The following is a 144,179-nucleotide window of genomic DNA, read 5'->3' as shown; positions in this document are numbered from 1 at the left end:
CAAGAAAAAAAGAGAGAGGCCCTAGCTGGTTTGTCTCAGTGGTTAGAGCATCCGCCTGCGGACTGAAAGGTCCCGGGTTCAATTCCAGTCAAGGGCACATGCCCGTGTTGCAGGCTCAATCCCCAGTAGAGGCCATGCAGGAGGCAGCCAATCAATGATTCTCTCATCACTGATGTTTCTATCTCTTTTTTCCTCTCCCTTCCTCTCTGAAATCAATAAAAATGTATTAAGAGAGAGAGAGAGAGAGGGAGAGAGAGAGAGAGAGAGAGAGAACCCAAATAAATAAAATCAGACATGAAAGAGGAGAACTAACAACTGACACAAAAGAAATACAAAGGATTGTAAGAACATATTATGAACAACTATATTCCAACAAATTGGACACTCTCCCAGACATGTATAATTTTCCAAAACGGAATCAGGAAGAATCAGATAATCTGAGTAGACAGATCACAACCAGTGAAATTGAGGCAGTAATAATAATAAAAAAATCCCAACAAACCAAAGTCCTGAACCTGCTGGGCTTCACAGTTGAATTTTCTCAAACATTCAAAGAACTGACACCTAGCTTTCTGAAATTATGCCAAAAAATTCAAGAGGAAGTAAGACTCCTAAGCTCATTTTACGAGGCCAGCATTATCTTAATTCCAAGATCATATAAAGACACTACAGCCGAAACCGGTTTGGCTCAGTGGATAGAGCATTGGTCTGCGGACTGAAAGGTCCCAGGTTCGATTCCGGTCAAGGGCATGTACATTGGTTGCGGGCACATCCCAGTAGGGGGCGTGCAGGAGGCAGCTGGTTGATGTTTCTCTCTCATCATCGATGTTTCTAGCTTTCTATCCTTCTCCCTTCCTCTCTGTAAAAAATAAATAAAATATATAAAAAATAAAATAAATAAATAAATAAAATAAATAAAGACACTACAAAGAAAGAAAATTATAGGTAAATATCCCTGATGAGCATAGATGCTAAAATCCTCAGTAAAGCATTAGCAAATCAGATCCAGCAATCCATTAAAAAGATCAGACATCATGCTCAAGTGGTATTTATTCCAGGGGTGCAAAGTAAGTACAATATCCACAAATCAATAAATGTGGTATGCCACATAAACAACATGATCATATCTTTAAATGCACAAAAAGCATTTGATAAAATCCAGTACCCATTTATGATAAAAACTCTCAGCAAAGTGAGAATAGAGGGAACATATCTCAACATAATACAGGCCATATATGATAAACCCATAGCCAACATCATACTCAGTGGGCAAAAACTAAAAGCGTTTTCCCTCAGATCAGGAACACAGGGATGCTTGCTTTCACCATGCTTATTCAATACTAGAGGCCCACTGCACAAAGAAATTCGTGCAATAGGCCTTCCTTCCCTTGGCTTGCAGCACCGGTTTTCCTTTGGCACCCAGGACCCAGGCCTTTGCTCCAGCCAGAGTCTGCTGCCTTTGCTGCAGACTCTGACTCTGGCCAGAGTCTGCCTTCTTCTTCTTTGCTGCAGACTCTGGAGTCTGCAGTCTTTGTCTTCGCTGAGGGGCTGGAGTGCCGCTCCTGTAGATCCCCTCGTCCCCCACTCTCCCTCTCATAGCAAGTGTCCTGCCCCGCCCGGCCACTCTGTGCCTGGAGCAGTTGGGCGGCTGCCATATTTGTCTTTCTAATTTGCATATTCCCTCCTGATTGGCTGGTGGGTGTAGCGGAGGTACGGTCAATTTACATGTTTGTCTATTATTAGATAAGATAACACTGGAAGTGCTAGCCACAGTGATCAGAAAAGAAGAAGTAATAAAAAGGCATCCAAATTGGAAAGGAAGAAGTAAAACTCTCATTATTCCCAGATGACATGATACTGTACATAGAAAAACCTAAAGACTCCACCAAAAAGCTACTAGACTTAATAAATGAATTTGGAAACGTAGCAGGATACAAAATTAACACCCCAAAATCCATGGCATTTTTATATACCAATTAGAGGCCCAGTGGTGCACCAGTGGGGACCCTTGGCCTGGCCTGCGGGATCGGGCCAAAACTGGCTCTCCAATATCCCGTGAGTGGTCCTGGATTGCGAGAGGGTGCAGGCCAGGCCGAGGGTACACAATTGGGGCCGCGGAAGGATGCAGGAGGTTGGCCAGCTGGGAGGGACCACGGGAGGGTGTCTGGCCCATCTCGCTCCATCCCAATGGGCTGGACCCAAGCAGCAAGCTCACCTACTGGTTGGAGTGTCTTCCCCCTGGTGGTCAGTGCACATCATATCGAGCGGTTGAGTGGCCTTGGCTTATCATTAGCATATTATGCTTTGATTGGTTGAACAGCCAACCGTTTGACTGAACACTGAGCACATTAGGCTTTTATTATATAGGATAATGAACTTTCAGAAAGAGAAACTTAAAAAATAACCCCATTTACCATTGCAACAAAAAAATTAATATACTTAGGAATAAACTTAACCAAGGAGGTAAAAGACCTGTACACCGAAAACTACAAGATTTTAAGAAAAGAGATAGAGGAAGATATAAACAAGTGGGAAAATATACCACTTCATAGATTGGTAGAATCAACATCATTAAAATGTCCATACTACCCAAAGTAATCTACAGATTCAATGCAATTCCTATTAAAACACCAACGGCATATTTCACAGACCTAGAATAAAACACTCCAAAAATTTAAATGGAACCACAAAAGACCCCAAATGAGCCACAGCAATCTTGAGAAAGAAGAACAAAGTTAGAGGAATTATGATATCAAACCGCACTGCAAGGCTGAATGAGATTGGTGAAGGGGTTAAGCAAAGAGAATAAGGAAAGACTCCTGGGCACAGATGCAGTATGGAGACTGCCAGAGGGAAGCAGGGGGGAGGGAGGTAGAAGAGGGTAAAATGGGGATAAATGGTGATGGAAGGAGAGTTGACTTGAGGTGCTAAACATACAATATACAGAAGATGTATTGTAAAAATGTATACCTGAAACCTACATAATTTTATTAACCAATGTCACCCCAATTAATTGGATAACATTTTTAATTAATAAATAAACAAAACAAATACATCCTGAATCCTCACACCAACCCAGTTTTACATGTGAGGAAACTAAAGCTCAACGTGGGTAGGCACTACAGAGGTCATTTTTGTATTTCTCATCATGCTTAGCAGGATGCTTTGCACATAGTGGTACTTCAACATTGCAGAGCTAGAGTCTCCTGGAGAACAGTGAGTCAAATTCTCTCAATTTCTGCCAAAGTACACTGAGGCTGGGAGTGTGGATATGAAATCCCCTATTTCAAATCTCTCTCTCTCTCTCTCTCTCTCTCTCTCTCTCTCTCTCTCTCTCAAAAGTACACTGAGGCTGGGAGTGTGGATATGAGGTCCCAGTCATGTAAATATTCATTAAGTGGAGATCCTTATCCTCCAAGGAAGCCCATTGCCAGGGCTGAGTATATTCACTGAGGAGCTCATACTGCTCAATGTTCTAGGTCACTTGTGAATTCTGGTCTGGTTTTAAAAATGTCTTTCTCTTTTTTTCTTCTTCTTTTTTAGAGACACAAAGTAAGTTAAATTTACTTTGCTTGTTCCACTGAGCATTTCATTTGAATTCAGAACTCTTGTTTCATGCAGGAAATTTAGAGAAAAAGAAAGTGAGTTGTAGTAACATACCCGGAAGCAACTTTTAAATAAACTTTAGATAGCGGTAATGACTCACAGAATCCCATATATGCAGTATAACAGAAATAGATTTGAAGACAGGATGGTATAGTACATCCTCAGAAATACTCAAGAAGTTGGCATCTCTGCTGATTAGCCATGTTGGTAGGGCTCTCAGTTGTAGAACATTCTAAAATGACTTACCACACAGAATTGAGTCTCCCACCTGAGAGAGTGCATTCATTATATCAGGTGAGATTTATAATCTATTAGAGTCCTGATACACGAATTTGTGCACCAGTGGGGTCCCTCGGCCTGGCCTGTGGGATCAGGCCAAAACTGGCTCTCCGACATCCCCCGAGTGGTCCCGGATTGTGAGAGGGCGCAGGCCAGGCCCAGGGACCCCACCGGTGCACGATCGGGACTGGGGAGGGACACGGGAGGTTGGCCAGCCAGGGAGGGCTCCAGGGCATGTTCAACCTGTCTCGCTCAGTCCTGATGGGCTGGACCCCAGCAGCAAGCTAATGTACCAGTTGGAGCATCTTCCCCCTGGTGGTCAGTGCATGACATAGCAACTGGTTGACTGTCTGCCCCCTGGTGGTCAGTGCATATCATAGTGAATGGTTGATTTGCCTTAGCATATCCTTAGCATATTACACTTTGATTGGTTGAACAGACGACCAGACACTTAGCATATTAGGCTTTTATTATATAGGAATTTTCCTATTCTTCAGACACTACTTGCACTTTCTCCTCAATACCACAAACTGATATACATATATTTACTAAAATACTTTACCCCTCTATAAGAGTCTAAGATCCTAAACAACAGTGACATTTATTAGTTACTAGAGGCCCGATGCGAGAAATTTGTGCAAGGGCCTTGGCCCCGGCCCCCCACCTGCCGCAGCCAGGGGCCTCTGCCGCCTCTGCCTCGGCCTCCGCCCACCGCAGCTTTGTCTGGAAGGAAAGACATCCAGAAGGATGTCTGGTCTAATTAGCATATTACGCTTTTATTATATAGATAACAACTATCTGGTAAGTAACTGAGTATCTAATAAGTAACTTCATATCATATCACTTTCACTATAGTTTGTTTCTAAGCTGCTCTCACAGATCTTTATACACGTAGCCCCTAATTTTCATAATAACTCTGTGGGGGAGATAATATAGTACTACTCTTGTTTTATAGAGAAGGTAACTAAAGACAAAGAACTCTTGTTTCATGCAGGAACTTTAGAGAAAACGTTAAAGCGAATTGTAGTAACATACCCGGAAGCAACTAAATTTCCAATTTAGGGTTCTATGAAGCAGAGAATTTGAACAATTTCTCTGGTCGAAAAGTCTTCCTGATTTTTCTTAAAGGATAGCACTTCGCATTAGAAATTAGAAATTCATTTATTAGCTCATGTCTGTATAGGTCAGAAGTCTGGCATGGCATGGCTGGGGTCCCTGATCAGGGTCTGACAAGGCTGAGAGCAAAGTGTATAACCAGACTGAAATTTTCTTTCTCTTTTTTGGAACAGACCCCCAAAGCTAGTACAATAAACCCTGCAATGGGCTCTTATCCACATCCAGAGTTATCGTAAGTGTAATGTGGCAAGAAAACCTTATCAGCATCCCTGAGCTACAGATAGAAACCCTTAAGTTAAGTATACTCACTTTGTTCTGCCAGTGGCTGTCTCTCTTGCCTCTCTTCCCCCTGGCTTGTTGAAGGCAACTTGTTTTTCCCTTGAAAGAACAAACGCACTGGTTTCAGGTGGTTGGTATGTTTAGAAAGATCCAAAGTCCTTCTCCTACGTGCAGCTGCCTAGAACTCAACTTCCCCACCCACATTTACTTCCTGTAATTGACAAGGAACCAATTAACCGCAGTTCAATTGGGTAAGTGTTAACTGTGGAGAAGAAAAGGTTTTGCTTGATGCCTTGGGAGAAACACACGGGAATTGATCAGGTCTGTTTTTTGGGGAACCAAAATAAGACACCCACTGTCTTGGTTTTAGAAAGAACTGCCAAGAATAAGAGAATATGAAACTAAAGGCTGAAACAGATATGGAGGCTGCGTATCTAGTTTAACCCTTCTCACGCATCAAATGCTGCTCACGTCCCTTCTATGGCATCCCTGTCAGTTCTGAACACTTCCAGGAGTGGGGAACTTGTCGGGACTCAAAGTTCTCTTGTTAGAGAAAGGTAGTTCTGTGAATGGATTATTATCCCTCTTCACCTAGAGAGAACCGGGTATCCCTATAAGATTCAGTCTCTTTACACTGATCCCACTCACTTTGGGCAAGCATACTTTTGTGCATTCTTGTATTACTTAAGATCCAGGAAGAAAATAGAAGGCAGTGTTAACCTGTTTAATTGAAGGAAGATTAGTGAAGGACCAATTATAGAAATCTGGGCAGGTTCCTGGGGACCAAAAAGTCTGTTGACAAACTTGGGAACCAACAATAGAATGAAGCTGTTCTCCTAAGACTTAAGGGACAAGGGGCATGAACCATGTTACTATAGCAGCAAGAGCTGTAGCCAAAGGATGTGAGCTGCCTAATAGTGTTACAAGATTCCAGGGCAGGAGGAATAGGGCAACTGAGGCAGGAAAGTTAAAATAAGGCCAAACAGTGTGGGCAATTTGCAGCCAGCTTGTAACTAGCAAGCCATTATCTTTCCCACCCAAGGACACAGAGCAAATGGTTAAAAAACACACACACACAAATTAAAAAAAACCACAACCTTCCTAATGAGAGAATGCAGAAAGGGAGGGAGAAAGGGGAAAGGAAAAAAAGGCCATTTTACTCCCTAAGCAGAGAATTCAGCAGTCTCAAGGCTTGGCAAGATAAAGTTGTCAGGTGCTTTTCATGAATTCTGGGAAGGCCACAACAAAGTAAAAAAAGGGGTCCTTGAGATTTAATCTGTACCAAAATAGTCAGCAGAGGAATTTTGAAGCCTACAGACAGGAGGGTATATAACACCTCAGACCCAATTTGCTCTTCAGATTAGCTGAGAGCCTGTCTATCCTTCATAAGCCAGATGTGTAGGTTTGCTTGCCTTGCTGTTGCTTTTTTCAATAAAGATGCATGCTTTAATTGCTTTACTAAATTGGCTTTTCACAACACAGTCAAGGTCTCATATAAATTCATTTATATGAGAATTCAAGGATCCAGGTTGGGGACAGTCCTCTCCCACAGGCTCAGGGGGCTGTCCCATCTGGTAACACCTCTCTGGTGCGGGGGAGAGGTGCCTATAACAATAGGAACTGAGGTCTTCTACAGGGGAACTCAGCTACTGCCCAAACTGTGACCAGAAAATGAAAAATGAACCCTGACTCCTTTCTCCTCCTGAAGTCCAATTTCGTTGGCTAACCCACCAGAAGGATCAAACAAAGGTGTGTAGGGAAGGCTGTTCACATAGGGTACAGAGTACAGGGTACAGAGCAGGGTAGGGAAGGGCAGTGCTGGCTATCTTTTGCCTGCCTTGCTTGATCTCCCCTCCATCCTTCTCCATTCTCTTGTGTTCCTGGGGACTAATATTTATATGGGTTTCATCAACAGGAACTCTTGCCCTATGGCTTCCAATTGGTTTCAAATAATAGGGCACCCTATTAGAGGATTGGAGGGGAGAAAGGGCCTATAATTTATTTTCTTAGTTTCCTCCTTGTAGTGTTGTCAAGGTCCCTTGACCAAAGGTCGCCACTCATGTTAGTGATCCTCTCCATGTGACTTCCTCCTTCTGAGGTGTAGGGACCCAGCCTTTTCACCTGCCTGATCAGGCTTAGAGGATGATGATTTGCTTCTGCTCTTAACAACTTCGGGATATTATTCCATCACTTGGGATTTCTCTACACCCTGCCCACATTCGGAGGAAGCCCTGTATAAAATGCCCCTCCCAGTACCCCATTTGAATGTTCCATTGCAGTCTTATCAGTTACCTGACTGCTCTAACAGCAGAAAATGGATCTGGATGGGCAAATGGGGACTTGTTTGCCTCCTTGATCTCCCCCACCCTGCCCCAAATGGAGGCAAATATGACATTTATGGCTATTTTTTATTTAAAGGAAAAACTTGGAGGCCTCCTCTTGCAAATTCACACAGGGCTCCTAATAAATACCTGATGACTTGTCCTCCCCTGGAGAAGGCTGGCTCATAGAAAGCTCAGGGAAATGGTGTGAGTATGACTTTTTTCCTGATGAATGGGTACACTTTTCTACTTTGTGGATAAAAAGCAGTGCATATAATCTCCAACTCACCTTGTAATTAAATTTTTATCATTGTTAGAGCAAGTTTTTTTTTTTCCCTCTTGTGAAAACCCTTGTGAATTGAGAGCTGGTTGTTGGGACTCCATGAAGATGTGAGGATATCAGTAGGGACTACAATCTTTTTTATTTAGAGCACTAGAGGCCTGATGCATGAAATTCATGCAAGAGTAGGCCTTCCTTCCCCCAGCTGCCGGCACCGGCTTCCCTCTGGCACCCGAGACCCAGGCTTCCCTCCAGCACCCAGGACCCGGGCTTCCCTTATAGCCCCGGCTTCATCTGGAAGGTTGTCTGGAAGGACGTCTGGTCTAATTAGCATATTATACTTTTATTATTATAGATTATATCTGTAGAACCTGCATATTTTCCAAGAAAAGAACATTTTAGGGAACCAAGATGTATAGAGGTAAATCTGTTAATGTTCTGGAATTCTCAAATTTGAAAGCCTGGTTTCTTCTGGCCCCCAAATAAATGCAAACATTTCTAATTCTAATTTCTATTTCTAAGCCAGACTTGGGAAGGATGGAGAAGGAAACATTTTCTTCAGAAGGCTTCCTTTGAATTGGATATTTAAACATTGGGTTGATATTCCATCCTTGGAGGGTATCCTATATAATAAAAGCCTAATATGCAAATCGACCAAACGGCAGAATGAACGGTTGCTATGACATGCACTGACCACCAGGGGGCAGATGCTTAACACAGGAGCTGCCCCCAGCCCGCAGGTCCCAGGCCAGCCAAAGCAGGTGCCAGCAGGCCCCACCCCCCCGCATCACCCCGCTGGTCACCTTGTAGAGGGAGGTGACTGGCAGTGGGGGGGGGGCAGGGGGGGCGGGGCAGGCGAGCGGGTGGCGCCAGGCCAGCCAAGGCGGGTGTCAGCAGGGTCCCCCCGATTGCCCCACCGGTCGCCCCACAGATTGGCCTTGATCACCAGCCATGCCTAGGGACCCTACCCGTGCATAAATTTCGTGCACCAGGCCTCTAGTGAAAGAATAAAGCTTGTAAAGTCTCTCAGAGCAGTGCAGCTCCATTTTGATGGGTTTCAAGAAACTATTTAGCCCTTGTATGCAAATATAATGTCAAGCCTTTCCAAAACTCCTAAGAAGATAAACCTCCTTATAATGGTCTGAGCCCAGAGCTTAATGAATAACTTTCATGGCCTTAGCCTATATCAAAGTTTCTAGCAATGTAGCTGCCACGTATTTGGTTTTACTGGAGACTTCAAGTCCCAAGAGTGATTCACCATCTATACACTATATAAAGAGGTAATATGCTAATTGGTCCTAACGGTGTCACAGTCACGACCGCAAAGGAGGAGGCTGCCTGCACATGCTTGGCAGGGCGTTGCTCTGGAGACTGGGTGGAAGCAGGGAGGCGCCCGGAGAAGGCGGGACCAGCCTGAGGCGACTTGAGGGACTGAGGGAGGGGGTTGAAGTGGCCAGAGAAGGCCAGAGGGGTCAGGGGGCTGGGCCAGGTGCACTGGAGCTCTGTGTAGAGAGGTTAGGGCAGTGATGGCGAACCTATGACACGCGTGTCAGCACTGACACGCGTAGCCATTTCTGATGACACGTGGCCGCATGCTGAGGATGAAACATTTGCTGCTCCTGAGGATGAAACATTTGCGACTAGAGTCTTGGAGTTAGTTTTTTCCTCAAAGTGACACACTACCCGAGTTATGCTCAGTTTTTTGGCGAAGTTTGACACACCAAGCTCAAAAGGTTGCCCATCACTGGGTTAGGGTGTCAAGGCAGGGCGGTGGGTGGGTGGGCAGGCTGCGCAATTTTGCACACTGGACTCCTAGTGTAAAATAATAGGAGAAAAGGTAATGACACTTGTGTTTAACACAGCACACCAATACAGCACAGCCCTATCAGTCTCCACTTGTAACTCTCTCATGCAAACAGGGAACAGAAGAGAACTCAGGCACTTTTGACATAAAATCAATTATGAAATTGGAATGAACATGTGAAATACAAGGAGTTCATTTACTTTCATTGAATTTTAAAAAAACAATAACGAAGGATGTTTTAAAAAATACTTCATATTATTGCCATCTGTGATGCTTAATCTTATGTGTCAATTGAGGCGCCACAGGGTGCCCAGATAGCTGGTTAAACATAATAGCTGGGTATTTCCCTGAGGATCTTTCCAGGAGTAACCATTTGAATTGGGGAACTGAGTAAAGCAGACGGCCCTCCCTAATGTGGATGAACCTCATCCAATTCACTGAAGGCTTTAATAAAACAAAAAGGCAGAGGAAGATTGAATTTGCTCTCTGCCTGACTGCTTGAGCTGGAACATTGTCCTTCTACCCTCCGCACTACTGGCTCTCAAGCCTTCAGACAGATTGGTATCTACACGATCAATTCTGTGGCTTTAATGTTTTAAAATTATACCAGCAGCTTTCCTATTTCGTAAGTCTCCAGCATGCAGAGACTAGATTGTGAGATTGTGAGACTTCTTAACCTCAACAGTCAGGTGAGCCAACACCTTATAATAAATCTCTCTCTCTCTTTCATATATATATATATATATATATACATATATATATATATATATATATGCCATAGATTCCTGTACACACATTTTAATATTTTAACACAATAATAAAAAAATCTCTATTGTGAATATTACATATTGAAATTATATATTTGGGTTTCCCTGGTGTTTTTCAGTCTTACTGGGTATCTCCAGGGGTCCATCTTACAACTTCGGCAAAGCCTCTTTTATAACCATTTCTTCTTCCAGCACATTCTGATACCTCATTGCTTTTTGAAGGTGATGGTACCCAAGGTTACGTTAAGATCATCATGTGAACATATGTCTCAGCCTATGGTGAGATCTCTCATGGTGCATACATTTTTCTAGGATATTTTTCACTTCCACTTCCTATGTCATAACAAAGGGGATTGACATTATATTTGCCTTGATTAATTATGAAAATATTCATCTTCTCTACTTCCACATTCTGTAATTGGCCTTGATGTGCCTACACAGATTAATATTTTATTCTTCTTTCTTCTATATTACACTAATAAGTCTACTCCTTTATAACTTTACTCAGTTATTTGTTAAGTACAACAGTAATTCTTATTCATACCTCTGCTCTCTTTTTTTCACAGATGCCTTCTTTTTCTGACTTAAACACAGGTGGCATTGCCTTTTAGGTGTAGGGTTATATTGTTTGAGATTTTTTCTTGCTTCTTGAAGTAGGCTTGTAATGCTATGAACTTCCTGCTCAGGACTCCTTTCGCTGTGCCCCATAGATTTTTGGGTTGGTCTGTGTTTATTTTTATTTGTTTCCAGGTAATTTTTTATGTCTTCCTTGATCTCACTGTTAACCAATTCATTGTTAATAACATGCTATTAAGCTTTCATGTGTTTGAATGTTTTCCAGTGTTTTTTTTATTGTAGTTGAATTCTAGTTTCATGAATTTGTTAAGACTTGTTTTTGTGTCCTAAAATGTGGTCTATCTTTGAGAACATTCCATGTGCACTTGAGAAGAATGTATAGTCTGCTGCTTTCGAATGAATGTTCTTTAAATATAATTTAAATCCATCCAATTGAGTATGTCATTTAAGGTGGCTGTTGCCTTTTTTATTTTTTGTCTGGAAGATTTATCCATTGATGACAGTGGAGTGTTAAAATGCCCTACTATGACTGTATTGCTGTCAATATCTCCATTACAGTCCATCAAGACTTTCTTTATATATTTAGATGCTCCTATATTGGGTGTATATATGTTTACAAGGGTTATATACTCTTGTTTGATTGATTCCTTTAGTATTATGCATGACCTTCTTTGTGTCTTTTATAGCCTTTGTTTTGAAGTCTATTTTGTCTGATATAAGTATTGCTACCCTAGCTTTTTTCATTTCCATTTACATGGGATATTATTTTCTATACTTTCAGCCTGTGTCTATCTTTTGTTCTGAGCTGTGTCTCTTGTAGACAACACATATATGGGTCATGTTTTCTTATCCATTCAGCTATCCTATATCTTTTGATTGAAGCATTTAATTCATTTACATTTATGGCTATTATTCATAGCTATTCATTTATTACCTTTTTTTCTTTATACGTACATTCCTCTCTTCTTCTCAAAGCAGTCCCTTTAACATTTCTTGCAATACTGGTTTGGTGGTAATGAACTCCTTTAGCTTTTATTTTTTGTCTGGGAATGTCTTTATTTTACCCTCATTTTTTAAAATTTTATTTTATTGTTTAAAGTATTACACATAGTAATAAACATATCTCCTTCCCCCCCCCATTGACCTTTCCCCAGTCTCCCCTAACCCCTGTCGCATTTTTTAAAATTAAATCTTTATTGTTGAAAGTATTACATATGTCTCCCTTTTCCCCCTATTGACCTCTTCTTGCTCACCTCCATCCCCCACCCTAGGCCTAAAACATCCTATTGTCTGTGTCCATGGGTTATATATATATGCATTAAAATTTTTTGGGTGATCTCTTCCTAACCACCCCTTACCTCCACCTTCCCTCGGAAATTCCACAATCTGTTCCATGCTTCTATCTCCCTGGATCTATTTTGTTTATCAGTTTATTTTGTTCATTAGATTCCATGTGTGAGTGAGATCATGTGATACTTGTCTTTCTCTGACTGGCTTATTTCGCTTAGCTTAATACTCTCCAGGTTCCTCCATGCTGCATAGTATTCCATGATATAAATGTACTACAACATTTTATCCACTCATTTACTGATGGGCACCTGGGCTTTTTCCAGATCTTAGCTATTGTAAATTGTGTTGCTATGAACATAGGGTTGTGTACATTCTTTCTGACTGGTGTTTCGGATTTCTTAGAATATATTCCTAGAAGTGGGATCACTGGGTCAAATGGCAGTTGCATATTTAATTTTTTGAGGAAACTCCATACTGTTTTCCGTAATGGCTGCACCAGTCTGCATTCCCACCAGCAGCATACTAGGGTTCTCTTTTCTCTACATCCTCTCCAGCACTTGTCATATGTTGATTTATTGATGGTAGCCATTCTGATAGGTGTGATGTGATACCTCATTTTCATTTTCATTTGCATCTCCCTGATAATCAGTGACTTTGAGCATTTTTTCATGTGTCTCTTGGCTATCTATATTTCCACTTTGGAGAAGTGTCTATTTAGGTCCTTTGCCCATTTTTTAATTGGATTGTTTACCTTCCTTTTGTTAAGTTGTATGAGTTCTTTATACATTTTGGATTTTAAACCTTTATCAGATGTATCATTGCCAAATATATTCTCCCATACGATGGGCTCCCTTTTCATTTTGTTGATGGTTTCCTTTGCTGTGCAGAAGGTTTTTATTTTTATATAGTCCCATTTGTTTCTTTTCTCCTTAGTTTCCTTTGCCCTTGGAGATGTATCCATATACATATTGCCACAAGAGATGTCTGAGATTTTGCTGCCTATGGTTTTACAACTTTTTGAGTTTATGCTTGTGTATGGTGTAAGTTGGTGGTCTTCCACTTGTTTATATCTTTCTCTATCTCTTTTTCCAATGTCCTGTAGTTTTCTGAGTACAAGTCTTTTATCTCCCTAGTTAAATTTATTCCTAAGTATCTTAACTTTTTGTTGCAATGGTAAATAGGATTGTTTGTTTAGTTTCTCTTTCTAAGAATTCATTATTGGCCTATAAAAATACCATTGATTTCTGGGTGTTAATTTTGTATCCTGCTACATTGTTGAATTCCTTTATTAAATCTGGTAGTTTTTTGGTGGAGTCTTTAGGGTTTTCTATGTACAATATCATGTCATCTGTGAGTAATGAGAGTTTTATTTTCTCCTTTCCAATTTGGATGCCTTTTATTTCTTCTTCTTCTCTGATTGCTGTGGCTAGCACTTCCAGTTCTATGTTGAATAAGAGTGGTGAAAGTGGACATCCCTGTCTTGTTCCTATTCTTAGGGGAAATGGTTTCAGTTTTTTGCCTATTGAGTATGATGTTTGCTATAGGTTTGTCCTATATGGCCTTTATCATGTTGAGATATGACCCCTCTATTCTCATTTTGCTGAGAGTTTTTATTTAAAAAAATGGATGATGGATTTTGTCAAATGCTTTTTTTTTGCATCTATTGATGTGATTGTTTGATTTTTGTCTTTTAATTTGTTTATGTAATATATCACACTTATTGATTTGTGGATAGTATATGAGCCTTGCATCCCCAGAATAAATCCCACTTGGTCATGGTGTCTGATCTTTTTCATATATTGCTGGAACCCATTTGCTAATATTTTGTTGAGGATTTTAATATCTATGTTCATCAGGGATATTGGCCTGTAGTTCTCTTTCTTTGTAGTGTCTTTATCTGGTTTTGGAATTTGGATAATGCTGGCCTCATCAAAAGAGCTTGGAAGTGTTACTTCCTCTTGTATTTTTTGGAATAATTTGAAGAGGATAGGTGTTAGTTGTTTTTTGAAGGTTTGGTAAAAGTTCCCTGTGAAGCCAGTGCTTTTGTTTGATGGGAGTTTCTTTTATTACTGCATCTATTTCATCAGTTGCTATTGGCCTATTCATGTTTTCTGATTCTACCTGATTCAGTTTTGGAAGATTGAATTTTTTTTTTTTTTTAGGAATTAGCCCATTTCCTCCACATTGTCCAGCTTGTTGGCATATAGTTGTTCATAGTATTTTCTTACAATCCTTTGTATTTCTGTGGTGTCAGTTGTTACTGCACCACTTTCATTTCTGATGTTACTTATTTAGGTCCACTCTATTTCTTGATGAATCTGGTTAATGGTTCATCAATCTTGTTTATCTTTTCAAGGAACCAGCTCTTGGTTTCATTGATTTTTTTTTTTTTTTTTTGCCTCTATGTCATTTATTTCTGCTCTAATCTTTATTATTTCCTTCTACTTACTCTGGGTTTTTCTTGTTGTTCTCTTTCTAATTCTTTAAGTTGTAGGGTTAAATAATTTATTATTAATTTTTCTTGTTATTTGAGGTAGGCCTGTTGTGCTATGAACTTCCCTCTCAGGATGCTTTCACTGTGTCCCAAAGATTTTGGGTGGTTGTGTGTTCATTTTCATTTGTTTCCAGGACATTTTTTATTTTTATTTTTTCTGGATCTCATTGGTAACCCATTCATTGTTTAATAACATGGTATTTAGCCTCCAGGTGTTTGAATGTTTTTGAGTGTTTTTACTGTAGTTTTACTGAAATTTCTAATTTCATTCCACTGTGATCTGAGAAGATGCTTGATATGATTTAAATCTTCTTGAACTTGTAGAGACTTGTTTTGTGTACTATTCAGCTTCAATTTTAAATGATAGCCTTGGTGGGTATTCCTACCCCTCTTTTAGGAAGAGATACCCTAGCTCATCTGGGAACTACTGTTCCAGAACAGGTCCTATGCCTCCCTATAGTGGAGACTGAAATTAACCCTGACGTTTGGGCCATGCAGGGTAAGATAGGACAATCCATCACAGCCTCCCCAGTCCAGGTCCATCTCCAGGATTCAGCCTCATACCCACATCAGAGGCAATATCTTCTCAAGTCTGAGACTTGAGAAGGACTCATGGTTATAATAGACAATCTAAGGACACCAGGCCTGTTAAAAACATGTAACAGCCCTTGCAGTACTACCATATTAGGAGTGTGAAAACCTAATGGTGAATGGAGGTTAGTTCAGGACTTACCACTAGTAAATGAAGTGGTGATTCCCATTCACCCAGTTTGCCCTAACCCTTATACTCTAGTTACCCAAATTCCAGAGGACACAGAGTGGTTTACAGTACTAGATCTCAAAGGCTGCCTTTTTCTGTATACCCCTGCATCCTGATTCACAGTTTCTATTTGTCTTTGAAGATCCCAATAATCAGGGTAGTCAGCTAACATGGACAGTACTGCCCCAGGGTTTTTGGGATAGCCATCATTTATTTGGGAAGGCCTTATCAAAAGACCTTGGGCAATTCAATTTCCCCAGCACTAAGGTCCTCCAATATATGGATGACCTTTTACTATGTGCCCCATCAGAGGAAATCTCTGAGGAAGGGACTAAGTAAGGCTTTACTAAATTTCCTGTCAGAAAAAGGCTATAAGGTCTCCAAAGCCAAGGCCCAGTTTGTTCCCATTCAGTTAAATACGTAGGTCTTAAGCTACCAAAGGGAGCACGAGCTTTAGGAGGGACCGGATAGGCCCTATTCTCAATTGAGAGGCTTCGTGGGCATCACTAGATATTGCAGGTTATGGATCCCTAGCTAGGGAGATTTAGCATGCCCAATTTACCAACTAGTTAAAGAGGCACAGAAGGTTAGCCTCTCTATTTTAGTCTGGGAACCTGAGGTTGAGCAGGCCTTTAAACAACTAAAAAAGGCCCTTTTACAGGCACCGGCTTTAAGTCTCCCAACAGGCCAGGAATTCAACCTATATGTAACAGAAAGCAGGGCGGGGGGCGGGGGGGCGGGGGGGGGGCAGGGGCATAGCCTTGGGAGTCCTGACTCAACCTAGAGGACAGACCCATCAGCCAGTAGGATATCTGAGTCAGGAAACTGATGTTATGGCTGGCCCTCCTGTTTGCGGACAGTGGCAGCTGTCACTCTCCTGATCCCTGAGGCAGTTAAGCTAACTTTGGGATGGGACTTAACTGGGATGGGACTTAACAGTATACATCCCCTCCCCTCCCCCCATAGGGTGGTCTCTCTTTTGAATACAAGGGGAGGCCTGTGGCTTTCAGATAGCCAACTATTAAGATATCAGGCCCTCCTGCTTGAGAGCCTGGCTGTTCAGATCAGGACCTGCCCTACCTTGAACCCAGCCTCATTTCTCCCTGAGGAGAGTGGGGAGCCTCTGCATGATTGTGAACAGATTATCTTACAAACTTATGCGCCAGGAGAAGCCTCTAAATCAGCGGTTCTCAACCTGTGGGTTGTGACCCCTTTGGGGGTCGAACGACCCTTTCACAGGGGTCGCCTAAGACCATCGGAAAACACAGATATTTACATTATGATTCATAACAGTAGCAAAATTACAGTTATGAAGTAGCAACGAAAATAATTTTATGGTTGGGGGTCACCACAATATGAGGAAATGTATTAAAGGGTCGCGGCATTAGGAAGGTTGAGAACCACTGCTCTAAATGATCCTGACCTGGTTCTGTGCACTGATGGCAGCTCTTAGGTTGAGCAAGGAGTCAGAAAAGCAGAATATACAGTTGTTTCTTTAAATGACACCATTGAGAGCCAGCCACTTCCCCCGGGAACTAGTGCACAAAGGGCAGAATTAACTGCTCTCACCAGAGCTTTGGACTTAAGCCAGGGAAAACGAGTTAACATCTATACTGATTCCAAATATACCTTCCTAGTTTTACATGCCCATACAGCCGTCTGGAAGCAGAGGAGTTACTTAACTGCTAATGGGTCCCCAATTAAATATCATAAGGAAATTGACTGCCTCCTATTGACCATTTTTCAGCCCGCAGAGGTTGCAGTCATACATTGCAAGGGACATCAAAAAAGGAACAGATGAAATAACAGAGGGAAGTCATTAAGCAGATATTGCAGCCAAGGCTGCTACCTGAGAGCCTTGGAAAACTATAGAAGCCCCTCTAGTTTGGGAAGAATCCCTGTGGGATATTAAGCCCTATTATACACAGAAGGAAAAGGAATGAGCATATACTGTACTCCCCTTTCCACCGGATGGATATGGATAGAGGGGGATAAGCTCCTCCTTCCTAGAGCCAATCAGTGGAAAGTTACACCAGGCATTTCATCTAGGAGGTGAAAAGACTTACCAAATAATTCAGAAATTACTTACAGGAAAGGGTCTCCTGAAGACTACCCAACAAGCAGTCAAATCTTGTGAGGTCTGCCAAAGGAACAATCCTAGCAACCAGGAATTAGTATTACTTGGTCTTCCAGGAACCGGAGGTTACCCAGGGGAAAACTGGCAGATAAACTTTACCCACACGCCTAAAGATAAAGGGTTTCTATGACTCCTTGTATGGGTAGACACCTTCACTAACTGGGTAGAGGCCTTCCCTTGTAAGACTGAGAAGGCACAAGAGGTAGTCAGAACTGTAACTTCAGAAATTATTCCCCGCTTTGGATTACCACACTCTCTCCAAGAGCGATAATGGCCCTTCATGCAGGGCCCAGGTTACAGAAGAAACTAGGCCTTCAAATTTGAGAATTCTAGAACATTAGTAGATTTACCTCTATACATCTTGGTTCCCTTAAATTTTCTTTTCTTAGAAAACAATGCAGGTCCTGAAGAAACAGTACTTTGAATAAAAAAGATTGCATCCTAGCATCTTCATGAATTCCCCATGCCCGGCTCTCAAGGACTTTCACAAGGGGAAAAAGAATTGATCTAACACTGAATACATTAATTATAAGGCGAGTTGGAGAGTATATGCACTGCTTTTTATCCATAGAGAAAGTAGAAAATATATACCCACTCAATAGAAAAAAAAAAGTCCTATTCACACCATTGCCCTGAGCTTTCTATGAGCCGTGCCTTCTCCAGGGGAGACAAGTTGTCATGTATTTATTGGGAACCCTGTGTTTATATGCATAAGTATGTTACAGGCATCTCTCACAGACACCAGAGAAGTGTTATCAGACAGGCCCCTGAGTCAGAGGGAGTGGGCTGCACCCACCTCTATTCTTGTCATGCCAAAGTGGACGGAGGAATTTGCCAAATCAAGTACTCATTTGATTTGTTTCAATTTTCTGCCCCTGAGCACAGGCCTAATGTGTCTTTCTAATTTTTATTATACTGCCACCCCCTAAACCCTGGTGGCAAAACAGAAAAAGAAATCCCCGAAGGGACTGAGTTCACTGCGATCAGTTGGAAGGAATCAAAGACAACCACGCAGGCAAGAGTTAACGGGTAGCAATCCAATTCGAGTCACGGCACCAAATGTCACAGGCAGCCCAGAGACCCCAGAAAAGGTGTCATCAGACAGTCCCCTGAGTCAGAGGGAGAGGGCTGTCCCCACCTTGATTCTTGTCTTCTTGTGTAAATGAGAGACCCTGATTGCGTTGTGATAAAGCCAATTTATTTAAAAAGTAAAGCATGGCTCAGCTGGTGTGGCTCAGTGGTTGAGCATTGACTCATTAATCAGGAGGTCACAGTTCAATTCCTGGTGAGGGCACATGTCCAGGTTTCAGGCTCAATCCCCAGTAGGGGCCGTGCAGGACGCAGACGATCAATGATTCTCTCTAATCATTGTTGTTTCTCTCTCTCTCTCCCTCTCCCTTCCTCTCGGAAACCAATAAAAATATGTATTTAAACAAATAATAAGTAAATTCTTATTTGAAAAATTAAAGCATGCACATTTATTAAAGAAGCAAGGCAAGCAAATAAGTACATCTGGCTTATGAAGTGCAGATCGGCTCTCAGCTAATATTAAGAGCCAGTTGGGTGTTGGTTTGAGACATTATATACCCTCCTGTCTATAGGTTACAAAATTCTTCTGCTGAATATTTTGGTACAGATTAATTCTCAAGGTCCCTTTTTACTTTGTTGTGGCCTTCCCATAATTCATGAGAAGCACCTGGCAATTTTATCTTGCCAAGCCTTGAGGTTGCTGGCTTTTCGGTCTAGGGAATAATAAAAAAACAAAAAACTTCCCTTTTTTCCTTTCCCTTTCCCCAAAACAGCTGATTAGTGGCTGAGAAAAGTTTCCGTCTTCTCTCTCCCTTTCCTCTGTTCTTTAGTTGGAAAGTCATTTAACCATTTGCTCTCAAGCATGCCTGATTTGGGGAGATAATGGTTTATTATTTACAAACTGGCTACAAATTGCCCACACTGTTTGGATTTGTTTTAACTTTCTTGGAATTTTCCTAGCTTTTCATTGCCCTTCATTGGCCCTCAAGTTCTTCCTTTAAATAAAAAATAGCCATAGATGTCATGTTTGTCTCCATCTGGGGTGAGGGAGAGGGGGTGCAGGGAAGACCAAGGAGGAAAAAAAGTCCCCACTTGCCCATCCAGATCCATTTTCTGCTCTTAAACAGTTAGGTAACTGGTAGGACTGCGGTGGAACATTCAAATAGGATAATTGGAGGGGCATGTCGTGCAGGAGTTTCCTCTAAAACGTGGGCAGGGTGTAGAGAAATCCCAAGTGATAGAACAATACTGTAGCAGGGAATAAAAACTTGATACTACTCTGACGAACCATGAAACTGAATTAGAATGAAATGTACTAAAAAGCTAGCAAAGGAACTCACACACTGACAGTTTCCTTATAAGCAGATTGCAGTTGAAGTCAGTTCATTGCCTGACCAAGGAACAACCCTGACCGCAAGAATTTGGGCAAGTGACCAGCAAAATCGCTGCCAGAAATGTTGCCTGAATGTCCTGTTACCAGACACCAGCAGTAAAACTGCGGATGGAGCAACGAAACTGAAAGGTGAACAAAGCTGATTAGCATGGTGGTGTGCAGGCAGGCTAAATAGCCATTTCAGACAGTGATTAAAAATATTAAATTTAGCCGAAACCGGTTTGGCTCAGTGGATAGAGCGTCGGTCTGCGGACTCAAGGGTCCCCGGTTCGGGTTCCGGTCGGGGGCATGTACCTGGGTTTCGGGCACATCCCCAGTAGGGGGTGTGCAAGAGGCAGCTGATCAATGTTTCTCTCTCATCGATGTTTCTAACTCTCTATCCCTCTCTCTTCCTCTCTGTAAAAAATCAATAAAAATTTTTTAAAAATATATTAAATTTATTTAAGGGGATGGGATGGGGGATGAGATATCCATGGGGAAGGGCTGCACAGCACCGTGCAAGGGGGCATTGGGTCAATGATAGCAGCACCCAGGAGCTGGAGTTTCATCCTTGTATGCAGTCACTGGCAGGAAACTCTTGTCTTCAGTGGTTTTGGGGGCTGAGGTGAGCTCGGAATGCGGATGGAATGTAAGTGTGCGATCAGATATCTTCAGGACAGTCAATTCTTGGTGTCCAGCAAGGTTTCCCTGGTCTTTTGTTCTGTGGTGAGAAGCTTACAAATAGCCATTAAGGATTGTATTGCAGTACAGTCCTAACATTTCCCTTCTCTTTCTGTTAGTAATTATTCGTAACTAGTGGCCCGGTGCACAGATTCGTGCACATTGAAAGGAATTTAATTAGAAGGTGGATGGCGGGGCGGGACTGGGCGAGAAACAGGCCAGACACGCCCTGAAGTGAACCTCCCATGGTCCCTCCTCGGCCAGCTGCATTTGGGGTGGCACTGCAGCTTGAAGGGCATCTGGGAAGTGAGCGGGGTCCCTCCAGCAGGTGGGGTCCCTTGGCTTGGCCTGCGGGGATTGGGCTGAATCCGGCTCTCTGACATCCCCCCGAGGGGTTCCGGAGTATGAGAGTTGCTGTCACTGGGCAGCTCCTGAGTTGAGTGTCTGCCCCCTGGTGGTCAATGTGCATCATACCTACCGGCTGGTCGCTTAGCCTTTTATATATATAGATGGGGGCGAAGGTGTCTATCTCTGTCAGTTGTCCTAATGAACAAAGCATCCCAGTGCTGTTGGCAGGGATATATAAATAAACAGTTACCCCACATATTAGAAACTTACCAGCTGGCAGCTTAGTTTGTCCATTACTATAAGGGAGGGTGAAATGATCAGAACAGTTCATATTGTAACTAGAGGCCCAGTGCATGAAATTCCTGCATGAGTAGGGTCCCTAGGCCTGGCCGGTGATCAGGGCAGATCAGTCTCTTCCAGCTGCCAGCCAGGGCCTCCCTTCCCTGGCTGCTGACTGCCAGCAGGGCCTTCCTTTGTTCCGTGCCACCCCCTAGTGGTCAGCACACGTCACAGTGAATGATCAAACTCTCAGTCTCCCTGTGAACTCCCGAGGGGACACTTTGCATATCAGCCTTTTATATACTAGCATATAGATTATTAGATACTGAAAGAATAACTAGAACACCTAGTAAAAGTCAGACATTCACCACAGGAAGCTACTGCAGCAGCCTTTAGAGAAAACATCCCTGCATCTTCTCCTGGACAGTGGGTCCCAACACATAAAGGTCCCCAGATGTGACTTTTCCCCCAAAATGAATAGAATGAGTATAAATCTGTATATCAGTAGTAGGTGTTCCAACTCTTACTAGGCAAGATGTAAAGGTCTGTTCTACATAGGTTCCTCCTGAAAGGCAAAAGTATACCCACAACTGAGGAAATCTGTTGAGTGATTAGGTAAGTAAAAGCTGGTCCTGACGCAGCCCTGGCGTCACTTGTCTCATTTTGCTGCTTTTCTGGGCCTGGAGCTGAGATACAACTGAGGCTTAGATGTTGTCTTTAGGGAGGAAAGGGTCAGGGGGTTTAAAATGCCTGACCAGCGGCATGAAAGATCCAGAGTCCAGACCACATGACAAGTGATATGCTAAGGTAGGAAAGGTTACCCTGGGGGTGAGGTTCTTGTTTTCCCAGTTTTGTTCCTTGCTAGGCATCTGGAGCTTTCTGTGCTGGTGAGTTTCTGTACCTGGCCCATCTTCATTGTTCTGGGGGGTCTCAGGGTTTACATCCCCCTCCCCCTCCCCCAAGGACTTTTGGCACTGAATTTTTTTCAGAGAAGAAGCGGGGTCATATCTCTTCTATAACTGCTTTCTGCTGAAAAGGAATGACGTTTCCCTTCAGAGCTAAAAATCGTTGCTCTCTGTCAGAGGGACCATGAGACCTGGGCACAGAAAGAGGTTATGATGGTGTCTAGGGGTGGTATTTTCTGAGTATAAGTGAAAGGAGTTAATGTAGAATTAAGTAGTTAGGGTAAGCCTTACTTTATTTTTTATATCTGTGTTTTCCGATGGTCTTAGGCGACCCTGCTAGCAGTTCTCAACCTGTGGGTCATGACCCACAGGTTGAGAACCGCTGCTGTAGAGCCTAAGACCATTGGAAAACACAGATATTTACATTACGATTCATAACAGTAGCAAAATTACAGTTATGAAGTAGCAACGAAAATAATTTTATGGTTGGGGGTCACCACAACATGAGGAACTGTATTAAAGGGTCGAGGCATTAGTAAAGTTGAGAACCACTGGGGTAAGGGATGAAAGAAGGAGGAATGGTGGAGCTAGCTGAAACAAACAAAGGATGTGTCTTGCAGGAAATAGGATGTTTTTTCTTAGAAGTGAAAGAGAACAATGTTGCAGAAAGGCCAGGAACCAATCAGAGAGCAGCACAGATAGACAAAGAGCAGGCCTTTATCAGATAAAAGGGGAAGAGCAGAATGCTTCCATGGCAACCCATTTGAATCTCCCTCCCAAGGAGCCACTCTGTGTTTGCAATAAATTCCTGCCTTGTTTGAATACCTCTGGTCTGTGGCTTCATTCTTTGATTCCTTGAGACAAGACCCAAGGAAAAATTTCTGCTCTCCAGTTCCAGTATCACAAGTAGGACTTATAACCTGGTGGAGATGAACTGTGGGTCAAAAGCTAGAATGACAATAATAATAATAAATAGTATGGTGGAAGGAAAAAGTTCTGGTTGCTAATTCCAAGTCAAAGAATGAGAGGAAAATTAGACATTAGTTTGGAGGGTTATAGCCAAATATTTAAGGAAACAAATAAACAACAACAACAACAAAAAAAACCACTTCAGGATTTAGTTTAATTTAGCTCCTGTGAAAAATAAACTGAAGATAATGAACTGGAGTCTAACATTTACAACTGTATATATGGAGCCTATTGAAATATAATTTCCCCCCTAAAGTTACCCTCATTTTTATTAAAGAGCCAAATTAAGAGCAATTCATTTACTATATTGTCTAGTTACAACTTGGCCTGATTATTTGTATGAACACAATAAGAATAACAATTGATTATGCAGGCTTTTAAAAACCTGCTTTGCTGGAACATCATGATTGAGTTTTAATTAGTTCTTCAAGGCAAAGAACTGAGCCACCTAGCTGACATGAGGTTTTCCTGTAATTACTGTAGACTTGGGTGAGTTTCTTAAGTTCTTGATGTTCCCAATGATGTCTTGAGGTTCTCTCCTTGCCATCTTCCAGGAAAGCAAACTTTGTGCCTTACCTATAAAGACTGCCATGAACCATGTGATCAAGCAAAGTACCAGGCTTTTTCTTGCAAGTGGCTTTTGATTGGCTTTGAACAGTTTTGAGAATGCTTTCTGGTGGTGCCCAGAGTTCAGGCACATCCTTTTCAGACATGACATTCCACAATTGGAAACTGGTCTCATTGAACTCATGCAAAGAAACGTATTGCCATGACTCACTCATTAAGAACTGCCAGATTCAGGAGGGATCAAGTAAGGAGAAAAATATAAAAGCTTCATTTTGTTTATGAAGGCATAATTTACCAGATTGTTCTAGGGAAATACAAATAAGCTTCTTTATATCTGGAAGACAGAAAGATTTTCAAATAACTAATCTTTTGTCCTGACTAGTTGCCAGAATGTTATGTTTTTAGTCATTTGCCGGAGCCTGCCAGCATCAGTTGAACAGTACCTGCAAGGGGGGTGAGGATGAGAAATGACAGACAGAGAGCAGGATGGGATCGGGAGGATGGAAGCACTTCCCGCTTGCCATCCTGAGTTTATTTTTCTCCACACTTTTATACAGGGTCAGTTACATTCCATACATTACATCATTCCTATAATGTGGTAAGCGTGATTATACCTCTATGTTTAAGGTTTCCTACTGACCTTTACAAAAAGCTCCTTATCTTGTCTAAGATCCTAACGGCTATACCTATGCACACACCTCTGACGCCACCTAAATTCCTTACCATCATATAGTCTAGCCATGCTTCTTGCTGAAGGGTAATTACGCTTATACATTAACTGTGCTTAAAGGTTAACTAAGCTTTAAGGGGCTGAATGTGTGATTACTAACTATTGTGCTTAGGGGTCTCTAAGCCTAAGAGGGGGGCAGGATGTATGACTAACCTTGGGAACAGGCAGGCCACTTTGTGAAACCTGCCCTCTCAGGACTTTGTCAACTGAGGTCGCTCCTGACAGTCATTCGTCAGAGTTCTATAATTTTTCACTTAATGGGCCATCAAAATGAAAGGTGAACAGGGCTGGTTAGCATGGTGGTACACAGGCAGGCTACTAAATAGCCATCTCAGACACTGACTTAAAAAATTAAATTTATTTAAGGGAAGGGGATATCCAAAGGAAGGACTGCACAGCACCATGCCAAGGGGACATTGTGTCGATGATGGCAGCACCCAGGCCCTGGAGTTTCATCCTTATATGCAGTCACTGGCAGGAAACTTGTCTTCAGTGGGTTTGGGTGCTAAGGTGAACTTGGAATGAGGATGGAATGTAGGTGTGTGGTCAGGTATCTTCAGGACAGTTTCCATTCCTTATATGGTCTGACTCTTGGTGTCCAGCAAGCTTTTCCTGGTCTTTTGTTCTATGGCAGGAAGCTTACGAATGACCATTAAGGATTGCATTGCCCTGCATTCCTAACAGAACTACTAGTACATGATGAAGGGTTCATGTTTCTCCCCTGAGGGCTTTGTTATTCTCCCTTACATGCAGCCATATACAGTGACCCTGAGTGCCCAGTTCGTTTCTGTGTCTCCCTGTCCACCAAACACAACCCTTTATTCTCCACAACATCACCATTAAACACTTATCCAATTGAACTGCATTTAATTGGTCACTTGGCATTCATAGGAAGTACATGTGGGTGGGGAAACTGAACTCTAGGCAGCTAGTGACACGCCCTGCCCCTAGGGCTTTGATTTAGATCTTCCTAAAGGTATTTCCCAACTGAACCCAGTGTGGTTGCTCTTTTGGGAACATTGAACTCAGTGTGTTTTTTCTTTCCGGAGTAGTAGGTCGCCTACAACAAGCCCTGGGAAAGAGGAGCAAGGGAGACTTAGCCACTGGCAGAACAAAGTGAGTATACTTAATCTAATGGTTTCTATGGGTAGCTCAGGGATGCTGATAAGGTTTTTCTGCCAAATGAGACTTATGATAACTGTGGGTGTGAGGATGAGCCCATGGCAGGGATTATTGTACTAGCTTTTGACGGTCTGCTCCAAAAACAAACAAAAAAAAAGAGAGAAAGAAAAAAAATTCAGTCAGGTTAGACACTTTGCTTTCAGCCTTGACAGACCCTGATCAGGGACCCCAGCCATGCCAGACTTCTGACCTACACAGACAGGAGCTAATAAATGAATTCTGATTGAAGCTGCTAAATTTATAATTTCTAATACAACGTGCTTTCCTTTAAGAAAAATCTATGAAGACTTCGCAGCCAGAGAGACTGTTCAAAATCTCTGCTTCATAGGACCCTTAATTAGAAATAATGAAGCTTCTTTATTTTTAGTTACCTTCTCTATTGAACAAGAGTAGTACTATATTTATTATCTCCCACACAGAGTTATTATAAAAATTAGAGATCATGTGTATAAAGATCGGTGAGAGCAGCTTAGAAACAAACTACAGTGAAAGTGACATGATACCAAGTTACTTACCAGATACTCAGGGGTAACTGTTGTAATTATAACTCATAAATGCTGTCACTGTTGTTTAGGAACTTAGAACCTTATAGAGAGACATCCAGGGGTAAAGTATTTTAATAAATATATGTGTATCGGTTTATGGCATTGAGGAGAAAGGACAAGTAGTGTCTGAAGAATAGGAAAATAGATTAAAAATCCAACCTGATAAAATGCCTCAAAGAATGCACTCTCACAGATGGGAGATTCAGGTCTGCACGGTAAGTCATTTTAGAATGTTCTACAGTTGAGAGCCCTACCAACATGGCCAATCACCAGAGGTGCCGACTTCTTGAGTATTTCTGAGGATGTACCATCTTGTCTTCAAATGTATTTGTTATGCTATGGAATTCTGTGAGTCATCACCTTTATCTAAGGTTTATTTAGAAGTTGCTTCCCAATATGTTACTACAACTCACTTTAACTTTTTCTCTAAATTTCCCCTCTAACTGCTATCTAATATCTCTAAAACAATAAACCCCTAGGGGATTTAGATGCTCAAATGAGTTTAATGGAAGCAAAAGTCCTTTTTCAATGTAAACATTAATGCATATGTGAGGGATGATTCTACTGCATTTATATCTTAATATCATGAATTTAATATCATGACTTTAGCAGGCCCCACGGCCAATTCTGTGTTTGTGATGGCACCCCACAACAGGTATCCTGTGATCCCGGGAAGCATGTCTCAAGTGCCTGTGTCTCCACTTAACCAACCCCAAGTCCAACAAATGCCTGGGAACCCGCCTAGTTTGGAGCCACGTCGGTCTATGCAACCTGCCCAGAGATCCTTTAAAGAAGCCAAAGTTTTAGGGGTAAGTGAGATTTCACACTGTGTGCACTGGCCACGTGGCTGGAGTCAGGGGTGGGAGGAGGTTCGGAAACACAGAATCTCCAAATCCAGCAGGTGGGGCTGGAGCTGACCCAGCCTTGCCAAACTCAGGTCTATTAAGAAGCTCAGCTCTACAGCATCACCAGGGCCTCTGGGTGGGACCTTGTATTATCTCTCTTGGGCATTTTAGGAAAGAGAAAGAAAAGCAACAAAGAAGCAGTAAATTGGAATGTTGGTCCTGTTGCCAGAATCCATGTTGACCCATGTGGCCTCTGGAAGAAGGTGGGCCCAGAAGGTGGATTCTAAACCCAATGTGCTTGAATGGAATCTTTCTCCAATGGGAACAAAATAAGAGCTCACGATGATTTTTCCCCCAAAGGCTGTCCTGGATGAGACAAGGGAAAGCCCACTCATTACATGGGTAAATGAATGCATGCATGGATTCTGACTCAGGCTGTCCAGGTTCAAATCCTAGCTTCACCCCCATTTACTGCTCATATCAATGTTAATCAATACAACCTGTATGAAAGGCTTTCTGTATCTGCCAAATTTTAAAATACATAATAATTCCACTTCTGAGGCTTGTCTTATAGATATGTCTGTACACATAAGAAATATGACATGTATGAGGTTATTTATTGCAGCATGGTTTGTGATGGTGAAACTGGCTCAAATGATCCTCAGGTTCTTTTGCCTGCTGCTGTGAAGCCAAATACACGACACCATTGCTGATGGAAGGAAAGGGATTTATTTAGGTACTGACTACCTGAGAAGATAGCAGGCTCATGTCTTAGCAACCATCTTAATGTCTCAGGGTAGGCAAAATGTTTTTATAGAGGGATCGTGAGAGAAGGGAATTAAGGAATGCTGATGACATCAGTTTTACATTTAAGCTCTCAGTGGGTTTGATGCTCTCTTTCATGTCTGTCAGCAGACATATCTCGTATTTTTTTCTCTCTGTGGGTTTTATTCCTGGGGATAGGATATTGCAGGCCTGGCCAGCCATTAGCATCTATTACACAATTATGGTAGAGGCCAGTGAAAAGGGGAGTTGGAACTGCTTCTGCCTGTGTAATATGCTTAAATATGAAATTATTAATATTTTAGACTATAAGTTTTATTAGCATATTCTTACTTTCAATCTTTGATTAGTTAGTCAATTAGACATGAGGTGTTTTTTTTTTTATATATCCTATATCCTATACCCTGTTATAATAGGAAAAGATTGGGGATAACCAAAATATTTATCAATATAATACTGGTTAAATCAATGTATTGTATGTCTGAAGAATGAAATGTGATGGAGCTATAAAAAGGATCCTCTTTGCCCTGCCAGTGTGGCTCAGTTGGTTGACCATCAACCCATGTACTCAGTGGTCGCCAGCTCTATTCCCAGTCAGGGCACATGCCCAGTGGCAGACTCCATCTCTAGTAGGAGGCAACTGATCAATATTTCTTTCTCATCAGTATTTCTCTCTCTATCTCTCCCTCTCCCTTCCTCCTTCTCTAAAATCAATGATAACATATTTTAAATACAATATGTATATATATTATATTTAATAAAAATAAAGTTCTTTAGCTCCTTTTATAATGATATGGACATACTCCCAAGCTATATCATTAATGAAAAAAAATAATTGGGGGCAGACGTTTTATTAGCACCACGCTCTAACCAACTGAGCTAACCGGCCAACCGACATGGGGGCAGACGTTTTAAATGATTTTCTAACATTTGTGTAAATTTAATGAAATAATATATTTGTATTCTTTGTTATGTTTGTACTATATACACCTATTTATCATTTGGGCAGGAATATATATTAGTTTCTTAAAGCTGCCATAACAAAGTACTACCAATCAGGTGGCTTAGAACACAAGAAATTTACTGTCTCAGTTCATAAGTTTGTAATCAAGGTATCCATGGGGCCATGCTCTTTTTGAAGGCTCTAGGGGTGAGTCTTTTCCAGGCCAGTCTCCTAGCTTCCAGTAAGTCCTTGGATTGTGGCAGCAAAACTACCATCTCGGCATTCTCCTGGGTGTGCGTGTTTCTCTTCACATGGCATTCCTTTGAAAGGATAGCAGTCATGTAGGGGCCATCCTATTCCATTATACCTCATATTATCTAATTGCATCTGCAGCAACCCTATTTCCAAATGAGATCCCATTCAAAGTCACTGGAGGTTTAAACTTTAAGCCTATCTAATAAAAGAGTAACATGCAAATTGACCATACCTACGCTACACCAACAAGCCACACCCACCAGCCAATCAGGAGCGAGTATGCAAATTAACCCAACCAAGATGGCTGCAGCCATGGAGCAAACAGGAGGCTTGGGTTTCCCTGGCAATGGAGGAAGCCAAGCTTCCTGCACACTCTGGTGGGCCCAGGCCTCCACTCAAAGGTACAAAGTTTCAATTATAGAAGATAAATAAATCCCCCAAAAAATGGCGGCAGCCACAGAGTGAGCAGGAGGTTTGGGTTTCCCCGGCGATGGAGGAAGCCAAACTTCCTGGCCAGCCCGGGCCTCCACTCAAGGCTACAAAGTTTCAATTATAGAAGATAAATAAATCCCAGATCCCAGGGCCTCCGCTTAGGTTGCTGGGGGGCGTGGCCGGCCTGCAAAACACCACAGGCCCCTCGCCCAGGCTGCCCCACGCCCAAAGAGAACCCCCACCGTGATCCAGGACACTGAAGGGCAAACCAACTGGTCCCCACCCGTGCACCAGGCCTCTATCCTATCTAATCCTATCTAATAAAAGAGTAATATGCAAATTACTGTCACTCCAACACACAAGATGGCTGCCCCCATGTGGACACAAGATGGCCGCCACAAGATGGCCAGCAGGGAAGGGCAGTTGTGAGTGATCAGGCCAGCAGGGGAGGACAGTTGGGAGGGACCAGGCCTGCAAGGGAGGGAAGTTGGGGGCAATCAAGCCTGCAGGGGAGGGCAGTTAGGGGTGACCAGGCTGGCAGAGGAGGGAAGTTGGGGGTAACCAGGCCTGCAGGGAAGGGCAGTTGGGGGGGACCAGGCCTGCAGGGGAGGGCAGTTAGGGGCGACCAGGCTGGCAGGGGAGGGCAGTTAGGCATCAATCAGGCTGGCAGGGGAGTGGTTAGGGGGTGATCAGGCTGGCAGGCAGAAGCAGTTAGGGGCAATCAGGAAGGCAGCCAGGTGAGCAGTTGGGAGCCTGCAGTCCTGGATTGTGAGAGGGATGTCTGGCTGCCCATTCAGGCCCGATCCTACTGATAGGATTGGGTCTTAAATGGGCAGTTGGACATCCCTCAAGGGGTCCCAGATTGGAGAGGGTGCAGGCTGGGCTGAGGGACACTCCCCACCCCCGCACAAATTTCATGCACTGGGCCTCTAGTATATTAATATGAGCCCTGGCCAGAGTTACTCAGTGGTTAGAGCGTAGGCACGTACACCAAAGGCTTGCAGGTTTGATTCACAGGCAAGGGAAGGTATCTGGGTTGCAGGTTCAGTACCCAGCTGGGAGGCAAGCAATTGATGTGTCTCTCTCATATCAGTATTTCTCTCTCTTGCTCTTTATCTCTCGCTGTCTTCCATCATCCCTCCATTTCATTTTAAAAATCAATGAAAAAAATATCCTCAGATGAAGATTAACAAACAGATATATAAATTTAATGAAAGACGACACAATTCAATCTAAAATAATATTCCAAAGAAATAAAAGATGAACACAAATACTTATCTACAAAGATGTTTATTGCAGTGTTGTATATAATATGTAAACATATTATACCTGCCCAATATCTTTTGTCTTAATCCTCCACAGATCATCCATATAATGGAATGTAGGAAGACCTTAAAAAGCATATATTTAAAGAATACTTAATGCCATAGGGACGTTTTCATAATGAAATATTAAGTTAAATATGCAGAGCCTTTTTGTATTATCAGTGTGTATATTTTAAAAAATAATGGAACGTTATGTACCAAAATATAAGTGGTTGTTTTCTTTGAGTGGGGGGCAATTATGGGAAGTATTGTTTCATTAGTACATTTTAAATCTGACTTTATTGATCAAGAGAACAAAATGTTTATTAAAATAAAAAGGAGGCCCAAGAGTGCAGGGGTTAAAATCCGGCCTCAGAAACAAAGGTCTCTGCTTTTGGCTCCCCTGACAGGCCAGCCAGATCCTGATCGGCCTGATACACATTTGCCTGGGCAGCATCATGGGGACCATCATGCCTGGGCCCTACACCGCTGTCTCATTCTACGGAGGCTATCCCTTCTGGGGAGGCATCTTGGTAAGTAATGTAAGTCGCCCTGCAAGTGAGTTCCAGAAGTGCCAACACACTGGCAAGTTGTGTACTTTGCTGCATACGTTTTTTAGCCAAGAGAGCACGTGGGCTGTGAACCCAGCTCAGGCCTTGTTCACCAAGAACTTTAGTCCATGTGGGAAGCCAGAGCAAATACCACAGACTTGGTGGCCAAACAACAGACATTTATTATCTCATAGTTCTGGATGCTGGAAGTCCAAGGTCAAGGTGTGGAAAGGGTTGTTTCTCCTGAGGCCTCTCTCTTTGGAGTGTAGATGGCTGTCTTCTTCCCTGTGTCTTCACATGGTTTTCCCTCTGTGTGTTTCTGTGTTCATATCTCTTCTTATTAGAACACCACTCAAATTGTTTTAGGGCCCACCCATATGACCTCATTTAACCTTAATCATCTTCTTTATTAATTTTTTTAAATAAATTTTATTGGGGTGGCATTGGTCAACATGAACATATAGGTTTCATGTGTGAATTTATAAGTTATAAAATCTGTATATAGCCTCATGTGCCCACCACCCAAAGTCAAATCTTCTCCTGTCACCTCATATTAGGACCTCCTTTCCCCCACTCCCCTTCCTCTGGCAACCATGACACTACTGTTTTTGTTCATAAGTTTCAGTTTTATATCCCACATATGAGTGAAATAATATGGTTTTTAGCTTTCTCTGTCTGGCTTATTTTACTTAGCATAATGTTCTCAAGGTCCATCTATGTTCTTGTAAATGACTCTATTTCATCCTTTCTTATGGCCGAGTGCTCATCACCTTCTTAAAGACCCTATCTTCAAATACAGATGCTCTTCAACTGATGATAGGGCTACATCCCCAAAAAACCATCATAAATTGAAAATATCTTGAGTCAAAAATGCATTAAGTACTACACTGTAGAGAATGGGTTGTTTAGGCTCGTGATTGCGTGGCTGACAGGGAGCTGAGGCTGACTGCTTCTGTCCAGCATCACCAGAGAGTATCTTACCACATATCACTCACCCAGGAAAAGATCAAACTTCAAATCCAAAGAACAGTTTCTGCTGAATGCATATCATTTGCACACCATTGCAAAGTGAAAAAAATCATAAGGCAAACTATAGTGAGTCTGGAAACGTCTATACAGTCACATTTGGAGGTTCTAAGGGGTTTAGACTTCAAAAGATGGAGTATGAGGAGACAAAATTCAGTTCATATACCAAGTGACAGCCCTGTAAAGTGCCGTTGCCCCAAAGCAGGCAGCTTCCTAATTAGCCCACCTCAGAGGGTAGGAAACCTTTTCCTAGTTCATCAGCCCAGTGCTCAAGTGTTGTTGGACTCAGGCTCAGAGCTGGTGCTCCAAGAGAAAAATGCTTCCCCCAGGAGTTAAGATTGGCTGCCCAGCCACAGAACAGACATTAAGCAGTGGGACCTCAACCCGGAGTCCTCTGATGGGTTCAGAGTCAACCTTGTTGAAAAATATTTGGTATATTAGATGTTTTTTTATTTTTTTTTCTGGAAAAGCCCACAGTTTTTATCACATTTTCAGGGTGATCTGGAACCTCTTAAAAGGTTAAGAACCAGAGGTCCTTTGTCTTTCCAATGTATTGCCTTTATGATTGTTTTCCACTCTTCTTAGTGTCTTCCCTCTTCCACAGGCATGCGCGCGCACACACACACATAATCCAATCCAGGGGTCCTCAAACTTTTTAAACAGGGGGCCAGTTCACTGTCCCTCAGACCGTTGGAGGGCCGGACTATAGTTTATAAAAAACTATGAACAAATTCCTATGCACACTGCACATATCTTATTTTGAAGTAAAAAAACAAAACGGCAAAAATACCCGCATGTGGCCCACAGGCCAAAATACCCGCATGTGGCCCACAGGCGGTAGTTTGAGGACGCCTGATCCAATCCCTCTCCCACCAACCATGTTCCTCTCTTCTAAATGCCAAAACACAGTTTTTCTCTCTAATCACTTATCTGTGACCCAAGGCAACTTTTCTCACAAATAGCAAAACTCCAGAGTAACCTGAACATCAGCCAAGTCACCATACACTGAGCTTTAAATAAAAATAGCCTAGAGTCATCCACCATCCTCATACACACACAGCCTTTGCAAATGGCAGGGCTTAGATTCTTGGGAGCATTTTTGTCCGAGTAGCTGCTCTCTCTTGTTCCCATTCGTGTCTCATCTTCTGAGGCTGAAGTGGTCTCTCTGTTCAGCACAGACCCAGACTTGGAACTTAGTCAACCACAGACACCTGTGTGTATAACAGACTTCTGTGGAGTTTGGGGAAATAGAGAAGACTAACACCACAGCCACAAAACAGTTCCTATTGAGTGTTAGATTCTCTGAAGACATCTCAAAGGCCTTGCTGGCCATCTCCCCTTCCACCAGGCTGCTCAGGTCCCATCACCCTTATGACACCACCCTCCCTTTTTCCTACAGGACACTTTTGCTCTGTGTTGCCTTCTTGACTCCAGGACTATCTATTTCCTAAAGGTCATATGGTCCTCCTCCAAACCAAAGGCCCACTCCTTAGACATCTCAAAAGGACCAGCAGGGACATCAGAAGTCCAGCCTTCTGTTTCTTTCCTTCCCCATCAAGTCTGTATAAAAAGAAGGACATAATGGTTCACATTTATTTTTCCATTTATAGGAAACATGGCATTCCTCTTAGAAGGCACAGGTGGCTAGAATAAGTTTTCATTGTGAATATCAATTTCCATTCCCTGAAGTAGAATGAGTGCAAGATGAGGGTTAAGAACATGATATCTGGGGTCAACTACCTGGATTTGATTCCCAGATATACTATTTGCTGGATGGTCTTGGGTGTGTTATCCAAAATCTCTAAGCCTCAGTCCACCCCTCTATAAAATAGGAATAATAATGGTGCTTCATGGGCCATCATGGAGTTAAGTAAGGCAAAGTTAAAAGCAGTTCAGGTAGGACTGAGCAAAGCTTCCATTAAATCATATCTGATGCCCTCTCTAACCCTCACTGACAGCAGAGAATTCCATCAGCCACTATGCCTGCAGAAAATCAGTGTTGAAATAAATCCAAACATTCTACCCTGTAGCCCTCATAGCTGATGTACTGCATTGCAGAGATGCAACATTCTTTGGAGTAACTAAAAGATACATTGGGTTGATATCTCAGCAGTGAAAATGTGTTAACCCCTTCCTCCTTCCCTCCAGAGCCCTTGTGCCTGAGTGAATCGTTTTGGGAGGCCAACAAGATGTGCCTGTGGGAAAATAAAAAGCAAGAAAAGAAGTGATTGTATTGAGTATCTACCATGTACAGGGTCTACCATGGGCAAGATATACCAAATGCTAGAAGCAAGGGACAAATTATCTCATGATAATAACACTTAGGAAGACATACAGTTTTCCTCATTTTTTGAAGAGGAAATATACACTAAGAAAAAATTAATAACTTACACAAGATCAAATGAGTTTCAAGTTAGAGTTTAAAAACTGGTATACTGGATTCTAAAATATATATTTATCCCTAGTCACTGCCCTGTCATGTGGCACAAAATAGGCCTTCCTTCCTTCCTTCCTTCCTTCCTTCCTTCCTTCCTTCCTTCCTTCCTTCCTTCCTTCCTTCCTTCCTTTATTAATTAATTTATTTTCCCCAAGTTGAGTAGGAGATCCCAGCAGAGGATCCTAGCATGTGTGAGAGAATATGTATGTGACCAGAAGCATGGATGCCTGAAGGTGGGGCCCTGACCTCTGACCTCTTTCTAAACTCCCTCTCTTCTGTGCCAGTTCATCATTTCAGGATCCCTCTCAGTGGCATCAGAACAGCTACCAAGATCTTCTTGCCTGGTAAGTCACATCCTGAGACAGGCTCTCTGAACTGTGGACCCTTAGGAGAGACACACAATGGGGGAAAGAAGCTCACACACAATGCCTCCTTCATCCTTGCACCTACTTATAACCAGACACAGGGCACTGTCGTGCATATTCACTCATACTCACTTACAAGACCACATGAACCTGGACAGAGTCACAAATGGAAAAAAAAAACTCCAGAAGATTCGGTGGAAGGAAGGGCAGCTTCAGGGTATGGAGAGACAGAGAGAATAATTTTCCTGAGAGGCTCTTATAAGAGGAGGCAAAAAATCACCAGGGGTGCAGGACTCCCCTCCAGCAGAGCAGGCACTGACTGCCTGCAGCACACAGAGCCCAGTGCCAGACATTTCTACAGGGAAGCTGCTCAAGCAGCAGCTTCCCAAAGGAATCCTTTCAAACAAGTTCTGTGAATTAACGTGGGAAAAGCTTGCTGGCCCCAACTATTGGACCAAGAAAGTACCTTTGTTTCCCCAGGATGGCCCAGTCCCACACCAGATGAGATCTATTTAAAAACTCCACAGGGAAGATCAATTCAGGGCATGCCTTTCTGCAAATGGACCAGAATCATGGAGCATCAGAGTTGGTCACATCCCAAAACACTTTGCTTGAGTCTTCTAGCCATGTCCTGTGGGATAAATGAGTCCAGTGATTCCTAAACATTATTCTTAGGGATACTTGTCCCATGAGATACTTTATGAAGATGGTTAAATAACTTGGGAGGGATCTCTATTTAGTAGTCTCCTCTCCAGGGGATCCATGTTCCTTGTTAAAGGCTCTGAGAAGTCCTGCACAAAAGACCTAACTCTGTGTAACCCAGGTGTTTTCAAAGTTAATTTACCACCAAGCCTACTGTATTTTGCACAAGGCATCTCTTTACTTGCCTCGCATCTAGGGTTCCAGGAATTCAAATTATGAAGCACTTGTTGAAACTCTGCTCATCTCAGCTACAATTGTTTTCCTCTCTCATACTGACCTTCTCTGTACCTTCTTCAGCTGAAAAGTAGCATGGGCTTGAGTATCGCCAGTGCAATCTGCTCTATGGTTGGAATCCTGCTCCTCATCACAGATATGGTTATCAACTCCCTATATAGGTACACGGACCCCTATCATTACCTTGGTGTGGTAAGTATCCCTCTTGACCAATTCTCCTGTGGGTTCCAATGTAGCTATCTTTAAGAAATCATTGGAAAAGGCCTGACTCCACCAGGCTTCTTTACCAAGCACCAAAGAAAACAAAGCTCTCTAAATCAGAACAGAGTTTCAAGTCCCTTACCTGTAACTTTACTGCTGTTACTCTAAGTAAGTGACTTTTCTTAATCTTGTTTCCATCTTTATAAAAGAGTACCTACCTTTTGACATTGTTTGGAGAATTAAATGCAGTTATAGAGAAAATTCATCAGTACCCACCAATCTGCTCATCTTCCTGCCCATTACTGTGGAGAAAAGGGTCAGCAAAGGTGTTTAAAAAAAGGATACAGTGTGAACATTTAAGGTTTTGCAGGCCATCTGGTCTCTGTTGCAAGTACTCAATCCAGTGTGAAAGCAGCCATAGAAATGAATAGGTGAATGAGCCACCAAGGCTATAGACCCATTCTGTCAAATAGAAATCTAATGTAAGCCACATGTGTAGGTTTACATTTTCTAGTCTCTGTATTAAAGAGTGAAAAAAAAAACTGAAATAAATTTCCACAATACATTTATTTAACCCAATAAATACAAAACATCATTTCAATGTGTAACCTGTATAAAAAAGTTATTAATTCAAAATTTTGCATTTTAGGTGCCACGTCTTAGAAATCCAGTGTGTATTTTGCATTTGCAACACATCTCAAGTCCTCAGGGGACACTTGGCTAACATCTGAAAATTCAGCTATAGATGAGTCCCATGTAAACTCAGTGTCTCCCTCTACACAGCAGCCCTGCCCTCTCTGCTCACTCAAGTTATCACTCCATGTGCTTCTCCCTACTCCCTGGCTCCACCTCTCTTCTACATCACTACCTGCCATTGGCTACAGCTTTTCCATCAACATCTGAACACACTTCTGTCTCTTTCATCTTCGATAACACACTAACCTTCTCTTGGTTATTTCAGCTACCACTCCATTTCTCTGGCTCTCGCTGCAGAAAATTCCTTAAAAGAATTGTCTGCCTCACTGTCTCCAATTCTCTCCTCTCATAATCTCTCTTTAACCCATGCTAGCCATACTTCTAGCCTCAGTTCTCCAAAAAACTCTACTCAAGCGCCCAATCATTCCTCCTCTTTGGTGGACTTCCCGTTGGCTTCCAGGCCCTGCAGCTGTTGTTTCTGCACCCACACTGGTTGCTCTCTTCTCTGTCCCTTTTGCTGGTTCTTGTCTTTTCCCCAACTTCTCACACTCAGTCCTCAATCTTCTTCTGTTTCTCTCTATACTCTGCCTTAGCAATCTCATGCAGTCTGGTGACTTGAAACACTTTCCTTATGACAATGACTCCAAATGCCTAGGTTCTGGCAAATCATCTCTCACAAACGCCTGTCTAGTATCCAGTTGTCCCCTTACCATCTAATATTTGGATGTTAATATATCCAAATCTCCTATCCATATTTTACTTCCCAAACTTTCTCTCAGGTTGCCTTTTCCAGGGTGATGGCAACTGCATCCTTCCAGTCACTCACGACAAACCCTGGTGAAATCATTCACTCACTCTGCCCCCCCCCCCCCCACCGCAACCTCGGAGCCAACGCCGCAGGGAATCCTGTTGAATTCACCTTTAAAATGCATCCAGAATCCAGCCATTTTCACCAGTTTCTCAGTCACCACACTGGCTGGAGCCACCACCACCTGACTTCAGTTCTGCCGATGTCTGATCTCTTTCATCCCCTGCACCCACACACCTCTGGCTTCAGTCCAGAAGGAGGAGGGCTGGACTTCAACATAGCTTACCAAAAGATGAGCCAAGGGATGGGGTGCTTCAAGGTCTCAACCAGCATGAATTAATACTCACCAAATAGTAACTATCTAAACTGCTTAAGGAACCCTTCTCCTTCATAGAAGGGTATATTTATTTATTTATTTATTTATTTATTTATTTATTTATTTTTCAATTACAGTTGACAAACAATACCATATTAGTTTCAGGTATATGGTGTAATGATTAGATACACTTATCTTATGAGGTAATACATTCCCTATACTGTACTTTAATTTACCTCCCTGTGACTATTTTTATAACTCCCTATTTGTTGTTCTTAATACCCTTCACCTTTTTTATCTATCTTCCCAACTCTCCTCCCATTAGAAAGCTTTCTTTATAAAAGATCTAGAGGCCTGGTGCACAAATTCATGCACCAGTGGAGTCCCTCGGCCTGGCCAGTGATCAGGCTGATAGGGGCCATTTCACCAGGCCCTGATTGGGGCCGTGGGGGCCGACTGGCTGGGGAGGGGCCTTCGGAGGACTCTAGGGTGTATCCGGCCCTCTCACCCACTCCCAATCACCTGGACCCCAGCTGCAATCTAACCTACTGGTCGGAGTGTCTGGCCCCTGGTGATCAGTGTGTGTCGTAGTGACTGGTCAAACGATCAACCGATCCATCGGACACTTAGCATATTATGCTTTTATTATATAGGATGTTGTTGTTAAAAACATTTGAAAAGTACCAGCATCATTTGTAAAGGCCCCTTCTCCGTAAGCTTCTGTGATTCTGTTACTCAGACATCACCATCCTGCTGTTCCCCTTGCCTAAACACATGTCCAAACCCACATCATTGGATCTTCAACTAAGAATGAAACTTTCTCTCCTCAGTGCCCTGAGACTATTATTGGCTCTTTTATAGCTCTTACCATGTCTGATTTAAATTATAATTTAATACATCTATATCTGCCTCCCTCACTAGATTGTGCCTCTCAGGATGCTTTCTTAGCCTTCCATAGCAAACAGATGTTTAATAAGTACTTGATAAATCAAGAGGGAAGAGAAGGAAACTGCTGAGGAGAGGTCTCTCCATGAGAGAGGATTCTCTGAGCAGCCAGCTATCACCGAAGCCCTTTAAAAAATTATGATTGACCAACATTTGTTTGATACCTATCATATGCCATGCTTTCACTTTCATATGTATTCTCTCCTGTAATTGAAATCCAAATGTTATTGTGGTCATTCATCTCTTGTCTTTTTATGACTGAAGTGGATTCTACCCAAACTCTCTCCCCAGATAAGGTGGGAGATCCCATGTTCCTGAGAATTGTTATAGAACAGCAAGGGAAAGGCTTAGATGTCTCCTGATGCTCACATGAAATCAACTACCGCTGAATTAGTTCCATTTGGGGATCGCTTTACTGACCATTTTTCTTAAGTTAAAGACAGTCCCAATTATTTCTCTCCACAAAATGCCACAGTCACAAGCCAGGAAGCTTGTTTTAGTAGCTGACTTTCTCTAAAGGTTCGGAGAGGTGGTGGAGGTAACTACTGATGCCTGGAGGTTAGACATCCCTGCTTTGTCTTAATTTCTCACAAGATGCTTTTCTTTGCAGACTCCACCTTCCCTTCATGTTGCTGAGTCCTGTCTTTCTCCTCTACCCATCTCTCTTTGCTCTCTCTGAGGACTGTCCATACTCCCAAATTTCTCTTCGCTTCCTACACAGAACAGTTTCACTGTCTCACTCCAGACCCCATCCTTATGTTTCGTGCCCTGTACCCGAAATAAGTCATCAAGGTGTTTCCCTAAACAATGACTATTCTTTTCCTTAGAAGAACACGGGTCGTAAGTGTTAAAATAATTCCTTTACAAACACACGTGACCCTCACAAAACCTGGTGAGATCTTTTCTCCATGAGGCTGAGATGAGGTTAGAGGTCTTCCTCAAAGCCCTAGCCATGGTCCATTGCAGAGCCATGCTTTGAGCCAGACCTCACATTCCCCAGGCAACACTCATCACCTCCGTGTTCCTCCTGGTTCCAGGCCTTTGGAGTAGCTACTTCTGCCGTGCTGTTCATCTTTAGCCTCCTGGAGTTCTGCATTGCCTGCACGTCTGCCCACTTTGGCTGCAAACTCGTCTGCTATTCACATAACAACGTGAGTGTGTAGGATTCTCAGTGGGTGGAAAGATGCTCTAAAGAGTGTGAGGACTAGAGAGGTTTTCAAGCTTTCCCTTCTTTCCCAGGCACTTGGGGAATCCCAGAATGTCTAAAGGCCTTTGTGCAATTGTGGTTCTGACTAACGCACCTCCTGTGCCTGTCTTTTTCAGGGCACTGTGGTCTTCCAAACCGTCTATGTGACACACCCAGTGGCCAATCCTGAACCAGTGAACTCTCCACCGTCTTATTCCAGTGAGGACCAGGACTCCTAATAAGTCAATGGTTCTAGAAGCATCTTTCACTGGAACTAAAAGAAGAACTCCCCTTTCTGGTCTTCTGAAACTCAGCTTCTTCCTTCTCTGACAAACTAAGGAAAATTTCTCTCCAACTCTTGGCACCCTGTACTTCATTCACTTCAGCTTGGTTAATCATCCTGTTCCTCCATTTAAAAGGAGACAGGACTTTAAAGTGGATTTGAGCAAAGAGGTCCTCCCTAGGACATCCACCTGTGGGATGTCTAGTGCACATATTCATGTGCTTTCCTGTGTGAGCTTATGAGCTAGTGAAACAAATGTCTAGATAACCCAAGCTTCATTCTCCCAATCTTTCTTTCACTTACTGAATAAAAGTACACTGAGCATTTGATACGTTCAAAACTCAATTAATGGCAGGATGAGGGTGAATATGGTGAATTTGCAAAGTCCTTGACTTCATGGAACTTCTGCCACACAAGAGAAGAAGAACATGCAAGCAATTTTCTTTAACATAGGCAGAATGTGGGGATAGTACAGAGAGATCAGAGAGGGAAATGATTTATTCTGACAGTGACGGGTGAAGCAGAGAACAAGCCTGGTTGAGGAATCAGCATTTGTTGGGGCATTAAAAGAGAGTGTGTGGTTTTTATGTTGTTTTTTAGTGCAATAATATGTGCCGTGCCAGCACAGCCAAGGGTTCGGTGAGCCTGAGGGAGGGCCAGCGAAGGATGAAGAAAAGACAGACAAAGAGAATATGCTGGGTCTAGGTGGATCTTCTGTGTGTGACTGAGACCACAGAACAGATCCAGACTGCAAGCTGATGCTTTATTTTATAGTCAGAGGTAAACAAGGTAATTTACAATGTTCTTGTAAGTTTCACTTGTTTTGGCAGCACCATCTGCACCTCCCACAGCCCATTAGCTACCCAGGAAAGATCTAGGGAGCAGTCACAAGATCAAGCTTAATTATGCTAAGAGGGCTGTGCCCTCTAAGCTGGGACTTGTTTGTGGCTTTGCCAGCAAGTCAGTCCAAGGCTTAACCCTATAACCACTCCCTACAATAATATACCATTATTTTGAGAAGACCCTCGGAGAGAATCATCCACTGAAATTATTATGCTTTTTATATGCTGTTGCCACTGATGCAATAGTACTCAAGAACAAGCATTGTCTTAAGATATCTTCCGAAGTTATGAGGCAATTATATCTTTATTTAACAAAGGATCAGAACTCATTCAAAGAAGTTATGTATATAACTTCTAGATGTCTACTCTTTCAATTTAAATATTGTTACCCATGATGGCCAATTGGCTCCCTAAAGGTTACATGCCCACAGATTATAGAAATAATCTGTAAAGGCCTACATTGTGTTTTCTAGAACTTAGTGGGTCTTAGGAAATGACAGACAACAAAAAAATGTCAGTCGTTCTGATTTAGACGACTGACTGTTCTGATTTAGACCAGCCCTCCACCTATCTGTTCTGATTTAGACCAGCCCTCCACCTATCTGTTTTGTAAGCTGAGTCCAATGTTAGTACACTGAGCTCCCCATCATGGGCTGACTTGTTTGGTCCAGTTTTGGAAGGCTGGATGGTCAGAGTGAGTCTGGCCCTCTCTCCTTCTTCTTTGTTATTACCTCTCACTGCCCCATTGGATTTGACATCTTCTCACTCCACAGATCTCCAGTCCTCCAAATTGATCCTACACTCTCTTCTCAGAGCCTCCTTCCTGACTTATCTGACCTCTGAGTTAACATAAATACTCCAGATGTGTCTCACCTCCTACATGTGCATCATCTCAGAGAAAGCATCTTCTAACACACCTGGTGCTTCTCCAGAGATGGATACCTTCCACCTTCCCTGCTGAAATCACCATGGGGCTAGTTTGAAGAGTCTCTTTTTTATCCTACTACCTACTTTATTAGTTCTGTGTGCTAGGCCCATCATCCAAGAGGGTTCCTTCCCCAACCTGGAGTGATAGCTCACTGTCTCCAGCAGGTAATAAAATTGCATACTTGCCCTGCACTGTCCCACAAGCCATCTGTCTGCACACCTCCATTCACTCCCATATTCTTCAGATCAATGACACATAAAAGCTGGAAGAGACCTTGGAGACCTATGGATCAATGGAAATGCAGTTTCCATCGATGGAGGGCAGAAATTTCCCAGGGTTATCAAGCCACTTTTATGACCATTTCATTTTGCAGTACATTCTGGTACCTCATTGCTTTTTGAAGGTGATGGTACCCAAGATTATTAAGATCATCATGTGAACATATGTCTCAACCTATGGTGGGATCTCTCTTGGTGCATACATTTTCTGGAATATTTTTCACTTTCCCTTCCTATGTCATAACAAAGGGGATTGATATTATATTTGCCTTGGTTAATTATAAAAATACTCATTTTCTCTACTTCCACATTCTGTACTTTGCCTTGATGTGACTATACAGATTAATATTTTATTCTTCTTTCTCCTATATTAGATTAATAAGTCTACTCCTTTATAACTTAATTTTGTTATTTATTACTTGCTAGTGTCCCGGTGCACAGATTCATGCACATAGAAAGGAAATTAATTAGAAGAAATATTTCTCTCTTCGCCCTTTCTACTATAATAGAAGTCAACCAAATTCACGGTCAACAATGACAGATCGAAACACACGCATGCAATTGGCACCAGTGAGAGCTTTATATGTATTGCGCATGTGTGAGCCAACTTAACCTTTTATATATATAGAATAAACTTGCTTAATTAGACTTGCTTTCTTATTAAGCTAAACTTTTTCCAGCCCAGTGAAGCACCCCAACTTCTCTTTCAGGCAATTGTCAGCAACATAGCAGTAAATATCAACACGAAGCATATTATTATTGTAGATCACACAGGGAGAACAAAAGGTAAAATATTTAACTGTAGCAGTGTTTGACTATATTCTGCTCAGCAAGAAAACCTGAAATCATTTATTGGGAGCCCTGTGTTAACTTGCATGATTAGGACTCCAAGTTCTTCCTTTAAATAAAAATAGCCATAGATGTCATGTTTGCCTCCATTTGGGGCAGGGTGGTTGTGGGGACCCTATCTATAGTGTGTTGGATGTTCAAGGCCACTCTGAGCATGGGAATCCTAATCAGGGTGTTCAAGGCTAAGTTGCTATAAGCAGGTGCCAGAAGCAAGGACACATTATCTTACTGTATGTATACTGCAAAAGGGTGCCCTTCTGTAACCCAAAAATAGTGAGGTCACTATTTGGAAAGAAGCCTCTTTTGTCTAAGTTAGTATTAAAGTATGTTACTGACCAGTAGGTAGCAGGCTCAGAGGTGGCTACTTAGTGAGGCTGTAGCTCTAAGGATGGCTCCTGTATAGCTCCTATGTTGAGGCTACTGCTTCTTTGTAGGAAAGATGTACTGTTACCTAGCTGGTGTACGGCTACTGGGGACTGTACTTTGAAGAACTGCTTTGTCTAATAGCTCATGTCTCAGCAATGGCTGCTTGGGCTACAATAAAGACTCTCTTATATACCCACAACTTCTCAGGGCTTCTCCGTCAAATACCCGGCATCCAAGAAGGTCCAGTCCCTGGCAGAGGGGCTCAGACTTGATGTTGGGGAAGACCAAGGAGGCAAACAAGTCCCCCCTTGCCCACCCAGATCCATTTTCTGCTGTTAGAGCAGTTAGGTAACTGGTTATGTTATCAGAGAATTGCACAGGTGGAATTTTTCCGTTGCTAGTGGGATTCTTACGATATCTTGAGAAAAAGAATTTCCTAAGACTCATATGGGAGAATGAGATGTGGTAGAAAGGTTTATTCAAGTGAAATTATATCCCTGGGGTTGCAAAGTCCCATTTCTCTTAAAGCAGTCCTGAAAAATGTGCAGCTGGGGCTTCAGCAGAGCTAGAAGCAAAGCCGGTGTCCAAAGTTTCCATTCCATGAAGGAGTTGAGTTGGGCACAGCATCAGTCTAGTCACATTGTATGGAGTCCACAGGGCTGTGAGTCACATGGGTGCATGCAGGGGAGCACGCCCCCTGTAACAGGGAAGCCAGGAGCACAAGAGGGCCAAGAGAGAAAAGTCCTTTGATCAGGAGCTTATCTACCACAAATTCCACTCTTGTGGTGCCAATGTCTATTCTGGCCAATGCCCTGAACCCAGGTGTCTTGACAGATAACTACCTTCCTTTACCTCATTTAGACCTTACTGGGCCTACATCTGTTATCTAGTCTCTTCCCCCTGTGTTGTGCGGGCAACAGACCTGGAGAGTGTTAAGTGGCAGATTCCTGGCAGAGCTGTACAAATGGCATGCCTATATTATCTGGCCTTCTTTTTGCCACTTTTCTGTTAATTAATAAATAAATAAATAAATAAATAAATAAATAAATAAATAATAACTGGGTTAATTATAATGGTATCAGTAAGACTGCAAAATAGGATAATTTAAGGGACATTTAATTCAGGACTTCCCTCCAAAATGTGGGTTCTGAATCCAAAATAAGAGTTCTGAATTCAAATGAAATGCATAGTGGAATAAGCAAAGTAAAGTTAACTTACTTTGTGTCTCTAAAAAAGAAATATGGGCAGTGTGTACAAAAATCCCAATATAGTAACAGAAAATAAAAAAATTTATACTATTCTAACTATTAAACAGAATTAGAATAAAATGTACTAAAAGTGATAAAGGAATTCACATACAGTGTCCTTATACTAGTAAGCTAATTGTAGTTCCTCCCTCGCTGACTGTAAGAATTTTGGCAAATGCCCAGCAGAAATGTGGCCTGAACCTCCTCTTCCCCCTTCTGGGAAGCCAACAGTGACACTTCAGGTGGAGCAATGAAACTATGTGATGAAGGGTTCCTGTTTCTCCTTCTGAGGGATTTGTTTTTCTGTCCAGGCAGCTATATGCAGTACCTTGAGCGCCCAGCTCAAGCAACCCTTTCTTTTCCACACTGATACCATTAAACACTGGGGTAGCTGTTACAATTGAACTGCGTTTAATTGGTTCCTTGTCAATTATAGGAAGTATATGTGGGTGGGGAAGCTGAGCTCCAGGCAGCTGGTAACCTGCCCTGCCCCTAGGAGAAGGACTTTGTTTTGAATCTTTCTAAATATATTTTGTAACTGAACCTGGTGCGTTTGTTCTTTCCGGAAAAACAAGTTGCATACAGCAAGCCCTGGGGAAGAGAAGCAAAGGAGACTTAGCCACTGGCAGAACAAAGTGAGTATACTTAACCTAAGGGTTTCTCTGGGTAGCTCAGGCATGCTGATAAGGTTTTCCTGCCAAATGATAACTGGGGGGTGTGAGGATGAGCCCATGGCAGGGTTTATTGGACTAGTTTTTGAGGTTCTGCTCTAAAAAAAAAAGGAAGGAAAAGAATTCAGTCAGGTTAGACACTTTGCTTTCAGCCTTGACAGACCCTGATCAGGGACCCCAGCCATGCCAGACTTCTGACCTTCACAGACAGGAGCGAATAAATGAATTCTGTTTGGAGCTGCAAAATTTATAATTCCCAATACAAAGTGCTCTCCTTTAAGAAAAATCATGAAGACTTTGCAGTCAGAGAGATTGTTCAAAATCTGTGTCATTGGACCCTAAATTGGGAATAATGAAACTTTTTTCTCTTTAGTTACCATCTCTATAAAACAAGAGTAGTAATATATTATTCCCTTCCCCCCCCCACCCACAGAGTTATAAAAATTAGAGATCATGTGTATAAAGATCTGTGAGAGCAGCTTAGAAACAAACCATAGTGAAAGTGACATGATACCAAGTTACTTACCAGATACTCAGGGGTAGCTGTTACAATTATAACTAGTAAATATTGTCACTGTTGTTTGGGAACTTAGAACCTTATAGAAGGGACATGCATGGCGGTAAAGTATTTAAGTAAATATATGTATATCCGTTTATGGCATTGGGGAGAAAATGCAAGTAGTGTCTGAAGAATAGGAAAATAGATTAAAAATCCACCTGATAAAATGCCCCAAAGAATTCCCTCTTTCAGATGGGAGATTCAGGTCTGCATGGTAAGTTATTTTAGAATGTTCTAGAGCTGAGAGCCCTAGTAACATGGCCAGTCATCAGAGGTGAGTATTTCTGAAGATGTGCTGTACCATTTTATTTTCAAATGTATTTGTTATGCTACCTTTATGGAATTCTGTGAGCCATTACCTTTACCTAAGGTTTATTTAAAAGTTGCTTCCTGATATGTTATTACAATTCACTTTAACTTTTTCTCTAAATTTCCTGCATGAATCATAAGAGTTCTATATGCAAATGAAATGCACAGTGGAAGAAGCAAAATAAATTTAACTTACTTTGTATCTCTTAAAAAAAAAAAAAGAAAGAAATTTAAAAAACGAAACCAGAATTCCCAATTGACCTAGAACACTGAGTACCATGAGCCCCCCAGTGAATATATTCAGCCCTGGGAATGGGCTTCCTTGGAGGATAAGGATCTCCATTTAACAAATATTTATATGACTGGGAACTAGGGGAATTCGTGTCCACACTCCCAGCCTCAGTTTCCTTTTTTTCAGAAATTGAAAGAATTAGAGTCGTCACTGTTCTCCTGGAGACTCTCCAGCTCTGCAATGTTGAAGTACCACTTTGTGCAAAACGCCCTGTAAGCACAATGAGAGATACAAAAGTGAAAAGACACAGCCCTGCCCTCTGTAGCTCTCAGCCACGCTGGGCCTCCGTTTTCTCACCTGGGAAACTGGCAAGGTGTGAGGAACCAAAGAGATGTATTTGTAAAGCACTGACTGCATTTGTGCTCTCTAACTGCTGCCTAATATCTCAAACAATAAACTCATAGGGCATTTAGATGCTCAAATGAGTTAATGAAAGCAAAAGTTATTTTCCAATGTAAACATTAATGCACATGTGGGGGATGACTCTACTGCATTTATACCTTAACAGCATGAATCTGATGACTTCAGCAGGCCCCACGGCCAATTCTGTGTTTGTGATGGCACCCCACACCGGGTATCCTGTGATACCCGGAAGCTTGTCTCAGGTGCCCCTATATCCACTCACCCAGTCCCAAGTCCACCAAATTTCTGGGAACCAACCTGGTTTGGAGCCACCTGTGTCTATGCAACCTGCCCAGAGGTCCTTTAAAGAAGCCAAAGTTTTAGGGGTAAGTGAGATTTCACACTGTGTGCACTGGCCACGTGGCTGGAGTCAGGGGTGGGAGGAGGTTCGGAAACACAGAATCTCCAAATCCAGCAGGTGGGGCTGGAGCCGACCCAGCCTTGCCAAACTCAGGTCTATTAAGAAGCTCAGCTCTACAGCATCACCAGGGCCTCTGGGTGGGACCTTGTATTATCTCTCTTGGGCATTTTAGGAAAGAGAAAGAAAAGCAACAAAGAAGCAGTAAATTGGAATGTTGGTTGTGTTGCCAGAATCCATGTTGACCCATGTGGCCTCTGGAAGAAGGTGGGTCCAGTGAACCAGAAGGTAGATTCTAAACCCAATGTGCTTGAATGGAATCTCTCTTCAATGTGAATAAGATACGAGCTTGTGATGATTCCCCCTCACCGCCCCTCCCCCCCCCCCCAAAAAAAAAAAAAAGGCTGTCCTGGGTGAGACCAGGGAAAGCCCATCTCATTGCTTGGGTGAAAGAAGACACTCATGGATTCTTTTTGTTGTTGTATTTGTCAATCCTCACCTGAGGATATTTTTCCATTGATCTTTTAGAGAGAGGGAGAGAGAGAAAGACAGAGAAACATGGGTGTGAGAGAAACACATTGATTGGTTGCCTCCTGAATGCACCCGCATTAGGGCCTGGGCCTGGGCCAGGGAGGAGCCTGCAACTGAGGTATGGGCCCTTGACCAGAAATGAACCCAGGACCCTTCAGTCCGCAGGCCTACGCTCTATCCACGGAACCAAACCAGCTAGGGCAAGACATGCATGAATTCTGATTCAGGCTGCCTGGGTTCAAATCCTAACTTCTCCCCCACCCCCCATACTACTCATAGTAATGTCAATTGATACAACCTGTATGGAGGGCTTTCTATATCTGCTAAATTTTAAAATACGTAATTCCATTTCTGAGACTTGTCCTGCAGACATGCCTGTTCACATAAGAAATATGACATGTATGAGGTTATTTATTGCAGCATGGTTTGTGATAGTGAAACTGGCCCAAATGACCCTCAGGTTCTTTTACCTGCTGCTGTGAAGCCAAATACACAACACCGTTGCTGATGGAAGGAAAGTGAGTTATTTAGGTGCTGACTACCTGAGAAGATGGCAGGCTCATGCCTTAGCAACCATCATAATGTCTCAGGGTAGGCAAAAGGCTTTTCTAGAGGGATCATAGAAAGAAGGGTATTAAGGAATGCTGATGACATTATAAGCTCTCACGTGGGTTCGATGCTCTCTTTCATGTCTGTCAGCAGACATATCTGGTATTTTTTTCTCTCTGTGGGTTTTATTTCTGGCATCAGGATGTTATAGGTTTGTCCAGCCGTCAGCATCTATTACACAATTATGGTAGAGGCCAGTGAAAAGGGGAACTGGAACTGCTTCTGCCTGTAACATGCTTAAATATGAAATTATTAATATTTTACACTATACGTTTTATTAGTATATTCTTACTTTTAATTTTTGATTAGTTAGTCAATTAGATGTGAAGTTTTTTTTTAAACCCTACACCCTGTTACAATAGTTAAAGAATGGGAACAACCAAAATATTCATCAATATAATACCAGTTATATCAATATATTATATGTCTAAAGAGTGAAATGTGATGGAGCTATGAAAAGGACACTCTTTGCCCTGTCCAGTGTGGCTCAGTTGTTTGACCATCATGCCATGTACTCAGTGGTAGCCAACCAACTCTTTTCCCAGTCAGGTCACATGCCCGTGGAAGACTCCATCTCCAATAAGAGGCAACTGATCAATGTTTCTTTCTCATCAGTAGTTCTCTCTTCCTTCTCCCTTCCTCTCTCTCTCAAATCAATGATAACTTATTTTTTTAATACAAAATGTTTTTTAAATAAAAATAAAACTCCTTAGCTCCTTATGTAATTACTAGTGGCCTGGTGCACGAAATTCATGCACGGGGGCGGCGGGGAGGGAGGTTGTCCCTCAGCCCAGCCTGCACCCTCTCCAATCTGGGACCCCTCAGGGTATGTCCCACTGCCGATTTAGGCCTGATCCTGATGGGGCCTAAACCGGCAGTCGGACATCCCTCTCACAATCCAGGACTGCTGGCTCATAAATACTCATCTGACTGCCTGCCTGATTGCTCCTAAACGCTTCTGTCTGCCAGCCTGATCGCCCCCTAACTGCTCCCGTGATGGCCTGATTGATGCCTAACTGCTCCCCTGCTGGCCCGATCACCCCCAACTGCCCTCCCCTGCTGCGACCTGCCTCCTCCTCCGGGACCTGCCTCCACTGTAAGAGGCGGTGGAGATGCCAGGACCTGCCTCCTTCGTGCAGCACGAAGCCATGGGACTCCTAGGCCTCACCACGCAGAGCGGCTGCCGGGCCCTGCCTCAGCTGTGCGCATGGCCATCTTGTGGTGGCTATCTTTGTGGCGGCCATCTTGTGGCAATGTCACATGTGAGGGTCACGTAAGCTTTTATTAGTATAGATATGGACATACTCCCAAGCTATATCATTGAGAAAAAGAATTGGGGGCAGGCATTTTGTATAATTTTCTACCATTTGTGCAAATTTAATGATATGTTTGTATACTCTGTAATGTTTGTGCTGTATACACACACACACACACACACACACACACACACACACATACATATATATATATATATATATATATATATATAGCATTTGGGCAAGAATATATATTAGTTTCCTAGAGTTGCCATTAAAAAGTACTACTGATTGGGTGGCTTAGAACACAAGAATTTTTTTTATCTCATTTCAAAAGTTTGTAATCAAGGTATCCATAGGGCCATGCTCCCTCTGAAGACTCTAGGGGTGGATCTGTTCCAGGCCAGTCTCCTAGCTTCCGGTAGGTCCTTGGCTTGTGGCAGCAAAACTCCCATCTTGGCATTCTCCTGGGTGCGCATGTTTCTCTTCACATGGCATTCCTTTGAAAAGATAGCAGGGGTCACCCTATTCCATTATACCTCATATTATCTAATTGCATCTGAAGCAACCCTATTTCCAAATGAGATTCCATTCTGAGTCACTGGAGGTTTGAACTTCAAAATATTAATTTGAGTCCTGGTCAGAGTTGCTCAATTGTTGAGCACCAGTCTGTGCACCGAAGGGTAGCAGGTTTGATTACTAGTCAAGGGCATGTACCTGGGTTATAGGTTTAATACCCAGCCCCAGTCCAGTCATATGTGGGAGGCAGCCAATTGATGTGTCTCTTACACATCAGTGTTTTTCTCTCTCTCCCTCTCTCTCTCTCTCTCTCTCTCACCTATCATCTCTCCATTCCATTCTCTCTCAAGATCAATGAAAAAAAATCCTCAGGTGAAGATTTAAAAATAGAGATATATAAATTTGATGAGGGAGAGAAGACACAATTCAATCCAAAACTATATTCCAAAGAAATAAAAGATGAGCACAAAGACTTACCTACAAAATGATGTTCATTCCAAGTTGTTTATAATATGGAAACATTATACCTGCCCAATATCTCTGTTCCAACTCTTCCACAGACCCTCCACATAATGGGATGTGGGCTACCTTATAAAGCATATATTTAAAGAATACTTAATACCATGGGGATGTTTTCATAATGAAATATGAAGTTATATATGCAAAGCCCTTTTGTATAATCAGTGTATATATTTGAAAAAATAATGTAAGGTTATACACCAAATTGTAAGTGGTTGTTTTCTTTGAGTGGGGGGAAATTATGGGAAGTATTATTTCATTAGTACATTTTAAATATGACTTTATTGACCAAGAGAACAAAATATTTATTAAAATAAAAAGGAGTCCCAAGGGTGCAGGGGTTAAGATCCGGCCTTAGAGACAAAGGTCTCAGTTTTTGGCTCCCCTGACAGGCCATCCAGATCCTGATCGGCCTGATACACATCGGCCTCGGCAGTGTCATAGGCACCATCGTTCTCTGGTACTACACCGCTGTCTCATTCTACGGAGGCTATCCCTTCTGGGGAGGCATCTTGGTAAGTAACATAAGTTGCCCTGCAAGTGAGTTCCAGAAAGTGCCAACACACTCAGCCTCACCTTGGCAAGTTGTGTACTTTGCTGCAGAAGTTTTTTTAGCCAAGAGAGCATGTTGGCTGTGAAACCAGCTCAGGCTTTGTTCACCAGGAATATTAGTCCACTTGGGCAGCCAGAACAAATACCACAGACTGGGTGACTAAGCAACAGACATTTATTATCTCATCAAAATTTGTGCACTTTGGGGGGGGGGGGCGGTCCGTCAGCCCGGCCTGCACCCTCTCACAGTCCGGGAGCCCTCGGGGGATGTCCAATTGCTGGCTTAGGCCCGCTCCCTGTGGGAAGCAAGCCTAAGCTGGCAGTCAGACATCCTTAGCACTCCTGTGAAGGCGGGAGAGGCTCCTGCTACGGCCGCTGTGCTCGGCAGCCATGAGCCCAGCTTCTGGCTGAGCAGTGCTCCCTGTGGGAGCATACTGACCACCAGGGAGCAGCTCCTGCATTGAGCGTCTGCCCCCACCAGTCGTTCCGCTGTTCGGCCGAAACCAGCTCTCTGACATCCCCTGAGGGGACCCAGGTTGTGAGAGGGTGCAGGCCAAGCCGAGGGACCCCACTAGTGCACCATCAGGGGTGGGGAGGGATGTGGGAGGTTGGCCAGCTGGGGAAGGACCATGGGAGGGCTCCAGGGTGTGTTTGGCCCATCTCGCTCAGTCCCAATTGGCTGGACCCCAACAGCAAGCTAACCTACCTGTCGAGCGTTTGCACCCTGGTGGTCAGTGTACGTCATAGCGAGTGGCTGAGCGGGCTTAGCATATCATTAGCATATTGACCAGAGATGACCCGACACTTGGCATATTAGGCTTTTATTATATAGGATAGTTGTGGATGCTGGAAATCCAAGATCAAGGTGTGGACAGGATTGTTTCTCCTGAGGCCTCTCTCCTTGGCTTGTAGATGGTTGTCTTCCTCCCTGTGTCTTCACATGATCTTCCTCTGTGTGTGTCTTTGTCCTCATAGCTCTTCTTATTAGAACACCACTTATATTTTATTAGGGCACATCCACATGACCTCATTTAACCTTAACCACCTCATTAAAGGCCCTATCTTCAAATATAGATGCTCTTCAACTTATGATGGGGTTACATCCCCAAAAACCCATCATAAATTGAAAATATCCTGAGTCAAAAATGCATTAAGTACTACACTATAGAGAATGGGTTGTTTAGGCTCGTGATTGCGTGGCTGACAGGGAGCTGAGGCTGGCTGCTTCTGTCCAGCATCCCCAGAGAGTATGTTACCACATATCACTCACCCAGGAAAAGGTCAAAATCCAAAATCCAAAGAATAGTTTCTACTGAATATGTAGGGCTTTCACACCATTGTAAAGTAAAAAAAAAAAAAAAAAAAAGGAAGAAAAAAAATCATAGTTCCAACTACAGTGAGTCTGGAAATATCTATACAGTCACATTTGGAGGTTCTGGGATTTAGACTTCAAAAGATGGATTATGAAGAGATAAACTTCAGCTCATAATACCAAGTCCCAGCCCTATAAGGCACCATCACCCCAATTAGGTCACCTTTTCTAATTAGCCCACCTTAGAAGTTAGGAAACCTTTTCCCAGTTCATCACCCCAGTGCTCAAGTGCTGTTGGACAAAGGCCCACAACTGGAGCTTCAGGAGAAAACATTTTCACTACTAATTGAGTGTCTGCCCAGCCACAGAACAGTCATTAAGCAGTGAGAACTCAACCTGGAGTCCTCTGATGGGATCAGAGTCCACCTTGTTACAAAATATTTGGTACATAGATGTTTTTGTTTTTGTATTTATGGAAAAGCCCATAGTATTTATCACATTTTCAGGGTGATCTAGAATCCCTTAAAAGGTTAAGAACCACAGATCCTTTCTCTTCTCCAATATATTGCCTTTATGATTCTTTTCCATTCTCCTCAGTGTCTTCCCTCCTCCAGAGGCACACACATGCAATTTAATCCCTCTCCCATCAACCATGTTCTTTTCTACCCACTATAACACAATTTTTCTCTCAAATCACATATCTGAGACCCAAGGGAGTTTTCTCACAAATAATAAAACTCCAGAGTAGCCTGGACATCAGCAAAGTCACCATATACCATGAGATTTAAATAAAATAGCCTAGAGTTGTCCACCACCTTCATACACACACACACACAGCATCTGCAAATGGCAGGGCTTAGATTCTTGGAAGCATTTTTTTCTGAGCACCTGCTCTCTCTTGTTCCCATTCGTGTCTCATCTTCTGAGGCTGAGGTCTTCTCTCTCTGTTCAGCACAGACACAGACTTGTAACTCAGCCAACCACAGATACCTGTGTGTATAACAGACTTCTGTGGAGTTTGGGGAAATGGAGAAGACTAACACCACAGCCACAAAACAGTTCCTATTGAGTGTTAGATTCTCTTAAGGCATTTCAAAGGCCTTGGTGGCCATCTCCCCTTCCACCAGGCTGCTCAGGTCCCATCAGCCCTCATGACATCACCCTCCCTTTTTCCTACAGGGCACTTTTGCTCTGTGTTGCCTTCTTGACTCCAGGACTATCTATTTCCTAAAGATCATTAAAGTCCTCCTCCAAACCAAAGGCCCTCTCCTTAAGCACCTTAAAAGGACCAGCAGGGACACCAGAAGTCCAGCCTTCTGTTTCCTTCCTTTCCGACAAAGTCTGTAGAAAACATAAAATCGAGACTCATTTTCTTACTTGTAGGAAAAATGGCATTCCTCTTACAAGGCACAGGTGGCTAGAGTAAGTTTTCATTGTGAATACCCATTTCCATTCCAAGGCATAGGCATCTACTCTGGGGTGGAATGAGTTCAGGATGAGGGTTAAGAACATGAGATCTGGAGTCAATTACCTGGATTTGATTCCCAGATATGCTATTTGCTGGATGGTCTTGGTTGTGTCTTTTAAAATTTCTAAGCCTCAGTCCACACCTCCTTAAACTGGGAATAATAATGGTGCTTGATGGGCCATCATGGAGTTAAGTAACTTCATTTAGGGCTGAGCAAAACTTCCATTAAACCATAGCTGATGCCCTTTCAGACTCTCACTGACAGCAGGGAATCCCACCAACCACTATGCCTGCAGAACATAAGTGTTGAAATAGATGCACACAATCTATCCTGTCGCCCTCATAGTTGATGTTCATCATTGCAGAGATGCAACATTCTTCTGAGTAACTAAAAGGCACCAAATTGTAGACGGGAAAGGACTGATATTGGGCTTTTATCTCAAAGCAGTGAAAATATGGGGACCCCTTCCTTCTTCCCTCCAGAACCCCTATGCCTGAGTGAATTGTTTTGGGAGGCCAGCAACAAGTGCATGTGAGAAAATAAAAGGCAAGAAAAGAAGTGATTTTACTAAGTATCTACTATGTAGAGGATCTACCATGGGCAAGATATACCAAATGCTAGATGCAAGGGACAAATTATCTCATGATAATAACACTTAGGAAGACATATAGTTTTCCCCATTTTTTAAGAGGAAATATACACTTAGAAAAATTAATAACTTACCCAAGATCACATGAGTTTCAAGTTAGAGTTTAAAACGAGGTGTACTGGATTCTAAAATACATATTTATCCCTAGTCACTGCCCTGTCATGTGGTACAAATCGTCCTTCGCTTTCCTCCCCTCCCCTCCCCTCCCCTCCCCTCCCCTCTCCTCTTCTTTACCTTTCCCTTCCCCATCTCCTTCCTTCCCTTTCCTTCCTTCCCCCGCCCCCCACCTCCTTGATTGAGTAGGAGGTCCCAGCAGCGGATCCTAGCATGTATGAGAGAACATGTGTGTGATCAGAAGCATGGAAGCCTGAAAGTGGGGCTCTAACCTCTGGCCTCTTTCTTTTTTTACAATATATTTTTATTGATTTCAGAGAGGAAAGGAGAGGGAGAGAGAGATAGAAACATCAATGATGAGAATCACTGATTGGCCACCTCCTGCACGCCTCCCACTGGGGATCGAGCCCACAACCCAGGCCTGTGCCCTTGACTGGAATAAAACCTGGGACCCTTTAGTCCACAGGCCAACACTTTATCCACTGAGCCAAACCAGCTAGGGCTCTCTGGCCTCTTTCTAAACTCCCTCTCTTCTCTGCCAGTTCATCATTTCAGGATCCCTCTCAGTGGCATCAGAACAGCTACCAAGATCTTCTTGCCTGGTAAGTCCCATCCTGAGACAGGCTCTCCCAACTATGAACCCCAAGACACACACAACAAGGGAAAGGAGCTCACACACAATGCCTCCCTCATCTTTGCACCTACTTATAACCAGACACAGGGCACTGACACGCATGCTCACTCATACTCACAAGACCACATCAACCTGGACAGAGTCACAAATGAGAGTCCAGAAGATTCGGTGGAAGGAAGGGTAGCATCAGGGTGTGGAGAGACGGAGAGAATAACTTTCCTAAGAGGATCTTACAAAAGGAGGCAAAAAACAACCAGGAGTGCCAGGCTGCCCTCCAGCCGAGCAGGCACTGACTGCCTGCGGCACACAGAGCCCAGTGCCAGACATTTCTACAGGGAAGCCAGGGGAGGCTCAAGCAGCAGCTTCCCAAAGGAATCCTTTCAAACAAGTTCTGTGAATTAACACAGGCAAGGATTGGTGGCCCCAAATATTGGACCAAGAAAGTACCTTTGTTTCCCCAGGATGGCCCGGTCCCACACAAGATGAGATCTATTTAAAAACTCCATACAGACCAGAATCATGGCGCATCAGAGCCTGTCACATCCCAGAACACGTGGGCTGAGTCTCCTGCCCATCTCCTGTGGGGTAAATGAGTCCATTGATTCCTGAACATTATTTTTGGGGATACTTGTTCCACGAGATACTTTATGAAGATGATACTTTATTTAGATAACTTGGGAGGGATCTCTATTTAGTAGTCTCCTCTCCAGGGGATCCATATTCCTTGTTAAAGGCTCTGAGAAGTCCTGCTTAAAAGACCTAACTTTGTGCAACACAGGTGTTTTCCAAGTTAATTTACCACCAAACCTACTATATTTTTGCACAAGACATCTAGGGTTCCAGGAATTCACATTATGAAGCACTTGTTGAGTCTCTGCTCATCTCAGCTACAATTGTTTTCCTCTCTCATACTGACCCTGTCTCTGTCTCTTCTCCAGCTGAAAGGTAGCATGGGCTTGAGTATTGCCAGTGCAATCTGCTCTTTGGTCGGAATCATGCTCCTCATCACAGATATGGCTATTAACAACCTGTATAGCTCCTTCAGCTCCTATCCCTGCAGTGGTATGGTAAGTATCTCTCTTGAACAATGCTCCTCTGGTTTCCAATGTAGCTATCTTTAGGAAATCATTGGAAAGGGCCTGGCCCCACCAAGCTTCTTCACCAAGCACCAAAGGAAACAGAGATGCTCTCAGAACAGTTTTAAGTCCCTGACCTGTAGGTTTATTGCTGCTACTCCAAGCATGTGACTTTTCTTAGTCTTAGTTCCTATCTTTATAAAACAGTACCTACCTTTTGACATTGTTGGGAGAATTAAATGCAGTTATAGAGATAATGCACCGGTACCCACCAACCTGTACATCTACCCACATGTTCACCTTCCTGCCCATTTTCATGGATAAAGGGGTCGGCAAAGGTGTTCAGAAGAAGACAGAGAGTGAACATTTAAGGTTTTGCAGGCCATCTGGTCTCTGTTGCAAGTACTCAATCCAGTGTGAAAGCAGCCATAGAAATGAATAGGCGAATGAGCCATCCCATTTTATAGACCCATTCTGTCAAATAGAAATCTAATGTAAGCCACATGTGTGATTTTACATTTTCTAGTCTCTGTATTACAAAGAGTGAAAAAAACTGAAATTAATTTCCAAAATACATTGATTTAACTCCATAAATACAAAACATCATTTCATTGTGTAACCTGTATAAAAAAAGTTATTAATTCAAAACTTTGCATTTTAGGTGCCACATCTTAGAAATCCAGTGTGTATTTTGCATTTACAACACATCTCAAATCCTCAGGGGACAGTTGGCTAACATCTGAAAATTCAGCTATAGATGAGTCCCATGTAAACTCAGTGTCTCCCTCTACACAGCAGCCCTGCCCTCTCTGCTCACTCAAGTTATCACTCCATGTGCTTCTCCCTACTCCCTGGCTCCACCTCTCTTCTACATCACTACCTGCCATTGGCTACAGCTTTTCCATCAACATCTGAACACACTTCTGTCTCTTTCATCTTCGATAACACACTAACCTTCTCTTAGTTATTTCAGCTACCACTCCATTTCTCTGGCTTTCTCTGCAGAAAATTCCTTAAAAGAATTGTCTGCCTCACTGTCTCCAATTCTCTCCTCTCATAATCTCTCTTTAACCCATGCTAGCCATACTTCTAGCCTCAGTTCTCCAAAAAACTCCTCTACTCAAGCGCCCAATCATTCCTCCTCTTTGGTGGACTTCCCGTTGGCTTCCAGGCCCTGCAGCTGTTGTTTCTGCACCCACACTGGTTGTTCTCTTCTGTGTCCCTTTTGCTGGTTCTTGTCTTTCCCCCAACTTCTCACACTCAGTCCTCAATCTTCTTCTGTTTCTCTCTATACTCTGCCTTAGCAATCTCATGCAATCTGGTGACTTGAAACACTTTCCTTATGACAATGACTCCAAATGCCTAGGTTCCAACAAAACATCTCTCACAAACTCCTCTCTAGTATCCAGTTGTCCACTCTCCATATTATATTTGGATATTAACATCTCCAGATTTTATTTGCCAAACCTTCTCACAGGTTGCCTTTTCCAGGGTGATGGCAACTGCATCCTTCCAGTCACTCAGGGCAAACTCTGGTGAAATCATTGATTGCCCCACTCTGTCTCCTGCACCTCTAAGCCAACTCCTCAAAGAATCCTGCTGATTTCACCTTTAAAATGCATCCAGAATCTAACCATTTTTACCAGTTTCTCAGTCACCACACTGGCTGGAGCCACCACCACCTGACTTCTAATCTCAGTTCTGCCAATGTCTGATCTTGGAAAGAGATCTCTTCCATCCCCTGCACCCACACACCTCTGGCTTCAGTCCAGAAGGAGGAGGGCTGACTTCAACCGAACTTACCAAAAGATGAGCCAAGGGATGGGGTGCTTCAAGGTCTCAACAAGCATGAATCAACACTGACCAAATAATAACTATCCAAACTGCTTGAGGAACCCTTCTCCCTCATGGAAGGCTGTTTTTATTTTTCAGTTACAGTTGACAAACAATACCATATTAGTTTCAGGTATATGGTGTAATGATTAGACACATATAACTTATGAGGTGACTACATTCCCCATACTGTACTTTAATTTACCTTCCTGTGACTGTTTTTACAACTCCCTATTTGTATTTCGTAATACCCTTCCCATTTTTCACCCATCCTCCCAGCCCTCCTCCCATTAGAAAGATTTATTTATAAAAGAAAGTTGTTGTTAAAAACATTTGAAAAGGACCAGCATCATTTGTAAAGGCCCCTTCTCCCTAAGCTTCTGTGATTCCTTGTCTAAGACATCATCATACTACTGTTCCCCTTGCCTGGACAGATGTCCAAACCCACATCACTGAATCTTCTACTGAGAATGAAACTTTCTCTCCTCAGTGCCCGGAGACTATTATTGGCTCTTTTATAGCTCTTACCATGTCAGATTTAAATTATAACTATCTACATTTGTATGTGCCTCCCCCACTAGATTGTGCCTCTCAGGATGCTTTCTTAGCCTTTCGTAGCAAACAGATGTTTAATAAATGCTTGCTAAATCAAGAGGGAAGAGAAGGAAAGTGCTAAGGAGGGTTCTCTCCATGAGAGAGGATTCTCTGAGCAGCAGCTATCACCAAAGCCATTTTAAAAATTATGATTGACCAACATTTGTTTGATACTTACTATATGCCAAGCATTTTCAGATTTATTCTCTCCTGTAATTGGAATACAAATGGTTATTATGGTCATTCATCTCTTGTCCTTTCATGATTAAAGTGGATTCTACACAAATTCTCTCCCCAGATACAGTGGGAGATCCCATTTTCCTGAGCATTGCTGGAGAACAGCCAGGGAAGGGCTTAGATGTCTCCTGGTGCTCATGTGAAATCGACTACTGCTGAATTAGTTCAATTTGGGGATCCTTTTACTGACTGTTTTCTTAAGTTAATGACAGTCTCAATTATTTCTCTCTACAAAATGCCACAGTCACAAGCCCAGGAAGGTTGTTTCAGTAGCTGACTTTCTCTAAAGGTTCGGAGGGATGGTGGAGGTAACTACTGATGCCTGGAGGTTAGACATCTCTGCTTTGTAATGTGTTAATTTCTCACAAGATGCCTTTTTCTGTAGGCTCTACCATCCCTTCACATTGCTCAGTCCCATCTTTCTCCTCTATCCATCTCCCTTTGCTTTCTCTGAGGACTGTCCATACTCCCAAATTTCTCTTCACTTCCTACACAGAACAGTTTCACTCATTCACTGTCTCACTCCAGACCCCACCCTTAGGGTTCGTACCCTGTGCCTAAAACAAGTCATCAAGGTGTTTCCCTAAACAATGACTATTCTTTTCCTTAGAAGAACACAGGTAATAAGTTTTAAAATAATTCCTTTACAAACACACTTGACCCTCACATAACTTGGGGAGATATTTTCTCCACAAGGCTGAGACCAGGTTAGAGGCCTTCTCAAAGCCCTAGCCACGGTCCATTGCAGAGCCATGCTTTGAGCCAGACCTCACACTCCCAGGGCACCACTCGTGACCTCCATGATCCTTCTGGTTCCAGGTCTCTGGAGTGACTACTTCTGCTGTGCTGTTCATCTTTAGCCTCCTGGAGTTCTGCATTGCCTGCACGTCTGCCCACTTTGGCTGCAAACTGGTCCGCTATTCACACAACAACGTGAGTTTGTAGGACCCTTAGTGGGTGGAAAGATGCCCTAAAGGGTGTGGACACTAGAAAGGTTGTTAGGCTTTTGTTTCCTGTCCAGGGACATGGGGAGTCCCGGAATGTCTAAAGGCCTTTGTGCAATTGTGGTTCTGACTAACGCACCTCCATGTACCTGTCTTTTTCAGGGCACTGTGGTCTTTCAAACCGTCTATGTGACAAACCCAGTGGCCAATCCTGAACCAGTGAACTCTCCACCATCTTATTCCAGTGAGGTCCAGGACTCCAAATAAGCCAAAGGTTCTAGAAGCATCTTTCACTGGAACTAAAAGAAGAACTCCCCTTTCTGGTCTTCTGAAACTCAGCTTCTTTCTTCCCTGACAAACTAAGGAATGTGTCTCTCCAACTGTCGGCACCCTGTACTTCATTCCCTTCAGCTTGGTTAATCATGCTGTTCCTCCATTTAAAAGGAGACAGGACTTTGAAGTGGATTTGAGCAAAGAGGTCCTCCCTACGACATCCCCCTGTGGGATGTCTAGTGCACATATTCATATGTTTACTTGTGTGAGCTTATGTGTTAGTGAAACAAATGTCTAGACAACCCAAGCTTCATTCTCCCAATCATTCACTCACTGAATAAAAGTGCACTGAGCATTTGATATGGTCAAAACTCTATTAATGGCAGGATGAGGGTGAACATGGTAAATTTTCAAAGTCCTTGACTTCAAGGAACGTCTGCCTCACAAGAGAAGAAGAACATGCAAGCAGTTTTCTATAACACACAGTAGGATTTAGGGGTGTGTAGAGAGAGATCAGAGATGAAAATCATTTATTTTGGCAGTGATGGTGAAGCAGAGAACAAGTGTGGTTGAAGAAGCAGCATTTGTTGGGGTATCAAAGGATAGAGTGTCGTTTTTGGGGTGTTTTTAAAAAAATCTTTATTGTTGAAATTATTACATATGTTCCTCTTTTTCTCCCATTAACCTCCTTCAGCCCACTTCTGTACCCCACCCCAGGCTCTCACCATCCCATTGTCTGTGTCCACGGGTTATGCATATATGCATACAAGGTCAGGATTGATCTCTTCCTATCCTCTAAGGTTCAACATGCTTCTATGACTCTGGGTCTATTTTTGTTCATCAGTTTTATTTGGATCATTAGATTCCACATATGAATGAGATCAGGTGATACTTATGTTTCTGTGACTGGCTTACTTTGCTTAGCATAATACTCTCCAGGTCCATCCAGGCTGTTGCAAGTGGTAAGAGTTCTTCCTTTTTCATTGCCACATAGTATTCCGTTGTGTAAAAGTACCTGTTGAGGAATACTTACTCCTTAATCCTGCTTGCTGCACCAATTGTTGGAGCAAGTTCTTCCTTGATTCTGCTCGACTATGCTAAGTGTGGGGTCTCAGTTCCCCTGCCAGGAACTGGACCTTGATGGGTGCCGGGTATTAGACAGAGAAGACAATATGAGCATTCACCGGCATATAAGAAGTCTTTATTGTAGACTCAATAGCCGTTGCTAACAAGGCAGTCCACAAAGTAGTCCTTGCTAAAACAATAGTAAACACAAAGCAGCCCTTGCTAATAGAGTAGTAAACACAGGAGCCATTACTAACAAAGTAGCCTGACCAAGTAGCCGCACAAGGCAGCCCTTGTAGACAAGTAGTCCCCATACATAAAAGTAGCCTTAGTAACATAGGAGCTATCACACAAGTCTGACCAGGCAGCCTCTCACTGGCTGGTCAGTAACACACTTTATACTAACTTAGACAAAAGTGGCTTCTTGCCAAATAGTGACCTCAATACTTGGGCTATGGACAGGCATGCCTGCAAAGTGTACACAGTAAGATTGCTGTGTCCTTGCGCAGATTGGCTTTGAACATCCTGATTAGGGTTCCCGTGCTCAGATTGGTCTTGAACATCCAGCGTACTCTGAACAGGGTTCCCACAGCACCACAATTTTAAGAGTGTGGTTTCTAAGTTGTTTTTAGTGCAATAAACTACAATTTTGAGACTTTTGAAGAGAGTTCATCCTCTAAAATTATTAGACTTTTTATATGCTGTTGTCATTGATGCAATAGTACTCAAGAACAAACATTGTCTTAAGATATCTTCCAAAGTTATGAGGCTATTATATCTTTTATTTACCAAAGGATAGGAACTCATTCAAAGAGAAATAGTTATATCTATACCTTCTAGATTTGTACACATTCAATTTAAATACTGTTATCCATGATGGCAATTGGCTCCCTAAAGCCAATTGCCATCATGGATATAGATTATAGATTATAGAAATAATATCTAAAATCCAGCAGATTATAGAAATAATATCTAAATTCCAGGTGCCATCAAATTTTCCTTTGCTGCACAGCCTGGCAATGACTTTCTCTTTTTATATTATTAAGTACAGACATGTTTTTACTCTTGTAAATATTTTTAGGCTCTGACTTTACCTAAGAAGTTTCCTCTCAATGGCTTGATGTTCAGAGTTCTGTCCCTTTCTGCACCTGTATCTTCTCTGACCAGGGAGCCAGTCAGGAATGGCTGAGTTTCCAAGGCCTCCAGTGGATTTTCTAGAACTGAGTGGGCCTTAGGAAATGACAGACACGACTAACCATGAAATGGAATTAGAATAAAATGTACTAAAAACCTGCTAAAGGAACTCACATACAGACAGTGTCCATATAAGCTTATTGCAATTGCAGTTAGTTCCTGCCTGACTAAGAATTTGGGCACGTGACCAGCAGAAATGCTGCCTGAATGTCCTGTTCCCATTCCCGGAAGCCAGCAATGAAACTGTAGGTGCAGCAATGAAACTGAAACTGGACACAATGGGTTCCAGGCCATATGTCAGTACTTGAGTCAAATTAAAGCAGAGACAGGGTTGAATCATAAAATGAGCATTTATTCCAGTAGTGCCGGCAGTACGGGGAGAGTAGTTGGGTCACCCTAGGAATTTTGCTCTGACCCCCCTCGCCAGTTGGCTGATTATATATACACAGGAGTGAGAAGATAGCTACGTGCAGCTGTGAGCTGCAAGTATAACATGGAAAGCGGAGGGGGGGGAGGGTCTGCAGTCTGGCCTTCGGGAGCTCAAAGTCAGATAACCAGGTGGCTAATCTATGATGTTACAAACAGCTCAGCCCATTCCTGGGACCAGAGAATGGTCAGCATTCAGAAAAAAACTCCCTGAGCAGGTCAGGGTTCGGGCACAGCAACCAAATCAAAGCGTGTTCTTTGGTCTGTTTTCAAAATTTATTTCTTTTCTGAGTAATGGGCCCATCAAGATATCTTATCTTTTTACAGCCTTGTTTCATATTCCAGTTTCCCAGCGTCTGTAAGAAAACTTCTTATTTAGTAAATAAGGTGAATAATTATTAGACAACTGTGGCTCTATTCTTATTACATGCCTTCCCCACTATCAAAACTACATGATGAAGGGTTCCTGTTTCTCCCCTGAGGGATTTGTTATTCGTCCTACATGAAGCTGTATGCAGTAACCCTGAGTGCCCAGTTGAAGCACAACCATTTCTTCTCCACACAGATACCATTATACACTTATCCAATTGAACAGCATTTGATTGGTTCCTTGTCAGTTATAGGAAGTATATATAAGCTGAGCTCCAGGCAGCTGGTAACCTGCCCTGCCCCTAGGAGAAGGACTTTGTTTTGAATCTTTCTAAATATATTTTGTAACTGAACCTGGTGCGTTTGTTCTTTCTGGAAAAACAAGTTGCATACAGCAAGCCCTGGGGAAGAGAAGCAAAGGAGACTTAGCCACTGGCAGAACAAAGTGAGTATACTTAACCTAAGGGTTTCTCTGGGTAGCTCAGGCATGCTGATAAGGTTTTCCTGCCAAATGATAACTGTGGGTGTGAGGATGAGCCCATGGCAGGGTTTATTGGACTAGCTTTTGAGGGTGTCCTCCAAAAAAAGAGGAAGGAAAAGAATTCAGTCACGTTAGGCACTTTGCTTTCAGGCTTATCATACCCTGATCAGGGACCCCAGCCATGCCAGACTTCTGACCTACACAGACAGGAGCGAATAAATGAATTCTGTTTGAAGCTGCAAAATTTATTTCGCAATACAAAGTGCTATCCTTTAAGAAAAATCATGAAGACTTTGCAGCCAGAGAGATTGTTCAAAATCTGTGTCATTGGGCCCTAAATTGGGAATAATGAAACTTTTTTTCTCTTTAGTTACCATCTCTATAAAACAAGAGTAGTAATATATTATTCCCTTCCCCCCACAGAGTTATAAAAATTAGAGATCATGTGTATAAAGATCTGTGAGAGCAGCTTAGAAACAAACTACAGTGAAAATGACATGATACCAAGTTACTTACCAGATACTCAGGGGTAGCTGTTACAATTATAACTAGTAAATATTATCACTGTTGTTTAGGAACGTAGAACCTTATAGAAGGGACATGCATGGTGGTATTTAAGTAAATATATGTATATCCGTTTATGGCATTGAGGAGAAAATGCAAGTAGTGTCTGAAGAATAGGAAAATAAATTATAAATCCCACCTGATAAAATGAATGTGCTCTCTCAGGTGGGAGACTCAGGTCTTCTTAGTAAGTCATTTTAGAATGTTCTAGAAATAGAGCATGGCCAATCAGCAGAGGTACGGAATTCTTGAGTGTTTCTGTCATCAAATGTATTTGTTATGCTACCTTTATGGAATTCTGTGAGTCATCACCTTTACCTAAGGTTTATTTAAACATTGCTTCCTGATATGTTATTACAATTCACTTTAACTTTTTCTCTAAATTTTCTGCATAAAACATAAGCATTCTGAATTAAATGAATACACAGTGGAATAAGCAAAATAAATTTAACTTACTTTGTGTCTCTTAAAAAAAAAAAGAAAGAAAGAAAAAAAAAAGAAAGATTTTAAAAATGAAACCAGAATTCACAAGTGACCTAGAACCGTGGTTGGCAAACTGCGGCTCGCGAGCCACATGCAGCTCTTTGGCCCCTTGAGTGTGGTTCTTCCACAAAATACCACGGCCTGGGCGAGTCTATTTTGAAGAAGTGGCGTTAGAAGAAGTTTAAGTTTAAAAAATTTGGCTCTCAAAAGAAATTTCAATCCTTGTACTGTTGATATTTGGCTCTGTTGACTAATGAGTTTGCCGACCACTGACCTAGAACATTGAGCAGCATGAAACCCCCAGTGAATATAATCAGTCCTGGCAATGGGCTTCCTTGAAGGATAAAGATCTTTATTAATGAATGTTTATATGACTGGGAATTCATTTCCCTGCTCCCAGCCTCAGTTTTCTTTTTCAGAAAGTGAGCTAATTAGACGCACTGTTCTCCAGGAGACTCTCTAGCTCTCCAATGTTGAAGTACCACTATGTGCAAAGCACCTGCTAAGCACAATGAGAGATACTAAAGTGAAAATGTCACAGCCCTGCCTTCTGAAGTTCTTAGCCACTTTGGGCCTCGGTTTTCTCACCTAGAAAACTGTCCAGGTGAGAGGAATCAAGGAGATGTGTTTGTAAAGCACTGACTGCATACGTGTCTTTTAACTGCTACCAATAGGCGGTTTAGATGCTCAAATGAGTTAATGAAAACAGAAGTCCTTTTTCAATGTGCACACGTGAGGGACTTCTCTACTGCATTTGTACCTTAACAGCATGAACCTGATGACTTCAGCAGGCCCCACGGCCAATTCTGTGTTTGTGATGGCACCCCACAACGGGTATCCTGTGATCCCGGGAAGCATGTCTCAGGTGCCCCTGTATCCACTCACCCAGCCCCAAGTCCACCAAATTTCTGGGAACCCACCTGATTTGGAGCCACCTGTGTCTATGCAACCTGCCCAGAGATCCTTTAAAGAAGCCAAAGTTTTAGGGGTAAGTGAGATTTCACACTGTGTGCACTGGCCACGTGGCTGGAGTCAGGGGTGGGAGGAGGTTCGGAAACACAGAATCTCCAAATCCAGCAGGTGGGGCTGGAGCCGACCCAGCCTTGCCAAACTCAGGTCTATTCAGAAGCTCAGCTCTACAGCATCACCAGGGCCTCTGGGTGGGACCTTGTATTATCTCTCTTGGGCATTTTAGAAAAGAGAAAGAAAAGCAACAAAGAAGCAGTAAATTGGAATGTTGGTTGTGTTGCCAGAATCCATGTTGACCCATGTGGCCTCTGGAAGAAGGTGGGTCCAGTGAACCAGAAGGTAGATTCTAAACCCAATGTGCTGGGTGGGACAAGGGAAAGCCCATTTCATTGCTTGGGTGAATGAAGACGCGCTTGGATTCTTTTTGTTGTTGTTGCTGTTAATCCTCACCTGAGGATATTTCTCCATTGATCTTTTAGAGAGAGAGAAAGACCGAGAGAAACATCGATGTGAGAGAAACATTGATTGGTTGCCTCCCAAATGCACCCGGATCAGGGCCTGGGCCTGGGCCTAGGCTGGGGAGGAGCCTGCAACCGAGATATATACCCTTGACCAGAATTGAACCCGAGATCCTTTGGTCTTCAGGCCAATGCTCTATCCACTGAGCCATACCAGCTAGGGCAAGACAGGCATGAATTCTGATTCAGGCTGCCTGGGTTTAAATCATAGCTTCTCCCCCATATACTATTCATAGTAATGTCAGTGGATACATCCTGTATGGAGGGCTTTCTGTATCTGCCAAATTTTAAAATACATAATTCCATTTCTGAGACTTGTCCTGCAGACATGCCTGTTCACATAAGAAATATGACATGTATGAGGTTATTTATTAAAGCATGGTTTGTGATAGTGAAACTGGTCCAAACGACCCTCAGTTTCTTTTGCTTGCTGCTGTGAAGCCAAATACAGGACACTGTTGCTGATGGAAGGAAAGTGATTTATTTAGGTGGTGACTACCTGAGAAGACGGCAGGCTCATGCCTTAACAACCATCTTAATGTCTCAGGATAGACAAAAGGCTTTTCTAGAGGGATTGTGCAAAGAAGGGTATTAAGGCATTTTGATGACATTAGTTTCACATTTCAGCTTTCACGTGCATTCGATGATCTTTTTCATGTCTGTCAGCGCCTGGTGGTTTTTTTTTGCTCTCTCTGTGGGTTTTATTTCTGGCATCAGGAAGTTACAGGCCTGGTGAGCCATCGCCATCTACTACACATTTATGGTAGAGGCCAGTGAAAAGGGGAACTGGAACTGCTTCTGCCTGTAACATGCTTAAATATGAAATTATTAATATTTTAGACTGTAAGTTTTATTAGTATATTCTTACTTTTAATCTTTGATTAATCAATTTAGATGTGAGGTTTTTATACCCTATACCCTGTTGCAATAGGAAAATAATGGAAACAACCAAAGTATTCATCAATATAATACCAGTTAAATCTATATATTATATGTCTAAAGAATGAAATGTGATGGAGCTATACAAAGGAAGCTCTTTGCCCTGTCTGGTGTGGCTCAGTTGTTGGACCATCAAACCATGTATTCAGAGGTTGCCAGCTCTATTCCCAATCAGGGCACTTGCCCAGTGGCAGACGTCATCCCCAGTAGGGATTGTTCAGGAGGCAGACATTCAATGTTTTTTTCTCATCAATGTTTCTCTCTCTCTCCCTCTCCCTCTTCCTTCCTCACTCTCTAAAATCAATGATAACATATATTTAAATACAAAAAATATTTTTTAGATAAAAATAAAACTCCTTGGCTTCTTGTGTAATTAATTATATGTTATATCATTATTGAGAAAAATGATTGGGGGCAGACATTTCATAATTTGCTACCATTTGTGCAAATTTAATGAAATTATATATATATATATATATATATATATATATATATATATTTAATTTAATAAATCTTTATTGTTCAGATTATTACAATTGTTTCTCCTTTTCCCCCCCTATATTTCCCCTCCACCCGGTTCTCACCCTCCCTCTGCCCTTACCTCCCCCCTGCTGTCCTTATCCATAGGTATATGATTTTTGTCCAGTCTCTTCCAGTACCCCCCACACGGATGAAATAATATATTTGTATTCTCTGTCATGTTTGTGCTATGTCTACATATAAAAATACACACACATACACACACACGTGTGTGTGTGTATCATTTGGGTAAGAATATATATGTTTCATAAAGCTGTCATAAAGTACTACTAGTGGGGTGGCTTAGGACACAAGGAATTTACTGTCTCAGTTCAGAAGTTTGTAATCAAGGTATCCATGGGGCCATGCTCCCTCTGAAGGCTCTAGGGGTGGATCTGTTCCAGGCCAGTCTCCTAGCTTCCGGTAGGTCATTGGCTTGTGGCAGCATAACTCCTATCTTGGCATTCTCTGGTTGCACATGTTTCTCTTCACATGGCATTCCTTTAAAAAGATAGCAGTCATATAGGGGCCACCCTATTCCAGTATACCTCATATTACCTAACTACATTTACAGCAACCCTATTTCGAAATGAGATCCCATTCTGAGGCACTGGAGGTTTGAACTTCAAAATATTAATTTGAGCCCTGGTTAGAGTTGCTCAGTTGTTAGAATGTCAGCCTGTGCACCAAAGGGTCACAGGTTTATTAGTCAAGGGCACATACCTAGGTTGCAGGTTCAGTACCCAGTCCCAGTCCCGTCATGTGTGGGAGGCAGCCAATTGATGTGTTTCTTGCACATCAGTATTTCAGTGTTTCTCTCTCTGTCTCTCTGTCTCTCTGTCTCTCTCTCTCTCTCTCTCTCTCTCTCTCTCCCTCTCTCTTTCTGCCACCCTCTCTCCCACAGTCCCTCCCTTCTGCTCTCTTTAAAAATCAATGCAAAAAATACCCTCATATAAAGATTAACAGATATATATATATACTAGAAGCCTGGTGCACGAAATTCGTGCACGGCGGGGGGTTGTCCCTCAGCCCAGCCTGTACCCTCTCCAATCTGGGACTCCTGGAGGGATGTCCGACTGCCCGTTTAGGCCCGATCCTGGTGGGATCGGGCCTAAACGGGCAGTCGGACATCCCTCTCACAATCCAGGACTGCTGGCTCCCAACTGCTTGCCTGCCTGCCTTTCTGATTGCCCCTAACCGCTTCTGCCTGCCAGCCTGATCACCCCCTAACCACTCCGCTGCCAGCCTGGTTGATGCTTAACTGCTCCCCTGCCAGCCTGTTTGCCCCCAACTTCCCTCCTCTGCCAGCCTGGTCACCCCTAACTGCCCTCTCCTGCAGGGTTGGTCACCTCCAACTGCCCTCCCTTGCAAGCCTGGTCCCTCTCAACTGCCCTCCCTTGCAGGCCTGGTCCCTCACAACTGCCCTCCCTTGCAGGCCGGGTGCCTCCCAACTGCCCTCCTCTGCTGGCCATCTTGTAGTGGCCATCTTGTGTCCACATGGGGGCAGGATCTTTGACCACATGGGGGCAGCTATATTGTGTGTTGCAGTGATGATCAATCTGTATATTACTCTTTTATTAGATAGGATAGAGGCCTGGTGCATGGGTGGGGGCCAGCTGGTTTGCCCTGAAGGGTGTCCCGGATCAGGGTGGGGTTCCCTTGGGGCATGGGGCGGCCTGAGCAAGGGGTCTGTGGTGATTTGCAGGCCGGCCACGCCCCCTGGCAACCCAAGCAGAGGCCCTGGTATCTGGAATTTATTTTCCTTCTACAATTGAAACTTTGTAGCCTGGAGCGGAGCCAAGCCTGCTGCTCCCTCTGGGGCGGCAGCCATTTCTGTGGCAGTTAATTCACCTTCTACAATTGAAACTTTGTAGCCTTAAGCGAGTGAGCCCGGCCAGGGTGTGCGGAAAGCTTTGCTTCTCCTGTTGCCGGCGGCAACCCTGGCCTGCTCTCTCAAGCTCCATTCTGCCGCCATTTGTTTGAATTTGTTTACCTTCTATAATTGAAACTTTGTAGCTTGAGTGGAGGCTTAGGCCTGCAACGGCTATGGGAAAGCTTGGCTTCCTCTGTTACCTGGGAAACCTTGCTCTCTGTGGCTGTAGCCATCTTGGATGGGGGTTAATTTGCATACTCGCCCTGATTGGCTGGTGGGCGTGGCTTGGCTGGTGGGCGTGGCTTATGTAACGGAGTGATGGTTAATTTGCATATTACCATTTTATTAGAGAGGATACCAGTGCCCTGGTGCATGGATTCATGCACATTGAAAGGAAATTAATTAGAAGGTGGCTGGCAGGGCGGGACTGGGCGGGACTGGCCAGACATGCCCTGGAGCTAACCTCCAGTGATTCCTTCCTGGCCGGCACCTGGGGCCGTGCAGTGGCTTGAAGGGAGTGAGCAGGGTCCCTCTGGCAGATGGGGTCCCTCAGCCTGGCCTGTGGGGATTGGGCCAAAACTGGCTCTCCAATATCCCCCAAAGGGTTCTGTATTGCCAGAGGGCAGTTCTCAGGTGATGCACCCCGGAATCGGGCTCCCTCATCTATGGTTCCAGTGTGTGTCACCGGAGAACCACAGCTGCCAAGTCACCAAGTGTTAAGGGTCTGCCCCCTGAGGGTCACTGCGGGTCATAGCTACCAGTTGGATGGTGAGACAGTCGCTTAGCCTTTTATATATATAGACTAGAGGCCCGGTGCACGAAATTCGTGCACGGGGGGGATCAGCGGGGAGGGTGTCCCTCAGCCTGGCCTGCACCCTCTCCAATCTGGGACCCCTCGTGGGATAACCAGCAGTTGGACATCCCTCTCACAATTCAGATCTGCTGGCTCCTAACCACTTGCCTGCCTGCCTGATTGCCCCTAACTGCTTCTGCCTACCAGCCTGATTGTCCCTAAACTGCTCCCCTGCTGGCTTGATTGCCCCTAACCACCTCTGCCTCGGCCCACACCTGGTACCCAGGATTCCCTCCTCCAGCCGACCACAGGCACCCAGGATCCGGGCTTCCCTCCCTCTGGTCAGCCAGAGGTGCCCAGGCTGGCTGCAGGGGATGGTGGGCAGGTGGCTTCGCCTGTGCTGCAGCTGCAAGTGCTGGCGCCCAGGACCGCAGGGTGGGCGGCTTCTCTCTCCCAGGCCACAGCCAGCCACAGGTGCTGGTGCCCGGGACTGCGGGGTGGGCGGCTTCTCCATCTACCAGGCTGTAGCCAGCTGCAGGTGCTGGCGCCTGTACTGCAGGCGGGTGGCTTCTCCATCTTCCCTCGGATGCAGTGGGAGCAACTTCTCTGTCTGGCTGAGGCCTGGGATCATAGAGCAGGTGGCTTCTTCATCTCCCGGGCTGCAGCCAGCCTCAGGTACTGGGGCCCGGTTTCTCCATCTCCCCCAGGACATGGGGCGGGTGGGCATGGGGTGGGCGGCTTCTCCAGCTGGCTGTAGCCTGGGATCACTGGGCAGGCGGCTTCTTCGTCTCCCAGGTCGCATCCACCCTCAGGCACTGGCACCCGGTTTCTTGTCTCACCCAGGACGTGGGGTGGGTGGCTTCTCCAGCTGGCTGCAGCTTGGGATCACGGGGCAGGCGACTTCTTCATCTCCCAGGTCGCAGCCAGCCTCAGGCGCTGGGGCCCGGTTTATCAGTCTCCCCCAGGACATGGGGCAAGCAGACCTGAGGTTTCTGCTGCTGGCTGCGGCCTGGGATCACAGGGCAGGCGGCTTCTTCATCTCCTGGGCTGCAGCCAGCCTCAGGCACTGGCACCCGGTTTCTTGTCTCCCCCAGGACGTGGGGTGAATGGCTTCTCCAGCTGGCTGAGGCCTGGGATCACGGAGCAGGCAGCTTCTTGGTCTCCGTGGCTGCAGCCAGCCTCAGGCGCTGGGGCCCGGTTTCTCAGTCTCCCCCAGGACATGGGGCGGGCCGTTTCTCCAGCTGGCTGTGGCCTGGGGCAGGCGGCTTCTTGGTCTCCCGGGCCGCACCCAGCTTCAGGCACTGGGGCCTGATTTCTCCATCTCCCCAGGACGTGGGGCAGGCGGACGTGAGGCTTCTGAGGCTGGCTGCAGCCTGGGATCATGGGGCAGGCGGCTTCTTGGTCTCTGTGGCTGCAACCAGCCTCAGGCACTGACGCCTGACTTCTCCGACTCCCACAGGCCCGAAGAGGCTGGGGGGGCGGGGCTGCCGCCATGGTTTCAGTTTAATTTGCATACTCACTCTGATTGGCTGGTGGGTGTGGCTTGTGAGTGTAGCAGAGTGCTGATTTGCATATTACTCTTTTATTAGATAGGATTAATTTGATGAGGGAGAGAATACCCAATCAAATCCAAAACAATATTCCAAAGAAATAAAAGATGAGCACAAAAAGTTATCTCCAAAATGATGTTCATTGCAGTGTTGTTTATAATACAGAAACATATTATACCTGCCCAATATATCTGGGCAATCCTTAAAAAAATATATATTCAGAGAATACTTAATACCATGGGGAGATATTGATAATGAAATATTAAGTTAAATATGCAGAGTCATTTTGTATTATCAGTGTATATATTTAAAAAAATAATCGAAGGCTATACACCAAAATATAAGTGGTTGTTTTCTTTAAGTAGGGTGAAATTATGCGAAGTATTGTTTCAGTTGTACATTTTAAATATGACTTTATTGACCAAGAAAACAAAATATTTATTAAAATTAAAAGGAAGCACAAGGGAGCAGGGTTAAGATCTGGCCTGAGAAACAAAGGTCTCAGCTCTGGCTTCCCTGACAGGCCATCCAGATCCTGATTGGCCTGATACACATTGGCCTGGGCATCATCCTGGGGACGTTCCTGCCTGGGACCTTCGTATCTGTCTCATTCTATGGAGGCTATCCCTTCTGGGGAGGCATCTTGGTAAGTAATGTCAGTCGCCCTGCAAGTGAGTTTCAGAAAGTGCCAACATATTCAGTTCCACCTTGGCAAGTGGTGTATTTTGCTGCAGAAAATTTCCAGCCAATAGAGTTCATGGGCATCTTTCTAATTAGCCCACCTCAATAGAGCATGGGGGCTGTGAAACCAGCTCAGGCCTTATTCACAAAAATATTAGCCCTCTTGGGAAGCCACAGATGGGGTGGCTAAACAACAGACATTTATTAATTCATAGCTCTGGATGCTGGAAGTTCAAGATCAAGGTGTGGGCATGGTTTTTTCTCTTGAGGCCTTTCTCGTTGGTGGGTAGATGGCTGTCTTCCTCCTTGTGTCTTCACCTGGTTTACCCTTTGTGTGTGTCTGTATCCTCATATCTCTTCTTATAAGAACACCAGTCATATTGGATTAGGGCCCGCCCATATGACCTCATTTAACTTTAATTACTTCTTTAAAGGCCCTATCTTCAAATATAGATGCTCTTCAGCTTATGATGGAATTATATTTCAATAAACCATCATAAATTGCAAGTATTCTGAGTCTTCCCTAGCTGGTTTGGCTCAGTGGATGGAGTGTTGGCCTGCTGACTGAAAGGTCTCAGATTCAATTCTGGTCAAGGACATGTGCCTGGGTTGAGGGCTTGATCCCCAAGGTGGGGCACGCAGGAGGCAGCCAATCAGTGATTCTCTCTCATCACTGATGTTTCTATCTCTCTCTCCCTCTCCCTTCCTTTCTATAATCAGTAAAAATATATTTTAAGAAAAGTGCATTAAATACTACATTACAGAGAATGGGTGGTTTACCCTCATGATCGCATGGCTGACAGGGAGCTCAGGCTGGCTGCTTCTGTCCAGCATCACCAGAGAGTATCTTAACACATGTCACTCACCTGGGAAAGATAAAAATTCAAAAACCAAAGTACAGTTTCTACTGAATGCATATGGCTTTCACACCATTGTAAAGTCAAAAAAATCAGGAGTCCAACTATAGTGAGTCTGGAAAAAACTATGCAGTCACATTTGGAGGTCCTGGGGATTTGGACTTCAAAAGATGGATTATGAGGAGATAAAATTCAGGTAATAACAAGTGACAGCCTGCAAGGTGCCATTGCCCCAGAGTGGGCACCTTTCTAATTAGCCTACCTCAGAGGTAAGGAAACATTTCTGTAGTTCTTTAGCCCAGTGCATACATGTTATTCAAATCAGGCCCACAGCTGGAGCTCCAGGAGAAAAACATTTCCACCAGGGGTTAAGAGTGGCTGTCCAGTCACAGAACAGTCAGGAAGCAGTAGGGACTCAATCTGGAGTTCACTGATGGGTTCAGACTCCACCTTTTTGCAAAATATTTGGTATATTAGATGTTTTTGTGGTGTTTTTTTTTTCTGGAAAAGCCCACCATTTTTATCACATTCTCAGGGTGACCTAGAACCCCTTAAAAGGTTAAGAACAACAGGTCCGTTCTCTTCTCAAATGAATTGCCTTCATGATACTTTTCCATTTTCCTTAGTGTCTTCCCTCCTACACACACACACACACACACACACACACACACACACACGCACACACAATCCAATCCCTTTCTCACCAACCATCTCCTTTTCTCCCTGCTATAACAGTTTTTCTCTCAACTCACATATCTATAACCCAAAGCAACTTTTCTCACAAATAGAAAAACTCCAGAGTAACCTGGACATCAGCCAAGTCACCATATACCATGCGATTTAAATAAATAGCCTAGAGTTGTCCACCACCCTCATACACACAGCATCTGCAAAATGGCTGGGCTGAGATTCTGAGGAGCATTTTTGTCTGAGCACCTGCTCTCTCTTGTTCCCATTTGTGTCTCATCCTCTGAGGCCTAAGTCCTCTCTCTGTTCTGCACAGACCCAGACTTGGAACTCAGCCAACCACAGACACCTGTGTGTATAACAGACTTCTGTGGAGTTTGGGGAAATGGAGAAAACATAGCCACAAAACAGTTCCTATTGAGTGTTAGATTCTCTTAAGACATCTCAAAGGCCTTGCTGGCCATCTCCCCTTCCACCAGGCTGCTCAGGTCCCATCAGCCCTCATGACATCACCCTCCCTTTTTCCTACAGGGCACTTTGGCTCTTTGTTGCCTTTGACTCCAAAACTATCTATTTCAGTGGTTCTCAACCTTTCTAATGCCACGACTCTTTAATACAGTTCCTCATGTTGTGGTGACCCCAACCATAAAATAATTTTTGTTGCTACTTCATAACTGTAATTTTGCTACTGTTATGAATCATAATGTAAATATCTGTGTTGTCCGATGTTCTTAGGCGACTCTGCTAGCGGTTCTCAACCTGTGGGTCGCAACCCACAGGTTGAGAACCGCTGCTGTAGAACCACTGCTGTAGAGCCTAAGACCATCAGAAAACACAGATATTTACATTACGATTCATTAACAATAGCAAAATTACAGTTATGAAGTAGCAATGAAAATAATGTTATGGTTGGGGGTCACCACAACATGAGGTACTGTATTAAAGGGTCGCGGCATTAAAAAGGTTGAGAACCACTGATCTATTTCCTAAAGATCATTAAAGTCCTCCTCCAAACCAGAGGCCCTCTCCTTAGGGTATTCAAAGGGACCAGCAGGGACACCAGAAGTCCAGCCTTCTGTTTCCTTCCTTACTCATCAAATCTGTAGAAATAGAAGGACAGAAGATTGGGACTAATTTTCCCACTTAAAAGAAAAATGGCATTCCTCTTAGAAGGCACAGGTGGCTAGAGTAAGTTTTCATTGTGAATACCATGTCCATTCCAAGGCACACACATCTACCCTGAGTGGCAGGGAGTGTAGGATGAGGTTTAAGAACACAGGGTCTGTAGTCAACTACCTGGATTTGTTTCCCAGATCTTCTCTCTGCTGCATGCTCTTGGATGTGCCATTTAAAACTTCCAAATCTTGGTCCACCCCTCCTTAAACTGGTAATAATAATGGGGCTTGATGGACCATAGTGTAGTTAAATAAGGCAAACTTAAAAGCAGTTCACATAGGACTGAGAAAAACACTTATTAAACAATACCTAATGCCCTCTCTGACCCTCACTAACAGCAGGGAATCCCATCAGCCACTATGCTTGCAGAACACCAATGTTGAAATAAATGCACCCAATCTACCTATCGCCCTCATAGTTGTTCCGCACTGTAGAGATGCAACATTCTTCTGAGTAACTAAAAGGTACTCACCAAACTGTAGATGGGCAAGGTCTGAGCTTGGGCTTATATCTCAAAGCAGTGAAAATGCAGGAACCCCTTCCTTCTTCCCTCCAGAGCCCCCATGCCTGAATATTGGTATTCACAATGAAAACTTATTCAAGCTACCTGTACCTTCTAAGAGGAATGCCAATTTCTTTTGGGAGACCAACAAGATATGCATATGGGGAAATAAAAGGCAAGAAAATAAGTAATTGTATTGAGTATCTACTATGTACAGCAACATGTCAAACTCAAAGGCCAACATGGGCCAAATGACTACCATCAACACAGGGCACTGACATGCATGCTCACTCATACTCACTTAACAAGACCACATGAACCTGGACAGAGTCACAAATGGGAAAGAGTCCAGAAGATTCGGTGGAAGGAAGGGCAGCTTCAGGGTGTGGAGTGACAGAGAATAACTTTGCTAAGAGGATCTTACAGAAGGAGGCAAAAAGCTACCTAGGGTGCAGGGCTCCCCTCCAGCAGAGCAGGCACTGACTGCCTGCAGCACACAGAGCCCAGTGCCAGACATTTCTACAGGGAAGCCAGGGGAGGCTCAGGCAAAGGAATCCTTCCAAACAAGTTCTGTCAGAATGACTATCATCAACAAATCAACAAATGACAAGTGCTGGTGAGGATGCGGAGAAAAAGGAACCTTTGTGCATTGCTGGTGGGAATGCAGACTGGTGCAGCCACTGTGGAGAACAGTATGGAGTTTCCCAAAAAAACTAAAAATGGAACTCCCATTTGACCCAGTGATCCCACTTCTAGGAATATATCCCAAGAAACCAGAAACACCAATTAGAAAGGATATATGCACTCCTATGTTCATAGCAGCACAATTCACCATAGCTAAGATTTTGAAACATCCTAAGTGCCCATCAGCAGATGAGTGGATTAAAAAACTGTGGCATGTCTACACAATGGAATACTACGCTGCGGTAAAAAAGGAGTTCTTACCATTTGCAACAGCTTGGATGGAACTGGAGAGCATTATGCTAAGTGAAATAAGCCAGTCAGAGAAAGATAAACAAGGTTTAAGTTTATGTGGGCCGCAAAAAGAAAAGCTTCAATTTTCATAAAAATGTAGTTTTATTTTGATAGAGACATGCTGAATACAAAGGGCTGAAATTAATGAGTAATAATTAACATAAAAAATAGAACTTTTTAATAAAAATTAGTATTTTTTCTTGAACATTAACTTACCAGAAACTGAATAACTACACAATTAATAAATGTAATGCAAATAAACCTATTTTTCTTGTTCTCCAAAAGCGAAATATTTCTTGTTGTGCACACCAAACTAGTTAGTCCAAGACTAATGATGTGGCAATCGGCTGCTAACATATTTGCTGCTAGTATTAGTGAAGAGAAACGTTATGCCCGTGCATAAGGTGCGTAAAGGAAATGAATGCAATACAATTATGTAATCAGTCATTAGCAAATGTTGTAGTTTGTTATTAATAATTATGTATAACAGGATATTGTAAAAATTAAGTTACAAAAATTTTATTAAAATGTTTCTTACATACCATTTTATTGGCTGGGCCACAAAAATATTCATTGTGGGCCTCATGCGGCCCATGGGCTGTGAGTTTGACATGCTTGATGTACAGGATCTACTATTACAGGATCTAAATGTTAGATGCAAGCGACAAATTATCTCATGATAATAACACTTAGGAAGATGCATAATTTTTCCCATTTTTTGAAGAGGAAATATACACTTAGAGAAATTAATAACTTATCCAAGATCACATGAGTTTCAAGTTAAAGTTTAAAACCAGGTATACTGGATTCTAAAATATATATTTATCCCAATTCACTGCCCTGCCTAGTGGTGCAAAATAGCCCTTCCTCCCTTCTTTCCTTCCTTTTACCCTTCCTTCCTTCCCTCCTTTATTAATTAATTTATTTATTTTCCCCAAGTTGAGTAAGAGATCCCAGCAGAGGATCCTAGCATGTGTGAGAGAATATGTATGTGACCAGAAGCATGGATGCCTGAAGGTGGGGCCCTGACCTCTGACCTCTTTCTAAACTCCCTCTCTTCTGTGCCAGTTCATCATTTCAGGATCCCTCTCAGTGGCATCAGAACAGCTACCAAGATCTTCTTGCCTGGTAAGTCACATCCTGAGACAGGCTCTCTGAATCGAGGACTCTTAGGAGAGACACACTATGGGGGAAAGAAGCTCACACACACTGCCTCCCTCATCCTTGCACCTACTTATAACCAGACACAGGGCACTGACATACATGCTCACTTATATTCACTTAACAAGACCACATGAACCTGGACAGAGTCACAAATGGGAAAGAGTCCAGAAGATTCGGTGGAAGGAAGGGCAGCTTCAGGGTGTGGAGTGACAGAGAATAACTTTGCTAAGAGGATCTTACAAGAGGGGGCAAAAAGCTACCTGGGGTGCAGGACTCCCCTCCAGCAGAGCAGGCACTGACTGCCTGCAGCACACAGAGCCCAGTGCCAGACATTTCTACAGGGAAGCCAGGGGAGGCTCAGGCAAAGGAATCCTTCCAAACAAGTTCTGTGAATTAACATGGGCAAGGCTTTGTGGTCCTCAAGCACTGGACCAAGAAAGTACCTTTGTTTCTCTCATGAGCAGGTTATCTGGGGCAAGGGGCCCCAAACTGAACCAGTCCCACACCAGATAAGATCTATTTTAAAATCGCCACAGGGCATGGCTCTCTGCACAAAGACCAGAATCAAGGAGCATCAGAACCTGTCATATCCCAGAGCACTTGGGCTGAATCTTTGGGCCATTTCCTATGAGATAAATGAGTCAAGTGTTTCCTAAACATTATTCATGGGATACTTATCCTACGAGATACTTCATGAAGATGGTTAGATAAACTTGGGAGCGAGTTCTATTTAGTAGGCTCCTCTCTAGGGGATCCATAATCCTTGTTAAAAACTGAAAAGTCCTCCACAAAAGACCTATTTAACTTTGTTCAACCCAGATGTTTTCAAAGTTAATTCACCACCAGATCTATTTTGCACAGGATATCTCTTTACTTGCCTCACATCTAGGGTCCCATGAGTTCACGTTATGAAGCACTTGTTGAATCTCTGCTCATCTCAGCTACAGTTGTTTTCCTCTCTCATACTGTCCCTCTGTGTCTTCTTCAGCTGAAAGGTAGCATGGGCCTGAGTATCGTCAGTGCAGTCTGCTCTGTGGTTGGAATCATGCTCCTCATCACAGATACAGTTATCAACTCCCTATTTATCCACAACAGCTCCAGTGGTATGGTAAGTATCCCTCTTGACCAATGCTCCTCTGAGCTTCACCTGGGCTATCTTTAGGAAATCATTGGAAAAGGCCAAGCTTCTTCACCAAACACCAAAGAAAACAGAGGTGTTCTCAGAATCAGAACAGTTTCAGGTCCCTTACCTATAGCTCTATTGCTGTTACTCTAAGCATGTGACTTTCCTTAATATCACTTGCCATGTTTATAAAACATTACCTGCCTTTTGATATTGTTTGAAAATTAGATGAAATTATACAGATAACGCACTGGTACCCACCAACCTGTGCATTTACGCACATGCTCACCTTCCTGCCCATCTTCATGGACAAAGAGGTCTGCAAAGGTGTTCAGAAGAGGACAGAGAGTGAACATTTAGGTTTTGCAGGCCATCTGGTCTCTGTTACAAGTACTCAACCCAGTGTGAAAGCAGCCATAGAAATGCATAGATGAATGAGCCATCCCATGCTATAGACCAGTTCTATAAAGTAGAAATGTAATGTAATCCTCATATGTGACTTTACCTTTTCTGGTTTCTGTATTAGAAAGTGAAAAAATAACAGGTGAAATTAATCTTAATAATACATTTATTTGACCCAATAAATCCAAGATGTCACTTCATTATGTAATATATATTAAAAACTATCATTCAATATTTTGTATTTTGGGAGCCACATCTTTGAAATCCAGTGTGTATTTTACATTTACAACACATCTCAAGTCCTAGGGAGCCACTTGGCTACCAGATGGGAAATTGAAGCTATAGATGAGTCTTCATGTAAAACCAATGTCTCCTTCTGCACAGCAGCCCTGTCCTCTCTGCCCATCCAAGGTTATTACTCCATGTGTTTCTTCTCCCTGATCCCCACCTCCCTTCTACATCTCTGTGTGCTATTTGCTACAGCTTTTCTATCAGCATCTGAATATACTTTTGTTTCTTTCATCTTAAAACACACACACACAACAACCTTCTTTCAGTTACTTTAGCTAACACCCCATTTCTCTGGCCCTCTCTGTAGAAAAGTCCTGAAAACAATTGTCTACCTCACAGTCTCCAATTCTCTCCTCTCATAATCTCATAAGCCCACTATAGGCATACTCTCAGCCTCACTTCTCCAAAAGCCTCCTCTGCTCAAAGTCCCCGACCATTCCTCCTCTTTGGTGGACTTCCAGTGGCTCCCAGGCCCTGCTGCTGGTGTTCCTCACCCACACTGGTTGCTCTCTTCTATGTCCCTTTTGCTGGTTCTTATTCCCCCCCCTCCTCCAATTTCTCATGCCCAGTCCTCAATCTTCTGTTTCTCTCTCTACTCCCTGCCTTGGCAGTGTCATCCAGTCTGGTGACTTGAAACACTTTCTCTATGACAATGACTCCAAATGCATAGCTTCCCGCAAAACATCTCTCGCAAACTTCAGTCTCTTGCATCCAGTTGTCCACTCACCATCTTGAAATTAACCTCCCCAAATCTCATCTCCAGATTTTACTTCCCAAACCTTCTCACAGGTTGCCTTTTCCAGGTTGGTGGCAACTGCATCCATGCAGTTGCTCAGGACAAGAACCTGGTGAAATCATTGACCCAGTCTCTGTTTCCTGCACCTCCCAGGAAACTCCTCAGAGAATCCTGCTGGTTTCATCTTTGACCATCCGGAATCCAGTCATTTTCACCAGTTTCTCAGTCACCACACTGGCTGGAGCCACCACCACCTGACTTCTAATCTCAGTTCTGCCAATGTCTGATAGGAACTCTTCTATTCTGGCCACCCACACACTTCTGGCTTCAGTCCAGAAGAAGGAGGGCTGGACTTTGACATAGTTTAGCAAAAGAAGAGCCAAGGGAGGGGGTGCTCCAAGGTCTCAACAAGCATGAATTAATACTCACCAAATAATAACTATTTAAGCTGCTTGAGAAACCCTTCTTCCTCATGAAAGGATGTTTTTTATTTTATTTTTCAGTTACAGTTGATATACAATACTATATTAGTTTCAGGTGTACAGCATAAGGATTAGACACATACAACTTATGAGGTGACTATATACTCTATACTGTACTTTAATTTACCTCCCTGTGACTATTTTTATAATTCCCTATTTGTACTTATTAATAACCTTCACCTTTTTCACCCATCCCCCCATCCCTCCTCCTATTATTAGAAAGCTTTCGTTATAAAACAATGATTTTGTTAAAAGAACAGATTTGAAAAGGACCAGCATCATTTGGAGAGGCTCTTTCTCCCCATGCTTCTGTGATTTCTTGACTAAGGCATCACCATACTGCCATTCCCTTTGCCTAGACACCAACCTCACATCGTTGATCTTATACTGAGAATGAATCTGTGTCTCCTTGTGCCCCGAAGCACTATTTTTGGCTCTTTTATAGCTCTTACCAAGTCTGATTTAAATTATGACCATCTCCATCTGTATATGCCTCCCTCACTAGACTGTGCCTCTTGGGATGCTTTCTTAGCCTTTCGTAGCAAACAGATGTTTAATAAGTGCTTGATAAATTGAGAGGGAAGAGAAGGAAAGTGCTAAGGAAGGGTCTCTCCATGAGAGAGGATTCTCTGAGCAGCCAGCTATCACCAAAGCCATTTAAAAAATCATAATTGATCAACATTTGTTTGATACCTACCATGTGCCATACACTTTAACATTCACATTTATTCTCTCCTGTAATTGGAATCCAAATGGTTTTGAGGTCATTCATCTCTTGTCCTTTCATGATTAAGGTGGATTCTACCTAAACTCTCTCCCCAGATACAGTGGGAGATCCCATTTTCCTGAGCATTGCTGGAGAACAGCCAGGGAAGGGCTTAGATGTCTCCTGGTGCTCACGTGAAATCGACTGCTGCTGAATTAGTTCCATTTGGGGATCCTTTCACTGACCATTTTTCTTAAGTTAAAGACAGTCCCAATTATTTCTCTCCACAAAATGCCACAGTCACAAGCCAGGAAGCTTGTTTTAGTAGTTGACTTTAAAGGTTCGGAGAGGTGGTGGAGATAACCACTGATGCCTGGAAGTTAGACATCCCTGCTTTGTAATGTCTTATTTTCTCATAAGATGCCTTTCTTTGCAGACTCCACCTTCCCTTCATGTTTCTCAGTCCCGTCTTTCTCCTCTATTCGTCTTTCTTTCCTCTTTCTGAGGACTGTCCATACTCCCAAATTTCTCTTCGCTTCCTACACAGAACAGTTTCACTCATTCACTGTCTCACTCCAGACCCCATCCTTAGGTTTTGTGCCCTGTATCCGAAACAAGTCATCAAGGTGTTTCCCTAAACAATGACTATTCTTTTCCTTAGAAGAACACAGGTAATAAGTGTTAAAATAATTCTTTTACAAACACACTTGACCCTCACAAAACCTGGTGAAATATTTTCTCCACGAGGCTGAGACCAGGTTAGAGGCCTTCTCAAAGCCCTAGAAAAGGGTCCATTGCAGAGCCATGCTTTGAGCCAGACCTCACACTACCAGAACACCACTCATGATCTCCATGATCCTTCTGGTTCCAGGTCTCTGGAATAGCTATTTCTGCCGTGCTGTTCATCTTTAGCCTCCTGGAGTTCTGCATTGCCTGCACGTCTGCCCACTTTGGCTGCAAACTGGTCCGCTATTCGTACAACAATGTGAGTTTGTAGGATCCTCAGTGGGTGGAAAGATGCCCGAAAGAGTATGAGGACTAATGATGTCGTCTGGCTTCCCCTTCCCACGCAGGTGCACAGGGAATCTCAGAATGTCTAAAGGCCTTTGTGCATACATAGTTTGCACTAACGCACCTCCTGTGCCTGTCTTTTTCAGGGCACTGTGGTCTTCCAAACCGTCTATGTGACTAACCCAGTGGCCAATCCAGAACCAGTGATCTCTCCACCGTCTTATTCCAGTGAGGTCCAGGACCCCAAATAAGCCAAAGGTTCTAGAAGCATCGTTCCCTGGAACCAAAATAGAACTCCCTTTCTGGGCTTCTGAAACTCAGCTTCTTCCTTCTCTGACAAACTAAGGAATGTGTCTCTCCAACTGTCGGCACCCTGTACTTCATTCACTTCAGCTTGGTTAATCATGCTGTTCCTCCATTTAAAAGGAGACAGGACTTTGAAGTGGATTTGAGCAAAGAGGTCCTCCCTAGGACATCCACCCGTGGGACGTCCAGTGCACATATTCATGTGCTTAACTATGTGAGCTTATGAGCTAGTGAAACAAATGTCTAGACAACCCAAGCTTCATTCTCCCAATCACTCACTCACTGAATAAAAATGCACTGAGTATTTGATATGTTCAAAACTATTTATGGCAGGAAGAGGATAAACATGGAACATGCAAATTCCTTGACTTCAAGCAACTTCTGCCTCACAAGAGAAGAAGAACATGCAAGCAATTTTCTTTAACATAGGCAGAATGTGGGGATAGTGCAGAGAGATCAGAGAGGGAAATGATTTATTCTGACAGTGATGGTGGAAGCAGAGCACAAGCCTGGTCGAGGAAGCAGCATTTGTTGGAACATTAAAGGAGGTAGTGTGGTTTTTATATTGTTGTTTTTAGTGCAATAGCAAACCACAATTTTGAGAAGACCTTTGGAGAGTCATCCACTAAAATTATTAGGTTTTTTTATATGCTGTTACCAACCAATGCAATATTACTCAAGAATAAACATTGTCTTAAAATATCTTCCAAAGTTATGAGGCTATTGTATCTTTATTAAATAAAGGATAGTGACTCGTTTAAAGAGAAATGGTTATGTCTTCTAAATTTGCACACTTTCATTTACATATTGTTATCCTTGATGGCCAGTTGGCTCCCTAAATGTTATGTGCCAGCAAATTATAGAAATAATCTTTCAATTCCAGGTGCCATCAAATTTTCCTTTGCTACACAGCCTGACAATGACTTATTTTTTATTACTAAATACGGAATATGATTTTACTAAAAAGTATTTTTAGTCTCTGACTTTACCTAATACGTTTCTTCTCAATAGCTTACTGTTCATAGCTCTTTCTTTCTCTGCACCTACATCTTTTCTGACCAGAGAGCCTTTGGCTGCCCATCAAGTCAGGAATGGCTGAGGTTCTAAGGCCTCCAGTGCATTTTCTAGAACTTAGCAGCCTTAAGAAAAGACAGTCAGCAAAAATGACAGATGGAGCAATAATAAGCTGGTTTAGACCAGCCCTCCACCTATCTGTTTTGTAAGCTGAGCCCAATGTTAGTACACTGCGCTCCCCATAAGGGCCTGGCTTATTTGGACCATTCTTAGAAGGCTGGATTGTCAGAATAAGTCTGGCCCTCTCTCCTTCTAATGTTGCCTCCCACTGCCCCATCCAATTTGACATCTTCTTCCTCCACAGATCTCCAATCCTCCATGTTGATCTTACACTCTCTTCTCAGAGCATCCTTCCTGACTTATCTGACCTCTGAGTTAACATAGACACTCCAGATGTGTCTTACCTCCTACATGTGCATCACCTCAGAGAAAGCATCTTCTAACACACCTGGTGCTTCTCCAGAGAGGGATACCTCCCACCTGCGCTGCTGAAATCACCATGGGGTTAGTTAGAAAAGGGTCCCTTTCTTATCCTACTACCTACTCTATTAGTTCAGTCTACTAGGCCCTCATCCCCAAGGGCCCCTTCATCAACTTGGGGTGATAAAGGTGCCTCCATCCAGTAAGCAATAAAATTGTGTGCTTGTTCTGCATCATCCCACAAGTCATTTCTCTGCACACCTCCCTTCTCTTTAAAACAATGACACATAAAAGCTGGAAGAGACCTTGGAGTTCTATGGATAAATACAAACGCCAAGGTAGAGAGGCAGAAATATTCCCAGCTCAAGCCAGCTAGGAGCACAGGCAAGACCAAAACTCCAGAAGGCTAGTCCAGGGCTCCTTGAAGAAGCAGACACATGTGGTGGGAAAAGCAATGTGATTAAGGTCAGAAGACAGTTGTTGTTTTTTTCACCTTAGCAAACACTACACTCAACCTTACTTTCTCCAACACCTTCATTCCCCATTCCAAGGACAATGTCATCAATACACCCTCGCCTTACCCCATGTTGCCAAGCTCAATGGTTCTATTTATTTTCTTTCTTGACCTCTGCAGAATTTGACCCAACAATCCACTCTTGATTTAAAACAGTCTCCTAATTCTGCTCCAGTGTCTCCACATGTCCTCCTAATTCTTCTACAATGGCTCTTCTTTCTCCTCTTGTGCCTCAAGCTTTGCTCCCCAATATGGCACGTCCCTTGGTCCTCTTCTTATTTTATGTACTCATTTCTGGGGGCTTGAGATTCAAATCTCAAGTAAGATTGTGAGATTCACATGTGCTAATCAGTGCACAAAAGTACTGCAAAGTATACCATTATCCAACTAGGCCTTGGTTTCCAGGACCCATCATCAACCAATTGGGATTTCTTATGAAAGAGCTTCTTGTATTTCCTTTCTCATATGCTGCCACTCTTATTCACTGTAGTATTGGAAGTCCTAGCCAAAGTGATCAGATAAGAAGAAGAAGAAAAAAAAGCATTCAAATTGGATAGGAAGGAGTAAAACTGCCCTTACTTGAGATAACATAATACTCTATGTAGAGAACCCTAAAGAATCCAATAAAAAAACTACCAGAACTGATAAATGAATTCAGTAAAGTAGCAGGATATAAAATAAATATACAGAAATCTATTTTATTTTTATACACCAATAGTGAACTGACAGAAAGGGAAACGAAGAAAACATTCCCATTCATAATTGATTAAAAAAGAATAAAAACCTAGGAATAAATTTCACCAAGGATGTGAAAGTCCTTTACTCAGAAAATTATAACACACTGAAGAAAGAAATTGAAGAAGATCCAAATAAGTGGAAACATATATCGTGTTCATGGATTGAAAGAATTAACATCATTAAAATGTCCATACTACCCAAAGCAATCTATAAATTCAATGCACTTCCTATAAAGACACCAATGTCTCACTGTGCTAGAGGCTGGAAGTCCTAAATGAAGGTACTGGTGGGGTCATGCTCCCCCTAAAACCTGTAGGAAAAGGAGCCTTCCTTTTGTCTTCCTAGCTTCTGGAGAGTTGCCCGCAATTTTTGGCATTTCTTGGCTTGTAGTTGTATCACTCCAGTCCTCCATCTTCATGTGATGTTTTTCTTACATGTCTCTACTCCATCTTCCCACTGTATATGTCCCCTTATGTATCTAAATTTCCCCTTTATTAGGACAGCAGTCACATTAGAATAAGGCCCATCCTGTTGACCTAATTTTACCTCTATAAAGATTCCATGTCCAAATAAGGTCATATTATGAGGTACTGTGCATATCCTTGTATATGCACATCACCTTTTTATTTCTAGGTATTGTCATAGTTTCAAAGTTCCCCATGGACAGCCAAGGACTCTAATATATCATTTTTAGGGGACCCAATTCTACCCATAACAGCACTCCTCAGAAAGCTCTCAAGTGATTTTTTTGACTTAGAATGTTGAGCATATCTTCTGTTTTCAAAGGTGGACTCTGATCACCAATTCTTAGAAAATAGGAAACAGTACGTTTAGGCTCCTATAGCATTATGCTACAGATATAATGACAAGAGTTAATAGGGGATAAATAATAATAATTTATTGAGGGATTACCATTAGCTAAGTGCTGTTCTAAGTCCTTTAAATGAAATATTGTCATTTAATCCTTGCATCTACTCTGTGGGCTATGGATTATTACTTCTGTTTTGTAGGTGAAATAAAAGCACAGAGAAATCAATAATCTTGCTATTGCTACATTGGCATTATGCCTGCTTTCAAAATCAGAGTATTTCCTTCTTTCAGATGGACCCCCTTCACTCAGGCCAATCTCCTCTCACTTGAAATAAAGTGGGCAGTCAACTTGACCATCTGGCGTTCTTCCAACTGACTGTATTTATCCATGTCAACTCAGAATAGCTTTTAAATAAGAGTCAACGTGTGGTCAAATTGCACTCTTTATTGAAGAAAAAGGTGTACCAGAAAGGACTTCATCAGAATGCATTTCTCATGAGGTTGCTTGAAAAAAAAATTACAGTTCTTCACTAATTCACAATTAATCTTTTGTTCTTGAATGGAGACACACCAGTTCTTTGTAAATTATGAAATGATGGAGGTGCGGCATCTTGACAGTGAGAAACCTGAAGTGAGATTAAGTGATAGAAAACTGATCATTACTAAACCCTAAAATAAGAGCCTTGACCTGAGTTTTTGAGTCAAAACAAGATAAAGTAACAGCAACAAACAAACAAATAAACAAACATGTAAACTTAGAATGTGACCAGTTGAAACCATACTGAAAAGATAGCACCTACTCTGTCTGTCCTGGGGGAGTCAAAGGCCCATCAGATCTATGGCCCATCAGAAACCAGAGGTTTTGATAGATTACAATAACCATATTAAACTAAAATATTATTGCTCTACATAAAATGACTTTACCTTTAGCTGGACTCTGGTGAGTCCAAGATTCCTCTTGGGTTTTCTAACTTCATGTTCTAGGTCAGAAGGAGCAATATCTGAACAACCACTGGATTGGTGAGCTACCTGGCTCACATATAAGATTTTGGGGCATCATTGTAGAAGGCATTCTAATGGAAACAGTGTCATTTTCTTTTCCTGAGTAAAACTCTTGTGTTTTTTCTTTTTGTGTTTTGTTTTTAAGTTCATAGCTGAGCATTAGCACAGACACACACACACAAAAATACCTGAATGTGCATAGACATTTTGAAGAATTTTATAATCAAGTGAAATACAGATCAGTATTTAAACTTAAGCTCAATAGTTATTGAACAATATAGGGATTAGAAATAAAGGATATGCAGTTTATGAAACTAATTTTAATGAAACTAAGACCCTTATTATCTAGCAACATTGAGTGTGAATCTGATATATAAAACATCAATAAACTTCCTAAATATCTTTCAAATTTATCTTCTTCTCTTTTTCTCTGTTGTTCAAACTCTATCCACTGAGCCAAACTGGTTAGGGCCTGAAGGACATCTTGGTTGCTTCCAAGTTTTTGGCAGTTATGAATGAGCTGCTATAAACATCCGTGTGCATGGTTTTGTGTAAACATAACTTTTCATTTCCTTTGCATAAATACCAAGGAGCACAATTATGAGATTGTACATTATCAGTATGGTTAGTTTTGTAAGAAACCCACCAAATTGTCTTCCAACGTGGTTGTTACCATTTTCATTCCCACCAGCAGTGAATGAGAGTGCCTGTTGTTCCGTATCCTCTCCATGTTGTCAGTGTTCCAGATTTTGACCTTTCTAATACGTGGATGACAGTCATTTTATTTTTTAAAGATCGATTTGGCTATTTTTGTGTACTTTCCATTTTTGTATAAATACTAGAATAAGCTTATAAAAACATCAGCTGAGATTTTGGTTGAGATTGTCCTGAATTGTAAGTTAGTTTGGGGCGTATTATCAACTAGACATTAAGTCTTCTGATCCATAAACATGGAATGTTTTTCTATTTGTTTAAATCTCCTTTAAAAATTTCTCTCAATAATGTCTCCTAGTTTGTGGTGGACAAAACCATGTTGGAAAATATGGTTTCTTTAGTTCTTTTAGCACACTTATAATAGCTGATTTAAAGTCATTTTTTCTTAGTAAATCCAACATCTAGACTTCCTCAGATACAAATTGTATTGATTGCTTTTCCCCTGTATTTAGGCCATCATTTTCTGTTTCTTTGCATATTTCATAATTTCTTTTGTTAAAAACTACATATTTAAAAATAATATAATGTGGCAATGTTGAAAATCGGATCCTCCCAGGAATTGTTTTTTGTTGTTGTTGTTTTTGTCATACTGTTTAGTGGCTTTCCTGAACTAATTGTATAAAATCTTCACATTTGTCATTTGTGGGCATTGATATCTCTGCTGTGTTAGCTTAGTTGTCATTACATAACTGGACATAAATTTCCTTAACTGCCTTGAACCAATAAGCTTTCCAGTCTTTGCTGAGAAGCTGTGTGTGTGGTAAATCTTTAAAGCTCTGGGAGACAGTTTGCACCTCTGCCTTAGCTACCACTTCCTGCTTCCAGATAGCCTCAGGTCCGCCAGAGGTGGCAGATAGGGCATTCTCAGGTTTTTATTGGGCATGCAAACATCCTTGTATATGCACATCACCTTTTTATTTCTAGGTATTGTCATAGTTTCAAAGTTCCCCATGGACAGCCAAGGAAAAAGTTGTTCTCAGTGGCTGAGTGAGGTCACATTAAGAAGAGCCTTGCCAGTAGGAATTTCCAGGGAGCTACCAGACAAACCAATACCAATTCTCTTGGAATAAGTTTTTTGTTTTTTAGTGGGGGGCGCAACTCCAATTTCATCCCCTTCCCAACCCTCTTGGGATTGTTAGGTTGGTATTTTTCACAGGTACTGTTGATTCATTTAAAGGGGCAAGGGGAATGGGAGTGGGGAAAATTACAACACAAAAAAGCTCACTGTTCTTACTAAGAATCAGCCATTCTTTTTTCTCAAGTGCTCCTTGGATTGTTGCAAGTCTTTGATTAATTTCCAGAGTCCTGAAAAGGTTGATTCTGACAACTTTTGCCAGTGTCCTTATTTATTTTATGAGGGAATGGATTGTTAGAGATTCTATTCTTCTATTCTAGAACTACTCTCCTAACGATCCTCCAAAACTTTTATTTTCTGATGGCATTTGAAGATCTCAAACTTTGGAAACCAACAATCCATAACTAAATTTGAATTAGCATTCATTGTCCCCATATTACTGGTATGACCTGTGAAACTCCTCAGTCTATACATTTCCTCTATTAATTTCCTGGGAGATGTAAATATAAAAGATATAATTCTCTCTCATAGTTTTGCCTAGGCCAGTGGTCGGCAAACTCATTAGTCAACAGAGCCAAATATCAACAGTACAACGACTGAAATTTCTTCTGAGAGCCAAAATTTTTAAACTTAACTTCTTCTAACGCCACTTCTTCAAAATAGACTCGCCAAGGCCGTGGTATTTTGTGGAAGAGCCACACTCAAGGGGCCAAAGAGCCACATGTGGCTCATGAGCCGCAGTTTGCCAACCACTGGCCTAGGTTATTTGACTTCAGTTTTACACAGTATCAAGCAAGAAACATTTCCATACATTTTCAAGTAATACTTAGTTTAGAAGTAATACGTCTGTTCCCCAATTCTAGCTAAACTCTACCAGGGGTCCTCAAACTTTTTAAACAGGGGGCCAGTTCACTGTCCCTCAGACCGTTGGAGGGCCGGACTATAGTTTTTTAAAAAAAACAATGAACAAATTCCTATGCACACTGCACATATCTTATTTTGAAGTAAAAAAACAAAACGGCAAAAATACCCGCATGTGGCCCGCGGGCTGTAGTTTGAGGACGCCTGCGTCCCTCAGAGAGGGTTCTTAACAGAAACTGTTTTATCCTGATCTGAAAGCCAGAAGCAAAATTACTCACTCTCTTCATCATATTCTGTATGTTGCAATGCTTTCACAATCCAGCTGATAAGTAAGCCTGCAATGATCATTTCTGAGATGGCGCTGAAGAGTAAAAATTGTAAAAGCATACTACCAGCCATCTGAATCAAAAAGGAAAGAAATATTCTTCATATTAATTAACCATTTAAAAATTATACAAGAACCACATTTATTGAATATTTACATATGTAGCACCTATTATGTTAAGCACTTTAATTCAAGCAATGTCTTACAAATTTGATACTTTTATTCCTATGTTACACATGACAAGACTGAAAAGTACAGAAATAACCTCTTATACCACGGGCTATTGGAAGTCTTCAGGATCTGGTACTGATTTTTGTTTTTTCTGCTCTGTCTTTTGCTGATCAGGGGATGACTGCAGGTTCTATTTTCTTTTAACTTATGCGTTATAAACATTATTATACGTAGTGGATGGAACCATTCTCTCTCTCTTTCCACATTTCTACCATGGCCCAAAATAGGAGTTTCTGCACTCTTAGAAAAGAATGGCTTTGATGCTTCCCAATGCTCTTCACTTACAGATCCCCAGGTGAGAAGCAGGGATTATCTAATTAGTGATTTTGAGAGAAGGAACCCAGCTCCTCTGGATTCTCCTTTTTCCCAGAATGGTTTGTATTTATGACCCCAAGTTCTCCTTAACATCTGATAACTGTCTGGTCCTAGCATAGGGAGGCCGATGGTCAATCTGTAACTAGGTGGATGAGATTAATTCATGAGGGGAGGTACCAGCAAGCTCATTTAGCTGAAGATTTAAGACTTGTTCTCCAATGATAATAATCAACAATAAAGCAGATAGTTTTATCTACATCTGCTTGATTCTTGTGTTTTATCTCAGTTGGTTCTGAACATGAGAAAAGAGTAGGTGGCTATTTATTGGCCTCCTATACTAGCTTTCTAAGGCTGCTGTAATAAAATGTCACAACTGGGTGACTTACCACAACTGAAATTTACTGTATCAGAGTTCCGGAGGGTAAAAGTCAAAACCTTTAGAGGAGAGTTCTTCCTTGCCTCTTTCAGCTCCTGGTACTTATGGCTTGTAGAAGCAAGAACTCCAATCTCTGCCTCCATGTTTACATGGCAATCTTCCTTCTGTGTCTGTGTCCAAATTTCCCTCTTCTTATAAGACCACCAGTTATGTAGCATTAATGGCCCACCCTACCCAGTATGACCTAATTTTAACTAATTACATCGGCAAAGATCCCATTTCCAAATAATGACACCTTTTGAGGCACTGTGGGTTAGGACATCAATATATCTTTTTGGGGGATGCAAACTGAGTTTTAAATATCCCCATGGCAAATATTTGGAGGAAATACAGTTTCTTCTTATATTTCTATGCCAAAAATGGTTTATAAGTTTGGTTGCCTTTTCCATATCTTGCTCACTACAACATACATCATTCGCCATAGTTTTTTCATTTATATCTAAAATTTTGATTCAGTTATTATTAAACTTGGTACTTACCTGTGACCAAATATAGTCATTACTTTTTGACTGGTAAGTTAAACATGCAAGAGTTAATATAGCTGCGCCAATAGTAGCAAAGCAGAAACTTATGATGTTCATAATAATGGCAGCAACAAACTGTAATTGACATAAAAAAAACGAATCATGAGCAACATAAACATTTTTTTTTTTTCTTTTTAAAATCCTCACCTGAGGATATTTTTCCATTGATTTTTAGATAGAGTAGAAGAGAGGAAGGGAGGGAGGGAGAGAAACATCAAAGTGAGAGAGACACATCTGTGAGAGAGACACATCGATTGGTTGCCTACCGCACGTACCCGCACCCCAACTGAGGCTCGGGGATGGAACCTGCAACCCAGGTACATGCCCTTGATGAGGAGTCGAACCTGTGACCCTTTGGTGTTCAGGCTGACACTCTAACCACCGAGAAACACCAGCCAGAGCAGCATAAACAGATTTTGGTGAAGCAATCAGTCTGTTGTGTTGAATAGAACATTGAAGTTGAAATTATTTATTTGATTTTCTAGAATCTTACTGTGGTTGATATCAGGATGCTGCCTGAACTCTAGCACCCAATAGGATAAAACATTTTTTATATAAAGTATTTGTTTATTTATTTGCCGGGATGGCATGGTTTAGTGACTGAGCTCGAAATATGAACCAGGAAGTCATGGTTCCATTGTTGATCAGGGTACATCCCGGGTAGCGAGCTCCATCCCCATTGTGGGGCATGCAGGAGGCAGTCAATCAATGATTCTCTCTCATCATTGGTGTTTCTATCTCCCTCTTCCTCTCCTTTCCTCTGTGAAATAAATAAAAATATATTTTAAAACATAAAGTATTTATTTATTTAACCAATAATTATACAGTGCCTACAACATAATAAATAAACATTGTGCAAGGAATTAAGCTCAGCATCCTACTCAGAATCCTGCAATCTAATATGGGAGAAAAAATGACAAATTTAATTCAATAGCCTTTAATAAATATAATATTGATAAGCTTCAAGTCTAGGATTTGTGTTATTCTTACTCCAGTAATGTCACTTTACTACTTAATACTTTTCCAGAAGACAGCATCCAAAGTCTTGAATGGCACTGAGTACTGAGGGCCTTGCATACGTTGCACAGGGAGGCTGTGCCTCTTTGAGAAGGGGCAGCATGTATTTTGTATGTATGTGTGGGGGATAGTTACATTTTAAAGATTTTTTTTTTTGTAATGGGAAGAAGGATGTGATTTGATAGTGGTCAACCAAAGAAAAGGACTTATGTAGACATGTTAATTTTTGCTTGTCCAGCAGGTAGCTCCCTTTATGCTTTGGGAGCTGTCCTCACTGGTTTAGTTTTTATAACAGAAGTTTATCAAGCTTCTTTTTTAAAAAAAATATATTTTATTGATTTTCTACAGAGAGGAAGAGAGAGGGATAGAGAGCTAGAAACATCGATGAGAGAGAAACATCGATCAGCTGCCTCCTGCACACCCCGCAATGGGGCTGTGCCCGCAACCAAGGTACATGCCCTTGACCGGAATCGAACCTGGGACCCTTCAGTCTGCAGGCTGACGCTCTATCCACTGAGCCAAACCGATTTCGGCTATCAAGCTTCTACTATAAATACAGAGGAGGGAAGTCCTCCCTCTCTTGAATCACTAAGAGCCAGGGCTAGGCCATGGTCAGTAAAAGAGGTCAATTCTCCTTCTATGGATTGTGAATCTTGAGCAAATACTTTAAGTAATGTGAAATTTAGTCCTAGAAGAGGCAGCTGTGATGCTATGCAATGGGGCAGTGGGAGCCTTGGGTGGTAGAGGGAAGTTATGATGTTTAGTGATGGTAACAATCTGGCCATATTCTCCTTATAGCTATTGTACTTCTTTGCTTTCTGTTTCTGGCTCTCTGGAATTTCCTCAAATCTTATTTACTTTCTAAGCCTGGGCCTTTGCCTTCTGTAGATGTTATGAGCCTGGCATCTTCCCAATAGATCCTTGATATATCCAGATTCAGTTCACAATGATGGACAAAATGGACAAAGTGTACTATTCCAGAGAGAACAGTGTATATCAAATCTCAGAAGCATGGGAAAGCATGTCTTCAGGAAAATATCTGGCATTTGATGGGGCTGCAATGTGAAGCACTGAAGGAGAGTTGGATTGAATGTGGCTAGAAAAGTGGGTAGGGGATAGATGATAAAGAATCTAGAATGCTGTGCTAAGGATTTTAGTTTTATCTTTATGAATACGTATGTAGATCTATGCTGTTGGGAGCATCAGCTAGAAAGACCCTTCCTCAGTACAAAGCAAGGTAGGCTACAGAACTTGCACACTGATAAAATGCTTCTGCACACTTACCCTAGGTCCACTTATGAGGTGAGAACCAGGATTACCTATAGAAAGATATTTACATTTCCCCAAATCCTAACCAGAATTAATATAGGGTGTCCTCAAAAAATCTATACACACTTTAACAGCCGAAACTTATGTAATTTTCACTTCTTTTCAAGTTTAACTGATTTGAAATAATGGGTGAAGTCAGACTAAGCTTTGAACAAAGAAAATTTATCTAAATGTGCCATTAAACTTTTTTTATGGGGATGCATAAAAGATAAAGTTTATGGTACAAAACCAGCAACAGCTGATGAACTGAGTGCACACAAATATCAAACAAAATTATTCTTGATGTTTGTGATTCCATTGCTTTGAATTATCAGCAGTGCCTGGACCAGAGCAGTCCAGTTAGAAAACAGGCATTGACAAAAAAAAATTATTCATTTCTGTAGATTCTTTTAAATTTTGAAAATGAACTGTATGTTAATAAATACTGACTTTATAATCATTCAAAGAATGTATACATTTTTTTTTCTGGGATACCCTGTATACATTATTATTACTTTTGAAAGGTTTTCCTTCCAGCATGAGAGTGTGAGCACTCTGTAGACCAACACCCCAGCCAAACTTGTACAAATTACAAAGAAGAAGAAGAAGAAGAAGAAGAAGAAGAAGAAGAAGAAGAAGAAGAAGAAGAAGAAGAAGAGGAGGAGGAGGAGGAGGAGGAGGAGGAGGAGGAGGAGAAACATTTATTCAAGTAATGTACCAAAACTCAGTAAAATCTGTTGCGAGTGTGAGGTACCTGAAACAAGATGTATACCCTCTGGCCCTCTCTCAATTCAGCAAGACCAGTCAGGTTGGTGCAGCCAAGAACACAAGGCTCCCTTTCCCCTCTGATCCCAGTTAGAGTGCTATCTTCCCTGGAGAGGTAGGTTGTCTAATTAGCATGTCTAATCTTGCTCCTAGCTACCTGTTGCTGAGGCTAAATCCCAGCGTGCGCAGCTAAGAGAGGGGGCTCTCTTCTTCTGTCCAGCCCTCACTCATGGGATTGGGACTTTACCTGGGGTGTAGTGCCAGTGAGAGTACGAGGTCCTGATCACCCCTGCCCTGGCTCATATAGTAAGGGTTCCACATAATGTGAGGCAAATGGAAAAGACCTGGGACTATTGCTCCCCTTCACCAAGCCCTCAGCTCTTAAAGTGGGGGTGTCACTCAGAGAGAAACACTCCATTGTCCCTGTCCCCTTGTCTCCTCATCCTAGCACCAGAGCCTTGGCTTAGAGATTATGTCCAGGGAAGAAGGATATAGAACAGAAGAGCTCTAATCTCCCTAAAGGAGGTGACTTCATTTGCAACAGTGTGTGGAGAAGTTTAGACCTAAGAGTACTCTCAAAAACAGTAGAAATTGTGGTGCAAGGAAATTAGGAGGAATTGATAGACTCATTTGAGATATAGGCTTAACTGTAGGTCAGCTAGTTTGCCAGAAAGATGGGGAAAGAAACAGCTGGGAAAAGCCCAACAAGCCAATATGTAAGGAAATACTCCCCAAATTGTTCTACTAATTCAATGTAAGCTCTGTCAAAGTCCCAGCTGTTTGTCCTTAATAGAAATTGACAAGCGGATCCTAAAATTCATATGGCATTGAAAGAGACTTAGAGTAGAGAGGGGTGGGGGGGAATCTTGAAAAAGAGTAGCAAAATTGAAGGATTCATATTTCCTGATTTTAACACTTACTAGAAAACAATAGTAATCAAGACTTTGTGGTACTGGTACAAAGATAGACATATAGATCAACGGAAAAGAATTCAAAGTTCAGAAATAAACAGACAAGGGTGCCAAAAATAATTCAACGAGGAAGCGAATAGTCTTTTCAACAAATGAAGCTGGGACAACTGGATATTAACATGCAAAATAATGAAATTGGGCCCTTACTTTACACCACCAACAAAAATTAACTCAAAATGAACCACATACTTAAATATAAGAATTAAAACCACATAATGCCTTTAAGAAAAGAGGCATACATTTTTTAGTTTAAAAAAAAATTTTAATCCTCACCTGAGGATATGTTTTTATTGATTTTTAAAGAAAGAGGGGCAGAGAGAGAAACATCAATGTGAGAGACAAACATCGATTGGTTGCCTCCTGTGTGCATCCTGACTAGGGATTGAACCCAGAACCTGACTAGGCATCAAATCTGTAACGTTTTTGTATACAGAAGTATGTTCCAACCAACTGAGCCACCTAGCTGGTGCAACAGACATAAATTTTTATGTCCTCAGTTTGACAACGGATTCTTAAATAAGTGAGAGCATCAAAAGAAAAATAGACAAATTGGATTTCAACAAAATTAAAATGTCTATGCTTCAAAGGACACTATCAAGGAAGTGACAATATAATACACAGAATAAAAAATGTTTGCAAATCATATATCTGATAAAGACTTGTATCTAGAATATATAAAAACTCTTAAAACTGAATAATAAAAAAGCAAATAACCAATTAAAAAGTAGGCAAAGTGCTTGAATCAACATTTCTCCAAAGAAGATATAGAAATGGCTAATAAGCATATTAAAAGGTACTTGCATATCACTAGCCATCAGGGTTATGCACACCCATACCACAATAAAATGCCTTTTTAAACCCACTAGGATGGCTATAGTAAAAGCTCAGATGATAACAAATGTTGGTGAGGATATGGAGAAATAGGAACCCTCATACAAGTGCTGGTGGGAATGAATATAAAATGTTGTAGTCACTTTGGAAAAATAGTCTGTCACTTCTTCTAGTGATTAAACAGAGTCACCACATTCCCCAGCAATTCTATGCATCCTGACCAGATCTATGCTATCACACCTCATACTACAACCTCCCATTCTTCCCAGCCCAAGGAAACCACTAATCTATTTTCTATCACCATATATTTGCCCATTCCTAGTTATATACCCCAAATAACTGAAAACATATTCAAATAAAAATTGTATCCAAATATTTATAGCAGCATTATTTATAATAGCCAAAGTTGGAATCAACCCAAATATCCATCAGTTGATGAATGGATAAACAAAATGAAGTATAGCTGTGCAATGGAATATTATTTAGCCCTAGAAAAGATGGAGTACTGGTATATGTTACAACAAGGATGAACATTGAAAACATTATGCTAAATAAAAGAAGCCATTTATGAAAAATTATGTATTATATAATTCCTTTTCTATGAAATGTCCAGAATGGGCAAATATATGGTGATAGAAAATAGATTAGTGGTTTCCTTGGGCTGGGAAGAATGGGAGGTTGTAGTATGAGGTGTGATAGCGAAATGGTACAGGGTTGCTTTCTGAGTTATTGAAAATATTCTAAAATTAACTATGGTGATATTTGCACATATCTGTGAATATGCTACAAATTAATGAATTGAACGCTTAAAAATACAGAATTAAGGTAGTAAATTTTTACCTAGGTGGCAAAAGATTTCCCCAGGATAACATGCAAATAAATATGTTTTCAGGAAATAAAACTTGGTGAACTCAAATTTTTACCCAGATAAGGGGCCACCTAAAGTTGATTATTGTTAAAAAATTTTTAAATTTAGTGCAAAAAAACCATACACCTTACATTTATTTTCTGCTTCAATTTGAAAACAGACACATTCATAAAATATAAGTGACACTGTACTCTGAACACAATGTTAAACCAAAAAACTTTTCAACTAAAATAATTTTCTCTTCTTCTTCCTATTCTGCATGTTAGAATGCCCTAGAGTTTAGTTTTTGTTTCTTTCCTTCTTTTCTATTCCCCCCCATTGAAGATCTTGACAAGTTTCATTGCTTTAAATACCACCTTCATGTCTAAGATTCCCAATTCAGTCCTTCCAATTATTCAAATCAAAAGCTTTATTTTAATCCCTGACTCCTCTTTTTTTTTTCAAAACCTGCACCCATTAAGAAGCCCTTGTTGGCATTACTTTCAAAAATATACAGAAACTAAGAATTTATCACTCCCTCCGCTGCATTTACCCTGGTCTAAACCATCATCTTTTACCTACCTGACTATAGTGGCCCTGTAACTGGCCTCCCTGCTTTTAACCTTGCCCCCCTTACTATTATCATAGAATTTCAGTCAGAATGGTCCTATTAAAACACACACTTCATCGTGTCACTCCTCAAAATATTCTCCTACTTTCCTTAGGGCAAAAGCTGGTCTAAAAGACCACAAATGATCTGGTCCCCACAGCACATGGACTTCATGTCCTACTATTGTTCCCTGAGCTATTCTGCTATGGCCACACTGACCTCCTTGCCAGAACATGCCAGACATGTTCTCACCTTAGGGCTTTTTAAATGGTTGATCCCTTTACTTGGACTGCTGTTCCCTCTGATATCTGCAGGGCTATCTTTCTCCCTCAGGCTTTGCTCAATAAGACAGACCGTCAAACCTTAGGAAGGGCAGGGGAAGGTGGGAGGAGGGGTTAAGAGATCAACCAAAGGACTTGTATGTATGCATATAAGCATAACCAATGGACACAGACAGTAGGGGGGGTGAGGGCCTGTGCTGGGGGTTGGAGTGGGCGGGGAGTGGAATGGGGGGAAAAGGAGACATATGTAATACTTTCAACAATAAAGAATTTATAAAAGAGACGGATTTGGGTAATTTTAGTTCAACACATAGCCCACTGATGGCAGCCCCCCTTTCTTTTTTCCCCGTGGAAGCTATCACCTTCTGAAACACTTTCATTTCCTTATTGTCATCTTTACTTGTCTTAACACCCCTATTAGAATATATGCTCCACAGTGGCAATAAATCTTTGTTTGCTAACTGATGTACCCTATATACCCAGAACATGCCTCAGACTCAATACATACTTTTTAAATGAAATTATTGGAATTTAGCTACATTAGATACAGCAGATATACTAGGGTACCCAAGTATAACAGAGTACTATGCTGCCACTAGAATGATTTTTCTAAATCATTTTTCATGACTTGGTAAATAATTATAATTGCTTTCACTTTGTGGACTTGAGCCACATTGGTTTGGAAAATTTCTGGACAAGCATCCTTGGTGCACATGAGTCTCTGTGTTTCTGTGAGGAAGGATGTCAAGTGTTTCTAGAGAAGAAAATAGAATTGCTCTGTATGAAACAAGAAGAGGACTTTATTTTTCCTTCTTGAGGTGGTATGAGAAGAGGGAAAAGGAAGGCAGAAAATAGAGTGATGTTGGAGGTTGTGGAGAGAATTACAAGTGGAGCAAGATCATGGCCAGAACTTGGAAATTATCTTCTCCTACCATTCCTCAAGTATAAGACCAAACACTTTTTGTTAAGGAGCCAAGCTTATTCACACCTGTTTTCTTGGAAGTTGTGAAGCAAAATTGGGACAGTGTGTGCAAATACAGAAACCAAACTATGAGACTGTTGGTTCCAGATATTGGCAAAATCACAGTGGGGCTTCATGACCTTAAAGGTCAACTGTATTTATATCTCTGGGGAGAAAGCAACACCAGGTAGCAGCTGGGTTATATATACCCCATGTTTGTAAATATGTTGGAGAAACAAGTTTAGGAAAAGGCCTAGAATAGAAAATGATGTCAACAGTGGCTGCCTAGGTGATGGTAGAAGTGGGGAAAAAAAAAAAGGTATATAAACTGAATGTCCGTACTTATAGCCAGCAAGCTGCTGCTGAGTGAAATAGCTTTTTGTGTCTCTTTGATCCCATCCTTTAGAAAAAATAAAAACAAAGTGGACCTTTTACTGAATTACGAAACAAAATTTCTTCTTTTACCAGTTCCTGAAAGCACCTTGTTTCTCTCAGTAGGTTTTGCTAAGCAGAACTCACTGTGAACCAGGGAGGATTCTTTGTGCTTGTTTACTCATTTAATCCTTCCAACAACCCTTTAGGTAGGTACTAACTATTATTAATCACAATTTTTTTTTCAGATGAGAAGAGTGAAGCACAGAGTAAAGTAATTTGCCCATGTTCACACAGCCAGAGGTAGGGGAGTCAGAATTTGAATCCAGGCAATCTACCTCCAAAGCTGTGATCCTAACCACAAGGGGAGAAGTTCTAAAAGAGAAAGTGACTGTCCTTTGTTGGATGTATTTTAATGATATGTGACTTGTATTTTAATGATATTCTCTAGACCTGGGTGCTGAAGGCAATTCTCTTTTCAAATATTATTTTGTCTTGTCCCCTTCCCCAGATAAACACTGATATTCTAGGCTTACCCTACCTAATTCCCTTTCCATTACTTTGACTCCAGGTCAGAATTTTTTTGCGGTTATATATACCCCTTTAGAAAGCTTGAAATGATTTATTACATCAAAACCCTCACATCTGACACCTTATAAAATCTATTTCTCACACTGCGGCCTCAATACCAATTCACAAAGAATACACTGGAGTGCATCCTTATAAAAATTAAATGATTTTTTTTTTTTACCAACCACAACATTTAGAAAAGTACCCCCCCCCCCAAAAAAAAAGTGAGCTTAGAAGCAATAATTTCTTTTGCTCAGTTTGTGTGTAGTAATCTTTTTATCTTTGGCATTGCTCCAAACAGTCCACCATACCAAACAGTCCACCATACCAAACGTCGTGTAGGGTGCCTCTGTGCTTCCACACTGGCAGATCCCGAGTTGATGAACTGTGGATAAAAACAGGCATTTGTAAACACCCATTCCTGTTGATGTTCCCCCAAACAAGTACTTTTCCTAGTGCCAGTGGTGTTCTTGAGATCTGAAGGATCAGTGAATTCTCTGAAGAAAATGGTTTTAATGATTTCAGTTCTCTGGTGACCACTAGTAGGTTCTCTAAGAAATGGAGTCACCATTTCTTTGTTATGGAGATGAAAAGGTTAAAGTCGCCAGTCCTTAATGAAAGCTTTGGTGATAGGACTTAGGGATTTCACAGTGATTTTATGAGAAACATGCTATAGGTACTTCACTTGTTTTGATTATCATTTGTTAAACTCATGGCCTAAATTATTAGAAAGTAATCCCTAGTGGCTAGTGAGGTGGCTCTCACTTGCAAAACCTTTTCCCCCATACTTTTGTAGAAAAAGAAATTCATCAATAGAAAACAGTTTCAGAAAGCATGTGATCTGCAGAGTGACAGGCTGACTTCCACAAACATCATATCCTAAGTCAGGGGTCCTCAAACTTTTTAAACAGGGGGCCAGTTCACTGTCCCTCAGACCGTTGGAGGGCCGGACTATAGTTTAAAAAAAAACTATGAACAAATTCCTATGCACACTGCACATACCTTATTTTGAAGTAAAAAAACAAAACGGCAAAAACACCCGCATGTAGCCTGCAGGCTGTAGTTTGAGGACGCCTGTGACCTAAGTGCTATCACCAGTTGAAAGGATTGTTGTTTCTGGTATGTCAATAATATAATTGTTTTCCCCAGATCTTATATCTTCAATCTGCCTACAGCACTAACGAAAGATGACTCATCTGAAGGACACTGAGTATCTTTTGGTCCAGGAAAATAAGATCCTGTCGTGGAAGCAGAAGTACCTTAGCCTAATTTTTAAAAAATTCTGACACTTGATTGCTGAGTCACTCTGTAAAAGTTACTAACATTTTCTAAGTCTTGGTTTCCTCATTTGTAAAATGGGGATCACTAATAGCTATCTCTTACACACTCTCACCCCCTCCTTTTGTAAAGGTTGATTCCACAGCAAAATAAGCTCCTTAGAGTCAGAGATTGGGTCTTCAGCCTTTGCTTGATTTCTTGAGTAATGCACTTGATACATTAGGGGGGGAAAAAAAAGAATTGAAATCAAGAATACCACGGTTTACTCACAAATGGTACTGTCCAAAATGTGTAAATGAGGGTAACAGGTACAGGGACATAACCGGTTTCTGGTATATTCTCCTCTTGGAGAAACAGACGAAAACAGAGAACCCCCAGGGCACAGTGAATCAGAGCAATAATTATTTGCGCAGCCTGTGTGTGAGAAGGGAGAACCATCATTATCACGCAAGTCAAGTCTATAACAGACCATGGAAAGGTCACAGAGATGTCCAGTTTACCATGGTATTTCTGAAGCAATGATGCAAGAATTACATGCCAGGGAGGACCCAAGCTGGATAATGAAAGTGTGGCTGCAATAGGGTGGCAGGGTCTCCACATTTATTTAAACAGGGGGTATTTGTTTTTGTTTTATAACAACCTTCAGAGATAATTAATATTTAATTTTCTAGTTGGTTCTAGTTAAGGAAAAAGCAGAGGCCTATTTGAGTGTTTGTCTCAGGGGGACACATGACTAAAAAGTGAGCTGCTGGATGTGGGGATCGGGACACCCCTCTCTTTCCTGCAGTTATTTCTATGAGGCCAACTCCCATTGGTGACTCAGTTCTTATTTCCTCCACCAAAGCAAACCAGGTACTTTTTCACCTTGCCTTCTTTTTCTCTCCCTCTCTTGTCTGGCACTTGGATTTTGGTTCTCTTTTGCTATCCTCATTCCCACACCCTGTGCTGGTTTTTGTATCCACAGTCTGGACCACAGTTCTAAGTTTTGTTCAAAAGAAACATCAAGGAAGGCTCTCTAATAACCTCTGGCATTCTATAACTCTTATGTGAAGTGTTCTCAGGGGCTATGCATGGAGGTGGGCCTCATTCTCCAGGTAGAGAGGAACCATATAAACACACCAGTGATAAGGGTGCCAGCAACCACTGAAGCTGACAGAGAAGGTCAGTCTTTTGTTCTAGCCAGGCCTCCACATTAGGGAGGGCAATCTGCCTTAGTCGTGGTTCAGTGATTTAAATGTTAATCTCATCCAAAAACTCCTTCCCAGAAACACCCAAAATAATGTAACCAAATTTACCTCGTGACCTAAGTAAGTTGAAACATAAAATTAACCATCACAGAAAGTCAAGAAGTGCCTTTTGGGTAATGATACGCCTCTCCCTTGAAGATTACCCTGACCTTGAAGCAGCACAAAACCATGTATTTATTGGTGACTTCTGTCTCAATCTGGCACATGGGAGATGGCAATTTGGGATGGGATTGAATGGAGTTGCCTGCTACTGCCATGCTCTTCAATTTCAGCTTCTTTTTTGGGCCATAAATACACTAACTTACTCTGAATTCAGTGAAGGACCCAGGAAGGTTTAGTAGGAGATACTAACAGAAGATCCTTAAACCCTTCATCCTCTCTTAGCTGGATAGGTCAGTGGGTAGCCAGGGACAAGCCTATCCTTTTCATACACATTGACATCACCACTCTCCAGACCAGATAAGAAAATAAAAAGCAAGTAATTCAGACCTAAAACACCATGATAATAGAAACCACTAGTCCCCTGCCCCTGCTATATATGAGGCCTTGCTGCATTAAGGTATGCCCTCCATTCTGGCAGTGGCAATAATCATAAACTTGAAATGTTAGGAATTTTCCTAGTACAAGCTTTAATCTTTCTGGCTTAGATAAAAATATGAGCCAAGGTCCCACACCTAGTGGTGGCTAATACAAAAGGGGATAGCATTCTAAGGTTGAGGAAAAGTGAGAGGAAGAACACTGGTGCTAAATATTATCTCCTTGAGCTAAATAATGGGAGAGCTTGTTGAGAGCACAATGTTACAAATGGCCACTGGCCACAGAGCCCCTGTGTCTACAACCACTCCTGGTCTTGGGCCCATTGCCCGACAACCTCATTTATGATCTATAAGCTTGTTTCAAATGGTTTACAAGCAAAGGCAGAAAATGGACCTCCCATTTTCTGCAAATCTCAGAGTGTATTTGCTAGAATCTTAGGTAGGTTGTGATGATGCTGAAATATTCAGTTATGATTTGTGGATTTATAATTTGTGTCCAATTTGCTCTAGCCTGACTGGCATCACCTCAGAACACTTTCATCAACTTTCCTTCCTGTGAGTTCATTGTAGATGTGGTCTCTTCCCTTTTATATTGGGAAGATGCAACAGTCAGCATTTATTAACCCAAGTAGTACTTAGTCCTTACCCCCATTGCTCTGCCATCCTCTCTTAAGAAGTATATTCTCGGCATTTTAATTAGGAAGTTATACATAAAATATGGAGAATGAATGGACTCCTTTTCTGTAGAGAAATATAGAGAAAAACAATACTAATTATTTTTGAGATAAAGCACTTAATATTACAGCCTCTGCTACATAGCTATTAACTTCCTGTCAAAACCCAAGAGCTACTTCTTAGATTTTATGCTTCCATCGTGGTCATTAAATGAGACTGAGTAGATAACTTTTGATGTAGGTGCCTCACTCCCATTATTTTCTCCTTTTCTAGGAATTAACCTGCTTCCCTAGATCCTCAGGGACATCCATGTTTGAGTTCCTGGTTGCCTTGTGTGATGTTCACAAGAATGTCTCTCAATCTAGTCATAGTTGATTGGAGAAGGCATGGGTATCTGACTAACTGAACCAATCATATTTCCCATTGTATTTAGCACTAAGATAATACATTCCCAATCTGGGCTTGTCTCTTGAACAAAAAGTATTAGCATTGCCACATTCCACCTTTTGGAAAGAAGAGTGGAGGAACACCCAGAGTAAAGAAGTGGAGGGAGAGTACTCCCTAAAAATTCTGATGGTTCTCATTTCCCTGATTCTAGTTGCTTTTTTAGGCCTGTCTATGAGACACACTGCATCTTTAAAATAAATTCCCCTTTATTTTGTTAGAACTCATGTAAGAGGAAGTACATAAAGTGAGAGTTTTCATTGTGTTCCAGAATAATGACTGAGTTTTAAAGCCTGGGACAAAAGGCAATGTTTTGCATCTTAAGTTCATAAAATTTCCAGAGGTTGTGGCTAGTGGCCTTCTCCAAGGGCTTATTGATAGGCGATGGTTCAGGCAAGTAGATATGGTCAATTGAATTACTGTCCCTAATTATTCTTTACCCTTTGCCTGTTAGAAATTATACACCTTCACATGTTGCCTTGTGACTTGCAGTGTCCCCTTTCCACTCCATGGAAGGATAACTTCTCTACCGTGCTGGTATTGGATATATATATATATATATATATATATATATATATATATATTAATTCTCACTGGAGGATATTTTTTACCATTGATTTCTAGAGAGAGTGGAAGGAAGAGAGGAGGGGGGGAGGGGGAGAGAGAGAGAGAGAGAGAGAGAGAGAGAGAGAGAGAGAGAGAGAGAGCAACTGAGGTACTTGCCCTTGACTGGAAATCAAACCTGTGACTCTTTGATCTGTAGGCTGATGCTCTAACCACAGAGCAAAACTGGCCAGGGCTGGATTTGGCCTTCTAACATGCTTTGACTGATACAATGTGAGAACGTGACACATACCACATCTGAACCAAAACCTTATGAGGTATTTTAAGTATTTATCAGTTTTCTTGCTCATTCCCCTCTGTTGTGAGAATATCACTTCCCAGGATATTGCTATATTTTAGTGTGAATTGCACACATGGAGTAGACCCAAGCTTGCCATAAAAAAGAAGAAAATCTTGCCATTTATGACATGGATGAAACTGGAGGGGCATTATGATAAATAAAATAAACTAGAGAGAAAAAAAACAAATACTATATGGTATTACTTACATGTGGAACATTTTTTTTAAAAGTCAAACTCATAGAAACCATGTAAAATGGTGGTTGCAAGGGGCTGTGTGGATAGGGGAAATGCAAAGATGTTCGTCAAAAGTTACAACTTTCAGTTATAAGATGAATATGTTTTTAGATCTAATGTACAGCATGGTGATTGTAGTTAATAAAACTGTATTATATGCTTGAAATTTGCTAAGAAAGTAGATCTTAAGTGTTCTTAAAATATCATTACTTGATTGCGGTAATCATTACACGAAGTGAACCTATATAAAATCATTATATTGTACATTTTAAATATAATTGTATTCATCAGTTATATCTCAATAATGCTGGAAAAAAGTTTTTTGTTTTTTTAAAATATATTTTTATTGATTTCAGAGAGGAAAGGAGAGGGAGAGTTAGAAATATCAATGATGAGAGAGAATCATTGATTGGCTGCCTCCTGCACACTGTCTACTGGGGATCGAGCCTGCAATCCGGGCATGTGCCCTTGACTAGAATCAAACCCAGGACCCTTGAATCCACAGGCCAATACTCTATCCACTGAGACAAATGGGCCAGGGCAAGTTTTCCATTTTTATGAAGGCCAGTATATCTCTTTTTTCTTGTGTTGCTTGTGCTTTTGGTGTTATATTTAAGAAACCTATGTCTAATTCAAGATCATGAAGATTTATGCCTATGTTTTCTTTTAGGTATTTCATATTTTTAACTCTTACATTTTTAGGTCTTTGATCCTAATGGTGCAGTATGGGTTGAAATGTATTCTCTTGCATATGAATATCCAGTTTTTCCAGCACTATTTTTTGCCCCATTAAATGGGCTTGTCATTCATTTAAAATCAACTGACCATAGACTCCTGGATTTATTTTTGGACTCTCAATTCCGTTTTATTGACTTATATGTCTTTCTTTATGCCAGTACTACACTATTTTGATAGCTTTGTAATAGGTTTTAAAATGGGCAAGTATGAGTCCTTCACTTTGTACCTTGTTTTGGATAATCAGCCTCCCTTGCCATCCATATGAATTTTAGGATGATTTTGTCGAGTTCTGAAAGAAAAACAAGTTGGGATTTTGATACAGATTACATTTAATCTGTAGATCAATCTGGGAATATTGCATCTTAACCATATTAAATGTTCCAATCCATTGAACACAGGAAATGCTTTAATTTATGCTAGTCTTCTTTTCTTTCAACAATTTTGTTTTTTAAGTGTACAAGTCTTGCACCTCTTTTGTTAAATAAATTTATTCCTAAGTATTTTATTCTTTTTGGTTGTTATTGTAATTGTTTTCTTAATATCGTTTTTGAATTGTTTAATGCCAATGTATATCAATACAAGTAATTATTGTGCATTGATCTCACATCTGGAGAGCTTTTGAACTTATTTATTAACTTGTGTGTGTGTTGTATGCTACTAGAGATAGCTTTGCTTCTTACTTTCTGTGTAGATGCACCATTGAAATCCCAGTAAATGTTAAATAGAAGTGAACCGAGTGGACATCTTGTCTTGTTCCTGATCTTAGGAAGAAAACTTTCAGTCGCTCACCATTAAGTCTAATGTTAGTTGTGGTTTGCCATACATATCATTTATCAGGTTGAGGAAGTCCCTTGCTATTCCTGGTTTATTGAGCATTTTTATCATTTAAGGCATATTAGATTTTCACAAATGCATTTTCTGCACCAATTTAAATGATCATGTGTTTTTCCCCTTCATTCTCTAAATATGGTATATTACATGGGCTGGTTTTCATATATCCAGCCACCTTTGCATTAGTGGGATGAATCTTGTTTGGTCATGGTCTATAATCCTTTTAATGCATTCCTAGATTTGGTTTGCTATCTCGGCACTGGGATAGTTCTGAGTTAGGTGAGACAAAGGTAGGTCCTTTGAGCAGGTCCTCCAGTAAACCACCAGACAGATAAAACAAACAGCCAAACTTTTTTGAGGACAGATTTGTTCTGCTTCCTGTGGCACTTGTATACTAGGAATGTAGACTATTTTCAAGGCCATTGATAAGCTGGGGAGTGGAGAATGGGACCCAGGTAAGCTAAAATTCTAAAAAAGGTGCTTAGCAAGATTCAGTTGTGTTTTCTTGGTTAACAATTCCCTTCTTGTAAGTTTCCACTATTTTCCAGAGTTGGGAGGCAGTTTATTCTGGCAGTTTTTGTCAGTTTATTCATTGCTTGGTGTTCCCTACTTTGTCATTTTCAATGATGTCACATCTATCCATGTCTTTTTAAATTAGTCTCACTGCCATAAGATTCATATCCGGAAATGAGCATCATGGGTTCCCATATGCTCACTGTATTTCAGCTTTCCTTTAATTTCTGTAAGCTTTCTTTTTTCCGGACTGGTCTTTTGCCCTATTTCCAATGTAAACTGCTGTTTTTCAGTGGAATTAAAATGGTGTCTAGAAACCTGATAGATGTGTCATTAAACTTGGATATGCTCACTGCTTCCTTCCAACCTCCTCCCCTTTACCCTTCTTTCCTCAAAGCCAACCTATCTTGACCACTCAACCAACCAACCAACCAACCAACCAACCAACCAACCAACCAAAATATACAGAAGCCAAAAATGAAATCTGTGACTATATTGAGGAGTAGGTGAAGAGGTGCAGAGTTAGAAATGAGCAAAAAAGCTAAGAGATCAGTAGCTGAGTTGACATGGGATTCATTCTTTTGCTTGGATTATTGCAAAAGTCTGTATTTGATCTTCTTTCCTCCAATATTTCATTATTCCTTTTCTTGTCCCTTTATCCCATTTCCTGTACTTCAGTCACAGCAATCTTTCAAATCTGATGATATGACTTAGGATATTCCCCACTGTCTTCAAATAGTGTCTAAACATACAATAGCCTTTCATGATGTGCCCCTTGGTTTCCTTTGCAGCCAAATTTCTCAAACCATACTCCAGCCATTTCTGATTAGTTTCAGTTCCACCAATGGGCCATATGTTTTCTTTTTTGTATGTTTGTATTGTATTTTTTATTGTAGACTTTAAACACTGTGTATAGCATTTCATGGTATTTTAGGTGATAGGTGTGAATATATGGGTTCATGCCATTCATTAAATTAATATTAAAGAAAGAAAGAAATTAGAAAAGCGTTTGGTATGTAGTAGTGAGCAATACATGTAGCCCTGGTTGTATTATTAGTAGTACTGTCCTAAAGAGCAAGTTGAAACTCCAGGTAACTTTTCATTAAATTTGGATGGTATGTCTGGAATCGACTGACTTCATCTAAGCTATGGTGAATTTATAAAATTCTCTTTAGGGACCCTGGAGACACCCCTCAATGTGATAAACAGTGATCATATGAAATAGCTGAAACCCAGACTCAAGAGGATCTCATATGGAGATCTGAAGCATTAGGATGAAAAGAGAAAACAATCAGTGGTCTCAAACAAGAACCCAAATTGGATGTATACTGAAAACTGCAGGTCTTGGTTTATAATGTTACTCACAGGTCAACTCTCCAGCACCTTTACTTAATAGAAGATTCTCTCAGGCAATGTTTGTTAGCCACCTAGCCTTCTGAATGGTGCTGAAACGCATAGGATGAGCACGGATCTTCTCAACTCAACTACTGTTATCAGTAAAACATTCCGAGAGATAGGGGAACCCAAGATGATGAAGTCCCACGGTGCCAGGGCCTGACAACCTTTGATCTCAAGGTAACGGATCTGAGTCCTAGTGGCAACCCCTCCTAGGCTCCTTACCCTCAAGTTATGTCCTGAGCACAGAGCCAGAGGGGCGTGATCCTGCAGGTGGCACGGTCAGTTCAGGGCCGCCAGGCCAGAGGAGCATGGTGGGATCTACTTCCTCGGTTGTGCTCCTCATCCTGCCTCGTGCGATAACAACGCAGCGGTTGTGGTCTACACTCTAGAGCGCAGCCGTGTGGGGCATTGCACGTGGAGACCCACGTAGACGCATGCGTGAGGTAGAACCTCCGCAGCTCCACTGAGCCTGCACGCTCACAGGATAAGGGTACGGTAGTGGGCGGACAGAGATACCAACCTTCCCTGGGCTGTGTCAGCATCTTACTCTGTCCTTGGACCTGAGCACTCCCAGGAGGAAGAGGCTGTGCTTGACTCTTCCTGCTGGCTGATAATTCTGCAGAGACACCTCTTTGAAGAGGTGTCATCATGGAAGTTATCTACCACCAAGAATCATCTACCCGCTGTGGTGGGCACAACTGGGAAGAATAATTAGTTTCTGTGGTCCTCAGTTACTCAGCAGAGTGGAGATAATACCTACTCAGGTACCTCGCAGGCTCATGCTATAGAACTTTGAAGACCAAAGCTATTACATAATCTACCACTATAATTATTATTTTATTTTAATTAAGTAAAAGCCATGAGTCAAATATTTAGAATCCTTCTAGATGGTGATTTTCACGAGAGCAGAAACTTTATCTGACTTCTTTACCTATATGCCTACCCACCTCCCCCTCATTCATCCCTAATACCCCCTAACACCTGACAGTCAGCTATTACTTGTATACTACCGTTTCTGGTACATAGTATGAATGAATGAATGAGTGAATGAATGAACCATAGAGCTCATTTTTTGGTCTTGCCTGATTGCTGAAAGATGTTTGTTTACTTTCTCTTTCTTTATTTGGAAAGAATCTGGTGGTGTTTTCTAAATGCATCTTATCCAGATAGATCTGCTTTTCCCTTTGGGACCTCTTTTGCGGAAAGAAGGTGTAGGTTGCTCTGTGGGTGATGGTGGTAGTGGTGGCCTCTGGGGTTTTCATGAGTAAAATTATTCTGTAACTCAAGACAACCAGATCTAAACTGATAAAACTTCATACTCAACATCCCCCATATAGAAAATATAAATGAGAGTCATCCATTTTAATTTTTATTTACAGAATGGGGAGAAGCAAACATTTGGACAAACTTTTCTAAAAGGTGTTTCTAGAAAGCCACTTGAAAAAAAAATGATGATGTTCTCCCTTCCTTCATCATTAAACTTTTTCATTCTTAACTAAGGTCATGATGGTTCTGTTCTTCAATATGTAAGAAAAGGACTCTTTATACCATGAAACTGAGCCAAGTGGAGTGTTAGTAAACTCACCATTAATTTCTCTACTAAGTGACTTTCCAAAATTTTCCCCATTAAATATTTATCCTGACATGGTAGAGTGATTTGGAGACACAGCATGCTGGGAATTAGGGAAAGAACACAATCATTTTAAAAGAAACATTACTCAGCATATTCTCTTTCAGCTTATTCTTGAATAAAGATATTAATTCTTACTAGGACTCCAAGAGTCTCTAAATCTGTTCTTGAGTCATCTCATCTCTGGGCAGATAAGTGATCTCTAAAAAGCTGATAAGAGAGGACTGTCTATGTCAGATCCCAGGATTTTTGGTGGTCATTTTGGAAGGGACATTAATGGGAATGTTGTCATACTGAGTTTCCCCTTCTTCTGACCTTCAGAAATCAACACATCTTCTTTTGGTGTTTTTCTTTTTCTCTCCATCTAGGTTCCAAACTAACAACCATGCTTTATAAACACTAAAAACCTAGACTAAACAAATATACATGAATGTTTAGTTTTCCAGCTAACCTAACCAAGTTTAAGCTGTGAAGAATTTAATGCTTTTTTCCCAAATTCCATTCTCTATTGGTTTTCTTCTTCCTATAAGATCAACCCTCCAGGAGAGGGTCAAGATTTAGGAACCCAGGGACTTAGGTTCAATTAACTTGCAGACTTCGGCAATTTGTTGCTGCTATGTATATGTTTTTTGTTTGTTTTGCTTTTGTCCAGAACCATAATTTCTGTTTTTGACTGTGTGTCTTTACCTAGAACTGCAGCCACCCCAGTTCACTGCTTCTTAATGTCACAAACCTGGCCCTTTACTCAGGTCTTAATTTCATGCTCTTATACCATTTAGGTCCCCACTATGTCCCTTGTCTCAACTATGGTTCTCTTCATGGGCAATGCCTTTTGAAGCTGGAGATTAGTCTACCACCTGTAAAGTTACAAGTCCCAAAGCTGAATCCTAGGCCTCTCTACTGAGCTCTAGGTGCATATTCCCAACTTCTTACTAGATGTTTTGACTCCAAAACACCTCAGATGAAATAAGTTCAAAACTAAATCTATCATCTGATCCAAAGTTGTTCTCTTTTCTTCTCTAGTTAAGAGGGGGAAAAACTTGCAATGAGCAGTAGATAAGCTCTAGAGTTCTGATGCACGTATAATCATCAAAATTGCTAATAAGAATCTTAATTATCCCAAACACCAAAAGAAATTATGTGACATGATAATGGTGCTAACTATTGCTATAATGGCAATCATCTATAATAATAAAAGCGTAATATGCTAATTAGACGGGATAGCAGAACAACCTTCTAGACAAAGCCGCAGCTACAAGGACTGAGGCAGAGGCAGCTGCCGTGGCTTCTAGGGCCGAGTCCCTTGCATCGGGCCTCTAGTGTATAATATATAAATATATCAAATCAACATGCTGTACACCTTGAATTTGCAGAATGTTATATGTCAAATATATTTCAATTAAAAAACAAAACACCATCACCCACTTGATTGTTCTGGCCAGGGAGTTGTATGCTACATCCAAATTGAAATAATCAGATAATCCTTTTGATACAATCTTCTAAACTTATGTTATAATGTCATCCTTTGCTCTATCCTGCACAATTCTAGTGTAGGCAAGCATCGCTTACAGCACGGCAAGCAGCTACAGAGATTCATTTCCTCTCATTCACTCCCTCAAACTGTTTCTCAGCCTCATCAAATTCTCTACCTTATTTAGATTTTTCTTCTCATTATGAAGATTTAAAAAATTAGATTATTTCCATTTTGAATAATCATGATACATTTGGTAAATGTAGGTAGGGAAATAAAATTATCAATTGTTAACATTTGCTTTCTCAGGTAGGGGCTCAGCTATTTCCCTCTTTTCCTTTATGTTCTGAGGTTATGTCTTCATTTACACCCCCAATAATATTTTCTTTTCTCAAAATGTGTGAATTGATCTACTGGACACTGGTGGCTTTTAAATTAAGTAACCTTAAACTTTATCCCCACAATTGATAGTTTTTCCAGTCATATACTAAATGTCCCTTTGAGAAGTTTTCCTTTATTTCAGATTTTTTCAATATGCATCACTCAAATCCCAAAGATCCTGGAGAGGGTTCAGTAAATGCTGAATTGCCAGGTTGTAATCCTTCTATTCCAACAACCAGTCCACAGCTCAACCTGAGTTTCTCCTGCAAGGCCCTCATTTCTTCACACAATATGAGTTCATTTTCATTCCTTCTTTCATATCAGATCACAGGTTGATCCACTTTCAGTCAGTTGTGAGTAAGTTTGAATTCCAAGACTGTTGTTGCCCTAAACCCAGGAGCTGCTCAGAATGGAGAAATAAATTATTTGGGTATCACTGGGTTCATCCAGTACCATCAGTGCTTGATAACAGGACCTGTCATTACCTCTTTCCTCTTATCACAATCTATTTTCTTTCTGATCAAGGCTCCTAAACCCCACAGGTCCAAACTGTACCTGATAATTAGAGGCCATGAACCCAGTGCATTGATCTCCATAGGATTATCCTTCAATGAAATCGACCTGAGCCAGAAAATAATACACGTGCTCTATTTTCTTATGAGGATATGGATACATACTTTTTTAATTCTAAAATTTTATCTAGAGAGAATTATCTTTATATGGATACAGACATATGTAGTCCAGACTATTTCAGCTCATATTCAGTGTTTAGAGGCAACACTGAGTACAAACAATTCCTATTGAAACTTTAATCCCCTTAGTGTAGGTTCATAACAGAAGTTAATACTTACTTATTCACCAGAGAAATACTCACATTATATGGAATAGCTGCCACGCTGAGATGCTTGGATTCCCCATCTGGCCACTGTATTTGCAATGTAAAATTCCAAGATGGCAAATATCCACAAATACACAGAAAGAATAATTCCACTTTTCTGGATACAAAAAGAAAATCTATAATTTTATAGATCTTTAAATATGTAATAATTTTAGCATCTTAAATATAATATAAAATTGCAAAAATTTTGGAAAACATAATACTTACCTATAACTTCCCACCAGCTTAATACAATAGTGATTATTTTTACCTATTTACATGATAATAATTGTAATAATAGACATTTATTGACACTATGTGGCTAGGCATTTGTATTAAATGTTTTTTAATATTAAAACATTAAGTTACAGTTGACATAGAATATATTAGCTTCAGATGTACAACATAGTGATTAGACATTTATATAACTTATAAAGTGATCACCTCATTAAGTTTGTTTATAATCTGACACCCACAGAGTTATTATAATGTTACTAGTAGCCCGTTTGCACGAAGATTCGTGCAATAGACCTTCATTCACCTGGCTGCCTGCACCAGTTTTCTGCCGGCACCGGGGACCCAGGCCTTGGCTGTGACCACCGCCTTCTGCCTTCTTTCAGGGTCGGGGCTTGGCCCTGGGCAGTGGCCTTGGGCTTGGCCACACCCAACATCCCTGCTAAGGATCGCAGGAGCCGACCCCCAGTGGTTTCCTGCGATTCGTGCAGGCTCCCCACTGGTGCCCAAGGCCGGGAAAGCCTCCGCCCGAGGCTTTCCCGGCCTTGGGCTCCGCCATACCCCAACATCCCTGCAACGGTTTCCTGGTGGGCGTGGTTGGTGGGCGTGGCATGGTTTGTGGCCGTGGCTTGGGTGTAGCGAAGGTATGGTCAATTTGCATATTTGTCTATTATAAGGTAAGATTAGAGGCCCGATTCACGAAATTCGTGCACGGGGGTGGGGATGTGTGTGTCCCTCAGCCTAGCCTGCACCCTCTCCAATATGGGACCCCTCGAGGGATGTCTGACTGCCCGTTTAGGTCCAATCCCAGTAGGATGGACCTAAATGGGCAGTCGGACATCCCTCTCACAATCCAGGACTGCAGGCTCCCAACTGTTCGCCTGCCTGCCTTCCTGATTGCCCCTAACCGCTTCTGCCTGCCAGCCTGATCACCCCCTAACCACTCCCCTGCCAGCCTGATTGATGCCTAACTGCTCCCCTGCCAGCTCAATTGCCCCTAACTGCCCTCTCCTGCCAGCCTGGTCCCCCCCAAATGCCCTCCCCTGCAGGCCTGGGTCCCCCCAAACTGCCCTCTCCTGCAGGCCTGGTCCCCCCTAACTGCTCTCCCCTTCAGGCCTGGGTCCCCTCCAACTGCCCTTCCCTGCTGGCTATCTTGTGGCAGCCATCTTTGACCACATGGGAGCAGCCATCTTGTGTGTTGGAGTGACAGTCAATTTGCATCTTACACTTTTATTAGATAGGATATATACACATATATCTACACTAATAAAAAAATAAGATCCAAATTGACCATACCTTCATGACGCCCACCAGCCAATCAGGAGTGAGTATGCAAATTAACCCAACAAAGATGGTGGGTTAATTTGCATACACAGGTGCCAAGTATCCTTATAAGCAGTATTTTGAACTCTGCATCTGATAAATTGCTTGTTTCCCTTTTGTTTAGTTCTTTTTCTGGAGTTTTGTCCTGTTCTTTCATTTGTGACATGTTTCTTTGTCTCATCATTTTGGCTGACTCCCTGTGTTTGTTTCTATGTATTAGGTAGAACTGCTGTGTCTCACACACTTGGCAGAGGGGCCTTATGTAGTAGGTGTCCTATGGGGCCCAGTGGTGCAGTCTCTATGGTCACCTGAGCTGGGTGTTCCAGGTGTGTCCATTATATGTGCTGTGTGTGTGTCCTCTTTTGTAGCTGAAACTTTATGTCTGTTGGCACATCAATGGGATGGATTGACCATGAAGCTGAGTGGCTGTTGTACAGGGACTAACCCCATGAAACAGATTCAATTTAGCAGAACTATGGTGCCTGCTGAATCTATCCTTTATGTATGTTATTAGTAGAGCTAATTGGGTGGTGCTCTGGTGTGGTCTGAATTTGACCACTGGGTAATGTTAGTCTGAGGCCTATTGGAAGGGGCCCTGTTCAGCTGCTGCCTGTGCCTGGCCTGGAGCCACCAGGGAATATCTATAAAGTGATCTGCAGATGGTTACCACCTGTGCTGGGGTTCAAGGCATCTGGGAATGGCTAAGCTGTGAAGCAAGGCTAGCTGCCACTAGTGCAAACTTAGGGTTTGTGAACATTTGAGAGATTTTAGAGAAGTCCACAGTGTGAGCTGAGATAGGCCATTTGTGTGGAAGAGCTGCTGGGCTTGGCTTTGGTGGCCCTGTGTGCTGGGTAGGTTGGGATCTCAGACTTGGCACCTGCCTGCCCTGCAAGCTTTGTGGGGGAAGTTCTGTGTAAAGGAACAGAGGTGCCTGCCAGCACTTCTGTCTAAAATAGCTGCCCCTTCAACCCTTGCCCTGACGCCAGACAATTCAGTTCCTTTCTACACTGACATGTTTCTTTGTCTCATCAGTTTGGCTGCCCTAGCCCTTTTCAAGCTGTGGCCCCAACACTGGAGCCAAAGCAAGTGAGTCCATAATCGAGTAAGTGTGTGAACAGGTCCTTTAAGAGGAATTCCTGGGATTCCAGCAGCTTTCCATCTGACTCAGCTTCAATTCCTGCTGGTGTTCACAAATAGAAGTTATGGGGACCTCTCTTCCTGGCACTAGAATCCTAGACTGGGAAGCCATATTCTGTTTGCCCCTGCAGTTCTTGTATCTCTGTAATAGCTTTAGGTGTGAAAAGCCATCACATTTCAAAACATTCTTGTACTTAAATTTTCTTGATAGAGTTCAAAATGAACTTCCAAGATGTATGGCTGACAGAACTTTGAATGTACTGTGATTCCTTAGCCCTTTGCTCTATATATATCTTTTATGTTTGTTTTTATATACTAGTAAGTGACATCTTCTAAGACCTATCAACCAGTTGTTCAACCAAGTACAGTAGCCCCTTCTTATTCATGCAGGATATGTTCCAAAAGCCCTAGTGGATGATAGCACCAAGCCCTATATATACTATGCTGTTTCCCTACACATACATACTTATGATAAAATTTAATTTATAAATTAGGCACAGTAAGAGATAGGATATTCATTCTTACCATAGATCTTAGCAACCTCAGCATACAATTATTTTTCTTTTTTCATTAAATCAAGAACTTTCACTTTTTCCCTTAAAGCACTTACCGCTTCTCTTTGGAATATTCTAGTTGCCAGCATCACTACTGTGGTGCTTTGAGGTCATTACTAAGTTAAATAAGGATTACTTGATCACAAGTGTCATGATACCACAATAGCAGAATTGATAACCAGGTGGCTACTAAGTGACTAACAGGCGAGAAGAGTGTTCAAGATGGAGAAACTGGACAAAAGGATGATTCACATCCTGGGGACAGGGCAGGACAATGTGTGATTCATCACACTTCTCAGACTGGCACACAATTTAAAACTTATGAAGTGTTTATTTCTGGAATTTTTCATTTATTATTTTTGGACCATGATTAATGGTGGGCAAATGAAACCACAGATATCACAACCATGAAAAAGAGGGGGGTGTTTACTGTATTTTAAAGTGTTCTTATTTATTCCTATTACCTGTAGAAATAGAACCTCTACATATTTACTGAACTATCACACCAATAAAGCATAAGCAAGACACTGAAAAAGAAATATGAATGCTTCTACTCCATAAAGCATACAGTATACATGGTACATTAAAATGTAAGTGCAGTCCCACTGTGACAAAAATGCCAATAATGTTAATGATAGTAGAAATCCAGGACTGCAAATATTTGCCCTGACTATCCTGTCATCTTGACAATGTGCTGAAAAAGAATTACAGTTCCTTTCTTTATCTCAGTTGCACCAGGTCTTTGAAAACTTGAAGGGCTGATGTACTAATATAAATATTTCCATAACTTTAAGAAACTGGGGACCCCATGCAAATTTAACCAATGACCAATATGTTTGTTTGTTTTTTCCATTTCAACGTTCATATCCAGTATATTTAGTTTAAAACCAAATGGTTAGTGCCATGTCAAGAAAAAATGAATTTATGGCATATTCAGGGGACTTGGGATTTATCTGCCTATTGTGTCCACAGAACTTCTGATTACCAATTCTCAAAAGTATTTTATATGCTAATCATGGGATACCATCAAAGGGTTTAATAAAGAACACTCATTCATACAATTAACACATGTGTTCATTTACAGGCTTTATATTAGTTTGGGGAGACACTGATAAGTAAATATGTTTAGGACATTGAGTCAATGAGCCTGCCAACCTCAGATCTGTCCTTATTTTGAAAAAATACCTATATTTACTTAATATTTTTTAATCTTCGCCAGTATTCTTTATTAGAATCTCAATAATCTAGATATTAGTTATTTTATGTAATAGCCTTTATTTGATTTCTTGAATTTTTGGTGGTCAGGTTTAGAAATCTATTCAGTGGTTTGGATAATATTTGTGGTCATGCCAAATGGGAATGATTCCTATCACCTCTACATTTGTTTAACACCAAAATACTCTCAGCTCATTTACAAACAAATTTAAAGTGTAAGTCTTTAATTGTAAACAAACAAACAAACACAACTTCGTACTTACGTGTGCCCATTGAAGCTTTACTCGGTTCAGTAAAAATAGTGTAATTTCAGTTAAAGTTATAACTAGACCAATCATTGCAACAGCAAGACTGTGGATGTTCACCCTTATGGTACACGCCAACTGGGATAGACACAAAATATCAACTAGTTATAAGTCTACTAGTCCAAACATGTTGGAATAAACTTATTAGTTTGCATTAATGGCAAGTATTGTTATAATTTCTGAACTTTTCAGAATCATTTAGCTACTCTATGGGTTTTCCAATCTCTAAATTTATCAGTACCCAAATGAGATTCAATGTTTGCTTTATTGTTGTTTTATTGCATGCCTGCATTTCTTTCACTTCCTCAATATAAAATAAAATTTTAAAATAAAATATTATAAAGCAACATTTTACATTTAAGTATTTGGGGTAGATTTTTACTCTTTCAGAGGTAATGAAATCTCCTCCTTACTAATATTCTTGCTTTTGATAACTTAAAATTTTTATCTTTGAAATTGCTTCAATTATTCTGACTTACCAACTTTGGGGAACACTTTTTCTCTGCTTCTATTGCAAAAAATCCTGAGATGACATACTGAGAACAAAAAGAGGTGCACATAAGAATCTTTTCATTATCATCTAAGAGATTCTTCTCACAACTTTAGTAGCATTCATTTTTTTTAAATTAATAGTGAGTTTAATAAAAGGTCTGTAAAATGTAACATCATGCCAACTTCACTAATTGCTAAATTTAGAGCCTTAACAACTTCATTACATTTGGAAAATTATTAATAAATTAGATTTTGTTCTCTTCTCAAGATTTCCCAAGTATTCACAATGATTGCTGAGAAGGTATACCTAATAATAAATTAAATGAGTTATTTATAATTTTCTAAAAAATGTTATAAAAAAACTTTGATTTTTCAAAACAAATGATATTTAATATGAAGATATCAGAGCATTTTAATATGTTTGATATGGTGTGAGATGAAATCCCTCAATTTCCAAAATGGCTGTTAAACTAACTCACTTCCCTGGCAATGCCCTGGCGTGGTCTCTTTTAGAGTGTAATGGAATTCTGATGCTAATTAAAAGTTAGCTCAGATATCACAGGTTAAGGACATAGTCCCCCAAAACACTGCCCTTACATCAGACACCATCTACAAGTTTGGGGGTTTCCATTCAACCTGTATTTCTGACAATTTGCTATAAAATATGGGGGTTCTACAATCCATCTCAGGTTTGATAATTATAAACACATTTATTTGCCTCTTTATTTACTTATACCCTCTTAGTTCAAAATGGCATTTAGATGACTTGCATAAGTATATACATTAGGTTTAAAAATTAACAAACAGAAGTAATTGATAAATAAAGATACCAGGGATAATAAGGGTAAATAAGTAGCTGAGGCCAGAGATAATCTTAATCCAGTGAAATTGTATTGTGGGTCCCTGAATTGTATTGTGGGTCCCCCCCATATTACCCAATTGATGGGACTGAATAGAACTGATCTTCACGTTTGGTTCTGAAGCTACTGGTAGCTTTTTTTACTGTGCGAGAACATCATAATAATATGGCATGCAAATATATGTAACCCACATGTGGCTTACTAAACCTCCTATTGGATTCCCACCATAATTTTGAGGCCAGATTCAGTTAATCATTGTGTCAGGATGAAAACACATACTACCTTTGTTCTGTCAGTTACTGTCACAGTATTTTGCTTCTTTTTGTAGGAAAACTCAATGAAAGAGTTGTCTAAATTTGCTCTGCCCTCCAATTCTTTCTTAACTCCACTCCAATCAGGTTTTCAGCTCCACCTTGGCAATGAGTCTCTTCTTGTCGAGATCACTTATGACTTCAATGTTGCAGAATCCAGTGGCAATTTTAGATCTTATTTTATCTAACAGCTCCTTCCTTCTTGACTCTACTTTCTTTAGTTGGCTTTCAGGCTAGCTCACTCTCTTGTTTTTCTTCTCAATTTTCTTTGCTGGTCCCTCTCTCACAACTGAATTCCTAGTGTTGGAGGTGCCCCAGAACTCAGGCCATTGTGCTCGTCTCTATTCTATTGACACAAGATGAGGTCACTTCTTGATAATTTCCTCTTATCTCACAGCATTAATATCATCAATATACCAATGCCCCACATTTACAATTTTTTTTAAACCTCAGACTCATATATACACATAATACTTGATATCTCTACTTGGTATCTTTAAAAAAGACTTCAAACCCAATGTACCCCAAGAGCATCTGAAATTCCATTCCCTTCAAACTTATAGGCTTACCCATTTCAGTCAATGGCAAACCCACTCTTCCAATTGCTTCAGCTAATATTTTGGAGTCTCCTTTATTTCCCCCCCTCACATGCCATATAAACCTATCAAGAAATCCTTCAGGCTCTATTATAAAAATATGTCCAAAATCAACTCCTTTTCATTTTATTACCTTCTGGTTTGACTATCATCTCTCACCTGGATAATTGTAATCAGATTTTAAGAAGGGTCCTTGCTTTTACCTTTGTTCATTTATGATCTTTTAATGGTTCTTTAAAATTTAAGTCAAATCATGTCATTCCTCTGTTCAACACCCGGCAATGCCTCTCAGTTTATTCAGAGTTATAGTACATGCAATGATACAAGCACTTAAATTAACACACCACATATCATATAACTGACTTCTTTTCCTACTAAGCTTTTCTTATTTGTGTGTTTTTTAGCTCAATTTGCTCCATCTTAACTGACTTTTTTGTTGTTCAGTAAACCTTCAGGCTTGCTCTCAGCTGAGCTTTCTTGCACATTCTTCTCTAGATAGCCCTGTGACTTATCATTTCAAATCCTTCAAGTCTTTGCTCAAATGTCTTTTCTCAATGAAGCTTGAATATCCTATGAAAAATTGCAATCTGCTCTAATCTCATACCTCCTTATCCTCCTCTACATTTTATCCCCCCCCCCCACACACACAGTATTTTTCATCTTTTAAAAGGTAATTTCTTTTTTTGCTAATCCTTACCCACGGATATTTTCCCATTGTTTTTCAGAGAGTGAAAGGAACGGGGAGAGACATCAATTGGTTGCCTCCTGCACATGCCTGATGATAAGACTTGAACCCAGGACCCTTCAGTCCTCAGGCCAACACTAGCCACTGAGCAAAACTAGCTAGGGCTCAAAGTAATTTTTACAAGGGTAGACATCTTGGTCTGTTTTGTTCACTGCTTTAACTGAAGCACTTAGAACAGAGCCTGGTCCACATTAGATATTCAATAAATATTTGTCAAACAAATGAATGAAAAATATTTTTGTGAGATAGACACTTATTATTGAGAAGTCTGGGAAAATGGAAGGAGATAGTATATTTTACCCTTTTGCTATAAGACAATACAAATCCCTGAGAAGTCCCTGTTGAAACCTTTCACATTCCTCTTGGCTCAAAAGCAGCCTGCTCTCTTTCTTTTGGGGAACTACTTTAAAAAATCTCTTCTATTGCCCCAGCAATTAAGCGCTGGCTCTCAGCTTGCTCATATTATTAGCAAACATGGGCAATTAGGTAAGTTGAACAGTCATCAACCACTTGCTATGTATCTAAAATGCCCTTCGGAAAACTTACCATTCCTTGGTTCTAACATTCATTCAACTAGGTAGAATCATTGTTTAGAAGAATTTTATAAATAAATTTGTCACTTTGAAATATCCTCAATAGATCTAAGAATTCTTTGGAAGCAGTAATTGTATATTTTCACAGATGGTTTTCACAGTGCCTGGCTACAGAAGCAATCACTAAATATATTGAATAAATGTATGAATTTATCTACTCACACTCAAGGTTGCAAGAAATGGGTATCCTGATAGCAAGGCTATAGGCATGTAGGTTAATGAAAGTAGTTCAATTTGCCTGATATATAACTGCATCCAGATATACCCCAGAGCACAGTGGATCAGACCAATTATTACTTGGGCAGCCTGTAAGACAGGAATGTCATAATCAATTACCCAGACATATCAAATTTTAAGAGAGTTACAAAATGGGAGCTAGAAAGGACATGGGAGGAGTATAGCATCCATTTTTTCTGAATCATAGGTGTCTCTACTATTCTGGTTAGCCATAAAAAATTATCAAACACTGGGGAGAAGCCAAGGTGATGGAGGAAGGTAGCAGCCACAAAAACTCTTAGAATTGTTACGTGTAGCTCATACAAAGATTATTCATGAAGTGTTGTGTGTTTTTTAGCAACTTGTAGTGGTGTGATTGCTTTCAGGTAAATGAGTCTAGGGGCTTGTTTAAGGACTAGGGCAGAAGGACACACACCTGGAGTCCTCTGGCTCTGAGAGAAGAGCTTCAGTCTCTACAGGCCCTTCTGCCGCTGCCTCCTCCTGTTTATTTGGTCTTACATACACTATGCTCAGTTCCACTCATTTTCTCTGATACTGTTCTACCATCTCCATCCTCCTCAACCAGCTAATGGGACAATGTTGTTGTTGTTGTTTTCTGATAGTAATTTTGCCTATGCACCATGTGGTGGGAGGACCCCCTCATAATCAACCTTATCTGCTAAATCCTGGCCCCAGTGATCTTAGGAACTTTCCTGAACCATGATTTATCTTACAGTCTTGGGTTTAAATATGACTCAAGGTTCCATTAGTTAGGATGTATGATGGGGAAAGATGTAGCATGCTTAGTTAGGTTAGGTGAAGGAATAGGAATAGTGGTCCTGAATATCACCTTCCCCAAGATAAATGTATGTTAGGAACACAATGCTGTGAGATGATCAATGTCCACAAAGCCTTGTGATTTAGAATATCTCTTGACTATAACCCCCCTGACCTCATCATTTCCTTTATAACCCACAATCTCAGATTTACTTTATAGACATACATAGAAAGAAGGAAATCACAAAGGTAGGATTGCTAGAATTAATTCCATCGATTGTCTTTCATTGGATAGTTGATGTAAAGGAGTCAATGTCTCATTTAAAAAGTAATATTTTAAACTTGCAACATCAAAGATCATTTATCCACTCAAGTAGCACTTAGTCCTTACCCCCAACATTCTGGTTTCTGTTTTCAACACAATGCGGGGTGTTGACATCTTATCCAAAATATAGCATAGATATTAGAGAGAGTGAATGGATTCTATTTCTAGAAGAAAATATAGAAAAATAAACAATGATTTTCTCAGATAAGGCACTTAAAAGTCATTGAGAAATTTATTCTTGCTTTCCCTAATTTTTTACAATGAAACAATTCCCTCAAATAAGAATTTATAATCAATCATTGATATGCTGTCTTGGACATAGCTAATGATATCTTAAAAATTCAAATTATCCTGTTATATTGATATATGTTTTACCCCCAACTTTAAAGACACTTTGTGAGCTTATGCTTCTCAGATGCAGACAACAGAATTTAATCTGCTGGTTTAAGCAAAATAGGATATTAGTGAGTACACAGAATCACTGTGAAGGTTAAGCTTATAGAACAATGCCCAGAGTCAAACTTCCTATCTAGACTGAGGAGAAGGTTTCCTTACTTTCTTCCCACCTCAGAATTCTGCTGTAGAACTGTGCTGCAGATGGTCAAACCTTCCCTGCCTCCTTGGACAGGCATATGTGCAAGCAGAATTAATGCTCAGTACACGGTCTCTTTTGTTGTTTTCTTCCAAATCAAACTCTAGTGCAAGGTTATGTGATTGGTCTGCACTCTGATTGCCAGAGAAGTTGGGGGATATAATTTTTTGGATTTAACTTTCAGAAAAGTAGCTTTTACAACTTAGCAACCAATAAAAAAAGAGACACTCAAAAGATTTGGCAGCCATGAATGATTGCTCTCTATTGCTTCACTATTATGGACACCCTTTTGGGTATGTGTCCCATTTACCTCAGTTTATGCTTAATATTTGTAGGAACTACTTCCTGATTTACCTAATTGGAAGAGAGACAGAGAATCTGTCTCAATTTGGACCCATCAGCATCTCTTTCCCAGCAATTGTATATTTAGAACTAAGACAGTGGTTGGCAAACTCATTAGTCAACAGAGCCAAATATCAACAGTACAACGATTGAAATTTCTTTTGAGAGCCAAAAACCGACTTTTGCGCATGGGCCATGAAGTTTCAATCGTTGGTATTGAAATACCCGCACGTGGTATTTTGTGGAAGAGCCATACTCAAGGGGCCAAAGAGCCGCATGTGGCTCGCAAGCCGCAGTTTGCCGACCACTGAACTAAGATATAGCCTTAGTCTGGGCTTATCTATATAATAAAAGCCCAGTGACCAGAACGACCAGAATGACCAGAGACCAGAACCACTATGGCCCCTTGCTGGGCTGGCCCCACCCCCAAGCAAGTGGTTAGGGGTGATCAGGTAGGCAGACCAGCGGTTAGGGGTGATCAGGTAGGCAGGCGAGCAGTTAGGGGGCGTCACAGGGCTGGCCCCACCCTTCAGCAAAGAAAGAGGGAGGCCCAGGCCACTGGTGGCGACTCTTTGGCAGGTGTGAGATAGGCCAGCCAATTCATTGCACCCCATGCCTGTTGCCTGCAGAGGGAGGACACCAGTGGCAGGTGATGGGAGGTGGGGTGGGGAGGCAGTGCTGCACAGATGGCAAGCAGTGGCAGCGGCAGGGGTGGGGACAGCTGCCTGCAACTGGGGGAAAGAAAGCCCCACTAGGCCCTGATCTCAGGCAAGGCCTAGGGACCCTACCTGAAAAGTCCCAGATTGTGAGAGGGTGGAGGCTGGGCTGAGGGACCCCCCTGAGTGCACAATTTTTGTGTGCACTGGGCCTCTAGTCTCTTGATAAAAAGATATAAACTCCTGAAACAAATCGCATTGCCATGTTCTATCATATGGGTGAAAAGACATCCACAAAAATCAGAGATGAGAAACAGAGCAAGAAAATTGATAACTTTCAGTTTCCAAATTCTGAGCCTTTTCTGAAACTGAGATGCTTCCTGCTCTTGGTTTCTAGGAGACATACCCAGATTTAAAAAATATGTTTTCTGCCCAGCGGGATTGCTCAGTGGTTGAGCATTGACCTATGAATCAGAAGGTCACATTTTGATTCCTGGTCAGGGCACATGCCCGAGTTGTGGGCTCGATCCCCAGTGTGGGGCGAGCAGGAGGTGGCTGATCAATGATCCTCTCTCATCATTGATGTTTCTATCTCTCCTTCCCCCTTCCTCTCTGAAATCAATAAAAATATATTTTTAAAAATATGGTTTCCTTATGCTAGTATGAGTTTTCTCTATTACTTGCAACCAAAATATTTGTTTATTCTTGCTCTGTCTTTCTGAAAACTCTTCTCCTATGCCTTTGAGAATTCATGTTTTGATTCTGCAAAATTTTATGGATCTTAATTCTTTCCATAATTTAGATTTGCCAACCTTTTGTCAACAGCCAACTCTTATGTCTAAATTCGTGGGTTCAAAACCTACTTAAACTAATTTCTTTTCCAATTTACATCAACTATCAATTCTCAAGGATCAGTTACCAAATGGATGTACCAATGAAATATGAAACAGAGAAAATGGAGCATAATGATATGGAATGAGTAATATAGGTTTAAGTTAAAATTTTTCCCATTTCCCTTCAGCCTTTCTCCAGTTAGCTAATTATAAGACTCCAATCTCCCACTATAGTTTTGGATATTTCTTTGGGGGTCTCTTTTCTGTATTTTGTTAGAAACAAGTTCACTGATTATTTAGTGCAATTCTTTTGAATTATTCCATTGAGTTTAGTATACATCATCATGAATTCATTCTTAGGTAACAACAGCAGCCATCCTAGCGTGCTCTCACTCACAGAAAGAGTGAGACTGTATGTCACTCCTGGAGACTGTATGTCAAATATGATAGTGACTGCTGCTATCTTTATGGCTCCATCAGGCTGGGGGACTGAGCTTTGTCTGAACCTGCCCTACAGCTCCAGCAGGGTGCTTCTCCAGAGACCAGGGCAACTGCAGCAGCTTCATGATCCCCAATTGTTTAATTCTCAAAATTAGAGAAGCCCCCTAACTATAACCTGCTACTATTACAGAACAATAACCCAATAACCACAGTGTAGAAACATAAAGCCTTAAATTCAGAAGCTATGCTATGACCACAGTGACATTTCTGAACTGGGAATCAAATGTGGAAATCACTTGCTTAAAACCTTTTGATGGCTCCTGGTTCCTTCAGGCCCCAGTGCACATTTCTTTGTGTGGCTTATTAGTGCTGTTATGATTTGATCTCCCCTTTCTTAGCATCCCATACATTCTTGACCACTACCATGTGATATTACATTCATGTTTCCAAACACCTTCTCATATACATCTTTGCTGCTGTAAAACCTCACAGTGTCGCATTGCCTGGCTCTAATAACATATTTGTAAATGGTTGGAATTTGATAGCTCCTTGCTCAATCAATCTGGCAAATAAATTTCTCTCTCTTGGTCTGTTACAGCATTATGTATAAGTGTATAGAATTGTTTATGCGAGTCCTATAACATATGTTTGGAAGGTCAGCCTTAAAGTATTTATTGAATTAATTTTGGGCAGCCCTGGAGGTTACCACAAAGACAAACACAGTCATTCTCCAGAGCAAGTGAATTCAAGGGGGGAAGAAGGGAGGAGAGAACCGGTTGAACGGGACATATGGTATGTACTAAGAGGTCTTGGGTAGAGAAAAGAAACTGGTTTTGAGGTTGAGGGTCAAACTGAATTTCTATGGGCAGGCCACCGGCATTATAGGAAGTAATTCCCAGAAGAGCCACTCTTGCATGAGGAACTCTCACTGGACTGTTCCATATTGGCAGCAGCAGAATTTACTTAATCACCATTAAAGACTCTCAAGCAATGCTTGCAAACTCACCTAGGAAAGGGAATACACAATCAGAGGAACTCTTAACTCATAGTTCTTGAAAATCAACCATCAAGAATATGAGTTTTCATAGAAGAGGAAAATAGTCCATAGTATTATATTAAGTTTACATGGTGACAGATGATGACTAGAATTAGTGGGGTGATCACATTGTAAGGTATAAAAATGCCGAATCACTATATTGTACACCTAAAACTAATATAACAAAAATAAGGTTGTATACCAGCTATACTTAAGTAAAAAAATTTTTTAAAGAGAAAAAAGAATATGCATTTCTGTTCATATATTCTCTATTGCAAAATCTAACACACATCTTCTAAACCACAAATATATATATATATATATTTTCAAAGGTGGAAGGCAACAATCAGTATTGCCACTACTTGCTCCATGACCCTGGGATTCCCAAGTCACTATACTCGTATGTTCTTCTGAAAATAACCAACATACTTTTATCTGAGAAGATGCTGTACGTGTAAAACAGGCCAGTTATTGAAAACATACTTTGGAAGAAGGGGTATTGAAAGGAGTAAGTAAAAAGCACGATGTATTAATTGGAGTTCTTTCCAATTGTAAGCACTGGGACTAGGAGGTTTTGGAAGCCCCTGACCCTCTCCCTCCCTCTCCCCTCCTGGTCCTAACACCAGTGACAACCTGGCCAGGGTTTCCTACACTCACGTGTAGGTCCAGAGATGCGTGAAGTCATAGCTGGCGCCCTTGATTCAGGGCTGCGACAGGGCCTCGCAGCCAGGGTATTCAGGTGGGCGCTGCTTCCTGGGTGGTGGTACCCCTAATCTCCGCCTCACGCGGTCCAACGCTGCAGTTGTAACGAAGAATGCTGGAGGCTCGGCGCGAGCAGCCCCACGCGGACAGCTTCAGCGCCTTGGAACACCTGTGGCTCGGTGGGAGCCCCGCAGTTCTACTGAATAGGCAGGTTTCCAGGACGAATGTGGAGCAGTGGGCTGGCAGAGATGTCGCCTTTTCTGGCGGCGTCAGCATCATATTCTGTCCTTGTATCTGGGCACACACAGGGGGAAGAGGCTGTGCTTGACAGTACTGGGCTGATCCAGTGGCAGCCCCATCCCTCACTTTATGTCTTCTCTGGGCCCTTGGGAAGAAGGATCATCATCAGAAGCCCCGTTCAACCAGCAATCTTCTGCAGCCTCGTTGGTCCTCAGTTTATTCTTTTGTAGAGATAATACACATGGCACAGAAGTCTGAAGACCAACATTGTCTTACACATTCCACTGCTACAATCAGGGATGAATATCCTTCATGCTGAAGCTGACTGTCTACTTTTCAATATATATATATATATATTTATTGATTTTTTTACAGAGAGGAAGAGAGAGGGATAGAGAGTTAGAAACATCGATGAGAGAGAAACATCGATCAGCTGCCTCTTGCACACCCCCTACTGGGGATGTGCCCTTGACTGGAATCGAACCTGGGACCCTTGAGTCCACAGGCCGACGCTCTATCCACTGAGCCAAACCGGTTTCGGCTGACTGTCTACTTTTCATACTCAGTGTTTAACTGTCCCAACACATGGATAGGAACAAACGAGTGACTACAAAGTCTGAGGAGTTGTTAAATTATTTGTATCACAGGGCTAATTATGAGTGGTAATTAAGTTTGTTGAGTTCTTGTGTGTTTGGTATTTTACCAGTCAATTACTTCAATACAATATCATGGAGTGCCAGTGTGTGCCAGGCATTACGCTCAAGGCTGGTGATTCAGCAGTGAAGCAAACACATGAATTACCCTGCCCTCCTGTGGGCTTATATTAAGGAGGAGGAAATCAATAATAAACAAGAACCATAAAGAAAATGTATTGTATGTTAAGAGTGACAAAAGGAGAAAAATTAAGTATGGAAGGGGGATAAGGTATGTGTGTAGATGAAAATGGAAGTGAGGACAGTCAGGAAAGTCCTCCCTGGAAAGAAGGCATTTGACCAAAGAGAAGATGAAGGAGAGAACCTTGTGGCTGTATGGGTAGAGGAGATGCAGGACAGTACCTGAAGGTGATGGAGGAGGAGGGTGTGGTGGAGCTAGGAATGAGGAGAGGAAGCCAGATCATGTAAGGCCTTGTCAGGACTTTGGCTTTACCTGTGAGATGAGATACTATTGAAAGTTTTATGTTTAACTTATCATGAAAAATTTCCAACAGCAGAAAAAATATGATAGATCCCATGTAGACATCACTTAGCCTCATTAATTATGCTTTGCAATCTTCTTTCATCAATTCTCCTTCTCCTAGATTATTTTTGACTGGACCAATGTATCATTTCACCTGTAAGTATTTTAGTATGTGTTCTAACAGTTTTAACAGTATTCTAAGAGAAAAGTTTTTTTTAAAAAAAAACAACACACACACACAATATCATTATTAAATGTAATAAAATTAACAATAGTTTCTTGATATTATTTAATAACCCAATCCATATTCAAATTTCCTGCTTTTGTCTCAGAAATGTCTTTTTGTAGTTGGTTGATTTGAGTCACTATTCAAATAAGATCCGCTTACTACATTTGGTTGCTTTATGTCTTAAGCTTTTAAAACACTTTGCTTTCTTCCTTTTTAAAATGTCATGTGTTTAGTGAGAAGAGTGTATAGGTCATTTGTCCCTTGTAATTTCCCACATTCTGAAGTCACGAATTGCTTCTGTGTGGTATTATTTAACTTGTTTCTCTATTTTCCATATTTCCTGCAAACTAGTGGTCATAATAGAAGCTTGATTAGATTTAGGTTCAGATTTTCTGGCAAAATGCTCCCATGGTCAAATCTGTATAATTCCTTTTGTATCACATTGGGAGGCACTTGTTGACTGGTTTGCCTGTTTCAGTGATATTAAAACTGCACAGTGCATTTAGGTTTTGTCTTGACCTACCCATTACACATTTTCTCATGAACTTTTCTTCTAATGAATTTTAGAATCCATTTATGTTCTTTATTTAGATCCATGCCATTGGAGATTCCACGATTGTGGTTTTCTTTTCATTATTTTATTTTATTTTATTTTATTTTATTTTATTTTATTTTATTTTATTTTATTTTATTAATCCTCAACAGAGGATTTCCATTGATTTTTAGAGAGAGTGGAAGGGAAGGGAGAGACAGAGAGAAACACCGATGTGAGAGAGACACATCGATTGGTTGCCTCCCACATGCCCCCAACCAGAGCAGGAAGCCTGTAACTGGGGTACGTGCCCTTGACCGGAATCAAACCTGGAACCCTTCAGTCCACAAGCTGACTCTCTATCCACTGAGCCAAACTGGCTAAGGCAATTGTGGTTTTCTTAATACTATTATTTCGTCTTAATTTATTGTCTGGTATTCTTCTGAAAAGAATAACCTCCCTCCTCCCCCAATTATTTGATTCTCCAAAAATAGTTTGTGTAAAAAAGACAAAAGGCAAAAACATTCTGGAATGGTAAAATAAAGACCACCAAAAATCTGTGCCTCCATTAAAAGCAATGAGGACATTGGGAAAAAATGTCAAAGTCAACTTTTTAGAATTCTAGACCTTAACCAAAAACTTGCATGAGAAGTGTTCATACAAGAAAAATGGCTGACTTTTGGCATCAACCTTTGTGGTGTTTTAACTTGCCTATTTCCACCCCACCCGCACCCCATCATCCTGGTAGTCTTTGAAACCATAGCCTCAGAATGATGGTGACTGTGAAAGTCAGTAGCATAGCAGCCACTGGAGAGATCAGACAGATTTAGAACTCTCCCAAAAGCCTTCCTCTCAGAGAATTGTCACCGTTTGACTAGTATGTCAGCTCTTTGGGAAAACCTTATTCACAGAACTTATTTTTATTTGACCTGACTCAGAGCTCACTCACTGAGAAAATCCCAATTACAGGGTGTTTGTGGAATCTGATAGGTGGGTTTTTAAAAATTGTAGCTGCCAGCTACCTAAGGAAGTAATACCAGTAGCAATGCCAGCAGAAAAGAGGCTGGACAAAAACCTTAAAGTGAAAATCTAAGGAATGATATATCCATTAGGGCTCTGTAACTGTAAAGTTCTTACATATTCCTCGATATCTAGTAGAACTCACACATGTGCACATGGTCAAGGAAAGACCTGAAGAGACATTAATCTCTGGCTGCCCTTGAGGCTCCTTGTGAGCCAGAAGAAAAGGCTAAGGCAGAGTTTTAAACTTTTCAAATGTTAAAGGCACTGACATACCTATAGATTCCTTCAGCAAGGGGTGAGAAACTTGTAGTCTCAAGCCACTTATGTACAACTCACTCCAATTATTAGCTTAACACTAAGTTAAAGTGACTGCACGTGACAAAGAATATAGATTTTTGTTTCAGGGAAATCACTGAACAAACAGCAAAAACAAATACTGGAATTCTAATAAAAACTGATTTCTAAAGTTGCCTCATTATATTATTTAGAATGTCCAGTTTTAATAAAAAGATGTTAAGACATACAAAGAAACAGGATAATATACACAGAGGGGAAGGGACATTAATGGAAAACATCCCAGAGGAAACTCAGATGATAAGCCTAGTAGACATTGACTTTAAATAAATTATAATAGATATATTGAAAATGCTAAAGAAAATCATATCTAAAGAATCAAAGAAAAGACATGAAAACAATATCTCACTAAAGAGAAAATATTAAAGACACTTAAATTACAAAAAACGAACTAAATAGAAACTCTAAAGTATAATAACTAAAATTAAAAAAAAAAAAACTCACCGAAGGGGCTCAATAGCTGATTTGAACTGTCAGAAGAACGAATTCAAAAACTCAAAGTTAGGCTAATTAAGATTATCCAGTATGGTGAAAAGAAACAAAAATAATGAAGAAAAATGAACAGAATCTCAGTGATCTGTGGGATCCTATCCAGCATAACAACAGAGTCATAATGAGAAAGTGACAAGGTCAAGAAAGGGGCATAAAGAGTACTTGAGAAGAAAATAGACAATTTTTTTTTCAAATTTGATAAAAAATATTAATCCAAGAAGCTAAACAAATTCCAAGTTAAATAAACTTAAAAGGATCCATATCTAGATACAGCGAAGTTAAAATGGGAAAAGCTACCTATAGACAAAAAATATCTATAAAGTAGGAATAGAAAAGCAAGTTATGTTCAAGGGATCCTCAGCAAGATTAACAGCTGATTTATCATAAAGCATTGAGGTCTAAAGACAATGGGATGATAGCTTTAAAGTGATGAAAAAATATAAAAATAATTTTTGAAGTTAGAAATGAAAGAGAAATTAGACATTTCCAGGCATATAAAATTTGTTTCTAGCAGACCTTCCAGAGGGGTGGCCTGAGGCTAGACTTTGCTCCTGGCCCAACACCAGCTTCCAGAGGTCCTCCCTTTGTGTTCTTCAGGCTAAAAGGAAGAACATGAGATATGAGGTCCGCTCCACATGAGGAAATAAAATTACTAGATAAGTAGATATTAAAGTCAGTATAATTGCATTTTTGGTTGAAAACTTACTGCTGAGTGGGAAAAAATATGTGTACATATATGTGTATGTATAGTTTACATGAATTACAAGTACATCCCTACAATAGAATGCTGTGCATATTTTGGGAACACTTAAAAATATACACATTATATACAGCTAGAGAGGCCCGGTGCACGAAATTCGTACACTGAGGGGGGATCGGGCCTAAGCTGGCAGTCAGACATCCCTCTCACAGACCAGGGCTCTTGCAGTCTGGGACCCCTTGCTTCTTACTGCCCACCTGCTCGCTGCTCCTTAGTGCTGCCGTGGAGGTGGGAGAGGCTCCCGCAACCGTCACTGTGCTTGCCAGCTGTGAGCCTGGTTTCTGGCTGAGCGGTGCTCCCCTGTGGGAGCTCACTGACCACCAGGGGGCAGCTCCTGCATTGAACATCTGCCCCCTGGTGGTCAGTGTGCATCATAGCGACTGGTCATTCAGTCGATTTGCATATTAGGGTTTTATTATATAGGATAAAACAATTGTTCATGGAGGGAGGAAAGTGAGAGTTGGGTGTGGAGAGCAAAGCAAAGCAAATGAAAACAGAAAAGAGTCCTTACAAACCTAACAAAGAATTTGTAACAAGACAATGTACCTAAAATGTTTTTAAAATTCATAACGTGAAAAATCATAGAGTAAATTTGTGGGCAAAAAGTTATAATATTTTGGGAATTGAACTTTCTAGAAAAACTAGAATACAGGAGACATTCATTCATATAGTTTCAATAGCATATGGATATTAAATATACCTTCTTCACTAGGTAAGCTATGCAAATTTTAACAATCTATATGTATAAAACCCTAATATGCAAATAGACCAAATGGTGGAACAACCAAACAACCTGTCACTAAAATGTGTGTTGACCACCAGGGGTCACGCGTGGAACAGGTGTTGGCAGCAGGTGGCAGAGGGTGGAACATGGCGGGCATCAGCCGCTATGGGATAGTGGAGCAGGTGAGTGGGGGCACCAGATCAAGGCAGGGCACCAGTCGCTGTCATCAGGGTGAGCCTCTGGTGGTTATTGAAAATGCTTCGCTCCCGCAGGCCGCAGCCCAGCCCAGTGCTTGTACCTGCTGCTGGTGCCAGCTCTATTCACACCCGCTGCCGGCACTGGAGTGGTGGCTGCCAGCCCCGACCGCCCCTCAAGGCATCTCCACCTCCCCCTGCTCCTGAGGGGCAATTGGGAAAGCAGCCACCACTTGCACCTACTGACAGCACCAGCCCCAATTGCTCCGCACTGCCAGTGGGTGCAAGCAGGCTGGTGCCGTCAGCTGCCAGCAGATAGGGGGTCAGTGGGGCCAGGCAGGGGCGTGGAGGATGGGCTGAGACCTGCCCCCATGCCCACTGTGGCCCACAGTTCCTTTCAAGGTGCATGAATTCGTGCACTAAGCCCCTAGTATGTAATAAGAAAGAAACATTAGAAATGGTGTTTAGAGCTAATCTGCAGAGAGGCCTTTACAAGCCTCTGTTTATAATTTGTGCTAATTTTCATGATTTCCTTGAATCAGCATTTAGTATATCACCCTATCCATATTTAAATCTGAATCCCACTCCAGAAATATGTATACCCAAACTTAGAATTTCTCTTGAATGGAAAAAACCCTTAATTTAGGCTAACCAGATTTAACTTGAGAAAAATTAATGCTCACCTACCCACACAGAAAATAATAACTATATTTATCCATTTACATTTTTATTAATGAGGGAAAGGAAATACTGAGATGGACTTAATATGCATTTTTCGCTGAAGCCTCTTGAACAAAGTGAAGTTCTTCATTCGTCATTAAACTTTCCCTTTTGATTAAGGTCATGATGGTTCTTTCATATGTAGGATAAGGATCACATTCTTCCATGTACCTGAGGTAAGTTTGGTATTAGTAAATTGATCATTAATACACTCTAAAATAAATAACTACAGGATTTTGGGTTGAATTTTGGAAAGATTGCTAATAGAAATATGCTCATCATTGAGATTTTAAAATTTAAACCATGTGCTTTTGATGTTGTATAGTTTCCTTCCTTTGCCCCTCCTCTCCCTTCCTTCCTCCCTCCTAGCCTCCCTCCCATTCTTCCTTTCTCCCTTCCTTCCTTCCTTAATCTGTAGATTGCTTTGCTTAAATAATCTCTATTTTGAATTAATCTGATAAATTTAAGATTGGAGAAGGAATTTCAGAAAAGTTTTTTCCTTTGGATTGTCCACATTCTCTTGATACTCAGAAACTGAATCTCCATTTGTACTGCAAAAGGCATTTCCATTTAAAAATGTGCATGCTAGATATAATTCCTGAGAAATTAAGGTATTGAAAGCCTGATATCTGGATCACTGATTGCCTTTCTATAAATTTTCTGTTTTTTTCTCTCCATTGCTAGTTTGTTGTTGTTAATCCTCACCAGAGGATATTTTTTTCCATTGTGTTTTGTTTTGTTTTAAATTAAATCTTTATTGTTGAAAGTATTACATATGTCCTCCTTTTCCCCCCATTGACCCCTTTAGCCCACCCTTGCCCCTTGCCCCCTGCCCCGGGCCTTTACCCACCCTATTGTATGTGTCCATGGGTTATGCATATATGCGTACAAGTTCTTTGGTTGATCTCTTCCCACCCACTTCTACCTTCTCTCTGAGATTCCACAATCAGACTGTAGAATCCATTGCTTTTTCAGAGAGAGTGGAAGGGCGGGAAGGAAGACAGGGGGAGAGAGAGAAAGATCCATGTTGAGAGACACATCCACTGGTTGCCTTTCACATGCACTCCTACCAGGGGCCTGGGGAGTGAACCTGCAACCCAGGTAAGTGCCCTTGGCTGGGAATTGAACCCGAGACCCTTTGGTCCATAGGCTGATGCTCTAACTATTGAGCAAACCAGCCAGGGCTCCATTGCTAGTTTTTGAGATCCTAAGAAATACTTCATTTGACGAAGCTTTTTCATATTCTGGTGTTGTGTAATTTCTATCATCTTACATTTGACACAATGACATTTTGTTAGGAATAAAATCTGACAGTCTTGGGTTTTATATGCTAGGACTTACCCATATCATTTTTGCCTCACCTTATAGCTTAGACCCAAAGTTTCCTTCACATTATTTAAGCATTTTGCTCTTATTTCCATTATCCTATCAGAGCAATGGTTGACTTCATCTCAGTCATTTGTACTTTAGTATGAATGAGTTTCAGTGCCTATTCCTAAAAGATGCTTGAAGTGGAGGTAAATATCCAAGTACATATGAAGTTCTAAAACAAGTAATATTTGAGAACAGGATCTGTCAGCAGCTCCTTCCCTCTTTTCTCTCAACTTTCCTTTTCCTTCTTTTACTCTAAGACTCCTAGGCATTCTTATTCTTTCTTGTTCTTTCCTAAATCTCCCTCTGTATCTGATCTGGGCTATTTGGACAAGTCACTCTCTGCTTCATGCTAATTTTGTACTCTTTCTAAGCGGTTCTTATGATTGTACTGAAACTGTTTTGTGGGTACTGGGGAGGAAAAGGCAGATGTATTTTTCATCAAAGTTTTCTGCTTCAGTGATGTTGAGGTCAATAGGAGATAAAGTTTTTTGAGACATGAAGTAGGAGGAAGGGAAAATAACTTTATTGAAATGATTTTTACCATCTTTCCAACTTCTTAGTTACCTATTCAAAAATCTTGGTTTCTGAAAACACCAAATGTCCCAAACTTTTGATTTTCAACTTGTTCTCTCAAAATTTGAAAATTAAAGGTATGAGTCTTCAGCATTTCCATATTCCTGTGCCTTTTAACAACCTCTACAAATCTGTTGAATTGAACAGGCCTGTGCCAGGAAGTCATATATCTTCCATTTTATTCTCTCATAAGGTGTAAACATAAAAATATCCTGTAATATAAAATACCTTTGTCTAGGGCAAATTATTTACCTTCAATTGTATAGAAATTATTATAGTGCACAATGGTTAGTGCAGAGTGTTTTAGCTACCTCTAATCACAGCTTACAGACTACTTTATACTTAATTCTTATAAAAATCTAATTCTTCAAACAGGGTTTATAATAGAACCCAATATCTTTTGATTCACCAAGGGAGATATGAAATACTCACCACATCTTTATTATCTTCTATATTTAGCATTGCATGCCCAATGGGTCACTATACATGCGACAATCAATTCCAAGGTGACGAATACGAACAAATACTGTGAAAGCATTTTACCACTTCTCTGTTTCCAAAAAGAAAATGTACATTCTTTTTATCTTTATATGTTAACACTTTAAAAATAAAGGCATATAAAATTGCAGGAAGGTAAAACATAAAAAAATAATTACCTAATATATTTCCTACCCTCAACAACTATGGTTATTTATATATATTTTTGTTGATAATAATAATACTGATAATTATTGAGGAATATTATAAAGATTATTAACATTATAATAATGTTAACTGATAATTATTGAGGAAGCTCTATCCACTTAGCCAAACCGGCTAGGGCTCAGCTACAGATTTCTGATAAATTTCTGCCAAATGGATAATGAACTTCATTGTCTGTGTTTTCTTATTGTGGACTAGAGGCCCAGTGCATGATTGAATCATGCACGTGTAGGGTCCCCTACACGCTTTTGCTTTTGATCACGGGGAGCTGGGTGCCTGTCCGCTAGTGCACCAGGCCTTTCAGAAGCCTCCAGTGCGGCGGAGGCTTCTGAAAGGCCTGGTGTCTGAGCGGAAAGGCATCCAGCTGCCACGCTTTTGCTTTTGATCGCGGGGAGTTGGGTGCCTGTCCGCTGGTGCACCAGGCCTTTCAGAAGCCTCCTGCGTGGCGGAAGCTTCTGAAAGGCCTGGTGTCTGAGCGGAAAGGCATCCAGCTGCCACACTTTTGCTTTTGATCGCGGGGAGCTGGGTGCCTGAGTGGACAGGCACCCAGCTCCCACGCTTTTGATGGTCGGTGGCCGCTGAGGGGGGCTACCCTGCTGTTGAGAGGCGCAGGGGGCGGGACTCCCACCCCCTGCGCCTCTCAACGGCCGCTGAGGAGGGCTGCCGCGGACACCTGGCTACCCTGCCTTTGAGAGGCGTAGCTGGGTGTCCGCTCAGGCCCCCTCAGCGGCTGCGGATCTGGCCTCGATCTGGCCTTTGAGAGGCGCAGGGGGCGGGAGTCCCGCCCCCCTCAGTGGCAGCAGATCCGTGCCTCTCAATGGCCAGATAGGCCATCCCAAGTCCCGCCCCCCAGCCTCCCACCGCCCAATCGTGGGTGTAGTGGAGTGATGGTAATTTACATTTTACTCTATTATTAGATAGGATAAGGTCAGCAAATTTTCTTTGAGTTCAATGAACCTCTGAAGAAGATGGAATTGAGATACTCTTGAGGTTCAGTGTTATAGAACTTACTACTTAATAGAGAGATGTTCAAACTTAAGTCTGTTGTTAGAAAAGAACCCAAAGAGGAATTCACAGCGAAGGAAGAGGAAATTTGGGTCTGTGCTCTAGGCTTATGTGTCCTGAGGGTAGGTAGTTTCCTCTCAGGACTGCCCCAATAGACACATATTCTTGCAGGATACTTGGGTTGGGAATAAGAATACAAAATCGGCAATATTGGAGACCCAGCCCTAAAGGACCAAAGCACTTTTGTGACAAGGCCACCATAAACTGAGTGGCCAGATTATTATGTGCTCAGAGATCATAATAATCTGGCCACTCAGTTTATGGTGAGGCCCGGTGCATGAATTCATGCATAGGTGGGGTCTGGCCAGCCTGGCCAGGGGAAAGGGACATGGGTGGTTGGCCGGCCTGCCTGCTGGTTGAACCCCTGGTTGAGGGGACACTTTGCATATTAGCCTTTTATTATATAGGACTAGAGGCCCAGTACATGAAATTCATGCAAGGGTGTGTGTGTCCCTAAGCTCAGCCTGCACCCTCTCCAATCTGGGACCCCTTGAAGAATGTCCAACTGCCCATTTAGGCCCAATCTGGCAGTTGGACATCCTTCTCACAATCCAGGACTCCTGGCTTCCAACTGCTTGCCTTCCTGCCTGCCTGATTGCCCCTAACCGCTTCTGCCTGCCAGACTGATCACCCCCTAGCCACTCCCTGCCAGCCTGATCGACACATAACTGCTCCCCTGCCAGCCCAATTGCCTCTAATTGCCCTCCCCTGCCGGCCGGGTTGCCCCTAACTGTCCTCCCCTGCAGGCCTGGTCACCCTAACTGCCCTCCCCTGCTGGCCCAGTCACCCTTAAATGCCCTCCCTTGCCAGCCTGGTCACCCCTAACTGCCCTCCCCTGATGGCCTGGTCACCCCCAACTGCCCTCCCCTGCAGGCCTGGTTGCCCCTAACTGTCCTCCCCTGCAGGCCTGGTCAACCCCAACTGCCTCCCCTGCTGAACGGTCACCGCTAACCTCCCTCCCTTTACAGCCTGGTTGCCCCTAACTGTCCTCCCCTGTCAGCCTGATTGCCCCTAACTGCCCTCTCCTCCCAGCCTGGTCCTCCTCAACTTTCCTCCTCTGCCAGCCCGGTCACCCCAAACTGCCAGCCTAGTTGCCCCCAACTGCCCTCCTCTGCTGGCCCAATTGCCCCTAACTGCCCTCCCCTGCCAGCCTGCTCACCCATAACTGTCCTCCCCTGCCAGCTTGGTCACCCTCAACTGCCCTACCTTGCAAGCCTGGTCCCCCTCAACTGCCCTCACCTGCAGGCCTGGCCCCGCCAACTGCCCTCCCTGCCAGCCTGGTCACCCCCAACTTCCCTCCCCTGAATGGCTGGTTCCCCCCAACTGCCCTCCCCTGCAGGCCTGATTGCCCACAAGTGCTCTCCCCTGTTGACCATCTTGTAGCAGCCATCTTGTGTCCACATGGGGGTGGAAATCTTGTGTGTTGGAGTGATGGTCAATTTGCATATTACTCTTTTATTAGATAGAATATACACCGAGTGGCCAGATTATTATGCGTTCAGAGATCATAATAATCTGGCCACTCAGTGTAGACTCTCAGGATCAGTTTTCAATATTGATATCACTTAAAAGAAACTGAAGCCAGGGAAGTGGAAGTTATGGGCATGTTGGTGGACTGTTGAGATGCTCCAGGGTTATATCAACTAGAGATTTTTAAATTTTTAAAAAAATCCTCATCCAAGGATACCTTTCCATTGGTTTTTAGAGAGAGTGGAAGAGAGAAGGAAAGATGGAGAAAAATGTTGATGTGAGAGAAACACACTGATTGGTTGCCTCCTGCATGTGCCTTGACCAGAGCCCGAGCTGGGGAGAAGCCTGCAACCAAGGTACATGTTCTTGACCAGAATCAAACCTGGGACTGTTCAGTTCGCAAGCCGAAGCTCTATCCACTGAGCCAAACCAGCTAGGGCTCAACTACAGATTTGAAGTCCATACTGAACCTTTGATTCTCAATGTTCCTGAATAACTTGATAGGTTTAACAGGGAAAGGGACTCAAGAGGAAGATCTTGAATTTCTTGCTAATATGAACATTGGTGGCTCAAAAGATGAATTGGATAAATGAAAGAGTTAAGACTATAATTGTACTCCAATTCAGTAAAAGGTGACATTCCTGTTGTGCAAATATAATTTTAAGTAATACCTGGTATATGTATTTAATATTTCACTTAAAGTTATCCTTCAGGGTATGTGTCATAAAATATTAGCACCCCTTACAGCAAAAAGATGGTTCTTTGATGTGCCATTTAATTGATTTCTGTTTGATTTTTGTGTAGTGAAATAACTTGAAATTTGGACCATGCTCAATTAGGATAAATGTTCTGCAAGTGAATAGCCCTGTGATCCTGAGCAAATAGCTTAACATTTTTAAGCTTATTCGTTTAATTGAATCAGAGATATAAATTATTCCCTGAGTAAATTTGCAATCCCACTTGCTGTAAAATCCTATTCAGAGCTATGCAGAAAGAAGAAAATTCAACAAAATGCAAACCAACATACTGAAGTAAGGGGAGCTTTCTGATTTAGGCTAAGAACGTAAATACAGGTGACATCCTCAATTCAGAAAAGTTGGTTTTTAGGTCTTGATTAAAGACCAGCTATTTTGACCTTTGGCAAGCCATGGGCAGATGGAATATAAGAAGTGGAATCCATAGAAAAGGCTTTGGAACCTATGGCTTCAATTCCTACCCAACTTGCTTAGCACTGACTTTCATCTCCTTGCCCTCCTGGTTCCTTCTCCTCTCCATACCAACAAATCTACATATATAGGTGCACATATGTCCACAGTCCCACATTCACAGAAACACAGATATACACACATACTGAAGCATAAACACAAGCACACTTAAACAGACTCACATAGACCTGCTGATAGACAAACAGTCACAAAGCAGGAGATGCAAAAATATCCACAGTCACGTGCATACAGAACTGTGTACACATGCATTCCAAGTTACATCCATGTACAGCGTTCAGCTTTATTTTGTCTTCAGACTATATCTCTGACATTGAACATAAATCCCTGGGTACCACAAGTACATAAGGATACTATTTCCTTCTTTAAAGATCAAATCTTGCTATAATAAACTTGATCTTTTAAGGCCTGGGAAAACTGGCTTCAGACATATAGGTACCTGGAAATAATAGAACTATCATAAAAATATCTTGGTTACCTGGTGGGCTAGATTTGAATTTAATGCTAACTCATTCAAAATACATCTATTAATATTTATAATATACTCCATTTGGGTACTTGAGGTTTTGGGTGATCCTAGCTTTAGGAATGTAACCTGTGTTTGAACGACATTTGTAGTAGGTGCATGTGCCAAAGAGTAAACTAATGATGAAGTTCATTGGCAGGGCTTGCATAATACTTAAATACTTTGATTATTCATTTAACATGTAATTCTAAATTTGAGCCCTCTCAGTGTGGCTTAGCAGTTGAGCATCAACCTAAGAAACAAGAGGTTCAATTAGTTTGATTTCTGGTCAGGGCACATGCCCGGGTTGTGGGCTTGATCCCCAGTAGGGGTGCGTGCATGTTCCTCTCTCATTGGTGTTTCTGTCTTTCTATCCCTCTCCCTTCCTCTCTAAAAATAATTGAAAAATACTAAATAAATAAATTTGTGATGAAATTCTTATCGAAAGCTGGTGTTTACCTGGGGCCAAATAACAGCAGTTGAATTTAAATTGAATGTGAGAAATTCAAATGATAGTAAAAGTAGACCAAATATTGCAATGCTGGCACTTATGATATTCACTGCTATAGTATAAGACACCTGGAATAGAACAAAAGAACCATATGGTCACTGAAAGTTACCCACATGCATCACTGGCAAATATATTCCAGTAGAAGATTTATATAAATTTTGATCTTTTCAGAATTGTAAGGTCAACTGTCAGAACTGCAGATTTGTCAGGATCCCAATAGGACTGAACAATTTTGGAGAAAATAAAACTTTCTTATGGATAATAAAGAACATTATAAACTGTTGAACAAAAAGATAGATACAGTAAAGCATCAAACAGAATGTCAAATTACAGTAGGAAGGTTAGGGAGAGGTGGGGGAGATAAGAGATCAACCGAAGGACTTGTATGCATGCATATAAGCATAATCAATGGACGCAAAACTCTGGGGGGTGAGGGCATGTATGGGAGTGGGGTGGGGGGGCAATGGTAAGATATGTACACATATAATACCTTAATTAAAAAAAAGAAAACTTTCAATGTAGCACGCATGTCTTTAGTCCTTCACTGACAAATAATTATTGAAAGTATATTCTGTACCATGCAAACTATGCTCTGTGTCAGTAGATAAGGAGGCAATGGTCTCTGCACTCAAGAGGCTTTCAGACTATTGAGGATAACAAATAAATGTTTCTTAAAAGTAAATACAGTGTTAAAAATGTTAACATTATAGGCCATTCATTGTGCCATTCTTGGTCAGAGTACCAGAATGCTAATATCCCAGAAGTTTGCTATGGTTCATTTTAGAGAGCAAGGAGGAGGTTGTAGGGAATTTTTTTTGGAGAGATGGGCGCTATCTAGATAGATATTTAGGGTTTTATCTTGAAGGTGGTGGGGATTTATGTTGTTGGAGGTGCCTACTCTGTTTTCAGGCCACACTCTTGTCAGGCTATATACTCCAGACAAATGTGTATATATAATGTTGCTGCATAATCACACTTCATCCATATGAGGTCAGAGAGGTGATAAGTGTATGATATTGCTATTGGAAAAATCCTTCCCTTATACTTCCTTGTTGTCATTTGCACTGATGAAATTCTATCTTACATGAATTAGATAATAAATATGAAAAATTCAACTACTGGATTCTGAAACCTACCTCACTGGATACATCATATGTTTATCTAAATTGTTATTCATTGTTGTACAGTAATCTCATCTTATTCTTTTGTGGCAAATATTCCTTAAAGAAAGACAACCTCATTAAAATAAAATGTTTATTAATTCACTCTTATAACCTAAACATCCAACAGTATTGTTTAGTAAGTGGTAGTATATAAATATAAATGTAATGCAATCTTTAAAATGATGAATTTTCAATTACATATAAAATGATTGTGCCATAGTAATAAATTTTTATTCCAAAGGAGAGCCACCTTTGTTGAGGAAATGAATCCCTAAGGCCACTTGCAGCAGGAGTTCTTCTGTGCAGCATGGAGTTTTATTGGCAAAGGCTTTTCTGAATAGGACAAGCAGAGCACTTATTCTGGTTCCTGGTCTAGGTTGGGGTGTGCTGGAGTGCAGTGTATGAGTAAAGGTATGGAGGAACTGGAACACTCATAACCTGT

The 144,179-nt window shown here is 41.6% G+C and overlaps 4 protein-coding genes across 5 annotated transcripts in view; 3 read left to right on the top strand and 1 right to left on the bottom strand.

Annotated features, from left to right (window-relative positions):
* The window catches only part of LOC307109378 (membrane-spanning 4-domains subfamily A member 8-like), a gene marked incomplete at its 3' end in the record, with an annotated part of 18,469 nt that extends 13,097 nt beyond the window's left edge, over positions 1-5,372 (bottom strand). Inside the window, exon 1 of the mRNA XM_079788056.1 lies at positions 5,311-5,372. The remainder of the gene's footprint in view (positions 1-5,310) is intronic.
* Positions 5,373-25,571: 20,199 nt separating this feature from the next.
* Positions 25,572-40,957, top strand: LOC307109987 (membrane-spanning 4-domains subfamily A member 8-like; the record flags this gene model as incomplete). 2 transcript variants are annotated; one of them, XM_079788987.1, is made up of 7 exons in its annotated part: positions 25,572-25,705; positions 26,972-27,125; positions 31,289-31,411; positions 35,177-35,236; positions 36,257-36,385; positions 40,197-40,310; positions 40,483-40,957. In XM_079788987.1, 6 exons carry the CDS (start codon positions 26,994-26,996, stop codon positions 40,582-40,584), a joined length of 660 nt encoding a protein of 219 aa, XP_079645113.1. In that variant the 3' UTR covers positions 40,585-40,957. The 2 variants fall into 2 exon arrangements, with proteins under 2 accessions (XP_079645113.1, XP_079645112.1); XM_079788986.1 differs by lacking the exon at positions 25,572-25,705 and having other exon boundaries at positions 26,916-27,125.
* Positions 40,958-45,519: 4,562 nt separating this feature from the next.
* LOC307109844 (membrane-spanning 4-domains subfamily A member 8-like) lies at positions 45,520-61,178 on the top strand. The gene is made up of 7 exons (XM_079788808.1): positions 45,520-45,773; positions 47,478-47,697; positions 51,556-51,678; positions 55,802-55,861; positions 56,832-56,960; positions 60,453-60,566; positions 60,740-61,178. Exons 2-7 carry the CDS (start codon positions 47,479-47,481, stop codon positions 60,842-60,844), a joined length of 750 nt encoding a protein of 249 aa, XP_079644934.1. The 5' UTR covers positions 45,520-45,773; position 47,478; the 3' UTR covers positions 60,845-61,178.
* Positions 61,179-64,201: 3,023 nt separating this feature from the next.
* LOC307109846 (membrane-spanning 4-domains subfamily A member 8-like) lies at positions 64,202-84,445 on the top strand. Its single transcript, XM_079788809.1, has 7 exons — positions 64,202-64,349; positions 66,201-66,420; positions 73,117-73,239; positions 78,540-78,599; positions 79,624-79,743; positions 83,247-83,360; positions 83,533-84,445. The coding sequence occupies exons 2-7, from the start codon at positions 66,202-66,204 to the stop codon at positions 83,635-83,637; spliced, it is 741 nt and encodes a 246-aa protein (XP_079644935.1). The 5' UTR covers positions 64,202-64,349; position 66,201; the 3' UTR covers positions 83,638-84,445.
* Positions 84,446-144,179: the final 59,734 nt, after the last annotated feature.

The sequence above is a fragment of the Cnephaeus nilssonii genome, assembly GCF_951640355.1.
Source record: "Cnephaeus nilssonii genome assembly, chromosome: 13".
Lineage (NCBI taxonomy): Eukaryota > Metazoa > Chordata > Mammalia > Chiroptera > Vespertilionidae > Cnephaeus > Cnephaeus nilssonii.
The sequence above is the reverse complement of the archived record's forward strand: the minus strand, read 5'-3'. Positions and strand labels throughout refer to the sequence as shown.

Coding starts and splice junctions, on each gene's coding strand:
- LOC307109844 (XM_079788808.1), top strand. CDS start 47,479: ATGAATCTGATGACTTCAGCAGGCCCCACGGCCAATTCTGTGTTTGTG. Junction 55,862..56,831: donor TACCAAGATCTTCTTGCCTG/GTAAGTCCCATC, acceptor TCTCTTCTCCAG/CTGAAAGGTAGCATGGGCTT. Junction 60,567..60,739: donor TCCGCTATTCACACAACAAC/GTGAGTTTGTAG, acceptor TGTCTTTTTCAG/GGCACTGTGGTCTTTCAAAC.
- LOC307109846 (XM_079788809.1), top strand. CDS start 66,202: ATGAACCTGATGACTTCAGCAGGCCCCACGGCCAATTCTGTGTTTGTG. Junction 73,240..78,539: donor CCTTCTGGGGAGGCATCTTG/GTAAGTAATGTC, acceptor CTTCTGTGCCAG/TTCATCATTTCAGGATCCCT. Junction 83,361..83,532: donor TCCGCTATTCGTACAACAAT/GTGAGTTTGTAG, acceptor TGTCTTTTTCAG/GGCACTGTGGTCTTCCAAAC.